This window comes from Rhamphochromis sp. 'chilingali', assembly GCF_963969265.1.
Source record: "Rhamphochromis sp. 'chilingali' genome assembly, chromosome: 2".
Taxonomy (NCBI): domain Eukaryota; kingdom Metazoa; phylum Chordata; class Actinopteri; order Cichliformes; family Cichlidae; genus Rhamphochromis; species Rhamphochromis sp. 'chilingali'.
In genome coordinates this window covers 45,597,924-45,713,609 of record NC_137930.1, presented here as the reverse complement: position 1 = coordinate 45,713,609, position 115,686 = coordinate 45,597,924, and the positions used below count along the sequence as shown (strand labels likewise).

General features: G+C 39.9%; 1 protein-coding gene across 1 annotated transcript; it reads right to left on the bottom strand.

The window, feature by feature from the left end:
- Positions 1-28,230: 28,230 nt before the first annotated feature.
- Positions 28,231-108,505, bottom strand: LOC308392093 (solute carrier family 23 member 2). The gene is made up of 13 exons (XM_080874958.1): positions 108,372-108,505; positions 98,327-98,426; positions 78,055-78,207; positions 73,333-73,490; positions 64,450-64,633; positions 63,535-63,716; positions 60,378-60,495; positions 58,662-58,818; positions 49,976-50,229; positions 43,099-43,263; positions 41,678-41,786; positions 28,555-28,650; positions 28,231-28,474 (listed from the first exon to the last, which is right to left on the bottom strand). Exons 2-13 carry the CDS (start codon positions 98,396-98,398, stop codon positions 28,305-28,307), a joined length of 1,818 nt encoding a protein of 605 aa, XP_080731084.1. The 5' UTR covers positions 98,399-98,426; positions 108,372-108,505; the 3' UTR covers positions 28,231-28,304.
- Between the last annotated feature and the right edge of the window lie 7,181 nt (positions 108,506-115,686).

Below are 115,686 nucleotides of genomic sequence, written 5' to 3'. Positions count from 1 at the left end.
TTCTAAAAAAAAGACTGGACACATGTCCACTGTGGTGCCCTCCAGGACATCTCATTTCAGAGAAATTTACTTAAGAAAATATCAGTTAAAAATATGTACTTCTTATTTTAAAATATTTCCCCAGTTGTTTTTTTCTGCAGTGGAAATGCATTGCTTAAAAAAAATCAAATGAAAAGGAAGGGTATTTGGAGAGGTGAGGAAAACTGTGCTCTGGTAAATCAGTTCGAGCCTTCATTCTTAACATTTTGGCTAACACTAACAGTCTGTTTAGGTTGCACTGCATTTTCCTTAAATACGTTCATCTAAACGTGTGCCAGAATGTCTATGTGGAGAGATGCTGCATGACAAAGACAGGGAAGACCCTGGGGCAAATGCAGGCACAACGTTTTTCCAAAATAATTGTGATTTAAATGGGATGTAAAAAAGATACCCTGGGGAGATTATGTCTCCTGGTTGGCCTGGAAAATCCTTGCTAGCCCCATGGAAGGGCTCTGTTGGAGGAAAGGGAGGCCCAGGCAGCTATGTTTTAAGCCAGTGTGGACATGTGAAAAACTGCTCTTCCTCTAATGGCCACTTAAGATGAGCCCAGAAAATGAATCAAGTCCCACAGACTCCTATGTTTAAAATGCCCTACTTCATACGATAAATGTTTGCAGTCTATAAAAGCTACCGTTGGTTATTCCTGGACCAAAAGAAAACAGAAGAAAACAAATCTAGTTTTAGGTGGAACTAACAAGTATCAGTGTTCATGTACTGCACTCTTACAGCATATAAACACATATACAAGCTCCAAAATTTAGCTTTTACCCTTTCATCCAAATATGGTCACTTCTGACGATAAGCAAAAGTTAAGACAATTTTATCTTTAAACGAGCTGGTGTGACAAATTATATTTATTGTGCATAGTGAGAAAGGTCTAATTGAAGCACACAGACTTCTGTCAGTCTGTCGGAGGTGTGGTGACTGCCTTCAGGGATAAACAAACTGGTTTGACAGTTCTGGAGAATCTGACAGTTCTTGAGAATCGCATTTAAAGTTTTCAGCCCTTTCACTGCCTGTGTGAGACTTCTGTGAACTGACTGAATGCAGACATATTTCACAGTCAGCTTTCAAAATCTTTTTTAGATGCAGAATGTTGAGTAGCAGAGAGGATTAAAAGGATACGATGGGATCAGTAATCATTGTTGTTTGCTGAATAACCACAAACTCAGCCCGCCTACTTCTCGTGTTGAATGGCTGTCTGAGAGGCATAATTACATAAGGTGCTTATTTTGGTAATCTGTCTGTGAAATACCATGACTTCATGGATATTTGTCAATAAATGTAATCCACAGTTGCAAGAAACAGGATTTCCTGTATTTATGAAATACAGGAAGTCTTCTGTGGAATGGCTGGGCAATCTGGAGACTGTACTAATTGATTTTTGGTTAATATTGATGAGGGGAAAAAAGCACATAAACACACAGTCCTGCACTGTCATCATGTTGTAGAGTTAATGTACCTGAACCTGAGACTGAATCTTTGCATAAATGTGTCATACAAATCAAATTAATGTGCTAAATGAGGCTCATTTGCTAATTATTCTCTATAAACTTTCTTGAGTTCCATTTCATTTTTTATGATAATTTGGTTTTATCTGAGCTAGTCTCAGATAAAACCAAGTAACTAGTATCTAGTCGAGAGGCATACAGAATATGTCAGAAAGCAAAAGATCAGAAAAGATCCCAATTTTCATATAAACCTGATTTTGCTGCTACAAAAGTAAAGTGTAAAGCTGCTGTAACATAATTTAATTTATTTACAGGTCTTTAAGATTAGTGTAAAATAGCAAGGGATAGTAAGTAAAAGGGTGTCATGATATAATCCATTAATTTCCGCTTTGAAAGTGAATATTTAGGAGATTAATTTCACTTTTCACAGTAATCTTTTTAATTTTGATAGCAATACTTGTTTTGTTTTACTCAGGTAATGCCTCTAAATACCACTTACTCACAGTTCATTAGTTTTCAAAATTTGAAATCCATCAAATCAAAGATAAGCACTACCAGTGGCTACATTTTTGCGTTCACGCTGAATGAAGGAATTTACAAGGTGCACACATGCCACAGATAAATAGTTTTCTAGGAGAGCATTTAAAATGTCAGTGTAAATAACAAGCTTGAGTGCACAGCAAACATAAAACAGTTTCAGAAACAAAATGACATCTGTACCTCAGAAGTTTTCAACCATTCAAACTTCAAAACTCTGTATCGTTCATCAATTTTGACGTTGTTGTTGCAGAGGAAAATATGACCTGTAAGACTACCCATGTTATTTCAAATAAATTTACAATGGGGGAAATAAATTGCTTACATTTATCTGCTTGATTATGTTCATCATAGTGAACAAAAAGATATCATGTGGAAAGTTTCATACAAGTTTTGGCAGGCAATGCCTCGTATCTTTTGCTTGTAAACTAGTTAGGAGGTGCAAAAAATGCAGATGATAGCTCTGTACAATTTCCCCCTTCACGCCCTAGGCTTTTGTTTGATATTTCCAACAGACAACTCTTTTTCATGTGAATATAAAAACATAATGTTGTGGAGGTAGAGACAGTTAAGGTTACTGACCTCTTTGGGTCATGGTAAGCCATTAGTAAGTGGACCTTTGGGTTGAGCTTCTCCTTGCCATATTCTTAAATTTCAAGGATAAACATTTGTGCAGAATCACACTCACATTTTAACAATAATCTGAAGCCCATTAAAGAAGCCAAAAGGAAAAATAAGTTAATTCGAGAGACGTTAATCATTCATTATAAAGTTCTACCACACTAATGATTTGAATGAAACACTTCCTCATTTCAGTCACTGCTCAGTGATGAAAGAAGTGAATAACACAAATCTCTTTGCCATTTGCAGCCAAAGTTTACCTTGTAAGTCTTTTTTTTAAAACAATGGCTCAGCAAATTATGTATAAACAGAAATATCAGCAATTCATTGACAAAATGGAAGGGAAAAATATTTTCCTTCATATAGAGAAGTCAGAACATGCAATCCAAAAAACACTTTCATGTAGCATACTTCTGTGATAACAGTAACATGATACATTAAAGGCAGGTTTGTGGTTTATTGAAGCTTAATGTTGGATATTCTCTGGGTATTAACTGTGACATTAGCTAATCATACGTTTCTCAACAGTCCAACGTAACTATATTTTCAGAAATAGTCGAGTAGTTTTCAGAAACCTACACTTTCCTGTCATCTGTTGGGTCGCCACACCTGAATGCATTGCTAAGACATTTTCTAACCCAACCACGTGTATCCCACCTTCTTTCTTCCTCATACCAGAAGCATGAAATCAAAATATGCTCAAATGACTTCCTCATAGCATAAGCTTCAAATCAAAACATGCTCCACTGATTATTTTGTTACACAGATTACCAGTAGAATGTTTTGTGAGCTAGCACCCACATGAATACTATGTTTTCCTTGATTGCCTTGACTGAAAGTATCTCATAAACATTTGCTCTTCCCACTTCAAAGTTAGCAAAATTACACACTGCTCAACAGAATATAGACTTGGATGATTTGATCTCCTTTTACATCAAACATTCTTGTGCCTGGGAATAGCCACTGCTGCCTCTGTTGCCTTTGGTTGTGTATCTTTTAACCCATCAGTAACTTGTGCACATTTACTAGATTTAAGGTCCTCGAGACTGTAATACATCTGAACAAGATCTGCTTTCTTGTTCCTTCTTTTAATATGTAATCATTGGCTGTTAACATAAGCATTTTTAAACTTCTAGAGTGAAAGTGCAGAGAGACAGCTGCCTGTTTTACAGACTTTCATTTGTTGAGCTACGTCTAATCATCCCAGACAAATTTTCAGTACTTTTCTCCTCTCCCCAACAAGCCTTTAAGACCTTCTTTGTAGGATGGCTTTCATTATGTCCCCTTAAACTGATCCAGTAATTTGCTGCAAGCTGCCTCCTTTGAATCCAAAGTGACATTTCACCTACCTCCACTTGAAGAGGAGATCTCCCGAATGTACCTTTGTAGCACCTTTCTACTCTAAGTGAGCAATCAAAGCACTTTTTACTACAAGCCTCACTCACCCAATCACACACATAATCACACATATGCTGTGCAAACACAAATCATAAGAGCTAGGGATTGAATATTGTTCAGCTCTGTCAATAAAGATTTGGCTGCTGATCCATACACAAAACACTCATAAGTCAAAATCAACCGGATTAGGGCAACATATACAGTATTTGTCTCACTGAAGCCATATCAGTTCCTCACCCCATAGCTGTTTAACACCTGATAACACTGGTAGATGACTCACACCTTTTTCCTATAGTTTAGACACGATTGCTCCAAGCTACTCTACCGTCAAAGTGCAGTCCAAGAAAACCCAAAAGCTTTCAAGGTTATATCCATGTAGCTTTAGAACCGTTCCTTCTCTAACTTTCTTATTCAAAAATTACATTGCCTTTTTTCTATTTAAAATGCAAAATCTCACTTTTCCCCTCCTTAGTTGATTCTGTCTTCCAACTCTTTTCTATATATTCGCCACTTTTCCCCAATTTTAATCTGAATTGTTCTTACACTTAGGAAGCTCATAATTCCACTGACTTCAGTTTGATGCAGTTTTATCATCAGGTCATCCTCCAACATCCAGGGATACGTAGCCTCACCAACTTTGGCTTTGATTTTTTTTTTTGTGTGTGAAATTTAGCAGCTCCATTATCTTTATCCCACCATCACCTTCCAACCTCACCACAACATGAAGGGATTCCACTTTAGACTTCATCTCACCTTCACAACTCTCACTGTCTAATCCTTCCAAGTTAGCCTCCTCATCCGACATAGCAGACAAGTCTGGTGTCAAATCGGCACTGCTGGCTGCTTCTGGCATGGTAAGTGGTATGTAGAGTTGGATGTCTCGTGACCACTTTTACGTGGTCTTGGTCTTGTATTGGTCTCGACGGACTTTGGTCTTGGTCTTGGATCCCTCGGTCTTGTCTTGGTCTCACTGTCTCGGTCTTGCTGTCTCAGATCGACATAGTGGTCGGGAGATTTGGAGTCAACGGTATCCATGACACACAATGTAATGTTCGATAATGTGTCGTGCGCAAAAGCATCAGCTCTAACAGAGTGCTTTGTAGTGAATCAGAAGAGTCGACTCCCATTGAGCGAGAGCCGGCTACTCACTTAATTTCCTTTCACTGCTCAGCTCTCACACAGTGGCTCAGCTATGCTACAATCCCTCCATATTATAGCCAATCACATGCGAGGATATATATATATATCAGAGAGGGTGAGAGACGCGACAGTCAAGTGGAGCATGTGTCTGTCCTCTCAGTAAGTGAGTGAGACAGTAGACAGCAGTGAGGAGGGCTGTGTGAGTGCATCTCATAAACACATAAATATGCCTGACACCCGTAAACGAAGCAGCATCTGGCTGCAGTTTAAAGACTTTTTTGTCTCGGTCTCGGTCTTGGTCTCGTCTCAACTTTGTCTTGGTCTTGACTCAGTCTGTCTTGGTCTCGATACCCTCTGGTCTTGGTATTGTCTTGGTCTTGGTTTAGGCGGTGTTGACTACAAATCTAGTGGTATGTCATCCAGATATGGGCATAGATGGCACTGTTTATGTGATGGCATGCCACATCTGGCCCGATTGTGGTTTGGTTTATGTGGCCCATGCTCATAGAAAACAGGAAGATCCAAATGCCATGTTGCAATTCTATACTGCCATGGTAGCCAACATTTCAAATACAGGTTTGACAGGTTTGTGAGTGTACACTTTATCCTAAACCTAGTGAGGGTTTACTGTTTACCACTGAGTGGCTGTAGCTCAGGAGGTAGAGCAGGTCACCTACTGGTTAGTGGTTCTAAGTCTGCATGTCAGGAGTGTGAATGTGTATGAATGCAGTGAGGAAGCACTCAGTTAAGAGAAAGTGTGTGATTGGATGAGTATAACATGTTGTATAGAGCTCTTTGGAAAGCAGAAAAGCGCTGTATAAGAATCAATCCATTCACTGTCTGAACAGTTTTGTCATGCTACTTTTGCACTATTATGTTCTGGCACATGTTGTTATTACATGGCTTGATTAAGGTACATATTAGGCTGACATCTGGGGCCAGAGCTGAAACTGTTCTGGGCCAGCATAGGACCACTAGTGTGTCTGCAATCGGCCTTGTGCTGGCCCATGTGTGGGCCACCTCTGGCCAACCACATCTGGGCCACCAAAGGGCCGTCATTCTTTGCGGTATGTGGGCCATGTGTAAGCACACTGTGTGGGCCAGATCTGGGCGATACCAGTTTTGCTATGTGGGATGCGTCTTATTCTTCTGACCTCTCTCCGCCTGCTGCCATTTACTTTCCTCTCTATCCTTTTCACTACCTCCGTACTTACCTCCATGCTATTGCAGCTATCGGTGTTCCCACCATGGCCTTCATGAAAAAGCATTGAAGAGTATTGCTATTGGATTTATACAGGCACCTTCTGCCCACACTAAATGTATTACTTGACCCAACTGTTGCCAAGTTCAAATATGGAAGTTTTTTTCTGCCAATTAAAAAAAAGAATATCCCCCAACTATAAATATATAAGTAAATACATTTGCCAACCATAAGTCACAATTTCAGGTCATATAAATTTTGACTCAATTACCTAAAACTTCCTGTCAGTTTTGATTTAATTTCATAGGATTTTGAGTTAGTAAGTCTCAGGAATCCTAAAACCTTAAGCCCTAATCTTAACCCCTAATCTCAACCCTTGTTTCAGGTTAGTAAGTCAAAATTGCAAGTCTATTCACTTGAAATTTTGGTAAAAACCGAAAATTGAAAGAGTAACCAAAATAACCAAAAACTGACTCATGGATGGTGAAAAAGGGTTAGGGTTAGGTTTCCATGAGTCCATCCATGGACTCCATGAGTCAGTTTTAAAACCAAAAACTGACTCATGGATGGTGAAAAAAAAATCAGTGGCAGACAGAAGCTTATACTGAGTTTATATCTGCTGTAAGATGTGTAGAGTGAAGTTGGGTTGTAACTAAAAAGCTAGCACTCAAAATCCCAACATCCAGCTCTCTCTCTCTCGCTCTCTCTCTCTCTCTCTCTCTCTCTCTCTCTCTCTCTCTCTCTCTCTCTCTCACACACACACACACACACACACACATACACACACACAAAGCTAAACTGAAACTAGAGCTGCAAACTCCTGTCACAAAAGTCAATTAGGATTTTCTTAATCCTCAAAAGGAGCTGGTAATAAAGTATACAACACTGTAGGCTGTCTCAAGGAAGCAAAATCGTTGCAGAGCTTTTGCTTTTCAACAGAAGTTGTCCCTAATTTTGTTCCCTGTCTTAGACCCTTAAAAGTAAATAAGATTTGATACATTTTGTACATTTTAATATTGTGCCTTAGAAAATACAGTTTAAAATGGTTACATTACACTCAAATACAGTTTACTTATGTTGGATTATAACCTACTTTCTCTTCTCAGCAGGAAGTGGAACTGCTCATGTGGTAGTAGAGCAACAGGATTAACTGCACAAAAATAAACCACACTATCTTAAGGCAACAACATGCAGAGTTGGCAAAAGTACACACATTTGTGACATAAATAATATTTGTTACACTACGTCTAACACTTCACTTGGACACGTATGTTGTAAAAGAAAAAAACTCTTAATCTCTGAGTGAAGTTATCACACGTTCTTTTCTCTCCTTATGTAACACAGCAGCTTGCTACTGCTATGTTATGCTAGGCTATGGTGCTATATTAAGCTACAGCAGTTAAAACTGTGTGACAAACTGCACAGAATTTTGTGTGTTCGCTGATATTTAATGAGCTATTACGAACATTACAGTTGAAACTGCCTGCCACTTAAAAAAGCATTACTTTTAAAAATATAAGCAATAGAAAGTATTAGTAGTAAAAATAAAAAAATAGTTATCATAAACATAAACATTTAAGGAAAGCATGCAAAATTCTACTAAAGTACAGTAATACAGTATTTGTACTTATTTCCTACTTCTTATATCAGGTCCAACTCGGGATCAGTGCCAAATCTTATAACATGTACGGTGACTGAATGTATACATTTTGGCAAACTCCAAAAAAGAGCTGGTTCTCATGAGTTTTAGAAAGATTACACACAGTATAATTATTGATGCTGTGAAAAAAAGTGTCTGTTAGATTGTTTTCTTCCAGTGCAGCAGTGTAATATTATCCAGATTCAATTCTTTATCACAGTGACAGGAAAAAGCATCTGTCGTTTGTTGTGTTATGTATTATTTGTGTGTAACCAGCTACAGCCCAAACTCCACCTGAGAGCAAGAATAATAGCAGGATAGAGAGAGAAAAGAGAAGAAAGAGGAAAGAGAAAATAAAGAGGGCCCAGTGGGACCATGACAGAATTAACCATAACCAGTTAGTTCTGAATAATCAGTATTATGGTATGCAAATTGAGCATATGGAGGTGAGAGTAAAGAAAAAAGAGAACTTTTTTGTTAAGGTTAGTGTTTCTGAGTTTTCGGGTCGAAATGAAAAGATTTTGTTTTGATTTTAGGAGGACTTTAAAGATAATCCAGGCCTGTTTGCTTTTAATACATGTGTCAAGTTTTACTAGCTGATTTGTTTTTTCTGGGTGGATGTTATATACATAAATATAAACACATGTCTAATAGTATTGCCAGTGAAAAAAATGTAAAACAATGAAAAACATTTCTTTCTGTCAGAACTGTTTATTGTAGAGAGGACCCAAAATTCTGGAAGTGAGAACCCAACAATCAAATGATGAACAAGCCCTTATTTTGGCTTACACAAAAAAAAAAAAAAATAAATTAACAAAAAACATAATCAACGTTTGCTTTCTCTTTGCAAAAAAACGTCACTAATCTTTGCTTAAGATGAACAAAATTGCAATGTTGTAAACAAGGCCTTAAACCAATAGATGACATCAAGTGGGCTATGCTCATATTTTATTTTGTATAGATTCAGATTTACCACAAATATATATATATATATATATATATATATATATATATATATATATATATATATATATATATATATATATATATATATATATATATATATATATATATGCTGGGGTAATAGGCTGGCCAAAGGAGGAGATAGAAGCCACTGACATAAAGACAAGAAAGCTCCTTACCATGCATGGAGGGTTTCACCCCAAGTCCAGCACCCTGAGGCTGTATGCTAAGCGGAAGGAAGGGGGCCGGGGACTGGTGAGTGTCAGCACCACAGTCCAGGATGAGACAACGAACATCCAAGAATACATTGGGAAGATGGCCCCAACTGTCCGAGTGCTCAGTGAATACCTCAGGCAGCAGAAACCCAAGAAAGAGGAGGGAGATGAGGAACCATCATGGAAGGACAGGCCCCTGCACGGTATGTACCACCGGCAGATAGAGGAGGTGGCTGATATCCAGAAATCCTACCAGTGGCTGGACAAAGCTGGACTGAAAGACAGCACAGAGGCACTAATCATGGCAGCACAAGAACAAGCTCTGAGCACAAGATCCATAGAGGCTGGGGTCTATCACACCAGGCAAGACCCCAGGTGCAGGCTGTGTAAAGATGCCCCAGAGACAATCCAGCACATAACAGCAGAGTGCAAGATGCTAGCAGGCAAGGCATACATGGAACGCCATAACCAAGTGGCCGGCATAGTGTACAGGAACATCTGTGCCGAGTATAACCTGGAAGTCCCGAGGTCAAAATGGGAGATGCCCCCAAGGGTGGTGGAGAATGACCGAGCTAAGATCCTGTGGGACTTCCAGATACAGACAGACAAAATGGTGGTGGCTAACCAACCGGACATAGTGGTGGTAGACAAACAGAAGAAGACGGCCGTAGTGATTGATGTAGCGGTTCCGAATGACAGCAATATCAGGAAGAAGGAACACGAGAAGCTGGAGAAATACCAAGGGCTCAGAGAAGAGCTCGAGAGGATGTGGAGGGTGAAGGTAACGGTGGTCCCCGTGGTAATCGGAGCACTAGGTGCGGTGACTCCCAAGCTAGGCGAGTGGCTCCAGCAGATCCCGGGAACAACATCGGAGATCTCTGTCCAGAAGAGCGCAGTCCTGGGAACAGCTAAGATGCTGCGCAGGACCCTCAAGCTCCCAGGCCTCTGGTAGAGGACCCGAGCTTGAAGGATGAACCGCCCGCAGGGGCGTGCTGGGTGTTTTTTATATATATATATATATATATATATATATATATATATATATATATATATATATATATATATATATATATATATATATATATATGCAGAGGGATTATGGTAAATGCAACTGTTTGTCGGAGGACAGATGGGGTATGTTTCATCCACTGTGGCTAATTTATTGAGATCTTGAACCTTAAGGTCATGAACTTTTCAATTCTGATCCGTTTAAATGATGAGTCCATGCAGGTTAAAGTCACCACCTTTGGTTTTAGGTATTTAAAGTCTGAGCTGGGATTGCATACAGACAGTGTTGGGAAGGTTACTTTTAAAATGTATTCCACTACAGATTACAGAACATATGCCCCAAAATGTATTCTGTAACGTATTCCGTTACGTTACTCAATGACAGTAACGTATTCTGAATACTTTGGATTACTTAATATATTATCATGCTGTTTACAACTACGTGAATGTACTGTTGCTGTGTGATTTATTACTATTACTGAAGGTCCGCGGCTCCGAACCGTAGTAAAGGGACCTCTGGCTAATGCCGTGGGTTCCGTAGCCGAAAAATAGCTTTACTTTGTTGTGTGGGTCAACTTTGCTTGCGAGAGACAGAGAGAGGCGTTGAAAGGCTGCTCCAACGGAACTTATTGTTTTTGGAGGAAAACACGAGCACAGTGTACAGTCGAGTCTTAATAGCTTACTTACAACTGGGCTCGTCAGGCACTCTTCTTGGCTGCAGTGGTTATTATTATATTTACATGCTTCCAGCTCCCGTTTCTTTTTTTTTTTTTTTTTTTTTTTTTTTTTTTTCTAAATGACATCAGAAACAGCAGTATGCGACATTACGTGATGGCAGAGCTTCAGTTCATCCTTTGTCATTTTTTTTTTTTTTTTTTTTAATAAATAGGACAGGGGGAATGAATGAGAGAGAGAGGGGGAGAGAAAGAAAGAAAACCAAAGGGGAGAAGAGACGGTGAGAAGGGGGGGGAAGAGAGAGAAAAAAAAAAAAAACTCCTGGGTCACCTGTATGGAGAAAAAAACAAACAAACAAACAAACAAACAAAAACAAACAGAGGAGACAGCAAACAACAAAGAGCAACATAATAATAGAGAAAACAAAGCACCATCACAATAAACTAGCTAGTCATAGATATCAGTATTTACTAAGTAATAAACGATATTGTGCAGCACGCAAGATAGACAGCGCACAGTGTGCTTTGAGGCAGCAGCCAAGAAAGCTTTAGTCCGCGTCTGTGAATACCCATGTGTGCATACCTGTGTGGATCAGCATGCTTGCATTCCAAAGGTTTCTCCATGTAATGATCTGCTAGGGAGTGTGGGGGGGCCACAGCCCCGTCCTCCAGGGTGTGAAGCGGGTATGGAGGAGATCAAAACTCCAGACATCCAGAGGCCCCCAGAACACAAGAGACCATGGAAGACCAACAGAGGGGCAGCCGCGCCACTGTCCCAGTAAGAGCTGAGGAGAGTCCCAGATGAGGGCTCGCCCAGCAGCCGCGGAGCAGAAGTCAGGGGGAGTTGCAGTGACGCGCCCGTGAGCTCCGCCGGCCCCCAGCTGCGCCTGAGTGACCGAGCCCTAGGCCGAGAGGCCGGGGGCACCCCACCTCCAAAGGGGCCCGAGCGAGCCCCAGGCCCCAGGCCCCGACAAGCGGCCGCCAAGGAGTGAGCCGGTGTGCACCCGGACGCCCACCCCCAGACACAAAGAACCACCAACACACCGACACCTGAGGGAGTCCGCCACCGGCAGGGGAAGTGGTGGTGGGTGGAGATAGGCCTCCAAACCTTGGAGGGCCTGAGGTGTCCCCAGAGAGGTGGCGTCTGATACCCAACCTGACATATAGACACAGACATACAGGCACACACAGACACAAACATCCATTCCCACCCTCATGCTCTCATATGCACTCACTCCACACTCAACCAACGTGGAGACAGACATAAAGAGACGCTGTACACACAATCACACTCCCCAAGCGTACTCTACAAACCGGGTCTAGGTACCCTTGCCCCTGGAGGGGGGAATTGCACCCAGACCCAGGTGGTGTTACCCTTTTCCCTGCGGTGGGGAGAGGCAGACCACCCCGACTCCGCAGCAGCAGGGAGGCCCCACACCCCAGACCGCAGTCGGACGGCCAACTCCTCCTACTAGCCCTCCCGCTCCAGCAGGCCGCAGAGAATGGGGGTGGGAGAAGACTCCAAACCTCCCTCCACCCGCTCATTGTAGTGTTGATGCATATGTGTTCTAAGGTGCAATTAAAACCCAGGAGGGCATGGAGCTACCTGCCAAGGAGCAGCAGGTAAGCGCATAGTCCCTCCTGCTAACCCTCAATGACTAAGTGTATTTAAAATTGAGAGGTGGGCAACGACGTCAGGGGTGAGGTATACACCCTGATGGTAATTTGGACTCCGTGATTGTGCCCACCCCCAAGATCCTATATGTATGTGTAATGAGAGTGTGAATAATGTGAATGTCTAAGTTGTGGGATAAAATTGAGGCAGAGGCAGCCAGAAGGGGACAGGGGGGGGGGGGGGGGGGGGTAGCCTCCTCTGCACCCTGGTGACATACCCCCACTCCAAGGCCCTGCATGTGTGGGTGGTTGTTTCTGCTCGATGACAGCTTGTACTTTTCCTTTTTCTTCCTCCCTCGCTTACAGACACATAACGCGTATGGCAGTCCATTCTCCCTGCAGCACAGACTACACTGCCTATGATGCTACATTCTTTAGAGCTATATCTGTAGCATTCTGCCTGTTAGCTTAGCACAACAACAACAAAAAGGGCTCTCTCACCCAGGAAACACGCAGAGAGAGAGTCACTCTGTAACCATGGCAACCGTAACGCTGCCGCCTGGAACAATAGAACACAGCTGTCAAACAAAACCGAAACAGTCCTGACCCGCCACAATATGAAACAGGAAAGTACCGTCCTGTAATCAGTTTATTTCAACAAAGTAACTGTATTCTAAATACCACCTTTTTAAACGGTAACTGTAACGGAATACAGTTACTCATATTTTGTACTTTAAATACGTAACGGCGGTACATGTATTCTGTTACTCCCCAACACTGCACACAGATTTGTTTTGTCTGGTTTAAGTTATGACTTCTTTAAAATAATTTTATAAAAAACATTTTGCATTGGTTCGTGTTAGCATGAGTGTTCTGCAGTATTATCTTATATTGTCTTTTACTGGTAAAGTGGAAATAATCCTGATTTAGCTTTTTTGTCTAAATCCAACAAGGTTTTACCACTAAAAACCTACGTTGAGAGCAGGCATAATCACATTTCTAAGAAAATAGAAAACATTAACTGGGTCTGACAGACAGCTGAGAGCTCAAGTGGGAGCTCTCAGCTGCTGGAGGTACTTCGGTATTTTGTTAAAGGATGTCAGACTTTATAGGATAGTAAACGTGTAGTTACAGAATGATATTCATTCTTACTGAAACCTTTATTTGATCTGCATAAGATGACCCTGTGTCCATGATCATATGGCGGAAATAGTTTAGGAAGATGAGGCAAAGAGTGAGAGAAAAGTAGCCAATAAGTGCTCAGCATAAGGCGTTCTCTAAATCATCTTCATAAGGCAGTAAACTGGAAGGTTTTTAAACGGGAGTCCTAAAGTGTGACAATGAAAAAGGTTGATTTATTGAATTATTCGATTTTTTTGTTAATTTATTTCAGTATGAGAAATCACCATAGACTAAATCGTCAATGCATTTGGTTGATTACTCTTATGTCATTAGGAATGGCCACGCTTCAGTCTGCGGTGACCATGGCTACCACACACCATTACTGGCTCTGCCTCTATGCCCATAACTTCCTGAGAGTAACTTACTTCCCTAACAGCAGGCTGCTGTAAAACACACACACACACACACACACACACACACACACACACACACACACACACACACACACACACACACACACACACACACACACACACACACACACTTCTGGAAGCTAAGACTGAATGCAGATAACTAATTGTAATAACTGAGACTGTGAGAAAATCAGTTTCGTGGTGTTTACTTTCCCCAAAAGATTGTCATGATATGTTATTGGCTATGACCACATATCGTAACCACATTTCCCTTTTGGTGATTTATGCAGTGCAATGCATAAATCAGAATGCTGAATTTACATAACTTTAAATGACTAGTTGCCCCAAGGAATGAAACTAGTTTGGAAAATTGACCATAGCCGTTCATATACAGTAAACAAATGCAAATTTGATAATGGGGTATCTGGGCAACAAGGGAAGTTAATTCACATAAAAGAAGTTTCAAATAAATTAACTGACCATAACAAAATGCTGTTTAATCACTCTGAGTCAAAAGCTGGATTGGAAGCAATTGCGACTCGGGTTGTAGAGCACTTTGTCCACTATTTGGAAATTCTAGATAAGGTTGCTCCCAAGGACTGCTTTGGGCCCTGAATGCCACAAGTGCTGACACTTGTGTATAAGTCCATGTGTTAGAAACAAAGTGTTTTGTAGAACAAAGGAGCTTGCAAAGAAAAGCGTCTAGACTTCTTTAAGTTGCTTGAAGATGTTTCACCTCTCATCCGAGCATTATTATTATTATTATTATTATTATTATTATTATTATTATTATTATTATTGGTGGTGGTGGTGCTTTTGCTGTTTTATTTGTACATTTTTGTATTTTTATTCTATATAATAATGTTTTGGGTCTGAAACTCTACTAGTGGCAAAGTGCATGCCATCATTATCACTTTCTACTTCCTAAGAGCTTCAAACTCGATGACCCAGAGTTGGACCATTTCCAAAAAGGGATCATCCGATTCTAACCTCCTGTCGCAGAGCTTGATTCTTGAGTGTGTGGTGATCAGACGGTCCACACTGTTAGAAGAATGATACACCAGAAGGCATTTCTTTTGTTCGATGATCATTCTCACACTGTTGATAAGCCTTTTTAGTGTGTTATATTAAATGCAATGTTGTTATCCAGAGTGTTGCTAAATCTGTGTGGAAATATCAGTGTGAGCAACAGAAAATGCCAGGCTGGTCAGTGCCAGTATTCTAAGTAACACAGTTCGATGAAAGAAAAAGTTATGTCTTGTGCCTTTGTGCTAATTGATGTTATTTGGAGTTCGCTGGATAAGTGGCCAGGAAAACTGATACATTGAGGAGTTGAACACTTGCTTACCAGCATAGCTGGACTGGCCATCGGGCATTTGCCCGGTGGGCTGCTGGCGATTTTTTGTTTTTATGGGCCGATCGAATTTTTTTTTTTGGAAGGGTATAAATAATGAAAGGTTTGGCCAATTGGTCATGATCGACTCTGGGCTGGACCAATTACAGCCGAGGAGGTCGGATGCACCCTCCCCCTTGTTTAGCAATCTTATAGACGAACTAAAGAAAATGGAGAACAAAAAAAGGAAAGGAGGTGCAGAAAAAATTAGGGCCAAAAAGAAACAAGCCCTTCAGGCAGACGCTGCCAAATGTGTAAAAATAACTGAATTGTTTGGCAGTAGCTATGGCATAGCTTCCACAGATTTAGCAACATCAGCAAGTGGTGGAGGCCAGCAGGTGGATAAGGGAAAGGGGAGGCAAGAGGAGGAGAGACCCGAGGCGGCCGCCGGTCATAGTGGCAGAGGAACTGAACTTCAGGTAAGAAGTAATGACCTGCTGTCTATCTGTGTCAGATATAAGCCAAGTTTAGTTGTAGTTTGTTTTCGTTGTGCTGACTTTTTACAGTCGCTTAGAATAACTGGTACTGCGTACTAGCTAGCATGATGGAGTTTATATACTGCTGGGCGGGTGCTATGAAGTTACTGATAGTAAATTTTATTTTATGCTTAAGGTTAGTTTCTCAAACTCCTCAAAATCTTAACAAATTGTGCCAATCCTTACATGTTGCACCAGGCTGATTTATCATCAAAAGTGGAGAAGTCTGTGACAGAGGAGACAGGAGAGCAGCAGAGAGAGATGGAGCAAGAGAGAGACATAAAAGAGCAGGAGAGAGAGATGGAGATGGAGAGATGACTTTATGTCATCCATGAGGGATGCATTTGACATATGTTTCACATATTATAGCCCAACAAGTTACTTATAGCAATTTAAATACGAGCAATCAGTTTTTGGCAAATACCGGAAATCAGTTTTTGGCAGACAATCACTTTTTGGCACAACACCGGCTATTGCAGTTAATAATACAACAGCTTCTTGCCATTTTTTGGGTTTCTTTTTATCGCTGTGTAACTGAGTTCAATTGAAAGTCTGCATGCGCTAGTACCTCTTGCCACAAGTTCCCAGAATCCTTTGCGGTTTTACCCATGAATGACGTCACATTTTTGGTGGGTCAAAATGCCCGGGCCGATTTTTGGTCCCAGTCCAGTCCTGCTTACCAGTGACACTATAGTCATGATCCTGATTATGCATCATCAGTGATTGTATAGTTTCAGAATGTTGTTTTAATTAAGAAGGTGGACTACATATTCAGTGTGAAACATAGTTTCTATCATAAACATGGACGTCATAAAGTATCCCATTGGGAAAATCAATTACTACCACATTCCTTCTGATGAATTAATTCAAATGTTCTCTCTCTCTCCCTTGTCAAGAATTCCACAACAAAAATAATTCCTTAGAAAAATTTCTTGGAACAGCATCCATATCTGATGCCTTGTAGTCAGTCTGCCAGACAGATCAGCATGTGATGCAGAGCAAAGTAGCAGTTAAATTGAAGGCATTATAGGCATTTCAGTTCTCTGGAGCCAGGAGTGATTAGATAAAGTAGATCACTTTATGAGGCCTAAAATTGGTTTAAATGATTAATGAATCTGGCCTTCAGTTACCCTAACCCATTTTTTTGTAGTTTTGCTTCGGTACACTAACACAGGGGGCTTTTAAATCAAACAATGAAGACTGATGACTGAAGGGCAGACTTTCAGTTTTAAATTAAGGAATTTGCTAAAACGAATGCATTAACTATAGTTAATAGGGTTAGGGTTAACCCTAACCCTAACCCACTGCTGTGTATAAAAATAGCTGTAATTGGTAAATATATTTACCAATTACAGCTATTTTTATACACAGCAGTGACCATGTCAACATTCTTACTTAAGAAAAAGGATTCAGCGAAACCAAAAGACCTGAAAGATCGCAAAAGACAACTGATGAAAATCATCATAAATAAAAAATAAAATGCATTCACAACATGAAATCAAATCAAGAACACTCTGGAGGTAGTATCATTGTCAAATTCTGCAATGAAGACGCCTTCAATGATTTCAGAGAGAGGAAGAACAGGATCGAAGGATGAATTTATGTTCTTTGCTTAGATTCAGCCAGAGGTAAAACCGATTAGACAACACCTCACAGGAATAGGAAATGATCCAAAGCAAACTGACAAGTTAATGTCCACGGGTTTTAAACTTAAACTGACAACAAATCATTTTCTTCCCAGTATTGAAAATAACTCTTGTACTTCAGTTATGTTAGTCTGTCCAATTATATTTGTGACTCTGAAAATGGAGGACTGTGTATAAAAATGTCTGTAATTCTGAAACAGTTATTGCATTGTTTTTTTATTAAAGCCTTGAATTAAACTTAAAAATCTGCCCCTCAATCACCACTGTGGTGGTGTACCAATAAAAATCGCTGGTAAGAGTGCATACCATTGCCTTGCCGGTATAGGAAACAAAAAGACACAGACACACATGAATTAATTTTAACACAAGCATGTGTTAATAATAAAGTGCTCTAGCATGAACAGAAATTAGCAGAGACATAAAATATAAATAAGGGACTTAAAGCTCTATCAAAGCATTCTCAGTACTTCATCTTTTTTCACCCGGGGTGTTAATGTAGTAAATAGCAAATCCGTGAAGGACTGTAGAGCAGGAAGCAGGGAAAACAGGCAGTTTTATAACAGCAGCAGACCTACAGGGATCAAGTACAAGGAAAAGAGAGACAGAGAGCCTCTTTATTTTGTGCATCCTCATTTGCTCTTTCTTCTGTCCTCCTGTCTGTTACCTATAAATCAATCTTGTTATGCCGTGTTGAAGGATATCTTGGTTCTTAAAATATATCCCAAAGAGGAGAGAGGCTTGCTGGATGAGGTATAATTCTTTGTATCTTTGAGACTTAAATGAGGAGGTCCAAACTGCAAGAGAGTACAAACCACGGTGAGAGAAACACCACAGAAACACCTTCTTTTTAGTCAAATGCTGTTTTCAGTTATTTAAAATGACCATATATGAGATCAAACTTTCAATCTATCTCAAAAAAAGGAAGCTGCAATGTCTCATTTTCATCATTTATTGTTATCTTGACTTCTCTCTCCTTATGTCTCTTTTTCACCTCCTCCATTCTCAACTTCTTTCTGGAGGGACTAAGACTAAAAGAGAGAAAGTAAGGAGAGGATGTCTCCTCTGGCCTCCATTCTCCTGCATGTGGCCAATTTAAGGCAATCTTCACACTGCAGGTCTTAATGCTCAATTCCCATGTTTTGATCAAATCAGATTTTTTGCGACCACAAATAAATGTGACAGCAAACGCGCTCTAGTGTGAACGGTTCACGGCCCTCAAAGTGGCCCGCTTGAGCAAAAGAAGACGTCACACACAGCGCGCTCTGTTTACGGAAGTAAAAATGGCAGCTACAGAGCTAGTAGGTGTTGCTGCAGCAGTCTATCAATGTCTGCACAGTCGTAACCGGCAGAATTTTGACAAATTTATTAGAGAAAGAAGGACACTGAGAAAATAGAGAGCCCGTGCTTTAACAATGGCCATCTTGTTTGTCTTCTCCAGCGCTGATAATTAGCGTCTGTCTTGTGTCAGTGAAGTAAAAGACGGATTTAATGTGACATGACCGTTCAAACAGCAGTTGCTTTCTAAAACATCAGATATGTATCGGATTCAGTACCACATAGGAAAGTGACCTAGGTTGGATTTGAAAATATCAGATTTGTGCTGTTCACACTGTCATACCATGATCGGATATGGGTCGCATAGGGTCAAAAAAGATGGATTTTATTAAACTATTATTTAATATTTGATCATAAATATTTTGATCCATAAATAAAAAGGATCAAAATATTTGATCCTTTCATGTTTTTAAGATGGTTACTTTTTCTTCACAATTTTTTATGTGTTTTATAAGAAGTTACATTAACTTGTCACATTTAGTTAAAAATGACCTTATATAGAAAAGAAAATTATATGTCATGACCACTGTTACAAACGAGATCATCTGTAGGCTAAATTATTCATGTAAAACTGTGTAAAAAGTGTCAAAGCTTAAATTTTACTGACACCACTCAGAAATCAAGTGTGAAAGTCTGTCTTACTTCATTAAATGTCTGATGCCTCTGCTCCTTTCTCTTTGTGCCCCTTCCTTGCCTCCTGCACTCACACAGTTAGCAGGATGGACTAAACACAAGGAGAGAATTAGAGGAGAGGAATTATGCATAAGCAATTTGGGAATTGACAAAGGAGTAAATACACAGAGGTAGGAGACAACTGTAAATGGGCAAGACCACATTGCCAGGAAACATATGAAGGTAGTCCTTTGCAGTAAAACACATATGAAATTATTTAACAATAAATAAGATAATGTCTTTACATTACTTTAATGATGGTTAAGGAATAAGAAGGTTTACTTTTGTTACTTTTCTCAGAAAGGGGCTCTGTTTGTATTTACATTCATCTAATACCATGCTGTTGAGCTCAGCAGTATCAGCCATCAGAAATTTAATATACCAAAATATTTTGCAAATTCCCCGTCAAGGGAAAAAGCGTTCTTGAAAAAACTTAGATCATTCTTTTTTCCTGTAACGTCTACTGCTTGGCAACAACAACAATGCCAGTGGTACATGTTATTGTATGGATTCTGTCTAGGATTTTATGAAAAAGGGACATCAGGTTGCTGCATCTGATATCTCTGGGTTGGTGTTGCTCCTGTATTATCATAATTACGTCCAACATCAACATTGCAACTGACAATCACTTTGTTATTTTCCACATCGCTTTGGAATGTGATGGAAAAAGAGAGAAATGCCCTTTTTTTAAAATGATCTTCTAGGAAAAATGGCAAACATTACAAGTGCAGTTTTTACTAATGTATGCGATATAACAAATATATAGTAAATGTAGGTTACCTGCAAGCCAAATATAGGTTACTCGTGTTGATTTGCTTGAGATAGTTATCTAATACTAACTTAATGCTCAAAAAAGTACACCTACCTAAATCAACAAAAACTATTGATTAACAGGTAAAGGTGGTTCTTATTTATTTAATTTATCAGAACTTGTATCCTTAACCAATGCTAAGGACAAGTTTTAGGGAACGACTTTAAAGCTGGAATATAAGCCAATATACTGATGTTTGTCAAGACAATGGACCACTTTGATTCTCTACATATGATTCACTAATGTCTAATAAATTTAGTCGAGTTGTAATATAATGAATCATTGCTATAATTCGTTTTTTGAATATCTCTATACCAGGACCAGGATCAGGTTACCTGTTGACTTCTATTAAAAATGGTTTCAGCATGAGTGGAGCACTTAAACACAGGATATTAGAGGCCAATCAAAATCCACAATCCAGATCTTTATTGTCAGGCAACAAATCATACAATGGTCATACAAGTGAAACATGAGCAACAAATAAAAAATACACAAATAAAAATTACATCTGAAGGGAAAACAAAATCAAACTACAAAAACAAAAAGATGCAAAACTGGATGGACAGGTTACCTGTAAAGAGTAACAAGGCAACCTGGCAGCTGGAAGAAGGTCAAAGGGTTGAATATATACTGAAGCGAGGATTGTCTGACTAGACATTGTTGTGGCAGAAAACTTTCGGAAATAGAACAAAGTGTGGAAGTAGAGCTGACAGGAATAAAATAAGGTAAGTAGTTCCCAGATTAAACAGGAAATGACAGAACATCAAAACTTCAGAATCGAAATTTTAATGAGCATTTTATTTTTCATGTCTTTTACATTATAGCCATAAGAAAACATGCATTTATTCTAATATTACATTATATTTAGTAACATGTAAATAAATTAGCGAGGCATGGTGCATGGGTGACATAGAAACAAGCATGTTATTAATAATGACCAGTTGCAGTCTTTGCAAAATCACTAAGGCTCAGGGAAAACTAATAAATAATGGCTTCCAATCTTCTGGCCTCCATTGGATTAGTTCAGTATGGTGTACCTTAGAGTAAAGCTGTATAAAGTAGCTTAACTAAGGAGAAACTAACCTGCACCATCTTTTGCCCTAAGCCATGATCTGTTGGTCTTGGTTATACTGTATTTGCAGATTAATTTCCTTTGGTCTGTGTAGTTAACTTGGGGGTACGAACAAAGAAAGAGTAAAGTTCATCCTACTCGTTTTTGAACATAAACATTGTGTAGACATATTCATGCAGCCTTTGTTATTTTTCTCTTTTTTTTTCTCTTGTTTGAAATAAACTATTCTTAAAAATCTCTGTTCTGAATGTTCTTAATTTTAGGACTTAATAAAACAAAATTATTTGTAAAAAAAAAAAAATTGGTACTTTTTACTGGTACATTTCTTTTACTTTACAACTTTTTTTTTTTAACTTCCATGGTGGGATTCAAGCAAAACACACACCCTCCCCTCCCTACATTAAAAAAAAAAAAATTTAAACCCACAAACGAGCACCTGTATCTCACTTTCTTAATGACCCTACTACTAATGCAAGCTTGCATAGAGTAGACAGGCTTAGTTTACTATTCTCCTGCATTTAGGAGACCTTTGAGCTCAGAGATGGCATGCATTCAAGGCAGGTCACGTTTCAAAGGGTTGATAAACCCTGGGGCAGGTAATACCCTGACAGACTTTCTGTAATGCCTCACGTTTGGAACATTGTGGCTGAAGGTGTCTCTTCACATAATGAATGCTCACATCTGTCAATTCAACTCAATCCTGATTAGGATTTGGTAATCATGTTAGCTTTGCGCCAGTGTAGCTGCAAGGGTTGCCCACCATTTTAAATATCTATCTGTGCCACTGGCTTATTCCTTGACCAGGTGACTTGCTGACAAACTTGGCACTTTTGCTAGCCACATGGCTTTTACATATGGTACTCACAGTGTGTGACCTGATTTGCACTTGCTATGCCACTGAAGCTGTTGGTAAAACATGTTACACTACTTTTAACACCTGTCTTAGACTACGTCCACACTAATGCTTTTTCGTTTAAAAACGCATCGTCTTCTCTCCGTTTTGACGTCCCGTCCACACTGAGATGGCGTTTTCGCTGAAGGAAAACGCAAAAAACACATACATTTGAAAACAGTGCTTTCGCATATATGGACAGCAAAAACTGAGACTTTTTGAAAACGATGACACATTTTAGTCATGTGTTGCAGTCATGTGACCAATTAAACTAAGATAGCGGAGGGCATTATACAGCAGTCGTTTTGTTTGCTCTCAATTTTGACAGCCCTATTACAGATTAATATCAGTTTGTACATGCTCCAGAAAGCTTTTCTTCAAATTCTTTAATTCTCACTCACTTTTGCAACTTTGTACTTTTGTGTTACTTGCAGCAGCAAAAAACAAAAAAATACTTGCTGCTTTTCCTCGACATTCTGCCGCAACATTTCAAAGAGCCGGAAAGCAAATAAAAGGCAGACAGAAATGAGGCAGGTCGAATCTTCTTGCGTTTCACGCATGCGCTGCACTGGAACATAAGCGTTTTCGGCCATTGCAATGTGGACGCACAACTCTGTGAAAATGACTGAAAACGAAAACACATTTTCAAATCTATCCGGGCTAATGTGGACGTAGCCTTAGATACCAATGTTCTGAAAGAAGTGACAAATTACACACCATGAGCTCCCTTTAATTGATCCTACACTAGTAACTGTCATTCATCCCTATTCTCTGTTCATAGTGCTTGGAGCTGGATAATGAGTGTCTGCTTTTTGGAATTTCATTCTTTTTACTGAGTGCTATGGATATTTTTTGTAATGCGCCTGATCAGAAATATTAAACATCACACAAAATGTCAGATCTCCAAAAATGTCTTAAACAACACGAGAAAACGATGCAATGCCAGTCCTTACTGTAGAATGTATCATAGGTTGTATTTCTGAAAGAGGAAGAGATTTCAAAGATTCCTGTTCAGACCAGGGAGGGGTGAAGACAAAACATCAGTCAAAAATAAACATCAAAGAATTCAGAAATACCAAAACATGAGATGAGAGATGAAATAGCCTTTATTTGTCATTTGCAGGCCTTTTGCCCACAACCGAGATGACAGACCTTGCCGACCGTACGTACAATACACAAACATCACATTGGGGAGACAGGTCAGGCTAGGTAGCGAGGAAAAAAACATCGAAATGTGTAACACAAAAGGGTAAAGTGTGTCAATAGCATTCAGAGACCAGTTGATCAAATCCATAATTCTCTTTAGGTTTTAGAAACAGACTGTGAGAGAGTGTTCCAGGGAAAGTAATACAAAAAAACACAAGACTAGACAAGGACATAAGAGCTAAGCAGGAAAGATAAGGGAGAGGAGAGGAGAAAAAGTGCGTCCGCCTCCCCCGAGAGCCAAAAAGAAGTGCAGACACATACTGTAAGTACTCGGGCTTTATGTTTGAATCCACTAACAAAAAGATTTAAGCATTTAAGCACATGTTTATACTGTGAGACCCTGATGGGAGTCTCTTATGCTGCATAAACCTGCCTTAATCATTGGCTCTAGAAGCTCTCCATGTTTATCTTAAAGCAATTAACCTTTGCCTCAGCAGTTCCCCTGTCTCTGTAACTGGGCAGCATGCTGTGAGACAGACATGCATGTAAAAGGTTACTGTAAATGCTGCTACACATATGTTCAACCCATTTTCTTTGTTTTTAACATTTTAGCATAACGTGTTTAATATCTTTTTTAGCATTTAAAAAATAATGTAGCATATTTTTTTCAAAACTAGATGCTGTGCTGTTAACTCAGTAAAGTTCTGCCAACTAACAATGGACTCTACATGAGGGAAGTTGACTTTTAACTGGGATAAAAAAATAAATATTTCTGTTTACACATTAATTCTTATAATCCTACTCTGACCTTTGTAGTTGGTGAGGACTGGATGTCTCTCTGCCCCTGGCGCCGATTAAAATATCAACCACTAATTCACAATTAGTTGTGCATATTGAATATTGCACAGGAGAAGTACTGGAATCTTTAACTGTTAATCTGTGCCATTTTCAAGATTTTGAATATTCAGATTTATTAATTAATTCTATATTCTGCTGTATTCGTCACTAAATATCATCCCCCTAACCTTAGACATGGTTCAGAGGAAATTGATGGATTTCTTTCCAAATATACAACATAAATTGCCCTATGTCTGTGAAGGTTCTCAGTCATCCAGGTCATCGTAGTCAAAGGAGCTTGCAAAGAAAAGCGTCTGGACTTCTTTAAGTTGCTTGAAGACGTTTCACCTCTCATCCGAGAAGCTTCTTCAGTTCTGAGGTCAAATGGTGGAGAGTTGGGACCCACACCCAGTTTCACACCTTGGCTCAGGCGATTAGAGGATCATCAGGGGGTCCTTTTGTCCCTCTGTGGGGGGATACTCCCACTAGGTTTATATCTGGGACTCTCCACCATTTGACCTCAGAACTGAAGAAGCTTCTCGGATGAGAGGTGAAACGTCTTCAAGCAACTTAAAGAAGTCCAGATGCTTTTCTTTGCAAGCTCCTTTGAATAAATTGCCCTAATTGACATAATTTGATGTATCATTAGTTCAGGGGATATAAATATTCACACTGACAACAGCAACAATGAAAAGTGATATAAAACAGACAATCCCTTTATTAGAATGTTTTGACTTTAAATAGCATGTGAATGGACCCATTCATACAAAAGGTCACACACTTGCTCTAATTGTTTCCAAACGCCTTGATGTCACATTTACAAATGTTCAAAATGTTGCTCTCTCGAATCATTATTGTGTGTTTTATTTGTCTTGTCAAAACAAATACCAACCGATTAATTAACGAGCATTACATCAATGGCATCACAGGTGACATATTTATCAGCGAACTTTCAAAGCACACATTACAAGTACTGTTATCATATCATTAAATGCTGCATAATTTCTCCGATGCAATTTCTCAAATAATTAATTATATTGATTTTGCCAGAAATGTAGATATACATAATCCACCTAAAGTTCCTGGAAGAAACAAAGGAAAGGTAAAGATGGCAGAAATAAAATGCTGCAGACCTTTTATTCAGCTCACAAGTCAATTGGTTTAAGAGTTGGTCAGGTCATGTTTTTCACTGGTACTCATCATACCAAAAGTGCAAACGTTTTTGTGTTTTAATTCGTAGCTTTGGAACTGCTCAAATAAAAATTCAAAGGATTTTCCTTTGGGTCTATCACCGGTCTGTTACACGTTAACCTTCACATAGTCCTGCTTGGTGCTGTCATAAAAAATCTCAATATATCCCATCATTCTTATGCACATGACACTGCTTCACCTAACCTGAAGCCTTTTCCTAACATGATCTAACCTTTTTTTTTTTTTAACAAACTAATAAGCTGCACTGATGACATTAACTCTGGATGTCTAGAAACTTTATAGAATTTTTTTTAGAACAGAATTATTTGTAGTCAGTTAGTTCACATTTATCTTTCCTGCCTCTGAAACACAGCAAAGAAGTCAGAAACCTTGGCATCATTTTGAACAGCGATCACAGTTTTGATAATAAGGTCTGCTACCAGAGTCGTTACACGTACATGGAAATTTGAACATGTGCTGAAGTGCTTAACTACTTCATTGGCTCCCAGTTCAAAAAGTTAATTTTAAACTTTATGAACTAAACGTTCGCTGCCTTACTGCTCACTGTCTGCAACCCAGTTAAACAACATCAGGTGTCCCCCGAATTAGAGCTACATGTCGTGAGGGTGGTTTCTGTTACTGTGCTCCTATATTTGTAACAAGTTGCCTGCTGACCTGAGGTAAGTTACAGCTGTGCCTGCATTCAAAAAACGACTCAATAAGTCAAAAGCTGAGTGTCTGTGAGTGTGTGTGCATGTGTATGTTAGCTGTTTTAACTATTATAAGATTTATTTTTCAGCTGTCATTATAAACCTATATAGATTTGTGTTTATTTTTACTCTCTGTAGTAAGCAGATTGAATTTGAGTATGACGAATTCTGCAACATGACTAAAGTTGCCATTACCATGATTTGGTCAAACATTGCAAATATTTTAGTATTTCTAGTATGTTGTTTGTATGCCCACAATTTTTTCCTTGTTGCTCCTTGTTTGTTGTGTGTCTGAACATCTGGATTGTTTTTTGGACTTTACTTTTGCCATATTTGGATTTGTTTGCCTCCTCTGCCTTCCTGTGTACAGCTTTCTGGATTAAAGATCTGGATTTTTGGGTGTCCTGCTTGTGGGTCTTGCTCCTTCATGATCATTGTAATTAACTGTTTACTCTTAAAAAGCTATAAAATAATCACTAATATAAAAAACATTAATAAGCAACAATCTCAACTCGTCACATTTTAATACAACCTGTTCAAGTTCAAACAAAATGAAACAGTGAAAATGAAGCAGGACACAAACATCAGCGATATTGCAAAAAAAAAAACAAAAACAACATCCTAATGTTTATAAATGCACTACCTATAAATTGCTATTTTAATTGCAACCATCCATATAATTAATTAATTAAACATAATATAAAAACAAACTAGTAACCAATTAGCACAAATATTGTTTCAGTGTTTGTTTTCGGTAAGTGCGATTATGTTAAAGAATCAGCGGCTTTATGTCTCCACTGGGTTTTCAGTCTAAAAGATAGTTTCAGAAGCACGATGACAGTTTAAAGCCGCAGCAGCTTGACCTCTGCCTATTGATGCCAATGTACACTGTATGTCTGTGAAGGTTCTCAGTCATCCAGGTCATTGTAGTCAAAGGAGCTTGCAAAGAAAAGCGTCTGGACTTCTTTAAGTTGCTTGAAGACGTTTCACCTCTCATCCGAGAAGCTTCTTCAGTTCTAAGGTCAAATGGTGGAGAGTCCCAGATATAAACCTAGTGGGAGAATCCCCCCACAGAGGGACAAAAGGACCCCCTGATGAAACTGGTTCACCCGAAAGACAAAACGCCAAAACACAAACTTAATAATGTGGTGTATGCTGTACAGTGCAGCGAGGAATGCTCAGACCTCTACATTGGAGAGACCAAACAGCCACTTCACAAGCGCATGGCACAACACAGAAGAGCCACCTCCACAGGACAAGACTCAGCAGTCCATCTGCATCTTAAGTATAAAGGACACTCTTTCGAGGATGCCAATGTTCACATTTTGGACAGAGAGGACAGATGGTTTGAAAGAGGAGTGAAAGAAGCCATCTATGTCCACTGTGAGCGACCATCTTTGAACAGAGGCGGGGGTTTACGACACCAACTCTCTGCCATCTATAATCCAGTTTTGAGATCCCTTCCCAGACGCCTTAACGCCCACTCACATCCTGGGCCATCTGACCTCAGGAATTCGCATGATAAGGTGGGGCCAGGTTTCACAATGAACACACCCGAAACTGGCTGATTGGGACCCACACCCAGTTTCACACCTTGGCTCAGGCGATTAGAGGATCATCAGTGGGTCCTTTTGTCCCTCTGTGGGGGGATACTCCCACTAGGTTTATATCTGGGACTCTCCACCATTTGACCTTAGAACTGAAGAAGCTTCTCGGATGAGCAAGCAACTTAAAGAAGTCCAGACGCTTTTCTTTGCAAGCTCCTATGTACACTGTAATGTGAATTTGAAATTCTGTAATGTGAAACACTTCTATTTGTTTCAAAGATTCAACTCTTTAGAAATAATTAACCAGATCAACAAAAATGGGAAACTGAAACTTCAGCAGAAAGGTGACACTGTGAAAACACTGTCAGCAGTGAAGTTTAAAATGAACCGTAATAGCACTGAAGAAATAAGGTAAGTGTCATGTACACTTATTTTGTCATTGAGAATATTCCATCCAATTAAGACTTCTTTGTTCTAATGGGGCTAACAGGCCAACATTAATGTTGCACACTGAGCTACCACATCATTACATGGTTGCCTCCTACTGGGTGGTGTTGTAAGAAGGGAGGAAGGGGAGGCACTGGAAACATCTAAACCTTTTCAAAACCTTGTTGCAGAAAGGTATATCATAGCATGACTGGTCATGCATGTTTTTGCTTCCATCTTGCACCTTGTCCTGCCAGCTCTTGATACCTCTCTCTTTGTCAGTACCTGAAAAAGATGGGATGAGGTTAGATGATAGAACTTACTTTATAATTGATTGTCTTTAACACAAGTATTCTGTCATTCACCTGGAATGGTGTTATCCAGTATGAATCCAAAAAATCCACCGATGAACATATGTGTGGTAAAAAGCACTACAATCAATTGGTCCAGCTCTTTTATTCCTTTAGAGACAAGAACAAACAAAACAAGTCGTTAACCTTTATTAGCCAAAGATAAAAGAACTATAAATCTTGTACAAGATTATCGTTGCGCTTGCCTCTTCCATATGAAGGCAAGGATTCATTCTTTTTAAAACTAAATCAAGGCTTAATCATCCATCCACCCATTTCCTTAACTTCTTATGCAGTTTAGATCACAAGGGTGCTGGAGCCTATCTTAGCTGACATGCCAGTCCAGCATAGGGCCAACACAGAGAGACAGACAGCATTCACTCTTACTCAGTTTACTGTGTGAGGAAGCCAGAATGCCTGGTATGCACTTTTACCACGGTTGCTGAGTTTACCATACACATTTTTTTTTGTGTGGTGTTTGGTTGTATTCAAGCATCTTAGAAGCAAACGGGTGAATCCCTATATGTCTGACTGAGATGGATTTGTCTGAGATATTTTATATTTTATCAGTGGCCTGTAAACTGTTTGTGGTATTTTTTGACAGTTAAAAACTTTCTTTGTTTGAGGTTTTCAAAACATTCGACTTCACATAGACACAAATAAATGAATATATTAAAGTATCTTAACTTGCCCTTCACTGGGAGTTGCACTGTGCTCTTGTTTATATAAAATTTTTAACTGGAGAGTGGATCAACTTGGTGAGGTTATCTGGTTATGGCTTACCGAGAAATGTCTATTTCAAATTAATTAATTGTATTCACACATTAGGCTAAAAACTTGATAGTGCCAAGAGAAAGGATTTTTAAATCTTATCAAACCTTATTAAAACTTAAAAAAAATCACATTTAACAGGATATTTTGTATAAGTAACTTGTATGTTCCCTTGACCACTGAAATCAAAGACAAGCTAGATAATGCTTCCAAATAACTATTCAAATCACTTCCCGGATACAGTTAAAAATGGACTGACTTTTTGAAGCAATCTGGGTCAGTACAGAATGTGATGTCACTAGGTTGTTTGGTTGCTAATAGATTCCCATTAGTTTATGTTAGCTAGTTAGTGACAAAACCAATAACGCCATGGAAAGTGTTTAATTCAATTCAGTTCTATAGAAATAAAACTAAAGTGGCTTCATGGTGCTTCATATTGTAAGGTAAAGACCCTACAACAGGGGTTCTCAAACTTTTAGGGGCCAGGGACCCCATACAGGGGGTAAAATATTTCCAAGGACCCCCTTATAACTCTCATGCTTTGAGATGAGATGCCACTTTAGCTTGGCTGGCTTCATTGCTTCATTTTCTAGCACTTGAAGACACACAATGCATTTTGGTCTTCCATCAACATTCTCGATAAAGCCAAACTCGAGGGGACTGTTGTCACTGGCACATGTTTTTAAGTGCCACTATGCGCCAGGTGACACTATGTGTTTTCACAGACCCCCAATCTGCACCTTGCATACCCCTAGAGGTCTGGGGACCTCACTTTGATAGCCACTGCCCTACAATAATAGAGAGAAAACCCCAACAATGAAATGAGCAATCACTTTGAGCAATCACTTTGAGCAATCACTTGGCAACAGTGGGAAGGAAAAACCCCTTTTAACAGGAAGAAAAGTCCAAGAAGGAAGTGGCTGCCTGCCACCACTGGTTGAGTTTAATGAAAGGAAGAGAGAATTAAAAAAAGCACACTGTGAAAAGAGCCAGAGATTAAGTAAATCAAGGTGAACTCAAACTTAAAAGTGGTCTGATACTGTCCTTCCTGTGTTTTTTCTTTGTCTGGTGGGTAAACTGAGAGGGGCAATTAACTAGCAGAGCAGATGTCCACTAGATGTGATCAGTACCATTTTATGCCATAAAATACTTTCTTTACCCAAGCACATCCAAACATAACTAAGTTTCTTACCAAAGCACGATCAGGAATCCTACCATCCAGTGATATGTTCATCTAAGATAACTCTTTATTGTCATTGCACAGTCATACATAGTACAGTAGTACAATGAAATCCATCCATCCCTCCATTCATTTTCTTTCGCCTATCAGGAGCAGGGTCATGAGGGCAGAAACCCAAGCAGAGAAGCCCAGACTCACTGTCCTCAGCCTCCTCCTCTGCTTATCCAGGGGAATAACACCAAGACACTTTCAGGCCAGCCAAGAGATGTAATCTCTCCTGTTTGTCCTAAGTCTGCCCTGGGGCCTCCTCTCAGTGGGATATGCCCAGAACACCTCAACCAGGAGACACCTAGGAGGCATCCTTATCAGATGTGCAAACCACTTCAGCTCGCTCCTTTTGATGAGCATGTCCACGGAACAAAAAAAATCTCCCTGTGGACATGCTCATGCATTCTAGGATTATCAGTTATGCTTCAGTTTCTTGTGTGATATATAAGTAGTAAACTGGTTGGATATGCTTTTAAGAGAAGAAAAACTATTTTATTGCATAAAATAGCACTGATCGCATCTTGTAGACATATATCTGCCAGTTGATTGAACTGCTCAGTCTGTCCACTCAACCTAACAACAAAAATCACACACAGAGGGGACAGTGTCGGACAGTTTGTCTGTGTGGTGAATCAACCGTGAGCCTGACTCAAACAAGCTCTTTTGCACATAGTCTTCATTTATTAAACTGCTCGACAAACTCTAACACTACAGTCAGCAGGAGAATTTTCCCATTACAGTGCAGCTAGCCAACAATAAAGAACAACTTACTGCTTAGGAGACAGAGAGTAAAGTTGATTGTAAAACAAATTAGTTTTTTAACATAAAAGTTATTGCTACAGCCAGGGGCGATTTAAAAGTGACACCCCCGAGACTGCTTTTTACTTTTAGTTTCCCTGTTTTCTATTGAGTTATCAATTCTGTTACTAGCTAGCTAATGCAAGACTATTAGCAGCAACCAACCAACTTAGTGATCTCACATTCTGTACTGGCACAAGATGGTGCTACGCATGCTCTAAAAATTGTAACTCTAAATACTTATTTCTTAAATCAACATTCACAGATAGTGCTAAATCTTAGAGTATTTTAAGTTGGGCTCCATGGTTTATTACACATTAATACACAACCACAGCAAAGTGTGTAATAGACAGGCTGGTCCAAATCGAGAACTGGATACACATGCAGAATCTGCATTACCAACAGGGGGAGATAATATATTTAAAGTCAGGAAGTCAGTAGTGAGCACAGAAAGGTATGATTTACATTCTTGGGTCGTTAATCGACAGAAATGATAAAGCTAGTTGGCTAATATGTATTTACATATGAATAATGTCTGTTTAAAATGTGTTCCCATGATTATTTCAATGTTAGTTTGACATAAAATATCTCACTCTGCTGGTTCTGCAGCTTACTGCAACTTTGCATGCGTCTCCATTTCATGCTTTGGAGAGGCAAAGTATAAAATGGCGAACTGGCGTGTCTGTTGCACATTTTGCCGTGATACTGTCATGTCCACTTTAAGGTGATTGCTTTCTTTATTAACATACAAAAAGTCTGCCTTTATAATAATTTTATAGTGGCCAGGAAGTCATGATGATAAAGCCATGATGTAAAATCTGCTTATGTATTAACCACAGTATATGTGACAGTATGTGTGACTGATTACTTCTTTTTGCTGCACTGCCCCATTACACTGGACCTTAGGGTTCCCCCACCTACCAAATCCTATTTTAACTCTTTTTTTTAATTAAGATTTGTACCATATCAACCCTTATTTATTTTCTTAGGATTGGGGTATAGAGGAAGGACATGACTTCCAGAAAACAGTTTGGAGAAACATGGTGCAGCGGTGCACAAGGAGATGACCTAGAAGGGGACAACGTCAATGTAAAACTAGCTACTATCTGATGCCAATAGTAAAAATACATATATTTTTGTAACTGATGAACTGATGTAAATTAATCTTTTACATGGAGACATTTTAAGTGAAGTGGATAATAAGAAACAGAACATGTAGTAGCATTCTAAAAGTGTCATGAATCGCTGTGCGGCAGGCAGGAGTTGGACCCAAAATGCAAGACTCACAGACTCAGGGGATGAACTCAAAAATCACAGCTTTATTTGCTGGTAGGACAAACATACAAACTAAACTAAACTAACCTAAACTAAACTAAACTGGGGAAACAACAAACTAAGAACTCACAGAGAGACACAGGGCGATCCACACAGCATGAGGGACGACACGACACTGACTCAGAGAAACACAGGGTTTAAATACAATGGGAAGTAACGAGGGGAATGAGACACAGAAGGAGAGCACAGCTGGGAGAAATCAGAACTGATGAGACAAGGGAGCAAAGTAGGATACACTCACATGAGACACAGACCTTCAAAGTAAAACAGGAATTAGCACAGATGCAAACTAGACTAGGGGAGACAGCAACTAAGAAACACAGAGGGCAGCTACTAAATAATCAGAGAACTAAACAGAATACAAGAACACCAAACTAAGACACTACACTAAAGAACAAGCTAGGACAACAACGAGAACTAAGAACATAATACAGAAAACTCAGAGGCACAAGAAACTCAAAACACTGGGTCACTGACCCAGGACCGTGACAAAAAGAGCAAATTTGCTGGTAGTTTAATAAAAGCCACATTGTTGACACAAAGTGGTAACATAGGTACAATTTGCCTGTAGCACCTCACAAGAGTGTCCTGTGACATTGACAAAAGAGCCACGGATGTTTAGATATATGGATTTGTAAAGGTTTCTGTTGACCAAGGGGCACCGTTTTTAATCACTAGAGACCACTAAGATACTCTAAAATCCTGAGTCAGAGTTGGCTTTTCATGTGGCATGTGTGACCATGAGCACATGGTGGAATACAGAGGGCCATTCAAAATGGAAATGCCTGCAAGTCCAAGGCCGTGCTTTCATAATCCTTCTCAGGCAATAAACTGCATAATGAAGTTGTACTGAATTGAATCAAGAACTGCAAACAGCGCTGACGTAGTTTGACTCTGAAAAAACTCTTGTTCAAATAACCCATCCCAAAACATATACACACAAAGGAACACACACACATTTCCTGCCCAAAACGACAGCAGTCAAAAGTTCAAGGCATCCACAGAGTGGATTTTAAATCCAACAGCTTGTACATCGAAAGACGTCGGGATGAGCAAGAGTTTGTTTACAAAGAGCATTGACAGGTTTCCTCTTGTCTGGTGCTATCAGCTAATGTTGAGGCTGGGGACAGACTCTGGAGCAAGAGTGCTTTATCTGAGCTGGGCAGATTACAGCCAGTTACAATGGGGGCAAGCCAAGAGGATTGGGAGGTAAGCAGCCTAGACCAGAGAAAACCAGACAAGCCCTCATGCCCAGTATTGCACTCTGGATTAACACTTTCTTGGGAGACACTAGCATCACATGACACATAGGATCAAGGTCTCATGTCTGCGGAGAAGAACTGTTTAATCTTGAAGATTGCTCTTTTGATGGCGCTTCATAGGAGGTGGTCACAAAGCCTATGAATCAGCTAATCAAAATGTCATCAAAATAATGTACTTATCAGTTGTCAACCTGTGACGATCTATAACTCTCTTACTTCTAAGATCTCTGACTGATCATATTTATTTCACATTGTGTAATTTCATCTATTAGATTAATGTTTGGATTGATGACTGCATTAGTGTAAGCTGAGAGTGATCTATCAGTTGCATATGAATGCATATTTTATTATGTTTAATAAAATGTAGAAAAACATTTAAAGTATTACAAAACAATTTTACCCTATTCACCTTTCGCATTTAGCTTTATTATTATTATTTTTCCCCTTTCTGCTTTTTCACTATTGTTTTTCCCTGTTTAGTCATTCCTCTTACCAATAGGCCAATAGGCAATAATGTCAATGAAGAATTTGTGCACACTACATAAACAGAAGTGCAAGTAAACCTAGAGTTATCTATGATTATACCCTTGGAATGTTTTATAGATTTGACCTAGGCACTGTGAAACCTTTATAAGATGTATGTGATGGGATTACCATATTACAAATACTTACGAAGTTGCAGTGCTTTTTTTCTTTAAATTGTTTGCAAAATTGTCAGAGACCTGATTGAAGTTGGCAATATCTGCAATCAGCAAATTCCAGTATAACATAGAAAAAACTATATTTTTACAAATGAAATCTAGAGTAATTGTTAAAAACTAACAAACAAGAAACCCCCCAAAAATATTTCAAGCATTAGGTTCTTTTCTGATGTTTTCTGCAATCTGCACATCCCTAGATGTAGAAGTTTTCCAAAGAAGCTAAAGTCACATATAACCAAGCCAAGCCCTTAAAATTCTATTCTCAAAGCTGCCGACAACATCTACAGTTTTACACTTTAAATAAATGTGATTCCAACCCAGCCTCCTTCTTGTGCTAAGAAGAAAAGTCATGCATGGATGTACAAAGAATCAAGCTCAAGAGCCTTATCAGTGCCCCCTACTGGCTGTTATGCTGGTTTTATCCTATTCAACCCATATAAAACATGCCTTAAAAGACTGGACTCCAAACTGAATGTTTTTCTGTCCTAAGTACATAAAGGTAAAACCAAAGATTCCCAAAACACATTTAGTCTAAAAGACAATTTGCCACCTTTAGCCTAAAGACTAAATGTAAAATGTTTGCCATCTGGGCCTGTGGGATTTTGGAACACCTTGGCATTAGGAGCTTAGGCTGGCAAAACTACTGCATCTTTTCAAGGGTAATCTCTAAGTGTCTGTGGGAACACAGCCTGGAATTCACCGTAAGAGGACTATGTCACTGGATGTTTTATTTTTTGTCATTGTTTACTGATTTTGTTTTGATTAATAAAAAATAAAATGGTCAAACTTGTGTAATATCTCAAGCAGAAATCTTACAAAAGTGTCCCACAGCACAACTATTTGAACAATTATAAATGTTATTAAAGCACCATAGCTTAGTTTCTTCAATTATGCACCAGATGTTTAGAGCACTTTCTATTGTGATTCCTGTTAGATAAAATCATAAAGGAGGTGGTGAAATAAATGATAGATCACACCCAGTGTGGGTACAGACAAAGAGTTTGTCATGGTACAGTGGCTACTGTGTACTGAACTGAGAAGAAAATGACGTGAAACTGCTGCTTTCCAACATTTTTAATGCTCATTGATGCATAGTAACAAACTAGCGCTGTGCCATAACAAACAGACATGGGTTGTGTGGGCTTAAATAGACAAAAGAGCAGGTGCATGTGCCATCTTGTGTATTTTATCGTCCTATTTTGTTGATATTATGCTGTGAAATAAATTATTATAAACCAGGCTGAATAAGCTAAAATAGTACAGTGTGTTAGCAAGCTACATTCTTTGCTGTCTCTATAGGTATCAGATATCTTTTGTGCTTGAATTTTTCTCTGCACTCGTCATGTGATACCTGGGCATCGGGGTGCCAGAGCTGGGCCATGTACTATGAAACAAGTTCAGCATACACATGATATTCAATACCTGGCTTCACTTACCCTGCCAATTGTGTTAAGCAGTCACATGAAGGTGGTTATTAGCTCAGTAAGCCCAAGGTTTCCTAATCTAGCTATGCACACATTCACATGAAAGACATGGCATATGACCAACCAGATGACCATTAGAAACGTGGTCAGATTTTTGTTTTATCAACAAAGTGTCTGATTTCACAAACGAAAGGAAAACTATTTAAAATATAAAGACATTAATAACATGATACAGCAGTGACACAGTTGCTGCAGACAATGATATCAGTTACTCTTAAAACAACTTTTGCTATCTATGCATCTGAAACTAATTTCTGGAAAATTGATTGGTCAGTGAGCAGCGATTTTATACGCTACTGAGCTATAACCTGCTTCCGAGCAGGTTAGTTCTGCAGCATATTTATAGCTTGATAGGCCCTAACCATACTTTGTACTATTTTGGAGGACTGTACTATGTACAGGATTGATTTTTTTTTTCATGTCCTAAGAATAACATCCATCCATCCATCCATCCATTTGCTTCCGCTTATCCTTTTCAGGGTCGCGGGGGGCGCTGGAGCCTATCCCAGCTGTCATAGGGCGAGAGGCAGGTTACACTCTGGACAGGTCGCCAGTCTGTCGCAGGGCTAACACATAGGGACAGACAACCATTCACACTCACATTCACTCGCACATTCACACCTAGTGGCAATTTGGATTATTCAATTAACCTATCCCCACAAGCTGCATGTCTTTGGACGGTGGGAGGAAGCCGGAGTACCCGGAGAGAACCCACGCAAACACGGGGAGAACATGCAAACTCCACACAGAAAGACCCCGGCCTGATGGTGGAATTGAACTCAGGACCTTCTTTTTTTTTTCTTTTTTTTTTCTGGAAGTGACATCAGAAACAGCAGCATGTGACATCACGTGATGGCGGAGCTTCAGTTCATCCTTTGTCATCCTTTTCTTTTTTTTCTTTTTTTTAATAGGACAGGGGGAAAGAATGAAAGAAAGAGGGGGAGAGGAAGAAAGAAAACCAAAGGGGAGAAGAGACGGTGAGAAGGGGGGGAAGAGAGAAAAAAAAAAAAAACAAAAAAAAACTCCTGGGTCACCTGTATGGAGAGAAAGAAAAACAAAAAAAACAGGGGAGACAGCAAACAACAAAGAGCAACATAATAAAAAAAAAAAAAAAAAAGCACCATCACAATAAACTAGCTAGTCATAGATATCAATAGTTACTAAATAATAAACGATATTGTGCAGCACGCAAGATAGACAGCGCACAGTGTGCTTTGAGGCAGCAGCCAAGAAAGCTGTAGTCCGCATCTGTGAATACCCGTGTGTACACCTGTGTGCATACCTGTGTGGATCAGCATGCTTGCATTCCAAAGGTTTCTCCATGTAATGATCTGCTAGAGAGTGTGGGGAGCCACAGCCCTGTCCTCTATGGTATCAAGCAGGTATGGAGGAGATCAAAACTCCAGACATCCAGAGGCCCCCAGAACACAAGAGACCAAGGAAGACCCACAGAGGGGCAGCCGCGCCACTGTCCCAGTAAGAGCTAAGGAGAGTCCCAGATGAGAGCTCATTCAGCAGCCGCGGAGCAGAAGCCAGGGGGAGTTGCAGTGACGCGCCCGTGAGCTCCGCCGGCAGCCAGCTGTGCCTGAGTGACCGAGCCCCAGGCCGAGAGGCCGGGGGCACCCCACCTCCAAAGTGGCCCGAGCGAGCCCCAATAAGCGGCCGCCAAGGAGTGAGCCGGTGTGTACCCGGACGCCCACCCCCAGATACAAAGAACCACCAACGCACCGATACCTGAGGGAGTCCGCCACCGGCAGGGGAAGTGGTGGTGGGTGGAGATAGGCCTCCAAACCTTGGAGGGCCCGAGATGTCCCCAGAGAGGTGGCGTCTGATACCCAACCTGACATATAGACACAGACATACAGGCACACACAGACACAAACATCCATTCCCACCCTCATGCTCTCATATGTACTTCACACTCAACCGACGTGGAGACAGACATAAAGGGACGCTGTATACACGATCACACTCCCCAAGCGTACTCTACTAACCGGGTCTAGGTACCCTTGCCCCTGGAGGGGGGGACTGCACCCAGACTCAGGACCTTCTTGCTGTGCGGCAACAGTGCTAACCACCGTGCCACCGTGCTGCCCTAAGAATAACATATATACATATATAAATGACAACAGTTTCTCAGTTAATGACTCAGTCAGTGAGGTCGACTGTAGCAAGGTGTACAGAGTATAGACACAGAATCCAAATGTAGGACATAGAAGGCTGACTTGAACAACAAATGATGAGTCTTTAATATTGGCTATAAACAAAAGTCCAAAGCACATTTCTAGCGTTAACTGAACTTCCAAAACACTACCTCGATCACTTAAATTACACAATTGAAAGTATATGTGTATTGTTTGTGTATTTATACACAGGCACTCATATATATTCAAATAATAAAAAAAAAAAGTTCATTTACCTGTTACTACCACACACCTGTAAGAACCATCGCCTTAGATCGAAAAGCGTGGAAGATAATCGCTGGTCAAGCAAGAGAACCTGCGGCACCTACAGCAGCGTACTGGTACCGCCGCTGGTTGCCCGCTAAAGGACAAGACTACCACACACCAAATCTGGTCATTGGTACTTGCTGGCTTGTGTAGCCACTAGGTAACAAAAGCTCAACACTCCCCCTAGCATCCTGGAGCATTTCTGTTGTGTTTTGTACGTGTTTTGGAGTTCGTACGTGTTTTGGAGTTTGTACGTGCTTTGTCTCTAGGGGCCACCGTAAATAGACTTTTATTTATTCACTCCACATAAAATGTAATAAATAAATCATACAATACAAAAACCAACTATTAACATTTCAACTTTTAACTATTTAAATTTTCAGCTTTTTCCTTTTAAACAAATTTAAAGTGAAACAACACAAAACACTGCAAACCACAACACAATAAAATATAAATATGAAAAAGTATGAAAACAAAAGGAAGATGCACATTCTCTTTCATATGGGCCTGCATGAATAAACTTTGAATCCTTTATCTTCCGCAACTGAAAATAGTTGTGGATGATCATTACACCTTTCTAATGTGACGTTGTTGTGCCTGGCGAGTGTAACTACCGCCCCTCCCCCCTCTTCCCAGCGCAAAGCACAAGGCTCGCGTGTGGAGTGAAGCGGGAAAAAAAGTGCAAGAGAGAGGGTGAGAGAAAGAAGAAAACCCCGGCTTGCGTCGTTCACTTCAAAGAGTCTGCTCTAAGAGCCGTTTCGTTCTCGACCGACACATCACTAATTAAGACAAGCAATAAGCAAGAAAACACAGAGCTGCACAGGAGCAACACAACTAATGCTTTAACAATATATACAGAAAGAGTTGATTACATGCAGACTGCAAAGGAACAAGACATAGGTAAAACTAAACACACAGAACTAACACAGGACACAAGAGGGGAAAAAAGAAAATAACATAAAATACTAAACAGAGAGAAAAGATGAGTCAAATTAACATGAAAACACAGACAAAGGAGCAGTGTTACTCCAGTGATGTAAAGCAGAGGAGTGAGACAGAAGAAGAAACGATTCAGGAAACAACCACAACAATAAATCACAGAATGAGGCATGAAAACTAGACAGGAACCAGAAAAATAACATAAAAGCTCAGGATACTGAGAAAACAAAGAAATTATGAGCCAAAACAGAAACGTATTATAAGAACATCATGTTATATTGGAATTAGATATCAAAGATTCAACAATATCACAAGGAGTCAAACTCAATATTAAAATAATAAATCAGCTCAGTAATCCAGAAATTAAAGTAGTTTAAACTTCACACACAAAAACAATAAAACACAAACAGGCACACAAGCTCAAGGATGAGCTCAAAAAATGAAACCTCACTATTGGCTGGTTTAGAATACTATTTAGTTAGATTCAACAAACAAATTTTTTTTTTTTAGTTTACTGGAGTAATTTATGTTCTTTCAACAGAAAAAAAGGTTTGTGGATTTACTTTAAAAAGTTATGTCAAATAGCTCCACTCAACCTTTCGGTGGAAGTAACTCCTGATTTTTATTTAAAAAGTTGAACCAAGTCCTGACGTTAGCCTGCCAAAACGGAGTGTCGTACTGAAAGAACACATGTGAATCAGGTAAAACCAGCGGTTCCCAAACTTTTTTTGCTGGGCCCCCCTTTGTTTTACAAGAAAAATGTTCGTGCCCCCCCGGGCGTGCGTGCACGCACAAACACATCCTCCAACCACACACACCCATATTTTGCTCCATTGCGGTTTATTTCACACCTCAAACATTTAGTAAACAATTAAGCAAATACAAGTAATTTGCAATAAATTACAGGTAGAAAGAAAGTAAACTACTAACTCTTTTACACTAACGTCCGCACCTACACGGGTATTTTTGAAAACGTAGCTGTTTCGTCCACACGTAAACGATGTTTCGAATCACCGAAAACTGAGATTTTTTAAAACTCCTTTTTTGCGTTTACGTGTGGACGAGGAATACAAAGTTTGTCACGCAACGTCAAAGGTATGTGCTTTATTTCACATTACACTGTGCGCCACGTTATTGTTTACGTGAGATGAATTGCAGATAGAGACAAAATACTGTTACTGTTAAATTGACTATGCGCACGCTTACACACACGCAGTTACTGTCCCTCTATTTAGAAAGGCAGAGGCGTCACGGTGTGATTATTTTACGTGTAGTTGTTTTTTTCCCTGTGTTATAATATTCAACATTGCTATCAATACATTTTTCAATAAATGCCTCTCTGTGCAAAATGGGTTTAAAAACATAAACAACTGTGGCATACTGTTTGTCTGTGATTTGAACTGAGGGAACAAATCGTGGCAGGATCTGTCTGATATTATTTGTATCCCACTGTAACTTTACTGTATAAATAGCTAACATCTCCAAAATGTCAGGAGAAGTTTAGTCATTACAACAAGTGTTTGTGAACTAAAAATCAAGAATGTGGGATATTGTTTGTCCGTGATTTGAAGAGCGTCCGTGATTTGAAGAGCCCAGCGCTGCTCCCAACAAAGGGAAAAGCAGTTTTGCAGTGGAGACCTACCTTGCCACTTGTGCAGGTGAAACCAAAGGGCAGATATGCTTCACCATATTTTCTAGTCTTTGGCTTAGAATGAAGTTGGTTTGGAAACATATTCAGCGATGCTTCATCTCCTGCTTTGTGTTTGTGTGGGCACCTGTGCTAGCAGTGTCCAAGCATGGTTTTTTTTTTTCTCCTTTTCATACCGTGCCCCCATACGTGGGCGGGCCCCACACTTTGGGAAGCTCTGGAGTAAAACTAAAGTAAACTAAAAAATAAATAAATAAATAATAATTTTAATTTGTTCAGTAAATTCAAGCAAAGAAGACTTTGAGTGTGTTTTCACAGGTTGGATGGTACCACTTGACATTAAAAAAAACCACACACACACTTTTTGACAGACTATGTTTCACAGTCAATATGTAGATTATTTTAACTGTATTTCTATACTTTCATGCAAATACTGATTTTAAAGCCCTAAAAGTGTGTGTGTGTGTGTGTGTGTGTGTGTGTGTGTGTGTGTGTGTGTGTGTGTGTGTGTGTTAAAATCACCAGTGTCAATGATGCCAGGATTGGATTGAAACCAGGTGGGTAGAACCAGACCGCTGAAGGTTGAAAAGCCCAGGATGACGAGGTTACGTGAAGAGTTAAGATCCACATACTGGAGAGAGAAAAGAAGACAGGATGGTGTGTGAAATAGGGTGAGAAAGAAAGAAAGAGAGACAGAAATAATGTGATACAAATTTGCTAAAACTGGTTTATTGACTCTCAGATGCAAGCCATTATTTTGTTGATCTGTTTCAGCTAGCTGACATTTCTGCTGTGGAAGTTCACTAAAATGAGATTAGGAATAATCAGGAAAAAAAGAGACCCAAATTCTATTTTGGTATGGGATTCACATTTATTTGGTCATGACAGGTTAACACGGGTCACAGTGAGGTCAGTGTAGATATATATATATATATATCTGTGTGTGTGCGGATGTATGTATAAGACTATATTACCTGCCTATAATAATGAAACATGATACACAATAGTGTTACAACAGTACAAAACGAAATAGCTACAAAATATAGCTTGGGAAAACACCGTCATTTTTCATCTTTACAAAAACTGATAGAGCAAGTTCTTTAGCCAAAAAATACCATAGAGGGGTGGAACTAATAATACAGTTGTGCAACAATTCAGTTAAGGTATTTGCATTTACTGTATTTTCTAGCAAGTACTTCCTTAAACGCCGTCTCACTTATGTTTTTCAACAATTAATTAGTCTCGAAGTCGGAGACTTTTATAACAGCTAAAAATTCACAGTGTTTAGTTTTCAGTTCTCATTTAGGCATTAAGAAATATGTTTGTGGTTGAAAAACAAACACTCAAAAACCTTTTTTGGAATATCATTAAATTACTATCTTCTTGTCTGTATGTTTGTCCAATATGTTTGCTGTAATCAAACTGAAATAGCTTGATACGGGAAAGGTGATTACTATTGACCCTTACTCACTCAACCTAACCTTGAAATCACATATTACTGTACTTACATTGAATTTCATGTATTACGGATTACACTTACAGTGCGCTAACAACTGCCAAGCTCAATATCTAACATCAAAGCAGTTTTACAATATTGAGACATTTTTGTGCAGCAGATTTCTTAAAGGTTGCTTAAAGTGCCAAATGGTAGACAAGTTAATGACAATAAAAAGCAAATAAAGTTTTTATTACACACATGATCCTTATTTTCTGTTTTTGCCTGTATTCTAGATAGATTTAACAACACCGCTCACTGTGGAACCAGTGAGTCCAAGAAAGCCTTAATAGAGATGGTGTTTTGTTTAGCAGTGTTGTTTTATTTGAAGGGGTTAAGGATTAGGGCATCTTATTAAGCTATGCTCTAGTTACTCTGAATAAAAAAAAAGGTGCACCAAATAAAAGACAAATGCAATTTGATATGCTGTGAAATTAATTGTGTTTACCTGGAGGTTGGATATCCCAACTGCTGCAATCATTCCAAACATAATAAGGAACATGCCCCCAATGACTGGATCTGGGATAGTGATAAAAATTGCTCCAAACTTTCCAAAGATTCCGAGGATGATCATCAGAATTCCAGTTGTCTGGAGGACCAGCCTGCTACCAACCTAACATAAAAACAGAGCACAGGGACTCACTGTAAGGTGTACACAAGAAAACTTAAACCATCATTATTTTTGCAAGGATGTTGGAAGAATCTCTGGGTCTCACTGGACATGTGACATGACAACACAGGAAGAGTGGTTAAGCGTTTCGATGCCATAATATTAAATAATAACTATATCTGAAATTGTCCTGTGATAAGACAGGGTGTACATGTTTTTAACAGGTGTGTACATACTAATCGCAATTTTTTTTTAATTGAAAATACAGTAACCTGCACTTTCAAACAAGACATGAATACAAGTGGATTTAGATTACCATTAACCAATGCACAAACAAACATATATACATAATACATATAAATCCATCTTGAATGTTGTCAGTAGTCAAAAGTAAATTTGGTTTTGGTCCCTTTCAGTAATTGGTGAAAATCTCCCAAAGGTGTTCTTTTTAAATGGTGTGTGGTAGGACTTGACTTAAGCGGTCAAAGAAGTGCAGGAGACTGATGCTGCCCAGTGTAGCAAGTGATTTATTCACCATTTTGTGACCCAAATAATATTTACCAAAAAACAAATAAGAAACTCAACTCTATAACTAACTCAGTTCAAATAAACATAACTGAACTTAAATCAACAGAAATTAAGGTCAAACTGCACACAGCTACACTGACCTGAACCTTTCTTCTCAAACACCCGAGTTCTGCTTAAATAGTCCACTTAACCAAACGATTTCTCCTCTGGACTATTCCATTCGGTAGGTAAGATGAACATAATTATATTCAAACCTCTACTACTACTCTTTACTGGCAACATGAACTCTGTGGTGTAATCAATACATATTACAACAATAAATCTATTTCTTCATAAACCCTCTAAAATCAACTTTATTAAATTATAAGAGTTCTTCCCCTCCCGCACTTGGTCTCTTCCTGTGACCTCAGATGAACCCAGAAGCTATAAAGCAGGAAGTAAAACTACATTTCCTCCTTTTGTTTCTGGAAGACAGGTAGGTAAGGTAAGTTCTAAACAATACAAATTAACAGTTGAAATAAAGAACATGTTAACTTAACAAACTTGTAGGAATTGATTTAAACCAAGATGTTATATTATATAATCTGTAAAAGTGCAAAACATAAACAAACCCGGGATAGTAGATGTTTGCCTATTGCAGATTACATGTGAAATATGGTTAAATCAAAACAAGAATGTTAACTAAGAATATGGACAAGTGGTACTCTCACCCACTTTGTCACATGGTACCTATAGAGTATATTGATGTCATTGTCAAGTTGTTCAAGGAACAGTTTAAAAATATTTTTGTGCGTTGGGACATAGTATATTACCCTGCTGGAAACATCCCATTTAATATGGGGACCCCATGAAGTCTTTGGTTGGTGTAACCCACTAAAAGTGGTGTAAACCACTTTTATTCCCTGGCTTTTTGTCATCTCTTTTGATTGTTTTAAATGTACACCACTTTGCTCAACAGCTGTTGTTTTAAATGTGCTATATAAGTACATTTGACTTTGACTAACCCATGTGATTTGAAGTGATGTGTATTCAGAAATACTATTCTGACTAAGACCCTCAGGGTGTACACCGCACCCCTAGCGTCGTTGCCCACCTCTCAATTTTAAAAACACGTAGACACTGAGGGCTATCAGGAGGGGCTATGCGCTTACCTGCTGCTCTCTGGCAGGTAGCTCCATGCCCTCCTGGGTTTTAAATGCACCTTAGAACACACATGCATCAACACTACATAGGAGCGGGCGGAGGGAGGTTTGGAGTCTTCTCACACCCCTGTTCTCTCCGACCTGCTGGAGCGGGGGGCCAGGAGGAGGAGTTGGCCGTCCGACTGGGGTCTGGAGTGTGGGGCCTCCCTGCTGCTGCGGAGTCGGGGCGGTCTGCCTCTCCCCACCGCAGGGAAAAGGGTAACACCACCTGGGTCTGGGTGCAGTTTCCCCCTCCAGGGGCAAGGGTACCTAGACCCGGTTCTTAGAGTACGCTTGGGGAGTGTGATTGTGTGTACAATGTCTCTCTGTCTGTCTCCACATTGGTTGAGTGTTGAGTAATTGCATATGAGAAGATTAGTGAGTTACATTTGCCCTCTTAACTTCAGGCAGCCTGGCCATTCTCCTCTGACACCTGACATCAACAAGGCCAAGATAAGTACTGTTCAGTAGTAATCCCAGTAGATCATCCATTTCTCAAATACTGAAACCAACAACCATGTAAAAAACTACTTGAATTACCTTTACCCCTATTCTGATGCTTGATTAGAACTTCTGCAGGCTGGTGAGTGTATATTGGCACTTACAACAGCAATTTACAAAATCTGAGCTTTAACTTCTGCTATGAATCAAAACAGGGCTGCTTTGACTCTGTAAATTAAAAAAAAAAATAACAGGGACTGCTCCATCAGTTAAACTGTATATGGTTGTCAGTGTCATGGTCCTGGGTCGTTAGACCCAGCGTTTTGTGTTTACTGTTCCTATTGTCCTGTGTTCTAGTATTTATTCTGATTTTGGTATTTTGTTCAATAGTTCTCAGGGTTTTGATTCTTAGTGTTTTTTTATTCCTGCCTGTGTGCTTTCCCGGTGCTGTGTTCGTGTTCCTGAGTTTGTTTGTAAAACTGTTTATGATTTCCTGTTTTACTTTGAAGTTCTGTGTCTTGTCATGCCCATTAAGTTCAGCTGTGTGTTCCTCCTGTGTGTTCTTTCCTGATTACCTTGTGTCTGTACTTATAGTGTGCTTCTACCTATGCACCCCATGGGTTCGTCTGTGTTATTTTGCGTAATCTGGTGTTCTCAACGTCTCTCTGCTCCTCATCCCGTGTGTCTCCGTATATTATGATTTCAGGTTTGGTTTCTAGTTTTCCCAGTTTAGTTTTTGTCTAGCCTGTTCCACATTTCCTGTTTGCCACTTGCCACACTGTAAATAAAATTCCCTCACATCACCACCACTGTCTGCAACTTGGGTCCTCCTTCAATACATCACACGACTGCTTCCCCAGCTGTGACAGTTAAATATGTAGTTTAGTCTGCAGCACAAACAGTAAGACTCACAAACAACAACAATGCAATATAACTAAATCATTCGTGTTTATAGCCTTCCTCTCCCATTAATTGTATCACAAGACCATAATCTAAAGGTCAAATAAAATCATATTTCACCCTGCTTGCCCTGCTCACTATCTCTGGTTCCACTGAGTCCATCCAAAAGTTAAAACGGTAGTTATCCACTAAAATACAAATGTATAACTTATAAAAAATCTTACTTGTATAATCGCAGTTCTACTGAACTATTTCTGTATATAGTATGGATCTGCCAAGGCTGTTAACTGCTCCAACCACCCATCTGTATGGAAAAATATTTACAGATATTTCAGTCACATGGCCATTAATAGTATGTGTTATTATTATTTTTAGGCTGTTTCAGTGAATATTTTAGAATACTAAATTAACATCAAACTCTCTTCTTACAACTACAAATATGCAGCTAGTATTTATATTAATGGCTATGTACATATATCACCACCAAAGCTCTCAGACAGATGAATCACCATTGTTTGACATGAATCAACATTATTTGTGCATTGCAAAGTTAATTTAGTTTTCTCTCCTTTCATTTTTTTTATGGGGTAGGGGCATCATATGCCCAGATAATACAGGGCACAGGACATCATATTAAGTGAGGAATGAATGTTACTTATAGATACTTTAATGACAATAACATCTGTATCCTAAAAATGTTTTATTGCATAATAATAAAATAAAATGAATACAAAATTTAAGAAATCTTTATTGCAGTCACTTATTATTTAAGTGTTCAAATTCTTTGTGACAAATTATCCAAGTACACAATAGATACTGTGTGTGTCTCACCAGAGTTAGAGGGGTTAGTTTAGACCAGACAACTTAATGTAGCAACTTCAGTAACAAAACTACAGATAGTACTTCTGAGGACAGTCGTCTGAGGAAATTCAGTTATAAATTTGCTCCTCTATGCCTTTAAATGTCTTCATTTACTCAAATGCATGCCAAATTACCACAAAAGCTGATTGACATATGTGACTAATTGCACTTCAGAATTTCAGAATTTATGTAGTCTTACAGCCATTTTAGGAAACCCTACCAAAACTGGTGTGAAGACATGTATATTAACATGTTTAACTCTTACCTGGCAATGAATTAAGTGTCTGTAGGTAATGTGAAAGATTTGTTCATTGTAATATATCTGGATGCACACTCTGTGTCATAGTCCTTCTGTCCTCCTGGTAGTCCTGCCAGTTTTTCTTTCTCTCCAACTTGGCTTTCTTATTCCTCTTGACTGTTTGTGTGCCTATATGTGTGTGGGCGTGCATGTGTGGTAACCACACCTTAATTTCAGAGGCAGAATCCTCTTGTTTTTTGCACTCCAGCCTGGTATACCTACGGTAATCAACTCACCTGCTCCTCATCTGGTGATCAGTTGGCTCCCTTCAAATATGGAGGACATTATTATGCCCCTCTGCAGCCCCTAATCTCTTTGCAGTGGCAGTGCAAGAGTGTTCAGCTGTTGCTAATCAATCACACCTAGTCAGGTGTGGATAAAGGCATACTTGAAGTGGGCTTTCATAAAGGCTCACCAGTCTTTGTCTTAGTGGTACCAGCTACAGTATTTTAGCCACCTTCTTATGCAATTTAAAATAAAACCTCTGTGAAATTCTGGTATTAGTCTCCAAATTTATGTTGTGGCTTTTGAGCTGAGTCGTAAAATAAATGGGGGCTTGTCCAGGATAGTTTGGACATTTTTGTGGAGACAGAATATCAGTTTTTTGTGTCTATGCTTGATCGTTTAACTCTTAGTGGTAGATACTCATCCCTGTTCCGTAAATCTGTTCACCTGTGTAAATGTCATCCTTCTCTCTTTGGATTTATGCATGAGAGTTGGAGAAAGAAAACTGTTTCACTATCAAGTCTAAAGATGGAGTGGAATCTATCGGCCCATCAGCTTGGATTCTGTATATAGAAACTCTGGATGTCTTCCCTTTATTGAAAGACACTGTAAATACGTTTTTTCACATCACTGTCAATAAATTCACCAAACTGCATTCTGAGTCTGTGTTTGAGTCCTGGCTGTGTGACAGAATGCTCGAGCCAAAAATGGGCTCAGTGGACTCAACTGTGTTCTTGTCGCCGGCTTGTCCAGCAGGAAACTCAGCTGGCAAAACACAAAGCTCTGCTGCTCCACATATCAACAGAACAAGATATATGGGAAGAGCATGTTTTGAGGGGAGCATATTTTCATAAATTATTGGAAAAAATGAAGTCTGAGACTGTACAGTCTGTCCAAGCTGGAACAGGAGGCCATGGAGAAGTACATCACCCTCAGATGCCTGAGTCTCTGACGTGGTAGACTGAATCCATGATTTGTAATTGGTGGCATATGGTCTGGTTCACTTGCTATTCCAGCACTGACTGGACAATAACCTTCATCCAATGTCTGTTCTGCTGGTCCTCTCTCAAGAATGATGTCCAGGAATATGTGTCTGCTTGCCAGGTTTGTGCTAAAAATAAGGTTTGCAGCTCTCCACCCACGGGACTCCACCGATCTTTTCCTACACCTGGGAGGCCTTGCCCTGGCCTTTCCCCGCTCGCCAGATAACATAGTCATCCTTACTATACTTTTCTAAAGCAGCCTACTTCATCAGCTTACCCAAACTGTATCCTCACTGGATGCCCAAGTAATGACTCAGCATGAGAATTCTTTGGGACATCTTGTTGGATTGTGGTCCTCAAATTACCTCCTGGGTGTGAAAAGAGTTTTGCTCTGCCCTGGGAACCCAGGTTAGTCTTTTTTCTGGGTTTTACCTGCAGACATTATGACCAGGTGGAGAGGATAAACCAGAAGCTGGAGGCCTTCCTCTGATGCACAGTGTCCATGAATCCCTCCACCTGGAGCTCCCAGATAGCATGGGAAGAATATGCCCATAACTCCCTGACATCATCAGCAACTAGGCGATCAGCCACCCTCGTTTCCCTCTGTGGAAGGAGAGTGTTCTGTACTGTCTGTGCAACACAATTTCTGCACATGTCCGCGGCTCTGGAGGGTGACACAGGTAGCTCTGCTTCGGACAAATGAGCAGAATAAATAAAGTGCCGATCATTGCAAGACATCCAAACCCTATTGCTTAACAGGTTAAAAGATTTTGGCTTTCCACCAAGCATGTTCTGTTACGGATTCAATCTTGCAGACTCTCCTACTTTCATTGGACCACTTGAGATTTACTCTTTATTTAACCATGAATGTGCATGGAACATGGTCGTCGGAGTCCATGTTTCTCGGATGGTATTACAAGACAGGACATGCCAGGGTTACAAGAGCATTCTAAATTCAGGAAATTTGGATAAAATACAGGGTCATCTACTAATTGGTTCCATTGTTCCATTTTTCCTTGGGAATGACAAAGAGTTGTCTTGTCACATATGAATTCGTGTGTGTGTGATTGATAAACCACTTGAGGGTACCAGTTTAGCACACTGGGTTTAACAGGCAAACCATATACTGTAAGGCCCCATGTCTTCCTCCTTGCGTTCCTGTCTTTTCTTTACTATTCTTTTGGACTAAAGGTTTAAAAGTCCCCCAAATGTTTGTTATGTTTTGAATCAAATGAATTAAAAATCTTACAAATTGCCTTCTTCAAGAGATCTACAACCAGATAAGAGATTGTATATACCTTTGTAATGCCCAGTGCAGCAATGTTTTGGCTGTAGGAAGTGGTGCCATTTCCAGTTCCCCACAGAGCAGCAAGTATGCAGCCAATACCCTCTACGGCGATGCCTCGGTTGACAGCGTGTATGGGTGGTGGAGGGGCACCAGACAAGCGAGCACAAGCATAGTAGTCACCAATAGATTCCATGGTCGATGCCAAGACCCCGGCCATCATACCCAGCACTGATGACAAACTCACTGTGGGCACACCCCATTGGCCTGTGGATGCAGAGGAGGCATACTTAAGCTTTCCTAAACTATAGGAACAGGAAGACTGAAATCATGTCAGTGGCTACAGTACCTAATAGATGAATCAGTCATTGTCAGTTTTAATAAACATGAAGATTTATTTATTTGCCTGAGTAAAAAATTGTAGTTTGAGTGCCCATTAGTTTAGTTTGATCAAACCATTTTTGTGCTTTTTAATTGTTTAACTTATTTTAACACTCTGGATACTTTAAATCATGTCGGCAATGATGACACCTGGTCTGTTGGAGCTCACTTGCATTCACATGTCATATTACATTTCATTTAAATTAATTTTTTTAAAGAGAACATTTTCTTAAATGCAAAAAATTATAAACACTTTCAAGTAGAGTCAAACCCAAATAAAATAAGATATATATGTATAAACTAAAGTATCTTTTTTTTTTAAATCTTTACTCATTTTGGAAGGTTTTATGAGTTTTTGTACATGTGTTGCAATGCGTTAAAGTGTGCAAGTGAATGAGTGAATGAAGAGACACAACCATATCAGCATTCTGAAGTTTGCTCTGTTCTTCAAAGTTTTTGTGCTGTTGAAAACAAGATGTTATGATGCTGTAGACGTTAATTAATATTAACAATAATTCATGGTCCAACCTAAAATCCCTCAGGTCAGTGGAGTTTTACAGGCCCATGTATATTTTTATTGGCTTGTGCAAAAAGCTTTAATATTTATATTTTTAATTATTAGTGCAATTTAATTGAGACAGTATTTTATATTACTTTACTTTCAATCAATGTTACGAAAACCTTGAAATACACACCATGCTCCCCTTTAGGTTCACCCCTGTTCGCTTCCATCTAAAATAGGAAAGCTGTCGTCAGCCTTCAGCAAGATGTATAATTTAACCATAGTATCAGACTAAGTCAGCATCTCATCTGCATATTTTAATGTAGCCTTACTTCTGATTTATTTACTAGATTATATTTATATATTGACTCTTTCCCTAATTGATCTTTTTTACTTAACTTCAGTAATTACTTCCTCTGAACCATCGGCATGTCTTTTAGAGCCCATTCCCACAAGACTACTCAAAGTCCTACCCCAATATCAAAAATTATTGAAAAAGTAGTTGTAAAGAGAACTGAAGAGTTTCAGCTATGAAACAATAGAGAAACAGCATTATTTAACGTTACAAATGAACTTTTAATGCCCTCTGACAATGGACTCATCTGTGTGCTTGTCTAATTTCCCCTTGTGGGACAATAAAGAAAATTGAATTGAATTGTCCTGCTAGACCTCAGTGCACCATTTGATACTGTTCACTTTAAATGTTTTATTACAGAGAATTTCCCATGCTTTAGGTATTAGAGGTACTGCAATGCAGTGGTTTGAATCATGTCTATCTAACAGACTTTAATTTGTCCATGTAAATGGCAAGTCCTCTTCACACACAAAGGTTAATTATTGAGTTTCAATGGTTCAGTGCTTGGACCTGTTTACAATGTACACATTTCCAATATTTTATTTTAATTTTTTCAGCATAGAAAACTCCATCAACAAACAAATACAGCTCAGGCGCTGAGATGATAGGACAAGAAATAGCACAATAATAATAGTCAATAGGGAAAGACAAAAGAAAAAAGAAAGAAAACATTAAAATCAGAAACTACCAGTATCCATAACAAATTAAATGTCATGAATATGTAATAAACAGGGAAATTGCAGTGCCATGGTACATGTTTATACAACGTGAGCTTTCTCAAGATGAGAACAAAACGGAGTCCAGGATTTTGAGAAAACATTTGCTGCAGGTGTTTGCAGGTATCGAACTTTTTCCAGCTGAATGACTGATAACATGTCATTGAGCCAGACACTGAAGGAGGGAGGAGCAGCGGACTTCCATTCCTTTAGAATAAGTCTTTTCGCAATCATCATTCCGAGGTCGATTGGCACCCGCACAGTCGCAGGGATAGTTCTGGAACGTACACAGCACAAAAACTGCAATTTCTGGATTGGGTAAGATGGAAATCCCATAAGCTTTAGAGTACCAATCAAATATTTTGGACCAAAAATTGGTCAATGAGGGGCAATGCCAGAAAGCGTGAGCCAATGTGCTCTCTGATGTTTTACATCTGTCACATATGGGGGAAGTTGAAGAATAAATTTTGTGTAGTCGAACCTTGGAATAATGTAGCCGATGGACAATTTTAAATTGTATTAATTGATGTCTGCTGTTAACAGAGCAGGAATGAATTTTTGATAGGCATTTGTCCCACATTGATTCTGATATTTCTATGCCCAATTCCTCCCTCCAAGCGTCTCTTATCCTCGTAGTCTGCACTTCAATGCTGTCATCAAACAAACGTACAATTGTAGAAATCAAATGTTTGGAGTAAGGAGGGCTCAGGAACACCTTAAAAAGGTTATGTTCATGTGGAACATCTTGGTAATTCTTCATATTGGATTGCATAAAATGCCTGACTTGTAGGTAACGGTAAAAATGTGAATGCGGTAAATCAAATTTTTGCTTAAGTTGATAAAATGATGCAAATTTTCCATCTATATAAAGATCTTTGAATTTGAGTAAGCCCTTCTCCTTCCAAACATAGTAGGATTTATCATCCCAAGGAGGCAAAAAGGCATGGTTATCACATATTGGTGCCTGCACAGAGGAGTTTGGCAGTTCAAAAAAACCTCTAACTTGGTTTAAAATCCGCACAGATTGTTTCGGAACAAACCCCAGTTTCTTAAGACTCTCAGCCCTCCCTACTTTTGAGAGAAGCAGGGCCTCTAGAGAGGAGCCCCTTACAATGCCAGCCTCCATTTTAACCCAAAGGGGGATGTTGAAATCACCAAGATCTGAGGATGTCTGCTGCCAGAAGGTCAAGGCTCTTAGATTTGCAGCCCAGTAATAATGTTTAAATATTGGTAAACTCAGACCTCCCTCCAATTTGGATTTTTGTAGATGTAATTTTGAAATCCTAGGATTCTTGTTGTTCCATATGTAAGAAGTAATAATTGAGTCCAACTCCTTAAAGAAAGAGGAAGTGAGATAAATAGGAAGATTTTGGCAAAGATACAGAAATCGAGGAAGAGAGACCATTTTTATGGAATTTATACGACCAACCATAGACAGGGGAAGAATTTTCCATGACTCGATGTTATGCTTTAATGTTGACAAGAATTCAGCAAAGTTCAAGCTAAAAATTAATTTGGGATCTTTAGGAACAGTTAATCCAAGGTATGTGAGATGGTCGTTAACTATCTTGAATGGAACGTTACAAAGAAAACTCGGTGAACCGGTTTTAGATAAAGGCATAAGTTCACTTTTAACCCAGTTAATTGTATATCCTGAAATTTTGCCAAATGAGGTGACCAGATTAAGAAGGGATGGTACAGAGTCTTCTGCATTACGCAGGTATAATAGTACATCATCTGCGTACAAACTAATAACAGTTTCAACCCCTCTGACCAAGAGCCCTTGTATTTTTGGATGTGCTCTTATCTTAATCGCAAGGGGCTCTAATGCCAGAGCAAATAGAGCAGGAGACAGGGGGCAGCCCTGCTGAACAGAGCGCTGCAAAGGAAATGGCGCCGACCTCTCTCCATTTGTGAGAACTGAACAGGTTGGATTTGCGTATACAAATTTTACCCAAGATATAAATATTTCACCAAACCCAAACTTCCGTAATGACTCGAACATATAAAACCACTCAACCTGATCAAAGGCTTTGTGTGCATCAAGAGCTAAAATTGCTGCTCCTGCCGAACTACCATGGTCAGAATAGATGGTGTTGAGAAGACCTCTAACATTGAAAAAAGAAAGTCTGCCAGGGATAAATCCCGTTTGATCGGGGTGAATAATAGAGGTCAAGTACTTGTTCAGTCTAGTTGCTAAAATTTTGGTTATCACTTTTCAATCAAAAATTTGAAGAGCAATTGGCCTGAAGTTAGCAGGATCTGAGTCATCTCTGCCTTTCTTCAAGATTAACGAAATATTTGCTTCATACAGAGTTTGGGGTAGTACGCCCCTGTTTTTAGGATCACGCATCATCCTAAGCAAGAATGGAGCAAGACCATCACAAAATTTCTTATAAAATTCTATGCCAAAACCGTCAGGGCCTGAAGCCTTCCCAGATGCAAATGACTTAATAGCAGCTACCACTTCTTGCAATGTAAAGTCCGAATCGAGTTGATCTCTGGCAGCTTCATCTAGCCTAGGCAGACTGAGAGAATCAAAAAAGTCATTTAAGGCAGACTGTGTTACATTCAGCTGGGATGAGTACAACTCCTGATAGAACTCTCTGAAGTGCTCATTAATTTCTATAGGGCTTGTTAGAAAAGCACCAGATTTAGATCTTATTTTGTGAATTGCTCTCGAAGCTCGTGTTCCTTTTAGTTGTTGCGCTAGCAATTTACCGGGTTTGTCTCCTATCTCAAAATGTTTATGTTTCAGCTTCAGTAGTAGGTTGGTAACCTGGTCACTCATAATTGCATTGTATTCGTATTTGAGTTTTAATATCTCTCTGTAATCCTCAGGTGATTTAGAATTCTGGTAAGCCCTTTCTAGACGAGGAATGGCACTATTAATTTCAGAAAGTTGCTTCATCTTCTCCTTTTTGAGGCCTGAGCTATAGGAAATAATTTCACCACGCATTACGACTTTTAATGTTTCCCACAGTGTTGAATCAGAGACCTCTCCGTTGTCATTTGAGTCAAGAAAGTCCTTGAGTTTGGGTGTCAATGTACACATTTCCATTAGGTAGTATTATTCCATTAGGCATAGCATACTTTTTTTTAAATACAGAAAAAGTTGGATATGTAAACCAAATGACATACACCAATTAGTTCAACTCCAGGAGTGTCTTAAAGACATAAAGAGTTCTAAGACGTCTAATTTCACTTTACTTCTAAATTCTGATGAAACTAGGGTTATTGCACTTGACCCTAAAAATCTTACAAATATGGTGTCCAACCAGATGCTTACACTGGATGGCATTACCTCCAGTAACACTGGCAGGAATCCTGGAGTTGTTTTTGACCAAGATATGTGGTTTCTTTCATTTGCGCAACATCTATAATATTTAGAAACATTCTGTCTCAGATACTGAAAAAGTAGTAAATACACGTATTACTTCTAGACTGGACTACTGTCATTTGTTATTATCAGGATGTCTTAAAAGCTCTCAGAGAAGTTTTCAGTTGATCCATAATGCTGCAACGAGAGTAGTGACAGGGACTAGAAAGAGAGCATATTTCACCCAAACTGGCTTCTCTTCATAGGTTCCCTGTTAAATCCAGAATCAAATTTAAAATCCTTGTCATTACATACAACATTGTCACAACTTTAACACAACAGGCACTAAAGCAGGGGTGGGAACTCCAGGCCTCAGTGGCCGGTGTCCTGCAGGTTTTAGATGTGTCCTTGATCCAACACAGCTGGTTTAAATGACCAAATTACCTCTTCAACATGTCTTGAAGTTCTCCAGAGGCCCAGCAATGAACTAATCACTTCATTCAGATGTGTTGGTCCAGGGTGATATCTAAAATCTGCAGGACACCGGCCCTTGAGGCCTGGAGTTCCCCATCGCTGCACTAGAGGATGCATTTATTTTTAAATCTGGCTCGCCAGTAGACTTTTTTAGCTATTGAAAAGATGATTTTCCCAGCATCTTTGAGAATTTGCAACATAAAACTTTGTTTTCAGTTCCTTGATATTTGGGGAAATCTCTTCCTTTAGCAATCTCCTGAGCAATTTTCCATTGATTAAAGGTATAAAAGGTATATATCTATTTCTACTGTACCAAAATCTTCAGATTATCACCAGCTAAACCCAATAAAACCCAAACATGCTAATTAAACTTATTTAACATTCACTATCTTTATCATTGTCTGCACTATTGCAGTTAATACTGCTTTCAGTCTTCAACTTCTAACATTAAAAACTATCATGTGCTGTCAAAATTCTTTGGGTTCACAACAGGACATCATTAAAAGGCAAGTGTTTTTCCTGCCATCATTTCAAACAATTTTGTGTATTTGTTTGGCAAGTATCGGCAAGTATTTGCTAATCTGCTCATCTGCCTTCACACACATCAAGTTGAGTGACATCCCATGGTTAATGCAAAGGGTTTAATATAATGTTGGCCCACCATTTGCAGCTATAACAGCTTCAAGTGTTCCGGGAATTTTTGACATTCTTCCAGAAGTGCATTTGTGAAGTCAGACACTGATGTTGTAAGAGAAGGCCTGGCTCACAGTCTCTGCTCTAATTTATCCCAAAGGTGTCAGGTTGAGGTCAGGACTCATGGACCAACGTACAAATTATGGGACCTTGTCCCCTTCTGTACTTTGCGTTGTGACTGGCTTGGATGCAGCTGTTTGGCCATTGAGACCAATTCCATGACATTCTCTATAAATTGCTCTTCTATATACACTGCACTATTCTGAAGGCCACATGAACTTTGGAGGTCTGTAGTGAGGCCAGAAGGTTGATGTCATATATACACTATGCACCTCACCTTTGTTATGATACCAGTAGCAGTTGACGGTGGGATAGTTAATAACGAGGAAATTTCAAGCCTGGACTTGTTGCACAGGTCGCATCCTATAACTGTGTCATGCTGGAATTCCCTGAGCTCCTGAGAGTGACCCATTCGTTCAGAAGAAAAGGAGTAGACGCAGTTTGTACGCTTTCATCCTTGATTTTATATGCCTATGGCCACGATTGGAATATCTGAACTCAGTAATATGGATACTTTTGTACCATCTGTAAACAGCAGATGATAGGTGCAAACAACTAAAGTCCTACAGCTGACTTTCCCAGCATGTTTATTGAATAAAAAAATACTGACATCAAGCTGAACCTGTGAGTTTCCAACAGGGAAATGCATTTTATACCCTTACCTGGACTATATATTGTTCCTGTTACAAAATGATATTGTTTTGCTTTGATCTCCTTTTTGTTTTTGTTTTTAAAAAAGGTCCCAATCCTCTACAAACATGTGTTCTTTCAAACTACAAAACAGACATTCCGCAGTCAAATCCCACATGACTTCTTACCAGTCAGAGCAAACTGACTGTTGGCACAAGGTGTTATGCCCTGAATGATACAGTCAATCAATCTGTCACTCTTCACTTACATACCAAGGTTTTAGCAGATACGCATTAAGCAATCAATCATAAATAAATGTCTAGTTTCATATCTAATCATGTGTGAATCAGTTAACAGCAATTGTGCAACATTTAACCCTTTAAAGCCGGTCGGAGCAGGCACGCTCTGTTTTGCATAACTATTTTTAAATCCTGGTAGAACTGCAACCACGTAAGCTAGCGCAATATTTTTTTTTGCATATGAAACCGGAGGAGTTGTACTTACATCTTATGCCATCAGCTTTTCCTAGGTCACAGTTTCCTTCCACATGTAGCTTTGCAAAAATTGCATAAAAAGCGCTTGCAGCAACAAAAACATAATATTGCCGATCCGATCAGCTGTTCGTAACACTTCCTACGCTGGAATAGAACTATCACATGTCCGCCATTACCTGCCCGAAACAGGGAGTGACGTCATAATCTCGGAAATGTAGTTTTTTACCATCAGGGCCTTGTAAGCCTATACTGGTGTTTTTAAAAATTATGTTTGACTTTATGACTTTCTGTGTCGTTTCTGGGATGCTTAGGACTCATATTGCACTGCTGGAAATAGTTTATTTTGATGCATATGCTGTTTTTTTTTTTTTTTTTTTTTTGCAAATTTGCACTATAATATTTATTTTCGTTTTTCCTGCAGTACATAAAAATTGTTGTCTTTCAAAAATAAAACTATGAAGACACTCAAAATAAATTTCCTGTGGTTGGAAACTATTTTGTGCAACTATTTTGTATTTACAGTTTTGAGGGATAAGCCTCTTAAATTTCTGTATTATATGTTAAAAAAGCAAAAACTTCTTTCAACATTTTTTCCAACAATTACTATGCACTTAATGCATACATATTATTAAAATTTGGGCTATAATGGTTGTATTGATGTATAGCAACTTGAAATGCTCCCAAACATGGCACTACAGCATGTAAAAATATAATATAAGCTCTGGCGGACTTGGTTCTATGGTAGGTCTTAAAGGGTTAACTAACCACAGTTTTGCATGTTTATCAAGAGTAGCCTAATGAGAAGCAAGCAAGCCAAATGGTAACATAACTTCTAAGAATTTTTACTTTATTTGTAATACAGCAATAAATGGCAGATCTTTAATAATGCAGTTACTACAGGACTTTTGCAACTTTATATGTTTATGAAGCAAAGTAGTTTCCCTAATAAGGGTATTACAACTACTAAAATTAAAGATTTCTGAGGAAAGGTGTTCAAGAAAATTAAAAAAGTAAACAAAAATATATATATAGTAAAATAAAAGAACTGTTTGAAGTATGATACCTATTCACTTACCAGGATAAGGCACATGGAACCATGGAGAGTTTGTAACAGCATCCAGGTTTATGTCGGTTCTGGCTGAGAAGCCATACTTATCAGACTTTGAAGGCAGGACATCAAAAATGGTCAGCAAGAAACAGATAAGCCAGCCACCACACATGCCAAACAAAACCTGGAATTTGTTATCAAAAACAGAAAAACAAAAAATTTAACTAATACAAAAAATGCAAGTCCGAATTTGTTTTCAGTAACACTTTGAGGTGATAAGATGTTCCACGTGAATCTATCTTAAAACCAATAAACCAGCCCTTTCCATCCACACCCCTTCGTCAAATGTAAGATGGTGGTGACAGCTTAAGCACGATCACATTATTGATCAATTTGGTAGATGTACTTCTGCAGCTGTCATAAATATGAGCCTGAATACATGTGCATACAGTTTGTCTGGGACTCCAGTGGGTTTTTTTTAATCATCGCATTTGTACAGGGATTACATGGGAGAAAAGAACTGTGCACATGAATGCTTTTATTTAGGACATATCGAGGAAAGTGAAAGCATAACTCATAGTCAGGCAAACATGCAAGCAGAATGAGCTCATTATATTATCTAAATTTCTGCCTTAAAGTCATCATGATACATTGATCTGTAGAATCCATGAATGAAGATAACTGAGTGGGATTCATGGAAAGTTCATGGGTAAACTTGAGATAATTAATTCTAGAAGATTTCAGTTACCAAGTATCATATCCATTATAATGATAGCCTAAAAAAGAATATGACTTGACAGAAGATTGTGTGTACTTTTGTTTGTGGGTACACATTATGTGTGGGTACACATTATGTGTACACAATCTTTTCTTAGATAGAAAGAAAAATACCATATTTTATGATAATGAATACTGATGAATAGCTAGAGCAGTTAAGCATTGTTTACTCTAATATCAACAGGCATTTAGATGTTGTTGGTGTTTTCAGACTTTTCTGGAAATATTTCTACCCACCATTTGATCTTTTGCCATTCTTTTAAATCTCTATTTTTTTAGTAGCTTAAAAAGAAAGCCATGGATGATGCTGTCATCAAAACTTTTTTTAATTTTCTTTTATCTGCAGCAGAGATGTAGCTGCTGATATGAAACAGATCTCATTCTAGAAAAATGTTTATTGAAAGCACGCCAAGTTTTGATGCTTGTTGTCTTCTTGGGAGCCACAAAAGGATTGTGTTTCAGCCGAGCACAGACACTTTCAAGGTATCCCATTGTATGAACATGAAAGAGGAAAGAACAACAGCTTAAAAATAAATTATATTATTTTTTCTTTCTATTTTCAAAACGATTTTTTCAAAAGATTTTTTTCCCAGTGTAATGTTATCAGCACTATAGACTGCCATAATAATGTTTAAAAGTAGAGGCAATATCATCCCTACACAGAGTTAAAAGGCAGATTCAACATACTAGTGTTTAACAAAAAGTCAAATTGTAAACTTGTTTTCAGTATACAAATGTTGTCTATTATACAAATAGACAACATTTAGTTTTTTCAAGTCTAACTTGACTGGCAGACTTTGACTTGACTCCACATGATTTCACAACTTATTTTTCATTAAATTTTTTATGAAGCAAGGTTAGGATGGTCGAAACTGTTTTTTTGGGGTCCCATCATTTAATTTGATCTTTTTTATCACAACGGAAAGCAAGTGAAACATATTAGACTTGGAAATTTTGACAACTCACAGAGAACAGCTTGAAGAGTGGATACTGGAACACCATCCATTTTTTATTCTTGTAAGAAACCATTGGAACATCAACGTTGCTGAGATATTGGGAGAACAGTAGAATCAGACCCACTGTGCTATAGGAAAAAAGAAAATGGGATAAAATGTGTTAATCATAGTAATTTCCCCAAAGGCTTGGCCCTTGCTTCCAGCTATTTGTGGAATTTCTTTTTAGCAGGGCATGGTTCACTGTTACAGGGAGGTCAGGGCAAGTGAAAACATGCCACTTTACACAACAGGCATGGCTGGTACTTGACACCTGAAAATAATATGTTTTTGTAACACTTTAAATGTGATGAAAGATGTCATACTGTGCATGAATACTGGTCAGATAGAAGTAAAGAGGTGATTTACAAATAAGCTGTCCATGTCTGCTTCTACAAGCTGCAGGATATGGACTGACACTTCTATTGATGGATGAGGGCCAGAGAGAGACTGCTGAAGTTATGAAGGATATGACTGATTACTATCCATATATGGCACCAGGAGGTGGATGTGCTCAACCTTTTAAAACCCACAAATATCTCTCTATATAACAGGATTAGTCTGCATTATCTCAAGATAGAAATGTTAAATGAAGACAGATTTCACAGGGTAGCACTAGACAGGGCACAATTCTTAGCTGGAGATGTGGATTAACACAGTAGGCATTTATGTTTTAAAAATAAATGAGGGTAAATTTGTCAATATAGAATTAATGTCATGATGCTTGAGACTGATTGTGGTTTTTGAATTTGACCCCATATTTCAGTCTTGGTTAATGGTCGATGTTCATGGTGGTTCTAGTATTTGAAGATTTTATTTTTATTTCTATTTTAGGATTTTGGTTTGGTGTTTTGATTTCTCTCAGTGTCCATTTCAAAATGTCCGCATTCATGTTTGTCAGGCTCTTTTGGCGTCTTGTTGTTTTATTTGTAGGTTTGCATCATTTGTGTGATTAAATACCAAGGGTGAACCAGAAAGCAGAGCCAATGGAAAAGGTAATCAAATAGTTTCACAGCCTTTATTGGCACACAGAAAAGATGGATATAAGTACACAGGGGTCATGGGAGTTACCAAAGAGGAGGAGACTGGCTTCAGAATGATCAGCTCGGAGGAGAGAGAGGACCTCAAATCAAAACAGCGCCCAACTATAAAAGTGCTTTCTAGAACTGGAAGTATCATTTCTACTGGCGGATATGCATTTAAGAGCACGTCTTCCCATGGACTGGTTCTTATGTTGTGCTTTTCTACTTTGCTCTGAGTACTCAAAGCACTATACACTGACTCATTCACCGATTCATACCCGTTCATAAAAGAATTCTTTTTGTATGCTTCTTCTACACAAGAGCTTTCTATCTAACATTCACACATTGCATCGGAGAGCAACTTGGGGTTAGTATCTTGCCCAAGGAGCAGGCAGGGATCGAACCACCAACCTCATGATTAGTAGGTGACTTGCTCTCATAGGTAGAGCGGGTATTTGTTCTTTGCCAGGTATGGCATAGAACAGAAGGAGAGAGTGTTCGCCCTGGAGGCAATAAGATCTACTTCCGCCTGGCCAAATATATCCCATACCTGAGCTTCTACAAAGAGTGCTTCCAGAGAGAAGAGCCTCAGATGGCCTGTAACATGGGTGGCTCTTAAGAGACAGAAAATGCTTGAGTGCTGGTAAGCACTGGTATGTGGCTCATGCTGCACTGCATTTCAGACTCTTCTCATCGATGCACCATTGCACAGAGACATCTGTGCATACCACCTTGGAAAGTGACATCCTCCGAGTCTGAGAGCACTGGTGCAGCATCCTGGACTCCCTTCAGGGGCAGAGAGCTAGCATAGAAGGTGTGGTTATTGTCACCCTCAACTAAAGGTGATACAATGCCCACAGTGAGAAAGAGTACAGAACTGTAACATCATTTTTAACAGTGTGAGTGGCACTATGACAATGACAGATACCATCTTTAAGATCATTTTGAAATGTGTCACAATCAAATGTAGCCACTGGCAAACAAAAAAAGGAAAAATCAAAGATATTTCCAGCCTGAGGAAAATGTTCTGCAGGTTTGAGGTTAGGAAGCTCCTCTGAAATTTCACAGAGAAACCCAGAGCTTGGATGTTTAACACAGACAGAGCCAGCTGCATCTCTGCACGTACTCTGACCCACCAATCATGTAGATAGGCTAACATGTGGAGGCCCCCCACTCAGAGGTGAGCTAACGCTCCCTTGGCACATTTAATGGAATTGCAAGGAATGAGAGACAGCCCGATGGCAGCAACAGATATTTGCAAGCTACACTCCTGAAAGCACACTTAAGAAACTTATAAACTTACAGTTATGAACTGTATGTACAAAAAGTGCTCAAATATAAATGTGTGATGCATTTAAATCTGTCTTACATCTAATATTTGATCAAATGTCCTTTAGCAAGTTGCATATTCCACAGATGGTTTTGGTAGCTCTTGCCTGACTTTCAAGCATTGTTCACATTTTTGTAGTTTAAGGTTAAGACTTTGAGAAAGGTGTTGCAAAAGCTTACCATTACCCTGGTTTATCCATTTCACAACCAGTTCATTACACCAGCCCATGTGTGCTTGGGGTCATTGCCCTGTTGTAATACCCAATTGTATCTAAGTTACAACTGATGCTTTCGAGCTATAATGAAGAACTCTGAAGTAGTCTGCCACTGTAATTATTAAGTCCACTGTGTTTTGTACCATTTCCACTGGTACACTGCAGTACGTTGTTATAGCTCTGTGCTTAACAGCTGGTATAGTTTTATTTGGGGTTGAATGCCTGAGCCTCACTCCTCCAACAATACTTGTGTTAACTATGGTCAACTTAATTTCTGTCTAATTTGAACATAAAACCTTTCTTTGCAAGCATTCACTTCAGAGGAATTATGGAAAGCTCAGTATTACCAAAACATTCAGGTCCACGGTGAGTCTATGTCTTTTGACAGCAACCATAGAGGCAAGTGGCAAGTAAAGCAACGTGTGAATATGGGTTTCCTGTCCAGTTAGAATTATATGCTTTGATATAATAAAGACAGAATTAGGACTGGTAGACACTTCTGATGAGCTTAGAGACTTCTTTCAACATATTTTCCAACATAAAGCTAATCAGGATTTTAACTCACAGAGCAGCTATTCCCCAGTGGCCTCCAGACTTCTTTCCAGCCTCAGTAAACAGTGACAGACCAATGAGATTGATGGTGGGAGCGATAGCCAGAGGACCAATATATCTTAGCACAAGGCCCACCAGCCCAGATAAGCCTAGTGTGAGCTGAAGGAGAGAGGATACCAGAATGGCTCCCTGGATCTGTGGAAGATAAGACAATAAGGACGTAATGTCATTCCCTATGCCAACATAAAGGTTTCATATCTAAAATTAAATGCTGTGCATCTTTTGCCATTATAATGCTTTCGTTTGACTTTAACCTTTCAAAATTAAGTTTTAGGCCTTTTGCAGAACTCAGTTTTAGAACATGAAACTCTAAAAACTGTTCAAGTTAAAAGTCTGACATTTTCACTGGTTTGACCCAAAATCTGAAATTTAGGACAGATAAAATTGAAACAGACTGTCTATTAGCGATTTAAAAATAGCAGAATTCAAGCAGTTGTGTAATTTGAGCACATGCTAACAAAGAACTTCACATTGACAGCTAGCCACAGTTTCTAAATAGTATGTACTGTGCAGCCTCTGATGAGAAATATCTATCTATCTATCTATCTATCTATCTTCATTGATTGTACTTATTTGTATTTTTGTATTTCCTTCTGATATCTGTACCCGAGCTGAGGTGACGCAGAAATTTCCCCATTGTGGGATCAATAAAGTCTTATCTTATCTTAATGTAGCTTTTCTCTCGTTGGGTTCTTCACACTGTCCTTTTTCCTGTTTGTCGAGGGACTTAAAATGAATTCAACTTCACATTTAAATGTTAAGTCTTGACAACATATTTTTCACTTCTTTGCTTATTTATACCCCCCCCCCCCACACACACACACACACACACCTTGTTTTGTTTTTTTAACCACACAAGTGAACATACCTCACGCATTCTTGTCATCCAGACCTCATCTGAATTTTCCATTTGTAGCGGACTGGTGCCATTATGAAACTGCACCAATGGTTTCACAGGTGCATTTGGCACAGGACACTGCCACTTGGGTAATGCAAGAATTGCCAGGGTTGGTGTGATGAAACTGAATGTGCCACCCTGGAGGATTGGTAACCTGCAAGTCAATAATTTTAAAGTTAAAGGTCAAAGGTCACTTGACCAAATGATGTAAAGTCTCTTCTGATTACGCTTGACTTTGTATACTCAAAGCAAACCTGAAGATAATTTTTATTTTTCAAAATAACTACACTGATTTTACTCTCTCACACAGGTATATACGTATATAGATCAATCTCATGAAATAACAATCCATAAGATTGGCCTAAAAGTTAACTTTAACCTTAAGTGGCAAATGGACAATAATCATGCTGATGTTTTTCTCCACACATAATCATTTAACTGTCAAAATAAATTGCTGCACATATTAGGCGGACTTATTATTTATAGCTGAGGAGGAACCATGGTTCATTCTTCATTTAGACACTTTAGGAATTGGCAGTTGATTATCACAAATGGAATCCCTTTCCTGATATTTCAAGTTTGTCAAAATATGTGACATTCAATTCATCCTGTCTTCCTCCCTTAGCCCATCAATCATTATCTGACTTGGTGGTATGTGTACCTGTCTGCATAGAGCTTACGACAACCTGTATCGATCAATCGTTTGTTTATTTTCTAGTCTATCTATGATATGACAGTGTTTTTCTGATTTAATTTAATTTACAGCATTTTACAAATCAGTTAGTGCTTGTAAAACCTATCTGCAAATGTATAGTATAGTGTACAATCCATTGGTTTTATTATACTGTAATCTGCCAAAGGGTAGTCAAGCTTTGTTATTACAGAGTCCTGTAATGTATTTTTTGGGAACGAAATCAAATGTTATTTCTTTCCTCTTAGTTTAGACTACACTCGTGTCATAGTTATGTACCTATTTTCCCCGTGCCATATGCTCATAATGAAGAGTGAGAATGCAGTTTGTGTTTAAAACTAATTCAAACATCCAGAGAAAAAATTTCAAACTAAATAAAATACACCCATAGTGTTCATTCTTTAAACAAAGGATTTGGCTGTAGTGCGATATTAATGTTAACCCCTCCTTGGTAGGACTTCCCAGCAAGTCCTGGCAGTAACCTGAATAGAATAGAATAGAATAGAATAGAATAGCCTTTATTGTCATTGTACAGAGTACAACGAAATTGGAGTGCCACTCCCTTGGTGCAAGTTTCAATAATAAATATAAATGTAAAATATAAAAAGTACAAAAAAAACAATCATAAGTACTCAAACAATAGTATGTACAATATATACAGGATAGCATCATTAATATAATGACAGTATGAATAGCAGCATAATATAATGACAGTGACGGTATGGAATAGGTTCAATTGTTTTTGTGCTTATTTACTACGGTGATAGCTCTGGGAAAGAAGCTATCCCTGAATCTGTTTGTCCTGGTTTTATGTGACCTGTACCGTCGGCCTGACGGTAATAGTTCAAACAGTTGGTTGCTGGGGTGAGAGTAGTCCTTGATGATGTTGCCAGCTCTGCTGAGGTACCGAGAGTTTGCAGTGACCTCCAGGCTGGGCAGAGAGCAGCCAGTGATCTTCTGGGCTGTGTTGATGACCCTCTGCAGTACTTTCCTGTCCGCAGCTGAGCACCCTGCATACCATGTTGTTATGCCGTACGTTAGGATGCTCTCTATGGTGGCTCTGTAAAATGTCACCAGCAGCCTCTCCTCCAGGTTGTTCCTCCTGAGGACTCTCAGATAGTGGAGACGCTGCTGGGCCTTTTTAACCACCGCCGTGGTATTTGCAGTCCAGGAGAGGTCATCAGAGATCTGCACGCCCAGAAACCTCATGGAGTGTACCCTCTCCACACAGTTCCCGTGAATGTAAAGTGGGGCCGGGTCTGCTCTGCCCTTCCTGAAGTCCAAGATAAGTTCTTTAGTTTTCGTTGTGTTCAGTTGGAGGTTGTTAACTGAACACCACTCACTCAGTCTGTTGACCTCATCTCTGTAGTCCGACTCATCCCCCCTTGAGATGAGTCCAACCACTGTGGTGTCATCCGCGAACTTTATGATGGTGTTTGAGAGATGGGTAGGGGAGCAGTCGGATGTGTAGAGCGTAAACAGGAGGGGACTCAAAACACATCCTTGTGGAGACCCGGTGCTGAGTGTGATGGTGCTGGACCGGTGGGGGCCGAGTCTGACAGACTGTGGTCTATTTGTCAGGAAGTCCTTGATCCAGAGGCAGATGGGGGTGGAGAGTCCCAGGTGAGACAGTTTCTGGACCAGGATCTCCGGGATGATATGATTGAATGCTGAGCTGAAGTCCAGAAAGAGCATTCTCACATAGCTTCCTCGGTGCTCCAGGTGACTCAGCGCAGTGCGGAGCACTATGGAGATAGCGTCCTCGGTGGTTCGATTTGTCCTGTAGGCAAATTGGTGGGGGTCCAGAGTGGGAGGCAGACCGGCCCTGATGTGCTGACAGACCAGTCTCTCAAAACACTTCATCACTACAGGCGTAAGTGCAACAGGCCTGTAGTCATTTGGGCTGGCCACAGCTGTCTTCTTGCCGATGGGGATGATGGTGGAGGTTTTGAGGCAGGGTGGGACGGTGTTTGATGACAAGGAAAGGTTGAAGATTTTAGTGAAGACTCCGGTCAGTTCGTCAGCACATGCTCTGAGAACCTTTCCATGTATTCCATCACGACCTGCCGCCTTCCTGGGATTCACTGACCTTAGAACACACCTCACTTGATGCTCCCTAAGTGTTAGTGTGCCAGTGCTGGGGGCGGGTGGAAGTGGTGTGGCAGCTGAGGGCCTGGTCGTCTCAAAGCGGGCGAAGAAACGGTTTAGATCCTCAGCCAGTGAGGCATCAGTCCTAGATGTTGCCTGGTTATTGCTTCTGCAGTTGGTAATGTGATTGATCCCTTGCCACATTTTTCTGGGGTCGTTGTCAGCAAAGTGATCTTCAATCCTCCTCCTATAGACAGCCTTAGCTTTCCTGATGCCTCTACTCAGGTCTGCCCTGGCCGCCCTATACGCAGCCCTGTCCCCTGACTTGAAGGCAGTGTTGCAGCTTTTTAGGAGGGATTGCACTTCGCTATTCATCCAGGGTTTTTGATTTGGAAACACCCTGACCCTTTTGTTGACGGTGACATTGTCAACACAGTTCCTGATGTACGAGAGTACAGTGTCCGTGTACTCCTGGAGGTTGTGGCTGGAGAATAAATCCCATACAGTTGTTGAGAAGCAGTCCTGCAGTTGAGAAAGGGCTCCTTCAGGCCAGGTTTTTATTGTCTTTGTCTGGGGCTTTGTTTTTCTCAGCAGGGGGGTGTAGGTGGGGGTGAGGGACATGCAGAGGTGGTCAGATCCAGCCAGGTGGGGGAGGGGTGTCGCTCTGAAAGCATGCCTGATGTTTGAATAGACATGGTCCAAAGTGTGTTCTCCTCTCGTAGCAAAGTTCACAAACTGGACAAATTTAGGAAGCACAGTCTTTAGGCACGCTTTGTTAAAGTCGCTTTGTTTGTTTATGGTGTTGAGCAAGAGGCTGAGAGCCGTGCTAACGTTAGCATCCGGCGGTATATAAACAGCTATCACAATAACTACTGTAAACTCCCTCGGGATGTAAAAAGGTCTGCACAAGACTGCCAGAACCTCCAAATCAGGAGAACAGTGTGTGTGAATGATCCTGCTGTTACAACACCACTCGTTATGCACGTAAACACATGGCCCCCCTCCTCTGCTTTTACCTGAGTTGCTGTTTCTGTCATGCCGGTGTAGCGTGGGGCCTGCTAACTCGACTGCAGCGTCGGGAATCAGCGGGTGAAGCCACGTCTCCGTAATAAGAATAATGCTGCAGTTACGTGCAAAGCTTGTGTTGGCTATCTGTAGCTCCAATTCGTCCAGTTTGTGGGTGATGGATCTGGCGTTCGATAGGAAAAGGCTCGGAAGTGCTGGCCGGTGTGAATGTTTGCGTAGCCTAGCATCTGAGCCCGACCGGCATCCCCTCTTCTGCTTTCTTTCCCCCGTCGCCTTCTACGCTTGCTGGGCGGGCAGACCATCCACGGTGACCCTGGCGGTCTCGCTATCGCCACCAGGATGTTGTGTGTTCGCTGATAGTCGCCAGAAACAGACAAACTATATTTAAAACCTAGGTCAATTAGGTTCTGGCGACTGTAAGAGATGGTGGTGTTGCAAACATTCAAAAATATCCACATTAAAAGTAAAAATTAGCACCAAACTGGAGAGCTAAGAGCCGCTGCACCCGTGCGCGCCGCCATCTTGCGCGCCGCCATCTTGCTAATATGCAAAGCTCATTTTAAGTTTTCTGTAGCCCGATAATAAAAACTGTCAATGCGTTGGAATCCATTCAATCCTTCGAATCACGTTTAAAAACCCACTTGTTTAAGCTAGCCTTTGAAACAAATTTGATTTAAAATTTTTACTCAGTTTGCGTTTGTGCCATACCACTTATCTGAAACTTTTCCGTAATGATAACTGTATTTTCTTCGTCACTCTATTGCTGTAACCCCGCAAATGCGGCTCTTGTGTGAAGCACTTTGATGTACCTTGGTCTTTTAAATCTGCTATAGAAATAAAATTGAAACTTAAACTGAAAAATTAGTGATGGGATTTCCGGGTCTTTTTAGAGAACCGGCTCTTTCGGCTCGGCTCACTAAAAAGAGCCGGCTCTTTCGGCTCCCAACCGGCTCTTCAGGTTGTTTTGTTGCTTTAATTTATTTATTATTAACAACTATATAAAATTATGCACAAAAGGAATTACTAATGTAAAAAAAAACCTGTAGTTTTATATATATATATATATATATATATATATATATATATATATAAAACTACAGGTTTTTTTTTACATATATATATATATATATATGTTTATATATAAATATATATATATATATATATATATATATATATATAAATATATATATATATTTATATATATATAAATATATATATATATGGTGGCCCCTAGAGACAAAGCACATACAAACTCCAAAACACACTTCTAGCGTTAACTGAATTTCCAAAGCTACCTAGATCACTTAAATTACACAATTGAAAGCATGTGTGTATTGTTTGTGTATTTATACACAGGCATTCATATATATTCAAATAATTTTAAAAAATGTTTACCTGTTACTACCACACACCAAGTCGTTGGTACTTCCTGGCTTGTGTAGCCACTAGGTAACAAAAGCTCAACACTGCCCCTAGCATCCTGGAGCACTTCTGTTGTGAATTGTATGTGCTTCAGGGTTTTTTTTATACACTCCACATAAAATGTAATAAATAAATCATATAATACAAAAACCAACTATTCACATTTCAACTTTTAACTATTTAAATTTTCATCATTTTCCTTTTAAACAAATTTAAAGTGAAACAACACAAATCACTGCAAACACACAATTAAATATAATTATGAAAAAATATGAAAACAAAAGAAGATGCACATTCTCTGTCATATGGGCCTGCATGAATAAACTTTCTGAATCCTTTATCATCTGCAACTGAAAATAGTTGTGGGTGATCACTACACCTTTCTAATGTGTTTCTGGCTCTCTTTCTCTCTCTTTCCCTCGGGCTCTGTTCTGTGAGTGTAACTACCGCCCCTCCCCCCTCTTCCCAGCACAAAGCACAAGACTCGCGTGCTGAGTGAAGCGGAAAAAAGTGCGAGAGAAAGGGTGAGAGAAAGAAAAAAAAACAACCCACGGCTCCCAATAAAGATCCGGCTTGCGTCTGTCACTACCCGATCCGTACCGGAAACCCGATCTGTACCCCGCATGTGCAAATCTTACGTCACTTCCTCTCTTTGCCAACATTGCGACATTCAATATATTTGAATGATACAGTTAGCACCCAGTTAGCTCCTAGCATTTCTCAACAGCTCTGCCTCCTTTTCGACTACCGGGACATTTAAACAATGGATAACCCGTATCCGCAACAAATTTTTGCTTTTCTCCTCAACAGAGAGTGTTCCCCGATTGAACAACAGCGCCGTAAAATAAGAAGAATGGTGCCTAATGACAGAGTTAATAATACAGACTTTATAATATGTCACGTGAAGATTCAGCAACCAGATGAAGTGTTTACTGGCAATTGACAGTGATAGCGGACATTATCATCACTTTTGCAACAATCCTCTCCACACAGACAAGCATAAACACACTCGATTATCACTAAATCAAATTTAACACACGTTTGTAATGACGCTAATTCAGTTTACAATAGGGTTCATTCGCTCAGTCAGCAGGTGGCGGTATCCTCGTACACTGGGAGTACACTGCCATTAAACGAACAGAAGAAGAAGAAAACCCCTGCACATGCGCGGTACGGATTGGGTAGACCCGATTTGTATGGTCCGACTTTGCACATGCGCAGTAAGGATTAGGAGTCCCGATCTGTCACTATCTTTTTATTTTTTTGTTTTTGTCTACATTATATTAAATGTTTCATTATCGGAAACATTTTAAATGTCACGGCAAGTGAGAAGAGCCGTGTGGAGGAGGAAAAGGAGGATCCACACGCAGGCAGTCGTGAAGGTGTAAAAGGTGATTTATTGAACACAAAAGGAGAGGCAAACGGCAACACGGAGAACTGAACTAAACTGGGAAACAACTAAAACTACAAAGCACAAACCTGAATGAGAATGAGCAGAGAAGAATGATGATGGACAGCAGGAAGAACACACGGGTGAGACATGGTAGATACACAGATGAGGCAGGGTGGAATACACAGGGTAGTAATGAGGAAATGGGCCACAGAAGGGAGACACAGCTGGAAGAGATCAGGGCTAACGAGACATGGGGAACAAAGCTGCACACACTAACATAAGACAAAGACTTTCACAATAAAACAGGAAACATGAATCACAACTCAGAGACATGGACTCAACACAGAGACAGAAAATGAAACATGGAACTGTACTATACATGAAACCACCATTCCTAAAACATGGATAATAGAAACATGAAACTCTAATAATAATAATAATAATAATAATAATAAACATCACAACAAGAGAATGAGAAACAATCCAAAACACCAAGATAACTGAAACACAAAGTACCAGAGAAACAAAGAATAATCCATGATGCAAAAGTGAACCAAAACATAATAAACTCAAAATACTGGGTCCAACGGACCCAGAACCGTGACATTAAAAGATACTTGTTATTATTAACATCTTAACAGATACTCTGACCTGTAACTATCGTAAAATGCTTCGACCGGAAGTAGACACCTTTCGCGCATGCGGGGTACCGATCGGGTTTCTGGTAAGGATCGGGTAGTGACAGCGTCATTCACTTCAAAGAGTCGGCTGTTAGAGCCATTTCGTTCACGACCGACACATCACTATGAAAAACATCCTCCTTTTCACCCAAGCAGTTTTATTTGATTGCTCTACCAATGGCAATGCTGCTATTTATTTAACAGACTCTTCCTGTTGGATATAAATTTCATATCAGCTATCATTATCTGTTAACTAAGTAACTACTCTGCTACTGAGGATGCCGCTAAAAGATTTGAGAATGCTACATGTAGGACACATACCGCCACATTCTTAAAGAAAAAGAATGTGCATGAGAAAACTGGCTCTTATAATAAACTCAGAAAGAAATCGGAATCCAATCAGTGGAGTTCTTGGAAGAAAACAAACCCCTGGCCTTTGCAAGGTATTGTAACTTTTATATCTAACAGCAAAATAACAAAACATGTAACTATCATTTGCTGTTTTTATTCTTGTTTGTGAATCATAATAACCATAATAAAAAGTGATATGTCAAAGTGTTGAAAAGTGAAGTTGTTCTCTTTCAGAAAGTGTCCTAGCTAGGCAATTAATTACTACTGACATGAGATGTTCTAGAGCAGCGGTCCCCAACCTTTTTTGCGCCACGGACCGGTTTATGCCCGACAATATTTTCATGGACCGGCCTTTAAGGTGTCGCGGATAAATACAACAAAATAAAACTAGTACTGGTACCGAAAAAAAGAAAATTTATTCATAACACACGTGAAAAGACCCAGGAAAACCGAGTAAGATAAGATAAGATAAGATAAGATAGAACTTTATTAATCCCTCGGGTGGGTTCCTCTGGGAAATTCGATTTCCAAAAAAGCACAGCACCGACAGAAGTTACAGAGTTATACACACACACATATATATATAAATACAGAGACAATATAAATAAAATATACGAAGGGGATAAATAGAATAAATAGGAATAAAAATAAAAATACAAGTGAATTGCACATTTCAAGTATTGAGTCTATTGCACCGTTGACTATTTACAAAAGTATTGCACAAGAGTAAACGATAAAAACAATAACAAAATAACGCTGAAAACCGATAAAAACCCTGAAAACTATACATTTCACGCCTGAGCCTCAACTCTCGCGGCCCGGTACCAAACGACTCACGGACCGGTACCGGTCCAAGGCCCGGGGGTTGGGGACGGCTGTTCTAGAGATTCCCACAATAAACTAACCCACAGTTTAAGTTCACATGAACCACTACAGGAGCTGGGCTGTTACTTTAGATCCTTTGTGGATGTGTTTTAGGAAGACTTATATTAATCCTCAAAAATCCTCACTGAACAAAGAAATGCTTCCCCAATATCAGGTGTGCCAAACAAATAAAACGCTCACTCATTCTTAGGTGGGGCATTGTCTCAGTTTGCGCACTGCAAAGCTAGTGCCAAAAGATATTACACAAGTGGAAATTCTTGTGTGAACTCTTGTGTCTTCGTCTGCTTTGGTTCACTGAAATCATAAAAGGGTGTTACCTGTTTCCAACAGTCGTCTGCAGCAGCGTACACAATCCTGACACAAAGAATATGGTGGAGATCAGCTGACTTTTAGCAATGTTGTTGTCCTTTATACAGAGCGGTTCAGCCAAGATCAGTGGAACTGCAATGATGCCACCGAAAGCAAGAATGTAATGCTGCAGAAAGTGGAATAATAGAGAGATTTTAAAGGATTAAACATATTTTCTTTTTATACAGATTAATTTATGTTTTTATCTTCATAAAACTCCTTTTTATTTGACTTTAATGCTTGCTGTGTTGTTGTTTTTTATTGAAAAACAGTCACAATGTGCAATGACATAGATGAGAATTAATTTCATACCAGACTGTACTGGATGTCATTATCTCAAAATATCTGCGTACAGATCAAATGCCAAGTGTAATTGAGGAAATGTCTAAATCTAAAACAGTAATACCAGTTTATCTGATGTTCTCTACTCAGTAAGCAATAAGAGTTTCCCTATATCAGTGTTTCTTTGCTTTAAATCATTATGACAAAGGCTATTTCTTGTAACTCAGAACTAGTGTGGTCAGCTAGAATAATAACAATCTTGTATCTGCTACATCAAAACACAACGGCCTGGCTGGCAGGATATGTTCAGTCTCAGATGTCTCACACTTTAATCTAATTTGAGTGATGCACAGACATATATCTGGACTCACTAAGGCTGCTTGCAGCCAAGTACAAAACACATTATATGTCATTGACAACACCATCAGTGTGGTCAGAGCTAATTCTCCTATCAACACAACCTACAATGTCGTCCAGAAAATGTTAAGTGATTTGTAAAAAAAATAAATAAATAAATAATATGGGCAATGGAGCGGGTATCCTTGGTGTTTCACCAATGCTGACAAAAGAAGGTAATGCCACAAGTATTAGCAAAAATGTCATATCCTTTTATGTCTTTGCAGCTGACATTCAAGGCTTTACTATACTTCACACAGGGGTGGAAAACACGGGCATTGTTTGTTTTAATCATTTTCCAAACCTGCAACAATCAGGGAGATATCAGTTCCATGGCAGTGAGGATTCCTTGTGGAATGAGATAGGCTGGTAGAAGTTACTCTTTCCAGATGTATAAACCTAAAAGATTTTACATTTTGCCCAACATTCATATTTTGTGGTCAATCCTAATCAGTAACATAAATGGCCTTTTGCCATGTCAAGTTAAAAGACACAATAGAACCTTCAGCATCACTTATTAAAAGATTTGAGTGAGTGGTCATATATATATATATATATATATATATATATATATATATTAGGGGTGCAACGATATTCGTATCGATATTGAACCGTTCGATACAGTGCTTTCGGTTCGGTACGCATATGTATCGAACAATACAACATTTGTTATTTATTTTATCAACTTTCCTTCTGACGATGCTGTCTGTGTTGAGCGCTCAGTGAATCTGCGTTCGACTACTCCGCCAAGGCTCGACAGTGCAGCCTAGGCGGAGTAGTCGAACGTAGATTCACTGAGTGCTCAACACAGACAGCATCGTCAGAAGGAAGAGCGCAGAGCAAGCTAGCGAGACAGAAGTTAAGCTCTCCTTGCAACATGGACCTCCCCCACCCTCATTCAGATCTGGCGTTTGGAATTATTTTGGTTTTCATGTGACGTATGACCCTGAAGGTAAGCGAGTCATGGACTAAAGTAAAACAGTATGTTGGATGTGCCATGCAATGCTCAATTACATGGGTGGGAACTAGTGTGTTAGCTCGTTAACGTGTTGGCCGTCTAGCCCCATGCACGGGGCGATCGGTGGTAGCTCGTTAACGGAGATTTGCCATGTTGTGGCGTTAAGGTCATTTCAACGAGATTAACCTGAAAGCACTAGTGGGAACACGACGAATATGACTGCACATTTACGCCGACATCATCCTAGTGCAAAGACAAGTGGAAGCAGAAAAAAAACAAGCAAGCATGCTACTAACTTTAGCCGAGTCATTTAGACAGCTGTTAGCACATGATTCTCCTTATATGTTTAATATGCTGCTGAGAATATAGCCCAGAAGAAGCGGATAGTATAGCTTTTATTTTGGAAAGAGACATTTCTCTGTAATAAACTCTCTTTTCAAAGATGAGTGATTCCTCAATCAGATACAGGGCTCGCAATATCGCTAGCCCGATGTCCCGGGGCTAGCGATTTTTTTCAGTCGGGGTACCAAAATCTATCTCTGCCCTGCCCGTCGGGCTATTGTAGGAAGGAAAAATATATGTCAATGCTTTTGCATTCTTTCAGAAATGTAGCTGGGTAATTATGTCATTGGCATCGGTGAGCCGCTGTCAATATGTGACATATTGCAATCGCGTTTGAATTTGCGCTTGTTTTTTTGCTTTCACTTTGCAATCGCGCAAACTGTGTATAGAGAGCGACAGCACTGATCTGTGAGTGATGATAATTTGTGCACCAATTCTTCTGACATCGTCTTATTAATTGTTAGCTTACTATGCAAACATGACAAGTGAAATCTCACGCAGCAAGCTTAAACATGTGAGAGGTTGATCGCGCAGAGAATCGCTGAGCTTATGTGAGTGCGTGTGTAAAAGCAGCAGGATATATATTTGACTACGATGACCTGGATGACTGAGAACCTTCACAGACAGATATATATTTTAGTTCTGCTGAGCCAAATAAGACAGGTCAGGGTGAAGAAGTGACAGCCAAAGAAAAGCTTACCACAAAACGGAGAAGTTATGACAAATGAGACTATAAGGCAAAAAGAAAGTGCAGCTTTATGGTTTCATGGACAAAAGAATTTCTGTGGCTGCAATATGACGAGCTATATAACCAGGGGTGCACATAAGTGGTCCGCAGGTGCGCATTCGCTGTCAAAATAAAAAACACGCACAAGGGTTAGGGTTAAATTTAAAAACTGTACTTTTGAGTTAAAATATATATTTATAATTTTAATAAATGAGAAATTAAAAAGGCATGAACATTTTTTTTGTATCGAAAAAATATCGAACCGTGACACCAAAGTATCGAACCGAACCGAACCGTGAATTTTGTGTATCGTTGCACCCCTAATATATATATATATGTATGCTAAAATGCTAACAGATTATTTTCAAATAAATACAAATCAATAATATGCTACAGGAGAAAATAAAGTCACCAACATTTTGGTCATTTCAACATGCCAGCCTTGGAGCTTAAATTTAATATATTTTTACAGCATGATCATATTTTCCTTGTCGCTGGTTCAACCAAGGTCACTCAGCCTGAAAGAAAACTGGTATTATTATAACCTTGAAAATATCTAAACTACTAACTTATGACCACACTTTGGATTTTAACCATATTGCAGGTCTTGTAAATAATGTTATTGAATGATTGAAATGCTGTTGCTAATCAGCCATGAAATTAACTCTTGACATTCTAGTCTTTGCTGCATGTCTTACCCACACTCTGGTATGTTATTAATAAAATAAAGTCCCATTTCCAAAAATGTTTTGACACGACTTAAAATAGTTTAACTAAAAATGTAAAGAAAATTACATGTCATATTTAGCTTTCCCTCCCTTTTTACTCAAAATCCCCCTTACTCATTTCTGCTCATGTCTAGAACCGTCTCACACATACAAGCACTCACATGTTAGCGACTTTACACTAAAGTCGCTAACGAGTCACTAAAGAATCAGGGTTAGGGTTACTGACAGACCTTATTGTGAGTAAATACATACTGTTGCCAACACACATTAATTATCACCCCTTTTTAAAGTGAGACATTTTCTTTAACTACATTAATGTCATTTTTTGAATTATTGTTTATTTTTTAGTTCGCAAATGTTGCAACAACAAAAAAGACATTAACATCAACTTGTCAGGATTATGGAAATCTTCTAGTTATAATTTCAACTACATTTACCTCAGCTTTAGTTACACTTCTCTTTCTCTGTATTAAAAAGCTGGAAAACACTGACAAACCCACTTTCCTAACTGTCCAGCACTAAACTGCAGATAAAGGAAGCTGATGGTGCAATATCTATCATTAAGTTACTGAGTTATAGAAAGTTTTTAATTGTCTCAAAAAGAAATTGAGAAGGATGTGGAATTTGGGATTATGAATAATGACTGCTAATTTGACCTCGCATTTGCTGTAGATGTAAATGAGAATTGGTTTAGCCAATGCAACTTTATTTTTACAGAGCTGTAGGTTTGTCTCCTTGCTTTGGCATTGATCTAACACCAAGAGGCTTCATTATAAGAGTAAATGGACTGTTTCTTATATACCCCTTTTCTATTTGAGCACTCAAAGCACTTATTCGCCCATTCACACAAGCACTTTTTTTTCTGCACCTAAGTGCTGTCTTTCTAACAGTCACACTTTCACAGTGAATGTATTGGAAAGCAACTTGGGGTTTACTATATTGCCCAAGGATACCTTGGCACGCAGACTTGAGCAGGCTGGCTTGCCCTACCAACCTTTCAATCAGTAGATGACCGGCTCTACCTCCAGAGCTACAGCCAATCAAAGATGTTCAATAAATGAAAGCAGAATGTTTTCCTGCAGTAGTAGCAAGGTTAGATACAGTTTTCTGCTGTGACACTGGGCTAAACCACCAGTGTGTGAATGCGAGAGTGAATGAATAGTGGCATTGTAAAGCGCTTTGGGTGCCTTGAAAAGCGCTATATAAATCCAATCCATTATTATTATTATCCATTAAACAAGTCAGAAGATAGATTTACCTGGAAGCCAAGCAAAATGCAGAGGTACCATGGTGGCCTGTCATTAAGGGAGTAAACTAAATCTATTTTTTTTCCTGTTGTCTCTTCTAGGGTTTCCTCTGTGTGAGACTCCCCAGGATCAGCTGTCAGCTGTGGCTGTTCGTCGTCTTTGTCCTTTAAGAGAAGCACAGCAAAAGTCATTAGTCATTAATTAGTCATTAATTTAGCAATAATTAGTTTAATCCACTGCAATGCATTTCTTCCTCTGCATCATTTCAGCAACTGTTTGAAATTTTAATTATTTTAAATCCCAATTAATTGTATGCACAAGTTTGAATTTATTTAGGATTTTTTTTAAATGTATGTATATATTTGAGCTTGTATGTATGTTTTTACATAAAAGGCCAATATACACTCAAATCTTTTAATAAGTGCTCCTGCAAATTGCTGTGAAAGTGTTACTTTCTCAGCTGGAGTTGCTTTTTTTTCCTTACAGATGCTGCCTCCAGTTGGAGCTTGTATTCCATTTCCTTAACTGCTTGCGGTAGTATTGTGCTTCCATATTCTGCCAGATGGCATTACTACATGCATGGTAGTAATGTGGCTCTGTGATCCTCTTGCTTTGCCCCTGCTTTGGCAGTTATGAATCCTGAATTTTTGTTTGTCTGTGACTTCCTGGTGAAATGCAATGCTTGTGCTTTGTGGGAAAACTGAGCTCAGGTTCACTGTCTCACTTACCTGTCTCTTTAAGTTGCTTGCCTGCTTACAAAAGACATATTCCCCTTTTACTCAACTGCCTGTCCAGTCTCCACCACTTTCTTCTTCCACTGTCCCTGGGATCCTCTGGCCTGCCAGTAACAGCTCCCCTATCTTATCTGAGTATTTATCTGTTGCTAATAACTTCTTGCAAAACACGACAGAATTATCTGGCCAAACACTGGACTCAAGAGACTCAGCTGCCATACCTATATGGCTTTATCTAAACAAGGTTTGTCTTTGGGCCAACACAAGCATGTGCAACATTTATTCATGGAGCAGCTATAGACCAAATGTGCACCGTAATTGTGACAAGTAATTCTGGCCTCAGTGACCATAGCCATTCACCCCACTTCTTCCACAGTGATTGGTATCAATTGGGAGAGCTTAAAAAGTGTTAAAGCTTTCCCTCCTATGAAGTTTTTCTTTGTCTAAAAGAAGAGTAAGACTCTTAGGCCATTTTCTGATTGCTGGGGGTTACCAGAGGTTAAATCAAATCACCAGATTTCTTCTGTTCAGTTCAGCTTTTGAGGCACCATAATGTTTTTACAAAATTAGATCTGTGTAATGCTTATAAACATAAAAGAAAAGGATGAGTGGAAAACTACTTTTACCACTCATTTGGGACATTTTAAATACTTGGTGATGCCATTTGGTCTTACTAATGCCCTTGCTGGTCTATGTAAAAGCAGAAAAATGTCCAAACAATAGCATTTCTGCTCCTTCTAAAATTGCATGGACACCCTCCATGCAATTATCAGTGCTTTCTTTTTGCTATTTATTATCAGTAATTTATGAAAAAAAAAAAATAGTACTCTTACTAAACTGGCCTTTAAGTGATTGGCCCCAGATGGTAAGTTAAACCCATGTGGCTTTTTCTCCCAGCATCTGTGCTGCTGAAAGGAAATATGATGTCGGGAAATGTGAGCTACTGGGAGTGTAATGCTACCATTAGACAAGTGCAAATGCTGGTTGGAGGGGATTGAGCAGCTATTTATCTTCTGGAGAGGCCACAAGAATCTCTCTTACTGTACATCTGGTTATGCTATGATGGAGAAAATAGTGTAGGGTCAGAACCCCTGATAGCCTGTCATGAAAATACCCCATACAACGTAATATACAGGGAGTGCAGAATTATTAGGCAAGTTGTATTTTTGAAGAATAATTTTATTATTGAACAACAACCATGTTCTCAATGAACCCAAAAAACTCATTAATATCAAAGCTGAATGTTTTTGGAAGTAGTTTTTAGTTTGTTTTTAGTTTTAGCTATTTTAGGGGGATATCTGTGTGTGCAGGTGACTATTACTGTGCATAATTATTAGGCAACTTAACAAAAAACAAATATATACCCATTTCAATTATTTATTTTTACCAGTGACACCAATATAACATCTCCACATTCACAAATATACATTTCTGACATTCAAAAACAAAACAAAAACAAACCAGCGACCAATATAGCCACCTTTCTTTGCAAGGACACTCAAAAGCCTGCCATCCATGGATTCTGTCAGTGTTTTGATCTGTTCACCATCAACATTGCGTGCAGTAGCAACCACAGCCTCCCAGACACTGTTCAGAGAGGTGTACTGTTTTCCCTCCTTGTAAATCTCACATTTGATGATGGACCACAGGTTCTCAATGGGGTTCAGATCAGGTGAACAAGGTGGCCATGTCATTAGTTTTTCTTCTTTTATACCCTTTCTTACCAGCCACGCTGTGGAGTACTTGGACGCGTGTGATGGAGCATTGTCCTGCATGAAAATCATGTTTTTCTTGAAGGACGCAGACTTCTTCCTGTACCACTGCTTGAAAAAGGTGTCTTCCAGAAACTGGCAGTAGGACTGGGAGTTGAGCTTGACTCCATCCTCAACCCGAAAAGGCCCCACAAGCTCATCTTTGATGATACCAGCCCAAACCAGTACTCCACCTCCACCTTGCTGGCGTCTGAGTCGGACTGGAGCTCTCTGCCCTTTACCAATCCAGCCACGGGCCCATCCATCTGGCCCATCAAGACTCACTCTCATTTCATCAGTCCATAAAACCTTAGAAAAATCAGTCTTGAGATATTTCTTGGCCCAGTTTTGACGTTTCAGCTTGTGTGTCTTGTTCAGCGGTGGTCGTCTTTCAGCCTTTCTTACCTTGGCCATGTCTCTGAGTATTGCACACCTTGTGCTTTTGGGCACTCCAGTGATGTTGCAGCTCTGAAATATAGCCAAACTGGTGGCAAGTGGCATCTTGGCAGCTGCACGCTTGACTTTTCTCAGTTCATGGGCAGTTATTTTGCGCCTTGGTTTTTCCACACGCTTCTTGCGACCCTGTTGACTATTTTGAATGAAACGCTTGATTGGTAAATGGCCTGTATTTATATAGCGCTTTACTAGTCCCTAAGGACCCCAAAGCGCTTTACATATCCAGTCATCCACCCATTCACACACACATTCACACGCTTGATTGTTCGATGATCACGCTTCAGAAGCTTTGCAATTTTGAGACTGCTGCATCCCTCTGCAAGATATCTCACTAATTTTGACTTTTCTGAGCCTGTCAAGTCCTTCTTTTGACCCATTTTGCCAAAGGAAAGGAAGTTGCCAAATAATTATGCACACCTGATATAGGGTGTTGATGTCATTAGACCACACCCCTTCTCATTACAGAGATGCACATCACCTAATATGCTTAATTGGTAGTAGGCTTTCGAGCCTATACAGCTTGGAGTAAGACAACATGCATGAAGAGGATGATGTGGACAAAATACTCATTTGCCTAATAATTCTGCACTCCCTGTATAAAGGTGTGGATGCAAGATAAGTGGTGAGAAAAGAAACAAAGGGATCAAAGATTTTAATAATATGACTAAAACCACAGAGAGTGTGACAAGGTTGGGCGTCAGCCAATCAAAGAAAAAGAAGACCAAGTAGTCTCATTCCCCACTGTCTTGTCTGCCATGGTGGATTCACAGCCACAGAGCACAGAGAGCCACTGTAAGTTTCCTTCAAATATTTATTTAGTACATTACTACTGTGATTAATGAGAAAACCAACACAGACATGAAAATCCTTCATGACTATTTTAGTTAATGGTAAAGGTGTTAGCTAACTAGCCATAAATAATGTGAGTGAAGTGGCCCCCCCACCTTCTTCAAATCCAACAAAAGTGGTATCAAACGTTTGTGCTACGTTTGTGCTGGTTTGTGCTGCAAAAATTTTCGTTTGTGCTGCTATCATTTTAAAGATATTAATAAAAATTTCTAGAGGTCATCAGAGGTCAACCAGCCCCCCCCACATTAATTAAATCAAACAAAATGAGTGTCAATCAACTGTGCTACGTTTGTGCTGGTTTGTGCTGCTAAAATTGTCGTTTGTGCTGCTTCTGTTTGAAAGATATTAATGAAAAGGTAAAGGTCAAAAGGTCAACCAGCCACCCCATATTAATGGAATCAAACAAAATTGATGTCAAACGTTTGTGCTGCAAAAATGTTTGTTTGTGCTGCTAACATTTTAAATTTTTAATAAAATAACATCTTGATGTGTGCTTAATCATCCAGGTAAGTAAATCCCAAAAGGTTGATTCTGTTTATCTGGACATTTTCAGTTGGAGAAACGTTTCGTCACTCATCCAAGTGACTTCTTCAGTCTCAGCTGACTGCAGGTTTCCCCAACTTTATAAACAGTACACATTTGCATAGTGAAGGAAACTAGCACCACTGAATGAACAATGGGCTGAGGGGTTAGTTCCATGATTGTTAGTATGCAAATTCTTATGACCATTGATCAATGACAACTAATCAAAGCCTACTGATTAATGGCCATGAGTACCATTCACAGAAAGTGGGGAATGGCTACAATCACAGCATTGTAGGATGGTGAAAGATGTACCCTTGGGCCCCCCCTTCTCGATGGACGAAGCTGTCTCTCAGTCTGTGTGTTCTGGCCCGGAGGCTCTTCAGTATCCTTCCTGATGGCAGCAAACTGAAGACGCTGCTGAAGGGATGAGTGGAGTCACCTGTAATAGAGAGCACCTTCCAGATGAGGCAGGTGCAGCTGCTCTTACTACCCGTTGTCATTTTTTCCTGCAGGAGTCATACTTGTGCTTCTCAGTTTGCAGAGGAAGTAGAGTTGCTGTTGGTCTTCTCCACATTCAGGGACAGGTTGTTGTTGCTTTACCACTCTGCCAGATGGTTAACTTCACCCCTGTAGTAGATCTCGTCGTGGGTCAGCAGAGTAAAGAGAAGGGGGCTCAACACACATCCTTGGGGAGCCCCCGTATTCTGTGTTCTTGGGCTGGAGTTGTTGCTGTCGACCCGTACTGTCTGCTGTCTTCCTGTCAAGAAATCTAGCAGCCAGTTATACAGCAAGGTGCTGATCCCCAGCAGATCCAGTTTGTGAATGAGCTGCTGGGGAATGATGATGCTGAAGGCTGAACTGAAGTCTATGAACAGCGCTCTGACATATGAGTCTCTAGTGTTGAGATGCGTGAGGACTGAGTAAGGGGCAGTTGAAATTCCATCATCACTTGAGCATTTTGACGAAAGCGATAATTTGATTTGATGCATGACTAACCGTTCAAAGCACTTCATAATGATGGAGGTGAGTTTGACAGGACGGTAGTCCTTAAAGCAGGAGGTAGATGACTTCTTGGGAACAGTAATGATGTTGGAGGCTTTGAGGCATGTGGGAACGACGGTACTGATATTGGCAAGGGATCTCCACACACTGTCTGGGGATTGTGTCACCACGGTCTGCAGAGTAGGCTTGTAGTCTGTGATGGTTTGTATTCCTTGCCACTGCCTCAAGTATCTCTGCTGTCGCTGAAGCTTTGCTGTAGCTGATGCCACGTGACAGGTTTGCCCTTGCTGTTCTTTGGCTCACCTAATTCCCGGCTCTGAAGGCTTGCATTTTTCAACCTTAGGAGCATTTAAACCTGACCTGTGAGCCATGGTTTCTGATTGGCCCGGACAGTGATAGGCCTGGTGTCAAGATCTGGAGGATCGGCAAGGTGCTGATCAGAATCTCTCCACTCCTAGCCCTCCTTCTCTTCTCTTTTTCCCTCTCTCTCCCCCTCTCTTCTTCTCTGCCCTGTTTTGCAGGGGCGGAACGCATGGCGGCTTCACGCCCTCGGTCCACGCCTTCCTGGATTGGGAACACCTGGGCCTCATCAGACCAGCTGGTATATTAGAAGGAGGAGATCAGCTGTTCAATGCTGGATTGTTGTGAAGGCTCTAGTCAGTACACGTCTAGCTCAAGTTTCCTGTGCCTCCGTCTCAGAGACTTAACGAGTGTTTCTTTGTTCCTAGATTCCCCGTGTTTCCCCATGTGGAGTGTGGAAGGAGTGACTGGTCGCTAGCAGAGAAGAGAGAGGTTGAACTGAGCGCGTGTGTGATTTCCCTGTTTTCCCTGGAGCCCTGCCCCTCACGTCTTGTATATAGTACATACACTTGGTGAAGATCTGTAAATAAACCGTCTCTGTTTAAACGCTACTCATGAGTCCTGCGAGTGGATCCTCTAAGCAACCCGTGACACCTGGTCTCTGTGACATCATCAATGCATTTTGGGATGTAGGCAGTAACACTTTCTGTATATTCCTTAAAGTCTGTGGTGTTGTCGTGTGTAGCAGCCTGTGGTGCCTCAGTCTTGCAGTGCCTCTGAGGACCCTTCTGGCCACACCTGTACCTGCTTACGAACTGGTTTGGTGACTTTGACCAGGGGCCTGTGGGAACCCATGGCACACCTAGGTTTCCGCCTGTACTGACCCTTATGCAAAATGGAAGTGGAATTAAGACACAGTTCCAAAAGCAAACACAACTGATCAGTGCTGAGAGTGGTCCTGTTGCTGAGGTTGGGGTGATCCTGTAATCTCTTATGAACTACCTCCAACGCTTCTATGACTGGGCTGCAAGTGAAGACAGATGTAACATCTCTCTCTCACAGGTTATGTTTCTCACTCTTAGGGAAACATAACCTGCACAAACAAAATAATTTGCAGGACAAATGTTTGACATCAATTTTGTTCGATTTGAAGAAGGTAGGGGGGCCAATTTCACTCACATGTGTACTGTTTATAAGGTTGGGGAAACCTGCAGTCAGCTGAGACTGAAGAAGTCACTTGGATGAGTGACAAAACGTTTCTCCAACTGAAAATGTCCAGATAAACAGAATCAACCTTTTGGGATTTACTTACCTGGATGATTAAGTACGCATCAAGATGTTATTTTATTAAAAATTTAAAATGTTAGCAGCACAAACAAACATTTTTGCAGCACAAACCAGCACAAACGTTTGACATCAATTTTGTTTGATTCCATTAATATGGGGTGGCTGGTTGACCTCTGTTGACCTCTAGAAATCTTTGTTAATATCTTTAAAATGATAGTAGCACAAACGACAATTTTAGCAGCACAAACCAGCACAAACGTAGCACAGTTGATTGACACCCATTTTGTTTGATTTAATTAATGTGGGGGGGCTGGTTGACCTCTGATGACCTCTAGAAATTTTTATTAATATCTTTAAAATGATAGTAGCACAAACGAAAATTTTTGCAGCACAAACCAGCACAAACGTAGCACAAACGTTTGATACCACTTTTGTTGGATTTGAAGAAGGTGGGGGGGGGGGGCAACTTCACTCACATCCATAAATACACTGATCAGTGTGCTGCCCTGACATTAGCTTTCGCTCTGAAATTTGACAGACATTCTGTCTATATTTCAGCAGTCATTTTACTCAGTTTGCTCCGCTGTTGGCAGTAAAAGCGCATTTTACTTCACCTCAGAGCCCTCATTCTGTATCACAGCATTGTGACTCAGGGGCATCAGTACATCACACTTTAAGTCACTGTGGAGGCGTGTGCTTTGTGGCTCAGTTCTAGGGGAGGGATGGACCAGTGTGTTCAGTTTTGTGGTGTCGGCTGGAGAAAGAGTGTTTAAAAAGCATTATATAAACTGGATAAACTGTCTGGGTTGTTGCTATAGCGTTCCAAAAACTTAGGCATGTCACGATGGATCCGTGGTCTGCTCAGCCAGTGGAGGTGCAAGCCAAGATAGTGACTGACCTGGTGGGGACACAGCGCCATCTTCTAGACAAGCGGCAGGAACAGTCCAAGCGGCAGATAAGGCTGCTCAAATGTCTGCTTGCTTGGGCTGGCTCCTCACTACCGCTGTTTCTGCTCCCCAGAGTCCGAGCATTGACGCTCCACCCAATGGACAAGAGGGAGGACCCCCAGGACTTCCCTGAAGTTTTACAGGCCACGGCGGAGACGTGCTGGGCACCCGAGAATGAAAAAAAAAATGGCCTGCATTTGTATAGCGCTTTTCTAGTCCTTAAGGACCCCAAAGCGCTTTACACTACATTCAGTCATTCACCCATTCACACACACATTCACACACTGGCGATAGCAAGTTACATTGTAGCCACAGCTGCCCTGAGGCGCACTGACAGAGGCGAGGCTGCCGGACACAGGCGCCACCGGGCCCTCTGACCACCACCAGTAGGCAAACATGGGGTTAGTATCTTGCCCAAGGATATTTGAATGCTCACTGTGGCTGCTGCTTCTGGTAGAAGTGGCAGCTTAGAGCTTAGCCTTTAGGTGGTTGTTAGGAATTGCTTTCTCAACATCCAGCAAATCATCATGGACCGACTGGGACTCTTGCATGAGCATCACTGCTATTGGTTCCTGGAAGGGGAGATGGGGGTGAGAGGTTAGCCATTCGCCTACACTAGGAGGCTCCACAATTGAGTAGCCTGGGGGAAGCTTAGCTGTTGAACATGCTGACACTGATGCAGCTTATGGAGGGGTTCCCAGCATAAACAGCAGAGTCAGTTTGGCTGTCATCAGCCAGCAAGTCTCAAGCTGGCCATAATGCTGGTTAAGGATCACCTTGCAGCAGGGAGCTGGCAGGGACCCACAGCTGATGGCCGATCTCAGCCCCAAGGAGGCCCTGTGGTGCATCCCCATTGCAGCCAGTGGAGTCCAACGTTTAATCACACTTCCACTTCTGATATCTCTCCACGGTCCTGGCATCTAGCGTCTTTGCACCTGCTATCATTAATGGAGGTCCCATTGAATGCATTGGCATGGACCTCATTGAGCAATTTCACCAGCATCCAAGCAGATAGTGCTTTTTATTATTTCTGGTTGCAACACAATATCCCGAAGCAGTGCCACTGTGCAACATTTCTACAAAGACTCTATTTTTGACTGGTTTTGATCACATGGTTGCAGTTGTACATAGTAAAACAAATAACAATACAAAAATTTGCAGTTCTCGTTATATATTTGAGAAAATGTCCATCCTTGAATTTGTGAATATTTTTTCTATAAATTTAAATCACAAGTATGTGAACATTTTTTACACGCAAGCATTTCAAATTACAAGTTCATATTTTTTCTACACATTCTCTCCTTTTATTTTACAAGCTCTCACATTTACAACATATTTACCCTCATAGTAATGCCAACAGACAGTCAGGTCAAACAAAAGGGGTGCTGAGAGTGAACGGGTCCAACCACCTATGCTGCCAAAGTTTGTTTGGATTTAGAGAACATTAGTATGGACCTAAAATCCAAAATGAAAAGTGTCATTCACAAAGTCCTCTAAAATAATATGAAAACCTGGAGCAGCTCAAACAAGAAATAAACCGCAGTTTAACCTCATTTAACACAAAGCTATAGCGACATTATATTGCCAGATGTATTTGCTCGTCTGGCTTCACAGCTGTATGAACTTGAGTGACAATCTGTTCTTAATCCATAGGATTTAATTTCGTGTTGCACAACTCTTTGCAGGTATAACAGCATCAACTCTTTTGGGAAGCCTGTCCACAAGGTTTAGGGGTGTTAGGCTGTTAGGTTTGTTAGGTTTTGGAGTGTTGGGTTTAGGCTTACAGTCTCCACTCTAATCCATCACAACTATGTTCTGTTGGGTTGACGTCAGGACTCTTTGCAGGCCAGTCAAGTCTTTCCACACTACACCAAACTTGCTCATCCATATCTTTATAGACCTTGCTTTGTGCACTGGTGCAAAGTCATGTTGGAACAGGAAGGGCCATCCCCAAACTGTTCCCACAAAGTTAAGAATATGAAATTTTCCAAAATATCTTGAAATGCTGAACCATTAAGAGTTCCTTTCGTTGGAACTATGGGGCTGAACCCAGCTTTTGAGAAAAACCCAACTCTATAATTTGCCTCCACCAAACTTTATACATGGCACAGTGCAGCCAGATAAGTACAATTCTTCTGGTAACCACCAAAGCTAGACCTGTCCATTGCATTGCCAGATTGAGACGCACAATTTTTACTCCAGAGAACATGTCTCTACAGCTCTAGAGTCTAGTGCCAGTATGCTTTAAACCACTGTATATGATGCTTTGCATTGCACTTGGTGATGTAAGGCTCAGATGGAACTGCTCTGACAAGGAAATCCATTGCATGAAATTCTCCATGCACCGTTCTTGAGCTAATCTAAAAGCTACATAAAGTTTAGAGGTCTGTAGCAAATGACTCTGAAGTGGTGACCTCTGTCCATTATGCACCTGAGCATCAGCTGACGCTGCTTTGTGATTTACAGTTTTTTCTGATTGCTTAAGCACATTTATTGTAACTATTGGCTAATTTTGCAAAACTCTTCACACAAATAAGAAAACCTGTCACCCAATAATCAAAACATTGTAGTTCTCTTGTAAAAGAAAACACAGCTAGATTAACTCTTCACACCTTCGTAAAAATGGTGTTTCCGTATCAAACAGTACACACAAGCCATCATCTACTAAGCACACAATGCGCCAACTGCACACTGATGGTATGAATACAAAACACATCTGGCTTTTGCTTTCTCTGTGCACAAGGTAGGCTATGTCAGTTTGAGCTCATACTTCTGTCATAGATCCATAAGCATAGAGGGATCCAAACTTCAAGTACTGGTGTTTATTCAAACACATCAAAACAAACACAAGTGTTTATTTCCAAGTATAGGATTATTTGCAATCGCCATAATGACTATATGGGTTACTTGGTCTGCAGTGAACATGCTTCCTCTGCCCCCAGCATCTGGTCATCTAGCAATTCTGTAAAGTAACAATTTCAGTATTTTTACATCAATGGTATTGGTGTGTTTCTCATTGGCCTATGGCAGTGCTACAAATCTTTGTGCGAAGTGACTATACTCACCGATTCTCATTTCAAGATGTCCTTATGGTACTTGCTACAGTGTAGCGCAGGGGTGCTCAATACGTCGATCGCGATCGACCAGTCGATCGCAAAGGTAGTATTGGTAGATCGCATGGCATTAAAAAAATAGATGCCAGCCTATCATCCATCCCGTCACTTGATTGATACAGGGAAGCCAGTCAGATGACAGCAGATTTTTTCTGACGCTTAGGTCGCTGCGCATGCGCAAACAGCGGCGCGAAGTGTAGTAAAACTGACAAGCTAGTCAGCGAGTTAACTCCAATTTTTAGCTCTCGGTTTTTTCTCTTAAACCTGGCCGTCAGCAGCTACTGTCCGGACTATGCATCCCTGGCTGATTCAATTCAGTGCAAGTCATCAGAGTAAACTCAGGTAATGACAAAAAATTTACATAGTTAATTGTGTTGTGAAATATTGGATATTGCGGTTATGCATGTATATACATTGTAGATATAAAGAATCCTCAATATATTTATAAATAAGTATATGTTTTGGATTTTTGTAGTGGGTAGATCATTTTGACTTGGTCATTTTATAAGTAGCTCACATGCGGAAAAAGTGTGAGCACCCCTGGTGTAGCGGCTCGAGTTAGGCTGGACCCGTTGGCCAGCTACCCTCAGGGTCATTCCACGGTTGATTACATGGTCCACTATTGTAGCTCTGATGTCATCAGTGATTCTATTTCTTACTCTTCCTACCCTTCCTCTCACCCCTCCTCATCTTCCTCTCCTCCCTCCTCGTCTTCCTCTTGCTCCTCCTTGTCCTTGTCGTCCTCTTCATCCTACTTCTTCACCTCCACGTCCTCTTCCTCGGCCTCCTCTTCTACACCTCACTCTTTCTGCTCCCTCCATTGTACTCCGCACACACAGCTTACCTGTATTATAGTGCTTAGGCTGATTGCAAAGTGAACTAATTATCTAAAAAAGTTTTCACATGTGAAAGTGTGCCAGACAGTTGGCAAATTAGTGTTAATGATAGCCATACATGTGTATACTTTTGCTAGGAGTGTGTTGGAAATTTGGTAATTGAGTGTTGTGCAGTGAATTGTGCCTACAGTTTTGCAAAGTGTGTGTTACAAAATTGCAAACTGAGTGCAAAGCAGTTTTTGTGCTTTTAGTTTTGCAAACTCAGTGAGTGGTTTTGCTATAAGTCTGAATAGTTTTAGAGATTGTGCTACAGGAATCACAGTTAGGGTTTAAGCATTCAGAAAAAACTGTAATGTGGAATACCACTTTGTGGATGTTTTTCCCAATCGTTTCCACTCTGTTATATATTACTAACAGTTGACTGTGGAATAATAGTATGAAAATTCCATGACTGGACTTGTGACACAGGACATCCTACCACAGTATCACACTGTAATTTGTTGAGCCCCTTAGAACGACCCATTCTTTCACAAACATTTCTAGAAGCAGTCTGCATGCCTAGGTACTTGATTTTGGATTAGAATTTCATTTTTTGATAACATTTCACTTGAACTCTCAAAATGAAGTCCATACAGATGTTGGAGCATGTGAAGAAGGCCACCATTAAGTGAAAAAAACACCATCATTGATAGCTGATACAGGGAGGTTTGAAAGCCTCACCTTTAAACCACCAGTATACCTCTTGCCATTCTGGCGAGATACTGTAGCTTAATTGTTGTCTCATCTTACCCTAAAAATCTTCTCCAGAAAGCATACACTTCAGTTGTGATTGAAGGTATTTATACTGGAGCAGGGGCTTCGTTTTTAGTCTGCATCTTTCCAGTTTAATGATGTTAAACTTTGTAGATCATAGAGCTTCACTGAGTCAAGCTCTAAGAATAATGCCGCCTCCTTAAAATTTTCAAATTCATCTGAGTATTTGTTGAACCAGTGAGTTCTTTCAAAGAAATCCTTTTCATTCTTGCAAAGAGAAACTACGAATTCTATTCAATCATGATGCACTAATAAAAAGTTAACAGGCCTTAAACCTGCCAAATCAAAAGACACTTGAGAACCTTCAGCATATTTATTAAAATATCTAAGTGAGTGTATGTATATATATATGAGCCTGTGTGTATGTTTTTAACCCTGTATGGTTTAAAGAAATCCAATATAAATTCGAACTTGTCCACCTAATTCTTGTTTTTTTTAAAAAAATGCATTAAAGATGTAGAATTCAAAGAAAGAATTAAAAGCCCCAAACTACCATGACATACATGCCCATAATGAGTGTACAGAAATGTCTGACCTTGTATATCATGTTATACAATCTTTCTAGCTTCCTTCTTCTTTTACCAGTCATAGTCCCTTCATTTAGAATCTCACCACTTTCACCTTTGCAATTCTAGCCTTATTTCTCTCTTGCTTCCTCCTAGCATGCCTTCCCTCCTTTCTCACCTTTTGTGTTCTGACAAAAGTGGCACAGTTTTCACCCTATTGGGCAACATTATGAGATGAAGTCATTTTGAACCTGGCCCCCGACCAAACAGGTATGGACATGTCATTCATCTCATTCATTATGTCATTCATTATCATCCAGTGATTCGGTCAATATTTTACTTCTAACACCTCTCCTTGTACAACATTCCCGCCCTGTGCGCCAACAAAAAAGAAAAAAAAGAAAAGAGAGAAAGACAACCCAACCAAAACAACCAAGGACAAAGCAAAGACACTATTGGACACTGTTGTTATGGCGGAATCTTCATGAAATCCATCCATCCATCGCTTTGTCAGTGTACTTAATCACTATGTATTAACAGGGTCTATACTATTGCAACAGCATTCTTTCTACGTGCTTCACATATTAGAACCAGAAGGTTCTAAAATTCACTAAAGTCTTCATCACTAGGTCCACAGTGGGACACAACTGTCTTTGAAACCTGCTGTGTCTCAGAGGTTGTGCTCTGCACTCATGTCTGTGAAGGTTCTCAGTCATCCAGGTCATCGTAGTCAAAGGAGCTTGCAAAGAAAAGCGTCTGGACTTCTTTAAGTTGCCTGAAGATGTTTCACCTCTCATCCGAGAAGCTTCTTCAGTTCTAAGGTCAAATGGCGGAGAGTCCTAGATTTAAACCCAGTGGGAATATCCCCCCAAAGAGGAACAAAAGGACCCCCTGATGATCCTCTAATCACATGAGTCAAGGTGTGAAAACGGGTGTGGGTCACAATCAGCCAGGGTTTCGGGTGAGCTCATTGTGAAACTTGGCCCCACCTTATCATGCGATTTCCTGAAGTGAGATGGCCCAGGATGTGAGTGGGCGTTAAGGAGTCTGGGGAGGGAACTCAAAACTGGATTATAGATGGCAGACAGTTGGTGTCGTAAACCACCGCCTTTGTTCTAAGATGGTCGCTCACAGTGGACATAGATGGCTTATTTCACTCCTCTTTCAAACCATCTGTCCTCTCTGTCCAACATGTGAACATTGGCATCCTCGAAAGAGTGACCTTTGTCCTTAAGATGCAGATGGACTGCTGAGTCTTGTCCTGTGGAGGTGGCTCTTCTATGTTGTGCCATGCGCTTGTGAAGTGGCTGTTTGGTCTCTCCAATGTAGAGGTCTGGGCATTCCTCGCTACACTGTACAGCATACACCACATTGTTAAGTCTGTGTTTTGGAGTTTTGTCTTTCGGGTGAACCAGTTTTTGTCTGAGCCAAAATCAGCTTTTAAGTGAAAGGATAAGACAGGTCCATTTCACTATAGATGCCATCCAGATCAAGATCAGCCAGACTCTGCAGGAACTGGAAACCCTTCTACCCTCTCCAATCTTAGAAGAGGTTTACAAGTTTGTGGACAAGGCTCAGCAGGCCCAACACTCTAAAGCAGGGGTGTCAAACTCAAATACACAGTGGGCCAAAATTCAAAACTGGAACAATGTCGCGGGCTAACATTAATATTTATTGAAAAAAAATCTTCCTCCAGATATAAGAATCAATCTTTTCTTATTGACTCAAACAAGTTTTGCTGAAAAACTGAATATGGAACAAGCAAAGCTTAATACTAAACAAAATATATATTAGCTGTATAATACCAGTAGGCCAGCTCTAATAGTAATTTGGTATGGCTTCGCGGGCTAAATGTAATTACACTGCGGGCCAAATCTGGCCCGCGGGCCAGAGTTTGACACCTATGCTCTAAAGGAAAAGAAAGACAACACAGAAAATTTCACACCTTGCTTTCAAAAACACACACTCCTCATTCTGAACCTACACAACTCAGAGAAGAAAACACACCTGAAGACAGGAGAAATGGGTAAAGATCTTTTCAGACCGGAATCTCACTGAACCTGAAAAGAGAGTATTAGCCAAAGTACTCAATTTTGCCATTTCTCCGCAACAGTTGCCCATAGTGGACCTCATCACAGCCACAGAAACTGCCATACAGATGAATAAATTATCACCGACAGAAGCAGAGCAAATCAGGATGAAAGTCTCAGCCACCCTCTCCAGTGCCAAAGTCCCTCCGTCCAACCTCACAATACAAGAAAAGTAGGCCGTCGCTTCCCTGAGCAAAGACCACAACATCACTATTTTACCAGCTGATAAGGGAAGATACACTGTGGTCCTAAACACTACAGATTACCACACAAAGATCATTACTCTCCTCAGTGACAACAATACCTACGAAGCCTTAAAGCGAGACCCCACAAGCAGCTACAAATAAAAAAGAAAAAGAAAAAAGAAAGTTATAGCTTGCCTTCAAGACCTTGAAAAGGACAAAATCATTGACTGCCTTACATATCACCACCTTTACCCAGGGGATGCCATACCCTGCTTTTACGGACTTCCTAAAATCCACAAGGAAGGTGTCCCACGTCAGTAGCATAAACTCAGCTACTTACAACATTTCAAAACACCTTGCTACCATCCTTGCACCTCTCATGGGGAACACCCCACACCACATCAAGAACTCCACCGAATTCACCGACAAGGTCCAGAAACTTACCCTGGATCCAGATGAAACCATGGTGTCCTTTGATGTAGTCTCTCTCTTCACTTGCATACCCACCACGGAGGCAGTGTAGACTGTCAGAAAACGACTACAAAAAGACAGCTCCTTAGAAGACAGAACCAACTTCACACCCGATCAGATTTTCACACTGTTAGACCTCTGCCTTACCACAACATACTTCAAATACAATGAAGGCTTCTACAGACAAAAACGTGGCTGTGCCATGGGCTCCCCTGTGTCACCTATTGTAGCCAACCTTTACATGGAGGAATTGGAAAGGAAGGCTCTTTCAAAGGAAGAGTACCCAGCCACTGGTACAGATATGTAGACGACTCCTGGGTCAAAATCAAGACACAAGAAGTGGAATCTTTCACTGCGAACATTAACGCCTTGGATAAAAACATCAAGTTCACTAGGGAAGACACAAAGGACGACTGTTTGCCTTTCCTGGACTGCGCTGTGCACATTGAAGAGAATGGCAACCTCAACATCGAAGTTTACCGGAAGCCCACACACACGGACCAGTACCTCCTCTTTGACTCCCATCACTCTCTGGAACACAAACTTGGAGTAATTAGGACCCTACACCACCGGGCAGAACATGTTCCCTCTAAGCCTAAAGGGAAAAAGAAGGAACACACATATGTAGCACTCAAAACATGCGGTTATCCTAATTGGGCGTTCATAAAGTCAGCAAAGAGGCACAGAAAAGAAGATCAGACATCAGCGAGGGAGGATAAGAAAGACAGACGCAACAACATTGTCATCCCCTATGTAGCCGGTGTATCAGAAAAACTTAGGAGAGTTTTCTCCAAGCATGACATCCCGGTGCATTTCAGACCCAGCAACACACTCAGACAAAAACTGGTTCACCCGAAAGACAAAACTCCAAAACACAGACTTAACAATGTGCTGTATGCTGTACAGTGTAGCGAGGAATGCCCAGACCTCTACATTGGAGAGACCAAACAGCCACTTCACAAGCGCATGGCACAACACAGAAGAGCCACCTCCACAGGACAAGACTCAGCAGTCCATTTTGGATCTAAAGGATAAAGGTCACTCTTTCGAGGATGCCAATGTTCACATGTTGGACAGAGAGGACAGATGGTTTGAAAGAGGAGTGAAAGAAGCCATCTATGTCCACTGTGAGCGACCATCTTTGAACAGAGACGGTGGTTTACGACACCAACTGTCTGCCATCTATAATCCAGTTTTGAGTTCCCTCCCCAGACTCCTTAACGTCCACTCACATCCTGGGCCATCTCACCTCAGGAAATCGCATGATAAGGTGGGGCCAGGTTTCACAATGAGCTCACCCGAAACCCTGGCTGATTGTGACCCACACCCGTTTTCACACCTTGACTCATGTGATTAGAGGATCATCAGGGGGTCCTTTTGTCCCTCTTTGGGGGGGTTACTCCCACTGGGTTTAAATCTAGGACTCTCCACCATTTGACCTTAGAACTGAAGAAGCTTCTCGGATGAGAGGTGAAATGTCTTCAAGCAACTTAAAGAAGTCCAGACGCCTTTCTTTGCAAGCTCCTTTGACTGCTCTGCACTCATCTCGTCAAACAAAGTTGACACCTTGTTGTGTGAATGTCACCATTCCATCAGTCTCAACCACTCAGTTGCAAACCCATCTGTACCACATTTCCTCTCCAGCAAGAAGCATCTTCAGACATTTGCTTCAGTTATTATTTGCTTCCATCTAGTGGCTCTCTTCCTGTAACCCAGCATCTACAGATAACAGAAATACATATGACTGGATGTGGGTAAGCTGTTCACGTCAGGGTCAGCTGAACAAATCTTCAGCTGTTGCTGCATTGTTTTTATTTGTCTGGGTTTTGAGTCACTGAGTCAGATTTCTCACTTTAATGTTTAAAATGCTTTTCACTCTACAGACATCTCAATATTAACTGCCAAAAGTCTATTTGATAATGTTTTTAGGTTTGTTTATTATGTAAGATGCTACTTAATAAAATGACTATACACTACATCCTTTCAAAACTGAGGCAAACAATATGCTACAAAACCATGTCTGGGTTTTGATATCCTCTCCAACCTCCACCCAGAGAGGGTAGAGTGCCCACTCTGGGTCAGGTTTGAGTTCCTGCGCAAGTAGAGGAGTTTAAGTATCTCAGGTCTTGTTCGCGAGTGACAGGAGAAGGGAGCGGGAGATAGACAGCAGGATTGGAGAAATTGCGAATACAAGCAGCGGAAATGGGCTTCCTCCCAAGGGTAATTCAGCCATCTGGGAGGGGCTCAGAGTAGAGCCGCTGCTCCTCCACATCGGAAGGAGCCCGTTGAGGTGGTTCAGGCATCTGATAAGGATGCCTCCTGAGCTTCTCTTGAGTGAGGTGTTCTGGGTATGTCCCACCTGGAGGAGGTTCCAGGGCAGACCTAGGACAAACTGAAGAGATCATATCTCTTATTTGGCTGGCCTGGGGACACCTTGGTGCCAAATAAGCTGGAGGAGGTGGCCGGGGAGAGGGAGGTCTGGGCTTCTCTGCTTAACTTGCTGTCCCCACGACCTGGCCCCGGATAAGATGAAGAAGATGGATGGATGGATGATTTTGATATACTGAGTTAGATTTTTCATTCTCCCATTAAAAGTAATCTCAACACTGTTTGATCACATTAAACAGCCAAAAAAAGGGTCATTTTAATACAGTGCCACACCACTTTTGCTCCAGAGCTCTTGGAATACATTAAAATTGGATTTAGACGACAATAAAACAAGAAGTTAAAGAGACAAGTGAGCTATTCATAGATAAGCTGATTGTTTATTTAACGTTTAACCTCAACCGTTAAGCTATGTACAGGAGTTGCCTGATGGTCAGGTGATCAAGTTCTGCCAAGTGATCGTGGACTGCTGTTAGCTTCTTCAGCAATGTGCTAGTATTGTCTCAATTGACCGACTAACATTAGCTTTCCTGATTCTTCTTCACCACAGGGGCTTTCTTTACTTGCATCCTTGATGCACAACGCCTCTGTCAGTGCGCCCCAGGGCAGCTGTGGCTACAATGTAGCTTGCTATCGCCAGTGTGTGAATGTGTGTGTGAATGGGTGAATGACTGAATGTAGTGTAAAGCGCTTTGGGGTCCTTAAGGACTAGAAAAGCGCTATACAAATGCAGGCCATTTACCATTTATTTACTTGATCTCATACCTGAGACGAGGCAGTTGCTTTATCCTTAGCTCAGCAGATGCTCAGTTAAAATGCTGTTTTCTACCAGAGTTGGCTTATCGTGTCCATGCATCTCACTATTGTTCCCATTGTGCTGGCTGTAGTCTCTGGATCTCTTGCTTTGATTGCACCAGGTGCCAGGTACTTCTCGGTCAGTGTGGATATTGGTCGTCTGTTAATTCATAACTACTCATGGGTTTGGATGCCACAGTACACTTTTTATCAATATGTCCTGGTTCCACAAGAGGACATACTGATGAAAAGTGGCCTTGTTGAGACAGGTGATGTCCGAGCTGTTATTACTTTAGTCGTGTATCTCTTGCTCTTCCAAGGTGTGTGGGGGTGTGTGCATGTGTGTGTGTGTGTTGATTTTCCTTCTCTCAAAGTGACTTTGTTGCTCAAATGAAATATCACATAGGATCATAAATGTATTATAAATCCTACAGACTCAAGGGACACAATAATCTTATAACACTTGTTTTTAGCATGTTTTTGCCAGATAACTATTGTAGAGGTTAAAATTTAAGAGAAAAATATAAGTAGACCTTTCTTCCAAAAAGGCTAAAACAAAACTTTGACAATTGTAGATGCGTGTTGTGTACAATGCACTTTAATAAAACTAACTTAAAAGAGAGACGTGAAATGAAGATGTGATTTTCCCCAAAGGAGGAGGCTTTGATATATAATACAAGGTTAGCTAAATATGATAAACAAGGCCCAGTTTTGCAGATGATGACAGATTCACGTGCTTGCCCATCTGCAGTGGAGTTTGTTTATGTTCCAATTTTCTTTCTTCAGTCAATTGCCATGGGTAGGAAGAGGAAAACATCAGCCTTAAAGTCAGCTGTGTACACTTGAACACCACATGCAGTCTAAACTTTTTTTTCCCCATTTATACACAAACAGCCATGGAGTCCGCTCCACTTACATATCCCTCCTTTTGGGCAACACATGCACCCTTTGTTGATTTCACATTCCAGAGTGGCTTACATTTAGCTCTTAGTGCTGTATTGAAAGGATATCACACTGTAGCTCTTTTTTAACTCTAGTCTGCTAATATAAGCAAACATACAACATTGTCAAAATCTTAAGTAGTGACTCTGTGTTATTATATGTTTTCCATTTGTCTTTGTGACAGAGTTGGAGTCTTATGACACCAAAAAAATCAATCAAGATCAGCCGGTGCGCCGAAAGAAGAAAGAAAATCAATGTGGAAACTTTAGAGCAGATAAAGACAACACATCACTTACCCCAAATGCAGGATTGTCTGTCCCCTGGTCATTGAGTCCAAGCTCTATTGTTTCTTCTGTCGTGAGATGCATTGTGGAAAATCAGGCAAGGTGTTGTAAACTCCGCATAAATACAAAAACACACAAGGTGGGAGTAAATCTCTAACTGAGCACAGAAATAAAAGGGACAACATTAATAACCCATTTCCCTAGTTTCGCTAGGAATGCTGACTATCGCAGTCAGAAAGAGAACGGCTTAGTTATTTTGTAATCTCCTCTTTGGCTCTGAAAACTTTCTGGACTGCTGCTGGGTGAGTGTGAACTCTAGTTACTCTGACTTTGGGTCATGTGCCTGCTGTTGTGTGATGATGGACCTATTGAGAATAGCGAAGCAAGTTTGTCACATGCATCTTTATTTACACATGAATCATACTGTTATCAAATATTTGCAGGTGAAATATTTAAGGAATTTAACAAAGTGGCAGATTTCAGCTTTTGATGTTCATCTTTGGATTGGATCCATGGATACCATGTTTCCACTTGACACATTACGATACCCGACACTAATTGCAACTGTATTAAAATAAATCACAAATCATTGTATTTTGCTCACTGCACTGAGGCAAAAACTTAATTTAAAAAAACTTTTGAAACTTACTGTGACGCACAATCATCTTTCCTTATAAGCAATATAATTTATTTTCTCCTAGAATTGTTTTTTTGTGGTCTATTAATTTGCAACAGCTCAGTGATAAAGAGATTGACCTCGAGTGCTATCATGAGCAAACTAGTTCAAAGACGTTACATAATTATGCATTTTACGTCCAACATGGAAAAATTAAGTGCTCACACAACAATAAAGCATTTCAGAAGCTTAAATGCAGATTTCTGTATTTCTCCTATAGAAACCTTGCCTTCTTTAACTAAACACCTTATAACTAGACTTGATTCTGCATTTCTCATTGTAACAGTGCTTAACAAATTTATTTGACCACCTCTCGTAAAACAAGAAAACTTAAATGTTTTAGAAATCTATCTAAACCTTTTTTAAAACTAAAACTAATATTGTTATTTATTATAGAAAAAAATGAACTGGAAAATTAATTAATCACCCATAACATTCAACCACTAAAGTTACTTTTTTTTGTTTTTTGTTATGCAGAAGCCAGACAACACACACCATCCAGCCATCCATCCATCTTCTTCCACTTATCGGGAGCTGGGTCACGGGGGCAGCAGCCTAAGCAGAGAAACCTAGACCTCCCTCTCCCCAGCCACCTCCTCCAGCTTGTCCAGGGTAACACCAAGGGTTTCCCAGGCCAACTAAGAGATATAATTTCACCAGCGTGTCCTGGCTCTACCCTGGGGCCTCATCCCGGTGGGACATACCCGGAACAGAAGCATCCTTGTCAGATGCACGAACCTCCTCAATTGGCTCCTTTCGATGTGGCAGAGCCGCTCTAGAGTACTTTGAGCTCTACTCTGGCAGACTCCCTAATAGAGAGGCCAGCCACCCTTTGGAGAAAGCTAATTCCTGCTGCTTGTATCCATGTCACTACCCAAGGCTCGTGACCATAGATGAGCTTGGGGATGTAAATTGACTGGGAGAGGAGCTTTGCCTTTATGCTCAGCTCTCTCTTCACCACGATGGACTGGTACTATGTCTGTATCACTGCAGCCACAGCACCAGCTCTCGTCTCCCCTCACTCATGAACAAGACACCAAGATACTTAAACTCCTCCACTTGGGGCAGTAGCTCATCCCTGACCCAGAGTGGGCACACCACCCTTTTTTGGTGAGGATCTTGGCCTCAGACCTGGAGGTGCTGATTCTCATTCCGGCCGCATCACATTCGGCTGCGAACCGCTCCAGTACGAGCTGGAGTCCACCACCTGATGAAGCCAACAGAACCACATCATCCACGAAAAACTGAGAGGATATTCAGAGACTGGCCAAGTGGAAGCCTCCCACCACCTAGAAATGCTTTAAAATTGTGCAATAAAAATTGTCACTTATTTTGTTCACAAAAGAATTGTGAACAGAATAAGTTAGTAAATTTGGGAGACAAACATCCTCTCTAATTTTACAAAGCATATATTTACAGCTGGATCTGATGACCCTGCAATAAAAAATATGTGCAGGTTTCTAATTATATTGCCCAAGGGAAGCATTTAGAATATAAAATGCATCGATGTCACCACTGAACCCTGTGGAACCCTGTGACTAACTGTTGAGTGTGAGCAAGACTCTATTTACATGCATATACTGGAATCGATTAGATTGATATGATACAAACCATTGCAGTGCAGTACCAATGGTGTTTTAATCTCTGTAATAAAACTCTGTAGTATACTGTGGTCAGCAGTATTGAACGTTGGTCTAGTAGAACAACCACAGAGATGACTCCACTGCCAGAGGCCATAAGTTATCATTCATATCCTTTACTATTGCTGTTTCTGTGCTATAATATACTATAAATCCTGATTGAATAAACCATTCATTAATGTTGCTGTAATTAATGATATCTGTTGAACTGATGTGAATTTTTTTATGGTTTTTCTAATGGTTAAGATTTTGTTTTTGTTGCTAGTTAAACTTGGCTACCTAAGGTTATTCTACGGTGGCTGGGAAGTGCAAATCGCAACAAATTAAAAAACCACAACAAATTAAAAACCCCACAACAAATTACAAAAACCCACAACAAATTACAAAAACCCACAACAAATTACAAAAACCCCACAACAAATTACAAAAACCCACAACAAATTAAAAAAAACCCACAACAATTTACAAAAACCGACAGCAAATTAAAAATCCTTGACGGAAAGGGATTGTCTGAAATACCAGAAGTGACGCAACGATTAGCCTAATCCGGTTGTTCAGTGATGACGCGAAGAATCCTACTTCCGGGCCTAATATGGCTTTTGTGTTGTTAACATGTTTAATGCTATGTATTTTCTTGTATTTGATCTCAAAAAGCTCCTTAGGATGTAACTACAGCCCAGCCCATGCAGCAGTATATGAATGACTAACTTCGTATTATGGATGGATTATCTCAGTTGTTCTCCTGGCTGAAGTTTGGTCCTTTTACAGCAGGGGTGTCAAACTCAAATACACAGTGGGCCAAAATTCAAAACTGGAACAAAGTCGCGGGCTAACGTTAATATTTACTGAAAAAAAATCTTCCTCTAGATATAAGAATGAATCTTTTCTTATGGACTCAAACAAGTTTTGCTGAAAAACTGAATATGGAACAAGCAAAGCTTAATACTAAACAATATATATATTAGCTCTATAATACCAGTAGGCCAGCTCCAATAGTAATTTGGTATGGCTTCTTGGGCCAAATGTAATTAGGCTGCGGGCCAGATTTGGCCCGCGGGCCAGAGTTTGGCACCTATGTTTTACAGCCTCCTGCCATGCGATTACATTTGTTCCTGACCACCGAGAACACTCACGTTAACTGTTATCGAGTGGAAAAAAAGTTAGCCTGTTTATATTATGCTAACATAGCTGTGTCGCTAGCGGTCACGTAGCACATCATTATATACCAGCTAGCCCAACTTCAGTAACCCTACAAACGTCACTGCTGTTTAGTTTTCTGTCTTCATTTATGTTGGAAGTGATAACAGAGGTGTACGTTTTAATTTGTTTCCAAAACCCCGCAGTCAGGACATGCTATATTGCAGAGGTGTGGACTCGAGTCACATGACTTGGACTCGAGTCAGACTCGAGTCATTAATTTTATGACTTTAGACTTGACTTGAAAAAATTTTCTAAGACTTGTGACTTGACTTGGACTTTTACACCAATGACCTGGGACTTGAATTGGACTTGAACTGGTTTACTTGAAAAGACTTGATATTTCACCCCAAATATAAAATTTAACATGCATATTATATAGAGATTGAAAATGTGACGTCATTCAGGGGTAAAACCACAAAGGATTCTGGGAACTCGTGGCAAGAGGTATTAGCGCACGCAGGCTTTCAATTGAAATCAGTCACACAGCGATAAAAAGAAACACAAAAATGTCAAGAAGCTGTTGTATTATTAACTGCAATAGCCGGTCGCATGACAGCCACGGGAAGCCGACGGGTAAAGAGATCGGTTGTTATCGGATTACGTCGTTGAAGAGAAATTGTTCGAGCCATGTTTCCGAAGTAACAAAGAGGCGACGGATGGCCTGGATTGCAGCCATTCAAAGACAAAATATAACGTCCCAGAACACTCCAGCTCACAGGTTAGTCTGCTCCAAGCATTCCCACAAAGGTCAGAGTTTTGTAGTAGTTAATACGTCATTTTTCTTAACATAATTGGTGATATAGGTTACAAGCAAGTCTGGCGCTGAACAGAAATTGTCACGCTATGCTCCTTTATTTATTGTGCATAAATAGTAAATTGTCCTGACACAATATTGTGTTTCGCTTCTGTTATTACCATGGTACATTGACAAAAACATATACTTTTATTCACAGGGTAAAACAGGTTTTTGTATCACCAATTGCCCAGTGCGATTACAGCATACAATATTATTGTCACTGCTACATTTCAGTAATGCGAACCAGAAATTATTTCCACTACTAATTAATTACCATTGAGCTCAAAGGTTATATTAATAAACGGTTAACGAATGTGTATTTATGACGACGATTTGTGAGACTGGTAAACTTATGATAGGTACGATGGTCTTTCGTTCTACACTGTGCATTTCAAGGTCCTGCACCCATCCGGCGGTAAACTGTACCTGGGCTTGTTGCAGTGACCTGAAGTTACTAAACTTCATGAGTGTATGCACTCACTCCAAGAACCGTATGATTATAAATATGCATATAAATATGCTACGATGAGATAGCTGACTTCATCTAACTAGCAAATGTTGTCCAGGCTACGTTGGTGATGCAGTTTTTTTAATGTATATGATATTTTTGTCAAGCGATTTTAAAGCCAGTCCTACAACCGCATCCAAGAATAACATGCAGCTTATCTCAGAACCGTCGGTGAAAATTATTCTAGGAGCTAGGTTTAATTGAGCTGCATTTTATAGAGGTGCAATTTCACAATTTGTGTATATTTTCTACGTTCACTATTTCGTCATGTGTTGAGAAAAACACAGATTTAAAAATTACATGGTCTAATATTTACATTTAGCATATAACTGCAACATTATTTTTTCGTTTTTTTTTAAAGACTCGAAACGACTTGAAATTCAAAATTTCAGACTTGTGACTTTACTCGGACTTTTACACCAGTGACTTGAGACTCGACTCTGACTTGCCTGACATTACTTGAGACTTGACTTTTGACTTGTGGATAAAGACTTGAGACTTACTTGAGACCAGAGGAGGAGCCAGACATTTGAAACACCCGGGGCTTAGCCCTAAAGGGTAGTATGCATGTGGGATTTTTTTTTTTTGGGGGGGGTGGGGTTAGAAATGACTGAAAGATTAATTGGCTCTGTTTTGAGTTTTGTTCAAAAAAGAATGACTTCATATAGGGAAATATATATATCACACATGCAGGACACCTTAAACTAGTTTTTTAATTAAGCAGCAAGACAGAACGAAGTCGGGGCTGTATCAAGACACAGGGACTAAACCCCAATTCAACCAGACGCAGAACTGATCCAGAATTAAAACAGGACTACAACAGTTCAAAAGCAGGACTACTGAGGACTTAACCAAGACATAACCACAATCAGAACTAGATGATAGTAGCACTAAAAATCATCATAGACCTGCACTACACTTATTTATTTAATTCTACCAAAGTACAATATTTAGATTGAGAAAAGTTTATATAATTATTTAGCCTTGTTGTGCAAACAAGCCTGCAGAACTTAATAAATATAGAATTTGAAAAATAGCAAACCTAAAAAGAAACACTAGGTACGAGATACATGAGTACCTATGATACAGTGATACTTTTAGTAAGCAACCATTTGACTAACATGTGTGTCTCACCTGCTCTTGTTCATCTCTGTTCTGTCCTCATTCTCCATCTCAATCTCTGCTCCTCTCTCTCTCTTTGTGCTGACAATCATCAAATATACAGTTGAAACCAGATATTTACAAACTCTTCAGATCAAAACACAAACACTTTTTTAATTGTAACATCAAATCAGACTAAATGTTTATTTTTTTAGATTGATAAATATAAAAACATATTTGTTAACTTTAAGAGTAAAGAGAGAAACTGTCTGTGTTTTTTAATTGCAAATGGCACCAAATTGTATTCAAACTGAGCCACACTTATGGAGCTCCACAGTTCTTTTCCTGGTGTTTTGGTTGACATCTCTTGATTTTCCCATGTCACAGAAACAGGCTTTGTGTTTTGCCTTATATGCATCCACAGCTGTGCCACCAATTTACTCACATGGACTCTACTAACCTATCAGAAGCTTCTTCAGCTCAGAATGGAATCCTCTGGAGTTTTCTTATTAATTAACAATAAACTTAGTGTATATGTACTCCTAAATTTAATGAAAGTGATAAAAAATAGACAGCTCTGTCTCTCTTTATTCTGACATTTAACTAATTCAAAAGATATTTCAATATTTATCTAAAACAAAAGTTTACTCTAAATTGATGTTGTACAGTAAAAATGTTTTATGTTTTCTCCCTAAAGTGTATGTAAATATCTGGTTACAAATGTGAATATCCTGCTGTGTACTGAAATCCCTCTTGTTTTGCATAGAAATATACTGAACAACATACAAAGCATAATATATAAAATAACATTTACCTGAGTTTTTTCTTTGAAAGAACCCTCTAATGTCCATTCTTATATTTCAGTACATAACTGAAACCGAATTAGTCGGGGAGGGTAAGAACTGAAAATATGAAATAAACACACGTAAGCTAAGACTCTCTAAAAAATAGCATTTGTTCGGCTTTTCATTTCGCCATTTGTTGATTCACTTGAAGAGCAAGTAAAATAATATTGGTCAAGTGATCAGTTTCATATCAATCTTTCGTGATGCACCGTCATATTTACATTATTTGTACGGTACGAATGATTTGCTTTGGTACCTGGTCAAACTTAAGCTCTCCTTAGTATGGCTGGCTCCGTCTCTCCAACAGCGCACTCACGGGCAGCAGCTCCCCCCGCCCCCTCGCTCAGTCGCTTAGTGCCTGAGCTTGGATCATACCAATATCAGGGGGGGATTCACGCACAGTCGTAAATTCCCACAGTGTGCACTATGTGCTTCGAATATTGTGTGTACTTTTTGTTTTATACAGTTGTCAGCCAGGCATCTAACTATGAAAAAATTACACTCCAAAATACCCCGGGCTTCTGACAAAACAACCCGGGCTTAAGCCCCGTAAGCCACCCCAACGCTCCGCCCCTGCTTGAGACTTGCAAAACAATGACTTGGTCCCACCTCTGCTATATTGTATTTAGATAGAAGCTAGCGAGCTAACTCCCTGCTAACTTCTAACTCTGTTAAATGTCATAAATTCCATTTTCATGGATGCCTGGATGCTAAACTCAATTGTTACACCTGGTAGAGCAGAACGCTGATCATTTTATTAAAGATGAAAGACTTTAGACAGTTTTTCAACTCTCAGTAATGCCATAGTGATCATTTGATATATGGACCTGCAGCGGAGTTTAGGTCCAGACACGGCTAGTGACGTCAGACTGAACAACCGGATTGGGCTTTTGGAGCGTGATGTCACGAGAGGGGGCGTGGCCATGATTTTTGTTTGAGGCGCTATGTTTCTGGGCCAAACAAAGCGCTCCTAAAAGCAGTCAGTGATCACTGTTGGCCTCCCTCTGCTTTTATCACCACTAATCATTTGAAAGCTCAGTTTTTAAAACCTTACGATGTAGCTACAGCCCAGCCTATGCAGCAGTATATGAATGACTAATCCTATACATCCTTGTGGATGAATTATCTCAGTTGCTCTCCTGGCTGAAGTTTGGTCCTTTTACAGCAACCTGCCATGAGATTACAGTGGGGCAAAAAAGTATTTAGTCAGCCACCGATTGTGCAAGTTCCCCCACTTAAAATGATGACAGAGGTCAGTAATTTGCACCAGAGGTACACTTCAACTGTGAGAGACAGAATGTGAAAAAAAATCCATGAATTCACATGGTAGGATTTGTAAAGAATTTATTCGTAAATTAGGGTGGAAAATAAGTATTTGGTCACCTCAAACAAGGAAAATCTCTGGCTCTCACAGACCTGTAACGTCTTCTGTAAGAAGCTTTTCTGTCCCCCACTCGTTACCTGTATGAATGGCACCTGTTTGAACTCATCATCTGTGTAAAAGACACCTGTCCACAGCCTCAAACAGTCAGACTCCAAACTCCGCCATGGCCAAGACCAAAGAGCTTTCGAAGGACACCAGGAAAAGTATTGTAGACCTGCACCAGACTGGGAAGAGTGAATCTACAATAGGCAAGCAGCTTGGTGTGAAAAAATCAACTGTGGGAGCAATCATCAGCAAATGGAAGACATACAAGACCACTGATAATCTCCCTCGATTTGGGGCTCCACGCAAGATCTCATCCCGTGGGGTCAAAATGATCATGAGAACGGTGAGCAAAGATCCCAGAACCACACGGGGGGACCTGGTGAATGACCTGCAGAGAGCTGGGACCAAAGTAACAAAGGTCACCATCAGTAACACACTACGACGGCAGGGAATCAAATCCTGCAGTGCCAAACGTGTTCCGCTGCTGAAGCCAGTGCATGTCCAGGCCCGTCTGAAGTTTGCCAGAGAGCACATGGATGATACAGCAGAGGATTGGGAGAATGTCATGTGGTCAGATGAAACCAAAGTAGAACTTTTTGGTATAAACTCAACTCGTCGTGTTTGGAGGAAGACGAATACTGAGTTGCATCCCAAGAACACCATACCTACTGTGAAGCATGGGGGGTGGAAACATCATGCTATGGGGCTGTTTTTCTGCCAAGGGGACAGGACGACTGATCCGTGTTAAGGACAGAATGAATGGGGCCATGTATCGTGAGATTTTGAGCCAAAACCTCCTTCCATCAGTGAGAACTTTGAAGATGAAACGAGGCTGGGTCTTCCAACATGACAATGATCCAAAACACACCGCCCGGGCAACAAAGGAGTGGCTCCGTAAGAAGCATTTGAAAGTCCTGGAGTGGCCTAGCCAGTCTCCAGACCTCAACCCCATAGAAAATCTGTGGCGGGAGTTGAAAGTCCGTGTTGCTCGGCGACAGCCCCAAAACATCACTGCTCTCGAGAAGATCTGCATGGAGGAATGGGCCAAAATACCAGCTACTGTGTGTGCAAACCTGGTAAAGACCTATAGTAAACGTTTGACCTCTGTTATTGCCAACAAAGGTTATGTTACAAAGTATTGAGTTGTATTTTTGTTATTGACCAAATACTTATTTTCCACCCTGATTTACGAATAAATTCTTTACAAATCCTACCATGTGGATTCATGGATTTTTTTTTCACATTCTGTCTCTCACAGTTGAAGTGTACCTCTGGTGCAAATTACTGACCTCTGTCATCATTTTAGGTGGGGGAACTTGCACAATCGGTGGCTGACTAAATACTTTTTTGCCCCACTGTATATTTGTTCCAGACCACCGAGAATCCTAACGATAACTTTTATCAAGTGGAAAAAAGTTAGCCTGTTTATATTATGCTAACATAGCTGTGTCGCTAGTGGTGACGTAGCAAATCATTATATATAACCTTCAGTAACCCTAGAAAACGTCACTGCTGTTTAGTTTTCTGCCTTCATTTATGTTGAAAGTGATAGCAGAGCTGTACGTTTGAATTTGTTTCCAAAATCCCTCATTTAGATGGAAGCTAGCGAGCTAACTTCCTGCTAACTTCTAACTCTGTTAAATGTCATAAATTCCGCTTCGTTTTCATGGTTGCCTGGATGATAAACTCAATTGTTACACATGGTAGAGCAGAGCGCTGATCATTTTATTACAGATGAAAGACTTTAGATAGTTTTTCAACTCTCAGTGATTTATGGACCTGCAGCAGCCGTTTGAGCCCATGCTAGTGACGTCAGACTTAAAGACCAGATAAAGAGTGATATGAACATATCTATAACTTACCGGAATGAAAATGTCTGGAGCACACCAACAGATATTTGGAGATGGAAGAGAACTGGATATCAGCTCGTCTCACAGCTGCTATCCAGACTAGACGCCTTCTTTTGGTAACATCTGATACAAGAGGTCTGTGAAGGTTCTCAGTCATCTAGGTCATCGTAGTCAAAGGAGCTTGCAAAGAAAAGCGTCTGGACTTCTTTAAGTTGCTTGAAGACGTTTCACCTCTCATCCGAGAAGCTTCTTCAGTTCTAAGGTCAAATGGTGGAGAGTCCCAGATATAAACCTAGTGGGAGTAACCCCCCCCCCCCCAAAGAGGGACAAAAGGACCCCTTGATGATCCTCTAATCGCCTGAGCCAAGGTGTGAAACTGGGCGTGGGTCCAAATCAGCCAGAGTTTCAGGTGTGTTCATTGTGAAACCTGGCCCCACATCATGCGAATTCCTGAGGTCAGATGGCCCAGGATGTGAGTGGGCGTTAAGGCGTCTGGGAAGGGATCTCAAAACTGGATTATAGATGGCAGAGAGTTGGTGTCGTAAACCCCCGCCTCTGTTCAAAGATGGTCGCTCACAGTGGACATAGATGGCTTCTTTCACTCCTCTTTCAAACCATCTGTCCTCTCTGTCCAAAATGTGAACATTGGCATCCTCGAAAGAGTGTCCTTTATCCTTAAGATGCAGATGGACTGCTGAGTCTTGTCCTGTGGAGGTGGCTCTTCTGTGTTGTGCCATGCGCTTGTGAAGTGGCTGTTTGGTCTCTCCAATGTAGAGGTCTGGGCATTCCTCGCTGCACTGTACAGCATACACCACATTGTTAAGTTTGTGTCTTGGCGTTTTGTCTTTCGGGTGAACCAGTTTCTGTCTGAGCGTGTTGTTGGGTCTGAAATACACTGGGATGTCATGCTTGGAGAAAACTCTCCTGAGTTTCTCTGATACACCGGCTACATAGGGGATGACAATGTTGTTGCGTCTGTCCTTCTTATCCTCCCTCGCTGGTGTCTGGTCTTCTTTTCTGTACCTCTTTGCTGACTTTAAGTCCAGACGCTTTTCTTTGAAAGCTCCTTTGACTCTGATACAAGAGCTGTCTCATGTTGCGCCCAGGTGGGGAAAGAATGAAAAGATAAACCATTTTCAACCTTATTCCCTTGCCGGTCGTGCGATCTAACTTTACAACCGACCGCACAGCAAGTACGAACCATAGCTGGTGTTATCCATGTACTTTCGCTCCTCTTTCGCTAGCGCTTTGTTTGGCGCAGAAACATGGCGCCTCAACCAAAAATCATGGCCACGCTCCAAAAGCCCTATTAGGCTAATCGTTGCGTCACTTCCGGTATTTCAGACAATCCCTTTCCGTCAAAGATTTTTAATTTGTTGTGGGGTTTTGTAATTTGTTGTGGGTTTTTGTAATTTGTTGTGGGGGTTTTTAATTTGTTGCGAGTTTTTGTAATTTGTTGTGGGTTTTTGTAATTTGTTGCGGGTTTTTGTAATTTGTTGTGGGGTTTTTTAATTTGTTGTGGGTTTTTGTAATTTGTTGCAGGTTTTTGTAATTTGTTGTGGGTTTTTTTAATTTGTTGCGGGGTTTTTTAATTTGTTGCGGGTTTTTAATTTGTTATGGTTTTTTAATTTGTTGCGATTTGCACTTCCCAGCCACCGTATTATTCCGATAGTCTGATATGTAGGAATCGACGGTTATAAATATATATTTATAGTTTTATTTGGGGTATAGTTTTTTACCCCATCTCTCACCCTCTGATAGCTGGGATAGGCTCTAGCTCCCCCATGACCCTGATAAGGGTAAGTGGAAGGGAATGGGGCGGTGAATGGATGTTTTTTGTTGGGTTTTTTTAATATGTGTAAATCTAATGTAACAGACTATGTTTTTATTCTTGTTTATTTTTAATTGACAGAATGAATTTTTGTGCTGTTGAAATTTTAGATTATGTCATATTAATGACTGACGTTAAATAGCACTGCTGACCAAAGAGCACAAAATGACTAAGGCTTTTAGTTCTGGCATTTTAAACAGCACAGCACAAGAAATTGAAAAATAAGCGTGAAACAACACTCATTTTTCAATTCATAGCTCTATTGGTTAATAAATTAATCCCTTTTCACAGTATGCAAAACATACTATACAAACTATTTTTCTCATTTTGGAGTGTTATCACTCTATCTGCTGTATCACTTTATATTTTAGCGCATATGCCATTATCTGCCTTGAAGTTTAAGTTGTGGTCTCCAAGTTGCAGCTATTAGAAGTCTGCTTGACAAGAAAAAGTGCAACTGTTTTTATGAAAGGATTTGGTTTAATGTTCTTCTCAGTGTGCACTGCACCATGTTGAGTTGACTGAAAGGAGGTAAAACAGCTTGGGATTGCTGACTTTAACACTTATTTATGGCTTTCTTTATGTAACTACAAAACATACTCAAACAGAGAGACAAAGAGACTCCTTGGTCATGGTTTCTATTTTGCCTAGGTGTTTATAACTGAATAATGCTTGAATTGTATTCATGTCTGGAGAAATAAGAAGTAACAGTCAGCAGGACAGTTTTAAGGTACTCATTTATTTCCCCTTTGATGCTGGTTTTAGTGCATCTTACTTCTTTGGTATCTCAGCTCACACTTAACAGTGTTGCAAAAAATGTAATAAGCCAAAAGAGCACAACTATCTAATGCTGAAGAAAGTTTAAGGTTGTTTGGAATTGTTTTGATTTTCATAATTTGAATAAAGTATTTTTCATATAGTGTACACACTTGCAGGTTTTATATAAAAATATACTATTAAAATATTTTATATATTGCAGGTAAACATATAGTATAGTTAAAAACATTCTAATGTTAGGACAGTTCTGGCAGACAGCGACGAATGAATGAAACGTGAAAAGAATGGATCAGAGCTTTACTTCAAGGTTTTGATTAACCATGGATCCTTGTGATCCTTGTGCATTCACACAGTAGCTCCATATCCAAGTGAAAACAAGTTACAAGCATGTGCTCCTTACATAGCTAAGGTCAACCCATATATTTTATTAGTGAATATAGTTTTTAAATCCTTGGTGAAAAATCACAGGAAGAAAAGGTGGATAATCTACCAACAAAGCATCCATCAGTGACAAGAATCACTGTCAGTTAATTTAAGGTAACATAAGGTTACCTTAAATTATAATTTCATTTCTATTATTATTATTTTTCAGTCATCTATTTTCTACATTTACATTTATAGCTGTATAGCTGGTATTTTTAGATTTGTTTTTATTGATTTTTTTTGCAAATATTGCTGCTAGGGAGTTGCTTCTAATTTCGTTGAACATCTGATGTTTAGTGGTTAGCACTGTTCCCTCAAAGCAAGAAGGTCCTGACCAGGGCATGCTCCAGCTTCCTCTTACAGTCTAAACACATGCAGTTAGTAGGTTTAGGTTAATTGGCTAATGATCTGAAATGCTTGTAGATGTGATGTGCTGTTTGTCTCTCTGTGTTAGCAATGCAACAAGCTGCTGACCTGTTCATATCCAGTGACCCTGAACAAGATAAACAGTAAAAATCGATGGGTCGACAGTTAAGTTGTTAAGTTGTAGGAAGAAAATTGCCAAGAGCAAACATGGGAACTAGAGTGAAGTTTTAAATTGTTAGTGAAAAAAATAAATAAAGATATGAACTCTGAAAACAAGAAAAAAATGGAAGAAAGAATTTTAAAGATATGACTCAAACAGTTAAAATAGTTTTGCTTTCTGTGGCTGTATTTTGACTAAAGATTAACCTACCGATCAGTTTAGCAGAGTAATAAAGCAAAGCTTTATTAAATTATTTATTAATATTATCTACGCTGGGGAGCTGCTAAGATGCTGCTGAAGAACCTATGTCAAATTAATAAAGCCAAAAGTCAGAGTATGAATTTGTAGTGTATGGATCGTTAGCCAAATTGGTATTATAGGGTGCAGTGGTAGTGCAAGAAATACAGAAACTGAATTGTTAAATATTAAGAACAACCATAAAGCACCAGATTTGGTCCAGGAACATCACAGGCACAGGGATTACAGCGATTACATTCAGATTTTCACAGATGGGTCTAAGGAGCCACAGACAGCAACAACTGTTATTTCCACATAAGATCATCACTGGGAGAAGAACATCTAATTCAAGTGTATATGTAGAGGATTTGTGTGCAGTGGCTTGAAGGTGTGAGGAATAGTAAGAAGCTAAAATGCAGTGATTCACTCACTGTCAGCATTATTGTCTATTGATACAGGGACAGCAAGCAAGCACCTAGAGATGGTTTACGAATTTTTATCACATAATTCACGTTTAACTGAACAGGCAAAAAACATCTCATTAATGCGTGTAGAGAAGCAGGGGCTCTAAGAGGAAGGAGCATGTGATTATCAGCAGACTTCAAGCTGGATGCAGTAATTTGAATGGCACGTAAATTGCGTAAGAATGCAACTTAATACTGTAATCAGTGTTAAGAAAGATAAATAGTACAACACGTTTTGATTTCATGCAGGGAAATCGGTGAAGCGAGAAGAGAGCCAAGTAGAGACATGCAAAGTTTAGGGCTAGGGGAGGTCAGTTTAACAAAAAATGTGATCATGTCTGGAGACTCAGCAGAGAGGACAAGAATTTTATTTACTGTCTTGAAAGCGACCAGAGTTGAATATGTCACTAACATGACTATATGGGATGACTTTGTAGGTGAATGACAGATCAAAGAAACTGGAGGGGTGGTTGATAAAATAGAAATAGATGTAAGGGACGTAAAATTTAGAAAGTAAGATTAATTAATACTCAGTAGTTTTGCCTAGGGAACCAAAAAAGAAGTTTGGAGAGGCAACTAACTAAAATTGTCAAAGATAATGGGAGAGGGTGTCTTTATACATGCTCAGTCATTCAGGTAAGGAAATCCTAAAACGTTTATTGTGTTCACGTGGATGAGTGATGAAACATTTCTCCCACTGAAAACACTATGTCCAGATGAACAGAATCAACCTTTTTGAATATTAGAGGGACTAAATTAATGTGGGGAGTGATTACAGGAATGCCAGTGGGCAGCGATCTAGAGAAACCTAAACAAAACATGCATGATAGTGAGAATTACTGACTGAAGAAATCGTCTAAAACAACTATGGGGAGAGAGCTGATAACTTATCAGTGCCTTTGGAATTCATTCCAAAGGTACAGATTAGACAGTCGGGGGGGGGGGGGGGGGGGGGGGGGGGTGATGAACTTTCAGGTTAGACCTTCTGTGCTTCCTCCCCTCAGGTGCTACAAGTGTCAGAGATATGAGCATTGCAGTGTGCAAATGGAAGCAGAGGTGCTCTAAGTGTGGGGGTGAGCACAGATATGGAGACTGTGATAATGCAAAAGATAACTGTGGTAGGCAGCACAGGGTGACCTATGGGGGATGTGAGGTTAGGAGAAAAGATATGGAAATAGAAATAGAAGTTAAAGAAGTTCACAGTATAAGTTGCATAGAAGCTGTAAAGAATTAACGAAAAAAGTTTTGTGAAATAGACATATGACTGACAGGAAAGTCATTGTACACTTACATTGCAGAAGATGATTTTGCTGATTGCTTATCTGATAAATTGCATGGACCAACTGAAACACTAAACAGCAAGACAGAAACAGAACAACAGAAAAAACTGTGAATGGATTAGATTAATTTTTTGTATAAAAGACACGCTCTGGGAGTTAATAAGTGAACCAAGACAGATAAGAAGGCAGGAGGACCAGAAGAGAAGACAATATGATTATTTTAGAGTGGGACACTAAAGGTTTGGAGAAAATTGGAGAATAGTTTAAAGGAATCATTGAATTTCAAAGGAAGGACAACAGAAAATATCTGTACAGAGGAAACCTGGTTAAAACGACAAAGGAGAAGATAATGAAGTAGTATGTATAAACTTTGTAAAATGGGGAATTCAGTATAGAGTCTTTGGAAAAGGAACACATAATATACAACAACTAACATAAAATACATAGAATAACCACTAACTAAATGCTAACATACAACCACTAACAGTAATATCTAACACCAAGTTAGCTGTCAAATATTAGGCTAAGAAAGCATTTGATCCAAAATCTTACTATCATGAAAACGAAACTGGATCTTATTGCTTTGCTGTGAAAGAATTGAGTCAGTCCATGTGTATTTTTTATAAGACAGACCAGGGGCGATTTTAGCCCATTTTTCAAAATGAATCGAAGCACCCCCAAAGATTTCTTACTTTTTTTTTTACAATATTTGCTGTGTGTGTGTGTCACACTACTAAAAATATAAAAAGCATACAGAACTTGGTTGAGACGTAACATTTTAACAACAAAAGTATAGATAACCACCCTCTCCCAAAATGGTTTGTTCCAGCTCGTCTTTCCCCTACGCTGGCTCTAGCACCCTTTCTGCCAGCGTGATGGTGGCTGAGAGGCAGCGGAGCGGAGGTGTAAGTGCCTGGCTTAAAACAGGACATATTAGCTCCATTTAACCCTAAGTTACTCTTTATATAGTTAGGTAGGAGTCAGGCCATGTTTCTTTTTAGCTGAAAAACATTACACCCAGTTAACCTGCAGTGTTGAAAACGTGTTTTCCGACAATGTTTGCTAACCTACAATCCGTCCTGCTCTGTAGTAAAATCAGTGACATTTGGCCGCCCTGTTGCTCCCATTGAAATGTATACAGCCTATTTAAAATCTAAAACTTATAATTGTCCGTAGCCTACTGTTGTTACCACTGTCCTGTTTGAAATGGATACTAACTAGCTAACTGACTGAATGCCCATTAACCTTATAACTCCTGTTGTGTGTGTGTGTGTGTACAGAGAGACAGCCAGGTTCATAATGGATATAAGGAAGTTTTTTCAAAAAAAGGAGCCACATTCAGGTAAAAGTGTAAAATCAAATGATCCGTTAATCAAGAATAATGTTGGATCAGTGTTTCAATATTTATATCTTTTATTAGATGTTCATGTGGTTTGGTTATTTGCCTTTTGGTTGAAAGTACACTGATAGATGATTCTTGATAGAATTTTTTTTTCATATTAATTTAATTTTTTCATCTAATTGAATACAATTTATTTGTGTATGATTGTCAGTCCGAAGAGGGAAAGAGGAAAGAGGGGAACGTGAGGAGAAAGTACAAGGTCAGGAAGAACCAGGTAAGAAAACAGACAGGGAACAGTGACAGCCAAAACAGAAACTGTTAAACTGACAAAGAGAAAAAAAATCTGATTTTACTCACACAAACTGGAAGTTGTGTTCTCCCTGTATCAAACAGTGAATGAGGCTGATAACAGATTGTTATGTATTTACTGACATTTGCATCATATCC

Bases quoted from the DNA above. Each gene is read 5' to 3' on its own strand.
- LOC308392093 (XM_080874958.1), bottom strand. From the start codon at position 98,398: ATGCATCTCACGACAGAAGAAACAATAGAGCTTGGACTCAATGACCAG. The intron at 64,634-73,332 runs GTAACACCCTTT...ATTGACTTGCAG, and splicing joins CAGACGACTGTTGGAAACAG to GTTACCAATCCTCCAGGGTG. The intron at 58,819-60,377 runs GTGAGTTGTCAA...AACAAATTCCAG, and splicing joins CACTCTTCAAGCTGTTCTCT to GTTTTGTTTGGCATGTGTGG.